The 142,341-nt window shown below is 46.2% G+C and overlaps 2 protein-coding genes across 2 annotated transcripts; one reads left to right on the top strand and one right to left on the bottom strand.

Annotated features, from left to right (window-relative positions):
* Positions 1-12,154: 12,154 nt before the first annotated feature.
* Mphosph6 (M-phase phosphoprotein 6) lies at positions 12,155-26,862 on the top strand. The gene is made up of 5 exons (XM_052166908.1): positions 12,155-12,264; positions 15,275-15,387; positions 22,903-22,993; positions 25,031-25,128; positions 25,520-26,862. Exons 1-5 carry the CDS (start codon positions 12,214-12,216, stop codon positions 25,650-25,652), a joined length of 486 nt encoding a protein of 161 aa, XP_052022868.1. The 5' UTR covers positions 12,155-12,213; the 3' UTR covers positions 25,653-26,862.
* Positions 26,863-55,398: 28,536 nt separating this feature from the next.
* Hsd17b2 (hydroxysteroid 17-beta dehydrogenase 2) lies at positions 55,399-118,123 on the bottom strand. Its single transcript, XM_052166907.1, has 5 exons — positions 117,859-118,123; positions 80,906-81,118; positions 72,418-72,603; positions 61,156-61,293; positions 55,399-55,739 (listed from the first exon to the last, which is right to left on the bottom strand). The coding sequence occupies exons 1-5, from the start codon at positions 118,121-118,123 to the stop codon at positions 55,399-55,401; spliced, it is 1,143 nt and encodes a 380-aa protein (XP_052022867.1).
* Between the last annotated feature and the right edge of the window lie 24,218 nt (positions 118,124-142,341).

The following is a 142,341-nucleotide window of genomic DNA, read 5'->3' on the forward strand; positions in this document are numbered from 1 at the left end:
GCCTATCTTTTAGAGTTCCATTTTTTGTTTGTTTGTTTGTTTGTTTGTTTGATTTTTAGAGCCTACACTCATTGAAGATGTTGTGTTCATAGCCCAGAAGCAGATGGGAGAGACCATTACTTCCTAAACAGCAAGAGGGTGTAGGATCCTCCCTCCCCTGGTACTGAAGAGAGATCAGCCTTGATCCAATGATACAAGATGCTGCAAAACATTTGGAAATGGTACTCTAGAAATACTGAATGCCAGTGCTTCCCTGAACCCAAACATGGACTAGAAGCAGTCCAAAAAGGACACCGTAAATAGCTAATGCCTTTCCAGTGACCAGTAATCACATGCATCTCACCTACACCACCAAAGACTGTCACATTTGAAGCAGGAGAGTACTAACAAGTGTCTACACTTAATTCCTGCCAACCCAGCAGAACAGGAAGATCTTAGGCTTGAGTTTGAGGAGACTTAAAGAGAATGAAGATATATACCAGGCTTTACATCTCTGCATCTATGGTAGTTAGTCCATACATACATGGTATGAATAGTTCATACGATGCCACTTACAATCAATCATGCCAATGAAAGCTGCCCAAAAGCAACGCCCTTCTGTTGCATGCATCCTCCACGTCTGCACAGCTGTGCACTTCCGGTGATGCGGTTTTGTGTGTACTGTTTCACGTGATCTTCACAGAGGGAAAGGAATTAATTCAGCGCCTCTCAAGTGGCTCAGGAGATGGGCAAGGAGAGAGAAGACTTAATGGGGAAGAGAATTGTCTCCCACATACCTTGCCACTGGGCAGCTCCACCCTGACCCCGCCCAACCCCCCAACCACACACAGACACCCGATTTAAACCATCTGTGCAAAGCTGTAATTTTTATGATGGATGGTGCAGAGCCCGTTATTAAACATGAATTCACTTCTTAAGTGATTCCCATCTAAGTTGCCACCCGATGGTCAATCTAAGTCACAGCCAAACTTTACCACCCAGAAAAGCGGCATTCACTGGTGAGTGTCGGGGAACAAGGTCACAACACTTTCCGAAACCCCACAAGCCACACAAATCTTTCTTTAAATCAACTCACCAGAGAATCAACATGTTTACAGTATTCTTTTAGGGGCTGGAGAGATGGCTCAGCAGTTAAGAGCACTGACTGCTCTTCTAAAAAGGTCCTGAGTTCAAATCCCAGCAACCACATGGATGGCTCACAATGTAAAGAGATCTGACACCTTCTTCTGGTGCATCCGAAGACAGCTAGTGTTCTTAGGTATAATAAATAAATCTTTAGGCCAGAGTGAGCAGAGAGGTCCTGAATTCAAATTTTCAGCAACCACATGATGACTCACAACCATCAGAACAGCTACAGTATACTCATACACATAAAATAATAAATGTATTAATTATTATTTTATGTATTAATATATATTAATCATTATTTTATGATCCTTTCCTTCCCTTTTTATGTTTTTTTATTCTACAAGGAAAATGCATAACTTTTTAAACATTCTTTAGAAAACTTACTCTTTCTTAATCAGAGGAAACTAATACCTAATTAATCTTTCCCTCTTTGTCAAAAACACCCACTCGCTACTAGCTAACAAAATTGCTAAGTGCCTTTGAATGCTTTCAAAGAGAGGACTGCCATTGTTGGGTTTTGTTTGTTTTACCCATAAATATATTATTTGTTATTTTATGTATATGAGTATATATGTATATATATTATTATATACATTATATTACTATAATATAATATATCATATATCATATATCATATGTCATATGTTATATGTTATATTACTATAATATATTATGTGTTGTGTATTATATATACATTATTGTATACATTATATTACATATATTATATATTACATATATTATATATATTACCTGCATATTACACATATATTATATATGTATATATATGTAATAAATCTTTAGAGCATTCTCTTAATAAACACATTGGAAATTGACGTATTTAATAAGAGCTGCCTCTGAGGAATAAGAGCTGAGGCTGAAAGGTAGCAAAGCTCCCATGTCCTTTCATTGTTTCTTTCCATACAGGTTACAAGTGTTAAGTTTTCATACCAGGGACTAGGGACACTTGGCTGAAGTGCCTATTTAACATATCAAAGTGGACCTGGCCACCAGGTTCTCCCAGAATCCCTCAGTCCCTACCTGTTACAGGGTGTGGCTGGCATACCCTGCCCTCTACTGAACTCTCCAGCCCACCCAGGGGCTGGACTCCCCCTCCCCCAAAGGCTCTTCCCTACACAGCTTTTGGTTACCTTTGTACCTTTGGCCTCCTGGCTGCTGCCTCTGCCCCTGCCCCCACCCCCAGGCTCCTCCCCTCTCGCCCTCTCCTGCATGCCCCAGCTCAGTCTGCTCATGCTCTCTCGGACTCTCCCAGATGTGTCTGCCTCTGGCTCTGTTCTCCCATAGCTCTGTAATTCGCTCTCTCCTCCACCTTGTCTAAGAGATGTGAGGTCCTTTCCTTCCCTTTTTCTTTCTTTCTTTTTTTATTCTACAAGGAAAATGCATAACTTTTTTTAACATTCTTTAGAAAACTTACCCTTTCTTAATCAGAGGAAACTAATACCTAATTAATCTTTCCCTCTTTGTCAAAAACACCCACTCGCTACTAGCTAACAAAATAGCTAACTGCCTTTGAAAGCTTTAAATGCTTTCAAAGAGAGGACTGCCATTGTTGGGTTTTGTTTGTTTTACTCACTTTTATTTGGAAATCGAACTTTGCCCATGCCACACTGGCCAGAAATATCTACCTACCATAAGATCACCAGTGAGAGAAAATAGCGGGAGGGAGATTCAGAACCAGCATCAGAATGAAATTCTCTCTTTCCACCAACCTCCAGGCATAATGCTCTCAACATACAGGTAGCAGTCTAGGAAAGTATAATGCAGTTTCTTCTTCTTCTTTTTCTTTTTCTTCTTCTTCTTCTTCTTCTTCTTCTTCTTCTTCTTCTTCTTCTTCTTTTTCATCTTCCTCTTCTTGTCCTCCTCCTTCTCCTTCTTCCTCCTCCTCCTTCTTTATCCTCCTATTTTAAAGTTATAACAGGAAAAAAAATCCATAAAGCACAAGAGTATCTCAAATAAAACTTATTATAATGATAACTGAAATTATAAGACCACTACAAACATAAATATCCTTGAACGAGAAATATGGGCTGTGTTTTTACAGTGGTGAGATTGTTATTCTTTGAATGGCAAGATAGCACAATGAGCCGAAGGCCACTGTACCTAGCAAGGTTTCATCACAAAAGCCTCCTTGTTGGTTGCTGGCTTTGACTTGTGGGGTCTCGTTTTTTTTCTGAGCATAAGGACTTGAAGGTAAAGAATATCTGGTCTTTCTGGAACTCCAGTTTAAGACCTTTCTTTTGTTCCTTGTTAACAAACATACAGATTAGCCTCTATGGGGAAATTAAACACCCATCTCAGCTGTGAACTGAATTCTATAATCATAATATGCTCCCGGGGGTGGAGCCCAACAGATAAGCACTCACTGGTGCTCAGCAGCACCTAAAAGGGTGACTGTGTAGGCACATGTTTGTAATCCCAGGGCTGAGGAGGCAGAGGAAGGAGCCCTGAGGCATGTGGGCCAGTCAGCCTAGGAAACTGTGAGCCCTACATCCCAGTGAGAGATCCCATTCCAAAATAGCAAGGTAGACAGCAGCTTAAAAGCAATACCTATGATTAACCTCTGGTCTTTACACACATACACACACACACATACACACACACAAACACACACACAAACATACACACACATGCATACACATACACATGCATGAGAACTTTCACACACTTGCGTATATACACATACATGCATACATATATGCACACACATACACACATGCACACTATGCATACATATGTATATACACATACATACATGCACACATGCACATGAACTTACACACACATATGCACACACATACACACGTGTGCACACATATACACACATGCACATGTGTATGCACACACATAAGCACATGTACACACATGCCTATAGCCCACACACGCACATTCACATATAACCACACAACAAAAAAACCATGTTCCCCCAACAGTTCATGCCCACATTCTCATTCATTCTGAGACAGCCTCCCCCATCTCCCACGACTGTCTTGCAGATTTAGGCCTGCGGTTGAATCACATTGGTGATTGTTTTTTAAAGAAAATAATTTCTCTTCATAATCCTTCAAGCAACTGGCTCCTTTAGAAACTCCCTCAGCATCTCTAAAGATATCATTTTAACTGAACAGAGCATTCTGATAGAACTATTATGGGGTGGGGGTGGGGGGAGCTGGTTTCATTTCACCCTTGATCTTTCTCCTTTTTTTGTAAGATGAAATAAAAACCCGTAAACTCAGCTGGATGGAATTTGCTGGAGTATTCATTCTGCTTGTGGGTGGGTCGAGGATGCGAATAATTCTAAAAGATGCTGCCTCGCCCAATTTAAAGAACAGCTCAGTGCTTACTCATTCAGTGTGTATTAAGTAGATGAAGAACAGGACTTCAAGCTCTGAAAGACGCAGTTACATAGAAAACGTAGGAACTGTGCTTGCCGCCGGGGCAGACAAAAAATAAAAGGGGCTGTGCGATTAGGCACTGAAACTGTAACGCAGCCTGATCGCTTCCCTCTGATGCAAGAGAAAGATGAAATATCACCCAACACTAACCGGTTGGTAGGGTCTACAAGGTGACAAACAGAAAACACTGCTCTGGGCATTCCTCCAGCACCTGAGTACTCGTCTACGTGGAATATGAATCGGAGTGTCTTTGGGGCCTAAGAGAGAAATGGCGATATATAAGAGAGGGTGAAGATGGACGATGAAGCGACAAGCTGAGTATAGACTTGATTGCCAAGTCCTGACCTAGGTTTGAACTTTTTAAAATATTTATTTATTTATTTATTTATTTATTTATTTATTTTATGTATATGAGTACAGTGTGGCAGTGGGCCGTGGTCACTCCGGTCATGTAGTTGTCTTCAGATGCACCAGAAGAGGGCATCAGATCTCATTACGGATGGCTATGAGCCACCACACAGATGCTGGGATTTGAACTCAGGACCAGCCCGTGCTCTTAACCGCTGAGGCATCTCTCCAGCCCGAGGATTTGAATTTTAGGTGAGACGAGAATTACTTAAAGAATGAAACCAGTCTAAAAAGTGACGGGGAAGACTGACGTAAACCAATCTTGAAGATGACTGAGCATCTGGACACCTGCCTGCTTCATCTTGCCTTCCCTTCCTCCACAGCCCTCCTCTCAGCCAGCATGGTCTTAGACACAGACAAGATGGACTCCTCTTCTTTGTAATAGTTCAACACTTCACAGCAACTTCAGGTAAAAAAAAAATCCTACCAACACATGGCCTTTGGGCTCTGGGCCTACTAGTTGGTCTCCAGACTTGTCAGTCACCCAACAGCATCATTCGGACCCTTTTCTAGCAGGCTCTTTTGTGTGTGTGTGTGTGTGTGTGTGTGTGTGTGTGTGTGTGTGTGTGGTTTTTTCAAGACAGGGTTTCTCTGTGTAGCCCTGGCTGTCCTGGAACTTACTCTGTAGACCAGGCTCTAGCAGGCTCAAAGACTCCTTCCTTCCCCTGTTCCCTGCCCTCATGACTCCTCTCAGGGTCTTGAGCAAGTCTCTCAAAGCTCCTTACATCCAAATCAGGTCTGCCAACAATTTATTAACAATTCTAAGGTCCATGGTACCCCTCCTAAGGAGGGGGGGGGGCAATTTTATCTAGCACCTACCAAAGAGCTGGAAATATGTTAGATTCCAAAAGTATCATTTAGGCCAGACTTCAAGAACAGGAACAAGAACGGAAGAGAACATGGTACAAAGAAAGCCAAATGAATTGTGAACAAATCTAATTCCAATTGGCTACATGGTAAGATGGTTAGAGTAAGAATGCCCCCCATAGGTTCATGGGTTTGAGCACTTGATCCCCAGTTGCTGGCAGGAGGCATATCATCTAGGAGGTAGGCTTTGAGAGCTTAAAGTCCCTCTCTTCTTGCCTCTCCATGGTGACGATGATGGGCTCTTTCCCCTCTGAAACAGTAAAGCCCAAACAACTCCCATCTATAAACTGTCATGCTCATGATGTTTAATCACAGCCACAGAAAAGTAACCAAGACAACATAAGAATACGTATATACTAAATATAAAATATGAGTGTGTTTTATGTACATATGAAATCAGAAATTCCATCAAGCTTAATCCTAACAGCTCCTTAGATCCACCCAAGCGAGGGGAGAGCTGGAGAAATCAGTCAGTGGAGTTCCTGCCCTACATCAAAGTCCTGAGTTCAAGGCCAACGCCCAGGAAGGTGGCCCAGCAGTGGATGCGTGCTGTGGAGGCAGGAGGAGCTGAGTTCAGATCTGCAGTAGCAAACAAAAGGCCCACGGGGTCGTACGGCACCAGGGCTGCGAGAAGGCAGAGACATGAAGAACCACAGGGCTCTCCAGCCACTGGCTTAGCTCCAGGTTTGGTCAGACACCCTGTCTCAAAGGATTGTAAGATGAGGCTGATAGGCTACAATGCCAGATGTCATTTGACACCCTCCAAGGAAGCACACAGGCACGCACCTCACACATCACGTACACAAACGCACACTATCCATGCACGGCAGCCCATTTCCAGTGCCAAGGAGAAAGAGGCGGGAGGATTGCTGGCTTGCCATTTAGCTAGTCCGTAGGAAATGGTGAGCTCCGGGTTTTCTGAGAAACCATGTTTAAAAACAAGATGAAAGCCGGGCAGTGGTGGTGCACACCTTTAATCCCAGCACTCTGGGAGGCAGTGGCAGGCAGATTTCTGAGTTCAAGGCCAGCCTGGTGAGCTCCAGGACAGCCAGGGCTATACAGAGAAACCCTGTCTTGAAAAAAACCAAATCCAAACAAACAAACAAACAAAAAACAAGATGAAGAGTGATGAACACCTCACCTTGACCTCCAACCTCCACACAGTAGGACGCACATACACATGGGGTTGGCAAGACCACTCAGTCGTTAAGAGCACTGACTGCTCTTCTGAAGGTCCTGAGTTCAAATCCCAGCAACTGTGTGGTGGCTGGAAACTCTGATGCCCTTTTCTGGTGCGTCTGAAGACAGCTACAGTGTACTTAGATTTAATAATAAATAAATCTGTAGGTCTGAGTGAGCTGAGCGGGGCCGACTGCAGGGAGCGACCTTCATTCCCAGCAACACCATGATGGCTCTCAACCATCAGTACAGCTACAGTGTGCTCATATACATAAAATAAATAAATAAATCTTTTTTTAAAAAAACACACGGACACGCATGCACACACGTGCACACATGCAGGCTCATAGCCACACACACACTAAATAGACACACAAGAGAATAGTCACACACACACACAATTGTTTGCTTTATGGTCTGTGATTCAGAATAAAACATTCTAATGAAAAGCAAGCTTGAGATGGAAGTGTTTCCTTGGCTTACAAGGTTATAGACGGTCACTGGGAAAAACCAAGACAAGAACAGGAGGCAGGAACCAAAGCAGAGACCATGGGGCGAAGGTTGTTTACTGCCTTGCTTCCTGCTTCGGCTCAGCTAGCTTCCTTACACAACCCAGGACCACCAGCCAAGGGGTGGCACTGCCCACACCCATCAACTGGCAATCAAGAAAATGCCCCATCAGCATTGCCACAGGCCCTACCCTCAACTGAGGTTTGCTCTTCACAAGTGTGTCAATAAAAAGAGCTATTAGAAGAATCGTGTGCCCGGCAGTGGTGGCGCATGCCTTTAATCCCAGCACTCGGGAGGCAGAGGCAGGCGGATTTCTGAGTTCGAGGCCAGCCTGGTCTACAGGGTGAGTTCCAGGACAGCCAAGGCTATACAGAGAAACCCTGTCTCGAAAAACAAACAGAAAGAAAGAAAGAAAGAAAGAAAGAAAGAAAGAAAGAAAGAAAGAAAGAAAGAAAGAAAGAAAGAAAGAAAGATTCATGCAAGAAAACATATTTTTTTTTCTTTTTAACATGCTTTGATTTCCTTTATTTCCAGTCATTTAATTTCCAGGGTCGAGACGTGTTTAGTAAGTACTTCTCCATACAGCCCTAGGGCCATGTCTAGATACCTCTGCACAAGTAGCTGATAGAGCTCAATGAGTAACCTATTACGAGAGCAGAAGGGGTGCGCTTTGCTGCTTCTGTCTTGAGGCTGGTTGCCCTGGACTCACAATTCGAATGTTACTAGCAACTGGCCCTTAAGTACCTGTTTAATGAATGAATCGGCAAGCCAGGAAGAGGGAGCACAAGTTGTGAGGAGAGACAGACTTGATATTGGATATTATGTTTCCAATCAACATGTAAACTCTTTGTCTCTGGGACAGTCTCAACATCACCCTCCCCTTCACTGCCTTATTTGGGCGTTTGTCCTTGTTGCTGCCATTTGGGCAAATGTAATGACTGTCTCTTCTTTGAGGATCAGCAGGGTTTCCCTTTGAAGCATTACTCTCCCCATTACATAGTCTTATCTCGCTGCGATTATAAATGGAATCCTACCCTAAACCGGGACAAATGGAGACTCTCCTTGACTTTGAAATTGTGAGTGGAGTGTCTTAAGAGCTGAGAAATCTGCTGGGGTTCACCCAGGGACAGTTTACATCCATCCCTGCTTCCGAGATTCTTTGGTTGTCCTGGCTTCTGTCCCTTTCCCTTTGTTCTTAGGCCTCCTCATCAATTCTGTGAACTACCAGGTATCCTAATAAATCTGTTTCGTATACATCCCTTGACACCTGGTACTTGCAAACAAATGAACAAAAATATCGAGTGGCACTTAATGTACCAGCTGCCTTGAGTCACTGCAGAAGAGCATCCTCTGCAGGGGCGATTCTTCCACTCCAGCTCCTGCACCGGGAAGGTATGTGCTGCCATAGCAACTCTGAAGTCAGTGCTGCAGAAATGAAGGGGGGGAAGGGGTAGGGAGAGTCAGTGTGGACAGAGGAGTCCTCTTCTGTATGGATCCAGTGGCTGGCCTTTACAAATCCAACAAACTTCATCACGACATGACTTGGAACTATGTGAAGACCTATTCAAGATATTTCTGACCACAAAAACAATGATTTCTTTATTGTATATAATCACCACAGGTTATTGAGCACAGTCTCTATCCTGTATAATTTAGGGCCATCAAAAGATTAAGGAGTTATCTTCCCTGTGGGGAGTAATTCAAAGCCACAATTACACTATTAGTCTTAAATTACTACTCATGCATTACATTTAGAGAGGTAGGACCTTTGGGTATTCAGTTTAAGTATTTGCAACATCAAATAAAAATACAGCATTTTTTGAGTTGACTGGCTGAAAACTTTGGCCTTTATCCCACAAACGAGTGCTGAAGAATTGAGACAATAGCATCGGTGTTTCATGGATACAAATCAAAACCCGGAGCTCAAGTACACTAGAAATAATGAAGGTCAGAACAAAGCTCTGGATCTTGTGCCAGCCGTTGCTGGTTGTATGCATGCTATTACATCCACAAAGGAGGATGTTTTCCTCTTCTTAACCCAAAAGGACTCATCCTTCAAGAGTTAATTCAGATACCCTCTGGCTTCCTGGAAATCTGTGGGAAGACCAAATTACCTCTTCACCTCTGTTCTCAGGCACTTCTTCAAAATCCTGCACAGGAGTCACAGTCAGAGTTCTAGGAAGTAGACTAGTAAGTGTGACCACTTACTGTTTACTTGGTAGAGTTTCAGGTTTGCAAGAAGAGGAGTGGGTGACCAGCAGCTGAGGTACACAGCCCCAGGAATGACTGCAGGGGGCTTTCTTTGGGCTAACTTGTGGGATGTAAAACAAGGCCAGGAATCAGGTAGGGAGCAGGGAGTCGCCTAAGTCTCAGGTGTGTTACCCACTGAGTCTCCAGGTCTCACTCTACCTTTTTAAACTTCCTGGCATGGTTTTATGTTCCACAGTTCCTCCTTTTTCTTTTTATAGAAGAAGCGTCACTGGAGTGTCTGGGGTGAAAATTTTGAGTGGGATGGAAGTATCAAAACAAAACACAACACAGGCCAGAGGTGTAATGAGAAGCAGGACTGGGAAGACAAGGGATTATTGAACTAATTAAATGTCACACCACTTGGGATACTACTGCCTTGGTCAGGGAGGCAAACGGACCCTTGCTATGCTGCCTCTGATCAGTAGGCTGTCTCCTATAGTTATGTTCATTTTTTTATGGCCATCATAGTGAAATACTACGGTGTGGGGGGGTCCGGGGTTGGTTACGTGTATGTCATACAGTTATGACCAAGGTGGTAGTCGTTTGTGCTTTTCTTGGGCTTCTCTCCTTGGCATGCAGACAGTCTTTCTTTTAGCACACACATGTCTGGTGGGCTCACAAGCTTCCATCCTATGACAGGAGGCTGAAGATTTAGCTGAGTGCTGGGTGTCTAGAGTGGTAGGTTTCATCTACAGCACAGGGGGAGAAAAGATACCAGCCACACTGGACTTAGGTTTACCCTTAAGCTTGTCTCTTGAAAACCCCTGTCTCCAGACATAGTCACACGCTGATATGATGAGGGTCAGGACTTCAGTATTTGAATGGAGGGAGGGATAAGTCTGTCACATGTGGTTAAGCCAGTAACAAGATAGCAGGATTTTTTTTTTTTAATTTTCATTTTTGGTATGTTTTACCTCCAAGGCTTCATACAACGATATTTTTTGTTGTCTTTCAAGCCTTCCCACTTTGATCTGAAGAAGGCCATCCTGGACTAAATCTAAAGTGACCCTAAAAGTCACTGGCTACAGCCATTCTCTTCCTTTCACAGTATTTACTAGTCCCTAATGACCAGAACGCCAGCTCCAGGGAAGGGTGGGATTGTGTTGTTAGCCCCTCGGTGCTCACCAATGTCTCACTCACAGTTATGAGTAAATGTTTCTGTAACCACTTAACACATTATGTCTTTATTTACTCTGCTGAGAAAACCTGCAGGGCTTTTAATATCCGGAATGCTTTATGAATCTCAGCTTTACCACTTCTCCGGCGGGTTGCTTAATACATGACAGCGATGTGTCCTTCAGTGTTCTTACGAGGTGCAGCACGCAGTTCAAAAAAGATGACAACCACTGCCTGCAAATAGCTGAACTGGTATTAGGTGTGTCTTCTGGTATTAAGTGTGGAACCTGAGCATGACCTTGGGTGGGTGTGGGGGAGGGGAGGATGTCTTTAGAAGGTGTGATGAACACTAAACAGAAAGTACCAAAGATACTGCGTTTACAATTATTCAGTTTATTAAAACAAGGTGTTTTAATAAGTTTTTTAAAATTCTTAATAATTTACATTTATTTATTGTGAGGTGGGGCATTGTGGAAGTGTCAGAGAACAAATTGTGGAAGTCCATTCTGCCTTTCCATCATGGGGTTCCCAGCGATCAAACTCATGTCCTCGGGTTTGTCAGCAAGTGTTTTCACCCACTCAACCACTCCTGGCCCCTTCACAAGTTGTCGCCAATCCTTGCGTACAGCTCATGCTAGTTCCTGCCATTCTTCCCGTTTCAGAGCGAAATCCTTCAGGCTCAACAATGCACAGCGAACAGGTGTGTGCATATTCATCAGTCTTCCATGGATTTTGTGCAGCCACCACTCAGCCTGGGTTTGTGGCCACCTCCTTCACTCTGTGACTGAGCTAGCATAGCGACACCAGCGGCTCAAAGGCTACTCAGAGTTCCAGTAAACAAGCTCCACAAAGGGAGATCACCATTCCTGTTTTTAAAACTTTAAACTTTGGCAGTAACCTCTGCGGACACAGCTGGAACCTCAGCAAGGAACCTCCAGACTCGGTCGTTCAGGAGTCCTCGGGTGTCGTGGAGGCCCCGCCTACAGCTCCAGCAGCTTCCCCTTAATCCGCTTTTCCTGAGGCTAGCCCTGGGACCCTGGATCGCAGTCTCCCCGCGGCGTCCCGAGTTCTAATCACAACTCGATGGAATATGCGCTCTAGGAGCGGGAGAAAACAGAAGCTGCGCGGAGCACTAGGCTCCTGAGCGGAGCCCAAGTGCTGGGGCGGGGCTACACAATGGGTGTGGTTAATCGGGGGCGTGGCAAACGAGCGGAGGCGGAGCTAAAGATCTACGACGCCTGGAGGCGACGTGGCGGGGGCGGGGCACGTTTAGTGGGACGTCTCGCTCCGCTCTTGACCGTGCGCATGCGCGGTGCGGTGGCCAGCCTCTGAAAGGGTGTTCAACATGGCGTCGGAGCGCAAGACTAAGTTATCCAAGAACCTGCTGCGCATGAAGGTGCTGGGGTCAGGGGATGTCGGGGAGTCGGGCGGGGAGGCTGAGCTCCGGGATGCCCCATAGTGGCACTCGGGCCGAAGCGACGAGCAGACTGGTTCGGAATGGCCAGCGCTCACCCTGAGGGTCTTTGGCCACCAGGGGTGAGATTTTGCCAAGCCTGCTGTGGGGTGGGAGCTTGCACAACGTAAATAAGAACCTGCAGTGTTGAGTGCGGTGGTGGCTGAAGTGTCGGGGTAGCCTGAATTGTACTGTGGATAATAGTTAATCAGAAAGGCCCAGCCCTACAATACGTAAGCTTCCAGTCAAAAAGACCAGCTAAAAGTTCCTGTGTTCTGGGTCAAAGTTGTCTTAGTGGTAGGAAAGGAAAAATTTTAGCAGTGGGGTGAAATGAGTTCTCCACTAACTTTTAAACAAAATGAGCTGGGTTTTTTTTTTTTTAAGATGTATTTTCTGTATGACATAAGACACTGTAGGGTCTTCAGACACACCGGAAGAGGGCATCAGATCCCATTACTGATGGTTGTGAGCCACCATGTGGTTGTTGGGAATTGAACTCAGGACCTCTGGAAGAGCAATCAGTGCTCTTAGCCGCTGACCCATCTCTCCAACCCAACAAAACGAGTTTATGAAAGGCATTATGCTCTTTTTTCTTTGTGTGTGCATGCATGTCTGTATATACACCATGTGTGTTCAGGTGTCTGCGAAGGCCAGAAGAGAATGTTGGAGCCCCTTGAACTGGAGTTTTAAGTCAGCACGCAGGTGTGAGTACTGAAACTTAATGCAAGAGCCAAGGGTATTCTTAGCTACTGAGCTAACTTTCCCATGCCATGATTTTTAAATTTGAAGTTGAACCAGTTTGAACCAGCTGACGTGGCTTTGATGGCACACATTTGTAATTCCAGCCCCTGGGAGGTGGAGGCAGGAGCTTAGCAAGCTTGTGGCCAGCCTGGACTAGATGTGAGAGCCTGTCTCAGATGTCAAAAAGACTATCAGCCTAACTACGTTTTAAAAGGAGAGCGTGGGTTAAGGGCAAATGAACAGGGGAGTTAAGGCAGGAGAAAGCTAAATCTTGAAGCATAAATAATACTAAGAACATACTTAAAGTCCTTCCTATACTCAGACGTCGTTCTCACTGAATTGTATGTAACGAACCACTTAATTCACGCAATAACATTTGAAGGAGTCACAGTCATCTCTGATGACACGTGAGGTATCTGAAACAGAAGTAACAGCTGAAAAGACTGGTCATCTGGCCCCAGAGATTTTGTGTGTAATGGTTAGTGTCTTGCACGTGTCCCTAAACACACAGGTGGAGCTTAATTACAGTGCCTAACTTGACAGTATTATATTATAAAAATGTGTTTATCACAGCTGTCCTACCTATCGAATGGTATAGTTTAGCTACACAGTACACTGTAGAGTTTAGTAGTTTACCCCTAGGATGATGTAACTGTCTGGGGACTGTGGCCCACTGCTCCCCAGCACCCCAGTATAGAGTCTCCTCTTACATTTGGCTAGCCCAGGAGATGATCAGAATTCCGAGTACTGTTTGTGACGGGTGGTAGCAGATCCCCACCATCTATCTTAAGGGTGATTCGTTAAGCCTCACCGTGTGAAGTTGTGGATTGTCAGTGCTTATGGTGAAATGAAAACAATCTAGGAGAACGTGTTTCCTAGAAAAGGAAGGAAAGGGGCTGGAGAGATGGCTCAGCGGTTAAGAGCACTGACTGCTCTTCAGAAGGTCCTGAGTTCAAATCCCAGCAACCACATGGTGGCTCACAACCATCCGTAATAAGATCTGATGCCCTCTTCTGGAGTGTCTGAGGGTAGCTACAGTGTACTTACATATATAATAAATAAATCTTAAAAAAAAAAAAGAAAGAAAGAAAAGGAAGGAAAGGCATCAATGGGTGCTGTGTCGAGGGTCGGGAGTGAGCATTCCCCGTAAGCTCTGGGTGCAGCAGAGCTGGGGTGCAGATCGAAGTGAGCGGGATGCTCCTAATGTAGTTAGAGAAATACTTCTTTCTGCGCATGAGCAAAATCAGAGTCCTGGCCAGCCGGAGCAATTTGTAATCATACTGATTTAAGAGGAATGAGGTGGGCCCTGGAAGCACCAGGTGCTCTCGGCCGAAGGCAAAGGGAGCACGTGCTGCTGGGTAATCAGAGTGGAGGCTAAAGAGCTGGCTCTGGACTTGAAGATCACTGAAGCCGTTCTCTTCCCTCACCCAAATGAACAACACCCAAGCGGACAAGTGTATGTGAGAGCATTGCCTGTGTCCTGTTTGCCTCAGCAGCTGGATTGACCGAGACCTTGCTGGTGGGATGGAGGGCAGTGGGCATAGTAGAGCCAGCAGCCACAGCAGCTGTTCAGCTGGAGCAGAGAGGGAGAGAGAGCGAGCACTGAGCCCTCAGCCCTCGCTCACCTCTTTTTAGGGCGTGGTTGTCTGGTTTGGTTGTTTGGTCATTTGTTTGATTTATTAAGAAGTTTCTCCCACATGTGCGTCTGCACCATGTGAGTGCCTGGTGCCCAAGGAGGCCAGAATAGGATGTCAGGTTCCCTTGAACTAGAGTTACAGGGGTTTTTGAACCGCAGTGTGGATGCTAGAAGTCGAACCTAGGTCCTTTGGAAAAGCAGCCAGTATTCTTAACCAGTGAACCATCTCTCCAGACGACGACGATGATGATGACAATGACTCCTCCTCCCTTTTTAATGCATTTATTTCTTGGGTGCACACACACGTGTATGGCACACACACACACAGGTCAGAGAATAACCTACTGGAGTTGTCTCTCCCACCAAGTGGGTCCTGAGGATCACACTCAGGCTGTCGGCTTTGGCAACAAGCACCTCTAACCACTGAGTCAAAGGCACCTGTACTTTGAACCACAGGGGAGTCTGGAAAGCTAAAACAGATGCAGGGTTATTGATACTCAGAGAATCTGCCTGGCGGCCTGGTAACCATGAGACGATGAGTCAGGGCACTGACCCTGGCTTGCTTCTGTTTTACAGTTCATGCAAAGGGGCCTGGACTCGGAAACTAAGAAACAGCTAGAAGAGGAGGAGCGGAAGATGATCAGCGATGAGCACTGGTACCTGGATTTGCCGGAGTTGAAGGAGAAAGAGTAGGTCACTGGGGATTACGACCCCGCGCGTCAGGATGCCCTGAGATGCCCACCAAGTCGCCCTTCAGTGCTGCGCTTTCTGTTCTAAAAACTGCCAGCCTGCGTGTGTTCCACGGGGACACAAAGTCCCAGGGGTGTGTTAACGGGTAGGCCCGACCAGCTCTGTTTCTCTAACAGTCCTTTGGCAGTTCAGAGGATGTCTGTCTGTCTGTCTGTCTTAGTACTGCATCCAGTCCCGTTCATGTCACAGACATTGCTGCATGGGTACTCTGCCCTAGGCTAGGCATTTCATGTCCCTAGCTCCGACTCACAGAGGCCCAGGAGCACCCAGCACCCTAGTGCCCATATTGTTGTTGAGGAACTGGAGCTTGAGGAGGGAGGTGGTTTGCTCCGAGCCACCTGCCCAGAGGACTGAGGCCAAGTCACACCAGAGACTGGAGGATTTTCTTCCACTTCCAAGCCTAGGGATGGTGTGAACAGGAGTGTGGGGCAGTGGTTAGCACAGAGGAGGAGCCTAGGGACGGTGTGAGCAGGAGTGGGCAGGTGTGAGTAGTCCTGATGAGAGCAATCATCTGATTTGGTTTTTGTTGAGTTTGCACAAAGTCGAATATTTACCGAAGGGCAGAACTGTTCTACCTCATTAGGGTATTCATTTTTTTCCAACACAGCATATGGTTTTCAGAAAATAACTTGGATTCCTTTCCTGGGAAAATAAGGCATAAATAACTTCTCACCATCTTCCTGCTATGGCGTGGAGACAGGCTGCGGGGCTTGGGGGGAACCACAGTGTGGGTGCTGCTTCCCTGCCTGAGGGCACAGGCAGGGTACCCACGGTCCTGGGCTCCCCACCTGAGCCACTCCACCCCCATGGACACTGTCTCTCAAAAGATCGATACTTTGGGCCTTTAAGAAGCATGCTTAGTAGAAATTAAGTTCTCATCTGTGGAGTTTGTCTTCCTGAGAGAATGGGTCACCATCCCAGAGGGACCAGAGAAAGTCAGGAATATAAAAAGAAGAAGGTGGCTAGCCAAACAAAGCAGCTGAAGAAACAGGAAAAGACTAAAAAGTGCGGGGAGCAGACGTCTCAGTAAGGCACTGACTTGTCCTCCAGGTGTGGCCTGTGTGCATTGTAGATGCCCCTCAGCAGCAGGGTTAGTTCCTTTTGCCTGGATGGCTAAGGGCAGGTTACAGGAAGGAGGGAGGGAAGGAGGGAAAAATCACCTGATGGTTGTTTTTTGTTAAAATGTCAGAAAGTATGTTAATCTCTGAACAGGGAAACCATCCATTTATGCGTTAGGAGAGAAGTTTAACTCTGTTAGCCTTGACTTCCCAGTCCCCCTCCTGAGCCTTCTGAGTGCTGAGATTACAGAGATGTGGCACTGCGCATGGCTCGGACATAATAGCCGGTTTAGTCTTACTTTTCCAGTTCAGTTTCAGAATTTTTATCAATAATCTGTGGCAGTATTCATAACCAGGGTAGCCTGTGCGTTGTCTGTGATGTGCTGACTTGGACCATCGGGCTGGCTGCTGAGTGTGTGTGACTCCTGTTTTGTTTTGTTTTGTTTTTAGTTTGCATAAAATTGATGATATTCCATTGTTTTTCTCTCCTGTTGATCAGATTTCACCAGTGAAGTAATCTGGGATCCAAAGTATTCTTTGGGTTTTCTTCAGTGGGGCCAGGACTGCTCTGACTGAAGCAGGGCCTTCTTCTGCAGCCCAGGCTAGTTTCAAACCCAGCCCTGCTCCTCAGCCTCTGAGCCCTGGGGTCTTGGTATTTCTATCCTGCCCACAGCAATTTCCTCCTTCACATAGTTTTCGCCTTGCCTGTAGAATTCCTGTCTGGTTCTTTGTTGCAGTTTCCACTTAAAATTCAGGGGTTATTTTAGGTTTTTGTTGTTGTTGTTTTCGAGACAGGGTTTCTCTGTGTAGTCCTGACTGTCCTCGAACTCGCTCTGTAAACCAGGCTTGCCTCGAACTCAGAAATCTGCCTCTCTGCCTCTCAAGTGCCGGGATCAAAGGTGTGCGCCACCACTGCCCAGCTAAAATTCAGGTTTCTTGATTGTTTCTTTTGCATTTATATTTTCATTGAAACTCTCGGGCATGTTTTTAAGTTAATAATTGTTAAACTGGTTTTTAACTAATTCCATCATCGCTTATTTTTCTTCTGATGAAGGCTGTGTTTTCCTGCTGCTTTTGTGTCTAGGTGTATGTGTATTGCTAACTCTCTGACTTTAGTTGTTTTCCTTAATAAAGTGTTGAGTGCTGTCCCATTAGACAACTGCCTGACATGCCGGTAAGCCTACTGTCTCTGTTAAACTGAATTTTCTCACCTTTGCTCTGGCTTAATTAGCCATACTCCTAGCTAGGGCCTTTCTGCTACACATTACAGGGGTTTGCTTGATCTCTTTGGCTGGACAGAACTCGTATCGTGCCCCCCGTTCTGTGCACATTATAGTGTTCGTCCAGTGTACATGGAGGGAATCACTTTATTTCCTAGATGCAGTAGGCTAGAAAAATGCCTCTGCCCCAAATAATAAATACCCAGGGCTTCTCCCCTTGATCGCGTACGTACCCTTGGCAGAAAAGACAGGCTGCCGTGATGAAGTCAGGGATCTGTAAGAGATTATCCTGGATTATCTGGGTGGACGCCAAAAGTTGTGTTTTTTGGCATGAGAGTCTGGTTTGTGTTGCTCTGATGAAGCGCCTGAGGCTGGGTGAAGGAGGAGAGAGATTTGTTTACCTGGAGAATTTTGGAGAATCAAGGACATGACACTGATTCCAGCTCTGCTTTGGAGAGGCCAGCGTACAATGAGCATCTCGAGGCAGGAAGTGAGACACCGGGGTCAGGCCCGGGCTTTTTGTGACGCTCACAGATAGGAACTCTAGAAACAGCATTTTTTTTTTTTAGATTTTTTTTTTTTAATGTATTTGAGTACACTGTGGCTGTACAGATGGTTGTGAGCCATCATGTGGTTGCTGGGAATTGAACTCAGAATCTGCTCAATCTGGCCCTACTTGCTCCGACCCAAAGATTTTATTATTATATGTAAGTACACTGAAGCTGTCTTCAGACACCCCAGAAGAGGGCTATAGATCATTGTGAGCCACCATGTGGTTGCTAGGGTTTGAACTCAGGATCTTGGAAAGAGTAGTCAGTGCTCTTAAACTCCGAGTGGTCTCTCCAGGACCCCCCCTTTTTTTCCCCTTTTTTTTTCAAATTTTTTTTTATTGAATATCGTCTTCATTACATTGCTAATGGTAAAACCTTTCCCCATATCCCCCCTCCCCTAAGACCCCCCCAACCCCTCCCTTAAGACTCCCAACCCCTCCCCTTCCTCCATGTATATGCCTCTCTACCCAACACACTCTCTCCTCCCCCCCTCGGTTTCCCTTTGTTCTGGCCTCTGTTGAGCCTTTACCTGACCAAGGACCATTCCTCCCACTGATACCCAACAAGGCCTTCCTCTGCCACATTTTTGGCTAGAACCATATGTGCCCCTTGGTTGATGGTTCAGTCCCTGGGAGTCTTGGGGCATCTGGGTGGCTGAAATCATTGTTCTTCCCATGGGGCTGTAAACCCCTTCCTCTCCTCTGGACCACCCTCCAGCTTCTCCACTGGGGACCCCATGCCCAGTCCAATAGTTGGTTGCTAGCATCTGCCTCTGTATTTGTAAGTCTCTGGCAGGGCCCCTGTGGAGTCAACCATGACATGCTCCTTGTGGTGTACACTTCTTGTCGTCCATAGTAGTGTCAGGGTTTGCTGACTGTTTATAGGATGAATCCCCAGGTAGGGCAGTCTCTAGGTGGCCTTTACTTCAGTCTCTCCTCCACACATTGTCTCCCTTATTGCTCCTGTGGCTATTTTGTTCCCTTTCTTAGAGGAATGGAAGCACCCTCACTTAAGTCCTCCTTCTTCTTGAGCTTGGTGAATTGTAACTTGTTTATTTTGAGCTTTTGGGCTAACATCTGCTTATTAGTGAGTGTATACATGTGTGTTCTTTTGTGATTGGGTTGCCTCGCTCAGAATGACACTTTCTAGTTCCATCCATTTGCCTAAAAATGTCATGAATTCATTGTTTTTAATAGCTGAATTTGTGTATATATACCATAGTTTCTGTATCCATTCTTCTGTTGAGAGACATCTGGGTTCTTTCCAGCTTCTGGCTATTATAAATAAGGCAGCTATGAACATAGTGGAGCCATGTGTCCTTATTACATGTAGGAGCATCTTCTGGGTATATGTCCAGTAATGGTATAGCTGGGTCCACTGGTAGTACAGTGTAATTATCTGAGGAATCCCCAAACTGATTTCCAGAGTGGTTTTACCAGCTTACAATCCCACCAACAATGGAGAAGTGTTCCTTTTTCCCCACATCCTCTCCAGCATCTGCTGTCCCCTGAGTTTTTCATCTTAGCCATTCTGACTGGTGTAAGGTGGAATCTTAGTGTTGTTTTGATTTGCATTTCCCTGATAACTAAGGATGCTGAACATTTCTTTAGGTGCTTTAGAGCCATTTGAGTTTCCTCAGTTGAGAATTCCCTGTTTAGCTCTGTACCCCATTTTTTAATAGGGTTATTTGACTCTCTGGAGACTAACTTCTTGAGTTCTTTGTATACATTGGATATTAGCCCTCTATCAGATGTAGGGTTGGTAAAGATCTTTTCCCAATTTGTTGGTTGCCGTTTTGTCCTATTGACTGTGTCCTTTGCTTTATAGAAGTTTTGCAGTTTTATAAGGTCCCATTTGTCAATTCTTGTTCTTAGAGCATAAGCCGTTGGTGTTCTGTTCAGGAACTTTTCCCCTGTGCCCATATGTTCAAGATTTGTCCCCACTTTCTCCTCTATAAGCTTCAGTGTGTCTGGTTTTATGTGTAGATCCTTGATCCACTTGGACTTGAGCTTTGTACAAGGAGATAAGAATGGGTTGATTTGCATTTTTCTGCATGCATATATCCAGTTGATCCAGCACCATTTGTTAAAAATGCTGTCTTTTTTCCACTGGATGATTTTAGCTCCTTTGTCAAATTATCAAGTGACCGTACGTGTGTGGGTTCATTTCTGGGTCTTCAATTCTATTCCATTGATCTTCCTGCCTGTCTGCATACCAATACCAAACAGTTTTTTATCACTACTGCTCTGTAGTACTGCTTGAGGTCAGGGATGGTGATTCCCCCAGAAGATCTTTTGTTGTGGAGAATAGTTTTTGCTATCCTGGGTTTTTTGTTATTCCAGATGAATTTGAGAATTGCTCTTTCTATATCTATGAAAATTGGTTTGGGATTTTGATGGGGATTGCATTGAATCTGTACATTGCTTTTGGCAAGATGGCCATTTTTACTATATTGATTCTACCAATCCATGAACATGGGGGATCTTTCCACCTTCTGAGACTTTCTTCAATTTCTTTCTTCAGAGACTTAAAGTTCTTGTCATATAGACCCTTCACTTGCTTGGTTAGGGTCACACCTAGGTATGACATATTATTTGGGACTATTGTGAAGGGTGTCATTTCCCTAATTTCTTTCTCCCCTTGTTTATCCTTTGAGTAGAGGAAGGCTACTGCTGATTTGCTTGGGTTAATTTTATATCCAGCCACCTCGCTGAAGTTGTTTATCAGCTTTAGGAGTTCTCTGGTGGAAGTCTTGGGGTCGCTTAAGTATACTATCATATCATCTGCAAATAGTGATATTTTGACTTCCTCCTTTCCAGTTTGTATACCTTTGACCTCCTTTTGCTGCCTGATTGCTCTGGCTAGGACTTCAAGTATTATATTGAATAGATAGGGAGAGAGTGGGCAGCCTTGTCTGGTCCCCGATTTTAGTGGGATTGCTTCAGATTGGAGTGCCTCCATTCCTTTTTTTTTTTTTTCTAAATGCAGTGTCCCTAGTGATTTCCCACCAGGCCCCACTGTCCCGTGGCCTCACATTGAGACCAAACCTCCCCTACGTGGGCCCTTGGAGTACCAATCATAACACATTTTAACAGAGGCCACAGAGAAAGAAGGCTCTGACGACAGAGTATCACAGCCTCTGGCGAGTAATACTGGCCACAGCGCCAGCCAGAAAGATGAGACGAGTTGTTGTTGGGGGAGTTACAGTCCCAATTCTGTACTTGTCTCCGGGATGACCGGGTGCCTAGGCTCACAGTGGGATGCTGCCAACCTTGAGGTAACCATTACAGGGGCCACAGAAAGCTGCTGCACCAGAGCTCTCTCCTTCCCGGAGCCATGCAACTTATAACTCCGCCAAAGTCACAGAGGCCTCACAGCAAGCCCCCTTCTGTCCTCCCGACCATGTATCAGCCCCTCTGTGCTCCTGAACTTGAGTCTGCCTCTCCAGTTCAGCAAGGCCAGCCTCTGCTCCGCTCCGTGCTCCCAAAGGAGAGCTTGCTTCATTTGGCACTCCCTCACAGCTGTCACGGCCCATGCTCTCAGTGGTTCATTGTGGAAACGCTTGTGTTCAGTTTTTGTGCTGGCGGCTACGGTGGGGGTGCTGATTGAGGGCCTGGCACAGAAGGCTTGTGCCGTTGCCCTGTGTGATACAAATGTCTTCTTTCCTGGCACCGTGTCTGGACCAAGATGTCCATTCTTTCCTTCCCAGCTGCTCCCCAGGCCCAGACTCACCTGAGCGTGGTTTTGGCAGAGGGAGGAGTTTCTGATGAGAAGCAGGGCAAGACTCCATCAGGGGAGTCTGAGGCCTGGCCTGGCCTTTTCTGGCTTGCTGGAGACTGTGCTGATCTGGGATGTGGGTCTCAAACCAAAGACTAAGGAATCACTCTTGGAGTCAGACGTGCTGTGGTCTGCTCCCGAAAGCATTTGTGCCCACGGTATCTGCTATCCCATGTGGCTGCGGTTGCAGTTTGATCTGAAGCCTCGTTTCCAGCCCTGCTAGCCCAGCTTCCAGCATCACGAGCTCTGCTGAAACAGGAGCTACCGAGGCCAGGCTCCAGGCTGGCGATTATAGCCGACTGACCCGGCCTCGTGTGAGAGCCGTCTGTTGCCCATCGTCCTGAGTTTCAACTACTGTTCTGCTTTCCTGAATATTTAATGAACACTCCGCGCACACAGGAGTCAGGGATTTTGCTTCAGCTATGAAGAGTTCAGTGGTGGCGCACGCCTGTAATCCCAGCACTCTGGGAGGCAGAGGCAGGCGGATTTCTGAGTTCAACGCCAGCCTGGTCTACAGAGTGAGTTCCAGGACAGCCAGGGCTGTACAGAGAAATCCTGTCTCGAAAAAACAAAAAAAAAACAAAAAAAAAAAATTCCTGGGGTCTTTTGTGTTGATGTAATTATTTACAGAGCTGGGAGGAAGCCGCGCCCAAAGCCACAGCTCTGTCTCGCGGTGCCGGTGGCCAGATGGAGCAGCTTTTGCTGCTAGCCCTGGGTAGAGATCTTACCGTGCTCTTGCTGCTTCCGAGACCCAGAGGATGGATGCCCGCCCAGCCTTGACCTCCGCTTCCGCACTTGGTTGTGAGCAGATGCACTTCTAACGCAGGTTTCTCACCCCCCCCCCCCAGGAGCTTCATCATAGAAGAGCAGAGCTTCTCCCTGTGCGAAGAGCTTCTCTACGGAAGAATGTCCTTCAGAGGCTTTAATCCTGAAGTCGAGGTATGACATATAATTGCTTCAAATTCAAAATTTATTTTTCCGATTGAATTTTTTTTTCTGCCAATAATTGAGCTTCAGTCTCTCCCCACCAGGTACCATTTCTCCTCATTATATAAAAAAAAAATAACCAGTCTTGAAATATTGCCGTAGCTATTTAAAGAAATTGCAGTGTGGCAGTCTGGTTTTATGGAAGAATTGAGTGGGTAATTTAATATATCGGCGTGCGGTCCCTGACACAGCCACTGTTAGAGTTTCAGCGGGGTCTTTTACAGGAATGTCAGGACTATTCATGCGATGCCATTATGAGAAGTTATTTTCCGGCATCTGTAAATGTCTCTTTCTTAATGGAAAAATGCTACTTAAGAATGGTATCATTTGACTTGGTAATGGACAGATTTTAATCCAAGCTGGTAAATAGATTGTTTTTTGTTTTTTGTTTCCCCAGTGAATCCCTTCAAAAGTCTGTCAGAAAAATGAATGTTCACCTTGTAACTGGGTTGTCAGTTGCCTCTCCTGACTCTGGTTCACAGAACAGCAGACCTTTGTCATATTACAAGAACTCTGACACCTGTGTTGAGAGCCCTCCTGTGGGCCTGGTCTGTGCAGATGTGTGGTATAAACTTTAGTTTGTGCCAGGTTAGCCGTGGTTCTTCAATCAGTGCAGTAACACTGGGGCTATCCTTATGGTGGCTGTCCTAGATGTTAAAGGATGGTCCAGGCTATCCCCCAAGCCTCGGCCTCTACCTACTAAATGCCTTGGCACACCTCCTTCCTTCAACTCAGCTGGGGTGACTAAAAATGTCTTTGGCCATTGTTACCTGTCCCCTGATGGGCAAAATATCCCCAGATGACAGTCACTTTTCTGGATTCTTCAGAAAAAAACCTCAGTCACCTAAGTCCACACCAAAGTTTATTTAAAGATGTAGAGCTGGTTTTGGGGGTGCTGTTTCTGTGGGGGGCACATAGTAGGTGCCTCATAATCAAGGTGTTCTATTTGCAGAGTCCACACTAACCATGTTTGGTGCTCCTTTTCTCTGCCCACCAGAAGACTGGGAGGCAAAAGGAAGCAAACATTTATGAATTTGTTGGCAGAAGATTGGGGTTCTGGTGGGCACGTTTCCCAAAGTGACTTCCTCCTCAGTAGGAAGATTCAGGTGTAACAGCTCAGAAAATGGCCCAAGCCACTGGACTCTAAGTTGGAGTCTCTCAGCAAAAGTTCTTAGCAGTCCTGTGTCATGAGAGCCTCCTCACTGGCCTTTCTCCCTCAACCTCCCCTCGCTATAAAGAAACAACTGCTGAAAAGTTTGTCAGAAGATCACAAGTATGACTAGTACAGTGTGAAGAAAGAGATGAGGAAGTGCTCGGGGACTCGTTTGAGACACACTGACCTCCATCCTGTGACGGCTAGCCCACCCTCCACCCTGACCCATAGCTGGAGATCCTGTGATGGCTAGCCCACCCTCCACCCTACCCATAGCTGGAGATCCTGTGACAGCTAGCTCACCCTCCACCCTGACCCATAGCTGGAGATCCTGTGACGGCTAGCCCACCCTCCACCCTACCCATAGCTGGAGATCCTGTGATGGCTAGCCTACCCTCCACCCTGACCCATAGCTGGAGATCCTGTGATGGCTAGCCCACCCTCCACCCTACCCATAGCTGGAGATCCTGTGATGGCTAGCTCACCCTCCACCCTGACCCATAGCTGGATCTCCAGCTGCTGCCTTGGGCATGCTTTTTCCATGTGGCTCAAAGATCCATTCAAAGGCAGTGGAGAAGGTTATCTTCCTTTGTCATCACACGTTAGCCATGTGCCTCCCTTTACTGTGAGTGACGGGGTTCACGTCATAAATGACAGCTTCCCTGTCACTGAGCACGCCTGTTGTTGGGACCCTGAGCTGCTCCTGGCACTGGCGGCACAGAGTTTTGTCCGTTCTCACAGGGACTCTGTGTCTGAGCTCTGCCAGAAGATAGCCTTGGCCCCAACCCCTCCCCCTGCCCCGCCTCCCTGATGGCCAGCACTGGTGTGTTTTTCAGAAGTTAATGCTTCAGATGAATTCTAAGAACAGAGCAGCAGCAGCAGAAGAGGAGGAGACGGTAGAGGTCGACGTGTCAGATGAAGAAATGGCAAAAAGGTAACAGCCGGGGGCCCTGGGAATGTTTTCACTGCAGTCTGCGGAGCTTTGACCCTAGTGCGCAGTGGGGAGATGTGCCTACTCTGCCTGTTCCTGGTGGCCTGATGGCTTCTTGCTGGGGCACGCTGGCCATGAAGGCTCCTTTCCATTGCTGGCTCTGGTGACAGCAAACATATGTCTCAGTTTGTTTGGAGGACGCAGAAACAAAAGCAGCAGAGAATTTAATTGTCCTTAGCCAACTGCGTAGATTTTTAAATCTTACAGTCTCTTTTTTTCATTATAAATTTTGTTGTTCTTGTTGCATTTGGCATGATGTTTTTGGCAAGCCTTGATTTCTCTTTTTTTTTTTTTTTAATTTGAAATTAAATTGTGTTATATATCTTCCTAACAGATATGAGACTTTGGTGGGAACAATTGGAAAAAAGTTTGCCAAGAAAAGGGACCGAGCCAATTACGAAGAAGATGAAAATGGAAATATAAAAGCCGTTAAAACTAAGAAGATGTTCTTAAAGCCCCAAGACTAAAGTGGATGCCCGTGAGCACAGCATGGTCCGAACTCATTCCCCCATCGTCTGTACTGGTTAACGCACTGTTTCCTCCTAAAGAAATGCATAATTTTGGAGATGTGCTGTTCTTGCGACAGATGTGTAATGGATGTTATACATCCTTTTTACGGCGTGCTTGCGGGGCTTCAGATACGCAGGCACAGGCCACTCCCTAGATCTTTGACCTGATTCTGTGTGTGTGTGTGTACACACAGACGGTGCATACGCACCACTCTCTGTCACTGTCCAGGAATGACTATTGTAAACTAATTATTGCCTTTGCTTAACTGCCCTTATATTTATATTTTACTTTTTGAATCATGTCAAGCCAGTTCATACGTTCACTTTGGATTCAGATATTTGAGAACTTTTTAGAAGTGATTTGTCAGGAACAGACATGGCTCCCGGCCTAGAGTATTCGCATGCTCTGGGGCCTTTGTCATGTGTAGTGGTGTGGGGGTTGTGTATTTTAAACAGTCATCTGGGTCATTTTTCTAATGTTCTATAATAAACATGTTTTCATATGCTTTTCTGTTTTCTTACACTTTGAAGTAATTTTAGTCTTCCTCAGCAATACAACCTTATGCAAATAATTACCTATAAAGATTAGCCATTAATTGAGAATATACTAATATCTAAGGCTGAACCATAAAAGGTATCCTTTTGTCAGTCAAATAGTTACCAGTTTCGTAGGGTACAGCCCAATAGAATTTGGCACTGGCTGGACCCTAGCAGATGGAATCACCTGTCTGTCGAGAGATTCTGACAGTTACTGATTTCATTTAGTTTTGTTATCAGTGGTAGGTGAAGGACATGCCATTCTGTGGGTCTCCGTAGACGACAGTCATGTGGCCTCAGCTCTGTGGGTTGTATGTTAACCTTGCTGTCCAGTTAATAATACTCAGGTAGGCCTGTGTCATGGTTTGACTATGCTTGGTCCAGGGAAAGGCAATATTTGGAGGTGTGACCTTATTGGAGTAGGTGTGTCACTGTGCGCGTGGGCTTTAAGACCCTCACCCTAGCTGCCTGGAAGTGAGTCTTTCACTAGCAGCCTTCAGATGAAGATGTCGAACTCTCAGCTCCTCCTGCACCATGCCTGCCTGGACACTGCCATGCTCCCACCTTGATGACAATGGACTGAAGCTCTGAGCCTGTAAGCCAGCCCCAATTAAATGTTGTTCTTATAAGAGCTGCCTTGGTCATGGTGTCTGTTCACAGCAGTGAAACCCTAACTGAGCCTGTGACCAAAGAGAGAAAGTAGATCTCTTAGAACCTTGTCCTATACCAGCTGGGATTCTGCTCACTTTGAAGAAAACTTTGTGTACAACAGACTTTGCAGTGTGCTAAGTAGAAAGAAAGATGAGTCTCTCAAAGCGGCGGGGTTATGTTTAGAACTGTGTGTGTGTGTGTGTGTGTGTGTGTGTGTGTGTGTACACTGAGTAATTGGGAGAACTGTAACAGATACAAGCTATGACTTCTCAAGTTCAAATTTGCCTTCTCTATGGTCATATTTTGGTAGGGAGACAGGTTCTTTAGGAATTCTAGAGGACACCACATCTGAGAATATGTAAGCACCTAAGAAAGAATAGTACAGTGTGTACCCCATCCCCAGATTAGAAACAATGCCAAATCCTACAGACATGTAGACACAGCATCCTTATGTTTACGCTGTGTTTGGGATACAAGAAGAAAGTCAGTACCTTCAACATAGGTACAACTTCTTCCCCAAATTGTTTATTTACAGACAGGGTCTTACTATGGCTGGTCTGGAATTTACTGTGGAAACCAGGCTGGCTTCAATCTCACAAAGATCTGCCTGCCTCTTTCTCCCCAGTGCTGGGATTAAAAGTGGAGGCCGCCACACTCAGCCTTCCCTGAGGATTTTTGACCGTGGTCGGATCACAGATACTAATCCCATAGATCCAGGGGTCCAGTCCTACCTGGCCGGTGGCATTCACTCAGAGCTGAGCAGCCTCATTCCTCCAATGCTAGCCAGCTTTCTGAAATACATCAGTAGAGATGGAAGGGAAGGCCAGATGAACTTGGACAGTTCTTTCTCGTGCTGCTTCTTTGGTTCCTATTCCTTTGTCCTCCTTACCAAAACAGCCCATGGCATCCCTTCAGAGAAGGGCTCTGGTAGCCCATCCCAGTGCACCAACTAAAGAGAAGAAATGGTAAAAAAGCAGGAAAGAAGCGATTGATTCAGTGTCTCCACATTGAGAAGGGAACGGGTAAAGGGGACATGAGGACAGAACTCTGGCTCACCTCACAGCACCAGATTCAGCTCAGACCACCTAACTCTGCAGACCTCTTGCCCTGCCCCAATTCTTGCTACTTAAGCCTAAAGTACCTCGAAGGCACTGGGGGGTCACTGGACCCTTTTGCCTGTTTACAATGGGATAGGGTGCAGCCTTGCCATCATGGAGGGTGGAGCCCATTTTGGGTGGGGACCAAATTGTCTTTGTACTTTGGAAATCTAAGGTGACTTGCCAGTTTAAAATAACGACTTAACCTTTGTGCCTTCGACTTTAACAGGAATGAGATGGGTTGGGGAGACAGACACTGAAGGGTTCATGCATCTCCACAGAGTCAAGCAGGAGCCTGGCCTCAAAGAGGGAAATGGGATTGAGGGCAAAGGCACCATGTTCTATCTTGCTTGTAGGTCCCTTATGGGCTCAAGCGGTGTGTGTGTGTGTGTGTGTGTGTGTGTGTGTGTGTGTGTGTGTGTGTGTGTGTAAGCTGTTTCAAGTGCTTGCTACAGACAGCACCACTAAGCATCCGCTTCCTACTCTGATGTCATCTGCCTGGTACATGACCACACCCCATTCAACACCAAGGCTCTGAGTTTGAACATCCATCTCATCCAGTGACAAGAATTTCAGCTGTTAAACATCCAGGCTCCTCTTGGGGTTGGGGGGTAAGGTGGTAGCTTCTGGCAGGACACCTTCCTGTTCTTCTGTAGAGCCTTGCGACCAGACAGAGCAAGAAATGGTAAGGTTGAATGAGCTCAAACCCTGGGAATCTCAGAATTGAGATGGGCAGGAGTGGAGCCCTTCCCTCCCTGCCTCTACCAGCTCTGGAACATGTAAGCACGATACCCCACTGAGGACCATGGGTACTGGGTCAAGCAAGTAGCACAAACACCTGGAGTTCTCCACACTAATGAGCATTTAGCCAATGAGCGTCCCTTCCTGGGCATCTCTTCCTGCAAAAGCTATTTAATCCCTGGTTGACCCTGAATAAATGTAGGCATTGTCATCCTCCATCAAATAAGCCAGTAGGAGCAAGCACAGATCATCTCTTCATTAAGGATCACCGGGAAAGGCCTTCGTCCTAGAAGAGTCAAAGTTCTTAAAACTCTCAGCACTCCAAATCAGACTGGGTTCTGCTTGTCCGGGATTCTGCCATTCCCTTCTCTGCCTGGCACCTAGATGCCCAGAGGGAAAGGTAGAGCCATGTGCCCCTGGTTCCCAACTCCCTCTGTCCACGCTATATTGACAGCACCCAGAGTGGAGACAGAATCACTGTGGACTCCCCGCTGCAGACAGCCAGCCTGTCCCCAGTGCCTTCCCCAGTCGCAAGCACATTTTTTTTCATCTTTTTTTTTTCTCATTTTAGTACTAAAGTCTAAAGTGCCCAGTTTTTGTTTTTTTGTTTTTTTGTTTTTTGCATTTCCTGTTAAAGCAAGGATGTCAAAAGAACTATCGTAAAATATGCTAAATCGGTCCATTGATTATTTCAAGCAGAAATTGTTTAACCTGCCTTCCTACACAGCAAGCCGTAGAGAATGTTTGGGCAAGAATGTTCTTTCTGTTACAATGCTGGAAATTAGCCTCAGTCACCAGAGGATGGGAAGGGAATTGGGACTGTAGTGTCCCTGACATAAACCTTTGCCATCCCAGATCTTCATGAGGAGCACCAGCTGCCATGGACTGGTGAACAGATCTGAAGATCAGCTGAAAGTGTGGCTGCCATTTCACTTGTCCATTCAGTGACATTCCATGGCCACCTAGTCTTCCCACAGGATGTCACCGGACTCCATACTGCCCTGCCCTAGCTCTTCACTGCCCCATTTGTGAGCCCGCCCCAAACATTCAGTCCAAATGGTACATGAACATCACACATTGGTCATTTCTTTGCCCTCCTCTTCCCTTGTGAAGATTCTCATTCCCATGCCAACTTCACAAAGCTATTGGGCAGGGTGATGCATGCCTGGTAATGCCAGCATTCGGGAGACACAAGCAGGATCATGAGTTCAATGCCAGCCTAGGTCAAATAGCAAGTACCAGGCCAACGTGGGCTGCATAGTGAGGCTCTGTTTAAAAGGGGAAGAGGAACATTGCAAGTTTCAAGCATGGGCCAGTGGTAAATACTATGAAGATAGAATGGTTTGACCATCCAGTCGACAGGTATTGATATGTTAGGCCAGTGTTTATTGCTGCTACAGGGCGATCCCACCTTGGCCTCCTAACTGCTGAGATTACAGGTGTGTTCACACCTGGCATAAATACTTGTTTAATAAATGAAGCCTACAGCCTACAAAACCTATTTAAGACAGTGCTTTGTGCAAATAAAAACCAAGCAAGCAACGAAGCAAAAGCTGCTTAGCCAGAACTTGGCAGAGCCTCTCAGAGGCAGGCCAAGGATTGGAAATACGTTAGCGTGTAAAGGAAGGAAAGGTGCAGGTGCCCTGTTTAGAGCTGCTTGGCATGAGGAACACCCTGTGCCAATGGTTGACTTTGGTGGCAGGGGCAAAGATTAGAGAATCTACCAGCTATGCCCCACTTGGCCCGTGTGACCTATTGTTGCAGAGCTAGTACCTAGCTGAGCCGCTATTTGTTTTTTAGAATTATTTATTTTTTATGTATATGAGTACACTGTAGCTGTCCTCAAACACACCAAAGAGGGCATCAGATCCCTTTACAGGTGGTTGGGAGCCTCCATGTGGTTGCTGGGATTTGAACTCAGGACCTCTGGAAGAACAGTCAGTGCTCTTAACCACTGAGCCATCTCTCCAGCCCAGTAATTCTGGTTTTAGTTTATGAGCAACCTCCACGCTGGTTGCTCTAGTAACTACACCAGTTTACATTCACACTGGCAATGAATAAGGGTCCTCTATTGCCAGTGTCCTCTCCAGCACTTGTGGTTACCTATTTTCTGGGTCATGGCCCTTCCAACGGCCTTAAAATGGAATCTCAGAGTTTTAATTTGCAGTTTTCCTGATGGCTACACTTTCTCAAGTGCATTGTCTTAATATTAGATCAAAGATGTATCTGGAGGGTTTGGTTTTGTGTCTATGGCGGCATATTCATAATAGCTAAGAAATGGAATCGACATGGGTGTTCATCAGACAAATGGATAAAGAAAATGTAGCTTATAGAAATGATGGAATTTTATCAGCTTTAAGGACATGAAGTCACTACCCCACCCCCACCCCTGGCACATCAAGCACTCCAGGACCAGGTGTATCCTCTCCCACTGAGGCCAGACATGGCGACCCAGTTAGGGGAACAGTCTCCACAGGCAGGCAGGCAGCAGATTCAGGTATAGCCCTCAGCCCCCGGTTCTGTTAAGAGACCTGCATGAAGACCAAGCTGTTCATCTGAGTGGAGGAAGGGATGACACCTAGAAGGGGGCTCCTCCTTCTCAAAGGAGGAGTGGAGGGAGGAATGGGAGAAGGATCTGTGTGAGGAGGGCTGGTTGGCATTAGGATGTAAAGTGAATAATATACACTTAATAAAAAATTAAAAACAAACAGTCATCACATTTGCAGGAAAATGGACAGAACTGGAAGGAATTGTGTTAAAATAAGTCAGGTTCAGAAAGACATAAATCACATTTTTTTGTCTCATGCAGGTAACAGTTTTTCAGGTGTGTGTGTGTGTGTGTGTGTGTCTAAGTCATGAAACTGAAAGGCAAAAAGGATTGTGGGTGAAGGAGTAAGAATACATGTGACACTGACACTGAAACATTGGGAGTGTGGGTGACCAAAGAGGGGGTCATCAGAGGAAGGTCATCAGAGGAAGGTCAGCATGGGAAGGTCATCAGAGGAAGGTCATGAGAGGAAGGTCATCAGAGGAAGGTCAGCATGGGAAGGTCATCAGAGGAAGGGCAGCAGAGGAAGGGCAGCAGAGGAAGGTCATCAGAGGAAGGTCAGCATGGGAAGGTCATCAGAGGAAGGGCAGCAGAGGAGGGGTCACCAGAGGAAGGTCAGCAGAGGAAGGGTCAGCAGAGGAAGGTCATCAGAGGAAGGTCAGCATGGGAAGGTCATCAGAGGAAGGGCAGCAGAGGAGGGGTCACCAGAGGAAGGTCAGCAGAGGAAGGGTCAGCAGAGGAAGGTCATCAGAGGAAGGTCAGCATGGGAAGGTCATCAGAGGAAGGTCATGAGAGGAAGGTCATCAGAGGAAGGGTCATCAGAGGAAGGTCAGCATGGGAAGGTCATCAGAGGAAGGTCATCAGAGGAAGGTCAGCAGAGGAAGGGCAGCAGAGGAAGGGCAGCAGAGGAGGGGTCATCAGAGGAAGGTCATCAGAGGAAGGGCAGCAGAGGAAGGGCAGCAGAGGAAGGGCAGCAGAGGAGGGGTCATCAGAGGAAGGTCAGCAGAGGAAGGGTCAGCAGAGGAAGGTCATCAGAGGAAGGTCAGCATGGGAAGGTCATCAGAGGAAGGTCATCGGAGGAAGGGCACCAGAGGAAGGGCACCAGAGGAAGGGCAGCAGGGGAAGACCATCTTGAATCGCATGTGTATGCAAGTGTCATAATGAAACCTATTTAGTAATTTTTTAAAACAAATAATTTTTTAAAGCTACCATTTTGCCTTTCAAGGTTATCAGTGGAGGTAGCAGCTTGGCTTCTGCAAGCATGAGCTACGACTTGGCTTCTCACTTGCTTATTGTAGATCAGGGGGTGGTTTCTTGTGCAAGCAGCAGCTTGGGTCAAAGGCTTGTATTTTGTTTGTAGTTTTGTTTTGACAAGGTCAAAACACATAATCCATGCTGGCCTCGAACCCCCTTTGTGATCTTCAAGGATTCTCCTAAGTGCTGGGATTTCAGGTGTGTGTGGCCACACCCTGATTTATAATCCTTTCAGGACTTTTTAAGATTCCCTCATCCCTCTGATACTCAGGCTTACCTCTAACTGAAATGCAGCCATCTGGGCACGCCTCTGTGGACAGGTGCAAGTACTTGGATCCTGAGATCCGAGGTAATGGAAACCTTTGGTTGTGCTAGGTCTTGGGGCAGAAAACTATGTTTTGGGGCTGGAGAGGTGGTTCAGCGGTTAAGAGCACTGATTGCTCTTCCGTAGGTCCTGAGTTCAAATCCCAGAAACCACATGGTGGATCACAACCATCCGTAAGGAGATCTGACACCCTCTTCTGGAGTGTCTGAAGACAGCTACAGTGTACTCACATATAATAAATAAATAAATATTTTTTAAAAAAAGAGTTGCCTTGGTTATGGTGTCTGTTCACAGCAGTAAACCCTAACTAAGACACCCTCTAAATCCTAGGTAATACAGAAGACTGGGTTTAACCACGGACCAGATTCTGAATCCATAGAAACGGAAGGGCCCAATTCTGAATCCACAGAAACAGAAGGCCATGCTACATTAAGAGATGTGGAGCCGCTGGGCGGTGGTGGCACACACCTTTAATCCCAGCACTTGGGAGGCAAAGGCAGGCGGGATTTCTGAGTTCGAGGCAAGCCTGGTCTTCAGAGTGAGTTCCAGGGCAGCCAGGGCTACACAGAGAATCCCTGTCTCAAAAAAAAAACAAATCCAAGAGATGTGGAGCCACGCTTGGCTACCCAAGCTCCCTCTCAAATAACCACAAGGGAGCAGATACCGGGGCTGAGATGCTACCTGGAGGAGAGCAGCTGCTGTCATAAGTGTTCACTGAGACCAAGAGCAGCCCACTGTGACGACTGAGGGAAAGAGATGTAGTATTGAGTGCCACGGGCATTTCAAGCTTTAAGCACTTGCCTAGGTCTAACGCTGAGAAGGGCACTGACTGGTCTGAGAAGAGGGGACAAAATCTATCTCCCTTTGTCCCAGGAAGAAGCAGAATCACAGAGACATGGGGGTGGGGGACTGTTCCCACACAGCATCTAAGGCAGAGTGTTAGAACTGGAACCCTGAGAAGAAAGCCCACACTTCTTTCATGCTATACTTTTGGAGAAAGAAAAAAAAAATTCTTAGGAAACAGTTCCAAAACAGCCCAGTCTCATGAGACCTCAGTTTTTTTAAAAATTTATTTATTCACTTAACATCCCAATATCAGCTCCCTTCTCCTTCCAGTCCAGCCTTCTTGAAGCTCTTCTCCCACGCCCCTCCCCCTCTCTGAGAAGAGTAAGCCCTCCTGAGTATTACCCCACCCCAGCCCAGCACATCCGCCAGTCATGGTCACTGCAGGGCTAGGTGCATCCTTTCTTTCTGAGGTCAGATAAGGCTGCCCAGTTAGAGGTACAGGATCCGCAGACAGACAACACATTAGGGACAGCCCCTGCTCCAGTTGTCAGGGGACCCACATGAAAGGGACCAAGCTGCACATATGCTACATATGTATATGGTAGGGGTAGGTACAGTCCATGTTCACTCTTTGGTTGGCGATTCAGGCTCAGGGAGTCCCCAGGGGGTCCAGGTTAATCGACTCTTGTTGATTTTCCTTGGAGTCCCTGTCCTCTTTAGAGACCCTAATTTTTAAAAACATAATGTATTTCTATAGCTGGTAATTTTATATTTTATTATTTGTTTTATTTTTTAAAAATATGTGTGCTTGCGTGCCTTGTGTATATCTGTGTACCACATGCATGTACATACGAAAGCCAACTGGGGTTATAGGTTATTTTGAGACATCGTGTGGGAGCTGGGAACCAAGCAAGTCCTTCTCAAGCACCTTACAAGTGCTCTTAGCTATTGAGCCATCCTTTCGGCCTTCATTATTGCCTTCTTATAAATTGACTTTCTACCCACGATGTGGGTTCCATTCACCTGAACAGCCAGTTTTAGACACAAGTGATTATTTTGACAAAGATGTTCTTGATACCAGCGGTTTCATAGTAAACGATACGTGTGCATCTATGGCAACCAAAAGGAGTTGGGAAAACAATCATTTAATGAGCGCTCGCTCAGCATATCACCATGTATCATCACAAGTTCTCGGGCCATCGTATGTGAAAAATGACCCTGTTCAAAAGCAGGAGTCCTGACTTGTTCTTTATTCAGTTCCAGCCCCCGAGTTCTTCAAGCGGTCCCCTGCAAAAAGCAGGGTTTTCACAGATAATAGCGAACGGAATGAGAAATACCTTCCATTACTCAACCTATTATAAGTGGTTTTCCTGACTGTCTTCTGTGAACTCATTTAGTGAGTACTGGGCTTCACAAAGGTTCTGCATCCTTCACTGTTCCTATAGTAATTCTGTGTCTGAGGACGTCTATTCACAAACTCAAAATCTTCACCCATTCACGGTCCAACTATAATGGATCATTATCAGCATTTCCCCTGGGAAATCAGGACATCATTATTTGGGGACATACAATTCCCTTCTTTTTAATTTTATTTTTAAGTGTGCATGTGTGTATATGTGTATTTGCATGTGCATGGAATGGAAGGTACAGACCTCACTCCTCACGCACTGTACATCTTTCATTTGAGACAGAGGTGCTAGCCTGGAATATCATCAAGTAGGCTAGACCAGTTGACCATGAAACTGCACGTGTCCCCTCCCATCTTACCCCCGAGGCGATTACAGGTGTACCCTATCAAACCAGCTTCTTACCTGAGTTCTGGGATGGAGCTCCTCGGGTCCTCCATCTTGTGAGTCAGCATCGTTAGGCACTGAGCCATTACTGCTCAGCCTTGTGTTCCTGTCTGGCTGAGTCCCATCCCGGTCTGGATTCAACAATTAGGCAAAGCTGGGGTGCAAGGCAACCAAGCCAGGTTCCTGAAAATGAACCCAGAGCTCTCTATGTGTCTGGAGGGGTGCTTAACTTCAAAAGGAGCTGTTTCATTTTTTAAAAGAAGAATTGAAATAAAACCTAAGGCCTCTGAGTGTAGAAATGAAGACATGAAGCATCATCCGTACTGCTGGGTCCTGGGGTAAACGTTGGCATACATCCTCAAGGCCCAGTGTGAAGCTGGAAGAGCATCCCTTAAGTTGTCAGGAAAAAATGGAAATGCATACCCCAAGACACACCACACCATACAAGATAGATTCCAGGCATCTTTAAGGCATTAGAGAAAAATTTTAACAGCCAGAAATGACGAAACATTGCCTTTAAAAGGTTTACAGCCAGGTGTAGGAGCTCATGCCTGTAGCCCAGCACTTAAGAGGATGAACTGAAGGTAGTATGAGTTGGAGGCCAGCCTGGGTTACACACTAAAGCATGAGAGATTCTCAGCAAACTTCACCATCTCATCAAACACCTTACTGCTTTTGCTTGCTTTTCTCTGACTCCTGGAGCTCCTCAGGTGTCACTGTGACTCAAGAGCCCTGAGAGTTGGAAGAAAGAAGGTCATGATGGGATGAACTGGAGAAGAAGAAGAAGAAGAAGAAGAAGAAGAAGAAGAAGAAGAAGAAGAAGAAGAAGAAGAAGAAGAAGAAGAAGAAGAAGAAGAAGAAGAAGAGGAGGAGGAGGAGGAGGAGGAGGAGGAGGAGGAGGAGGAGGAGGAGGAGGAGGAGGAGGAGGAGGAGAACAAGAACAAGAAGAACAAGAAGAACAAGAAGAAGAACAAGAACAAGAAGAACAAGAACAAGAAGAACAAGAACAAGAAGAACAAGAACAAGAACAAGAACAAGAAGAAGAAGAACAGGAAGAAGAAGAACAACAAGAAGAAGAACAAGAACAAGAACCACAACCACAACCACTACCACCACCACAACAACAACAAGAAGAAAAGACACGCAATGCAAAAGAAAGTGAGGTTGACCTTCCAACTTCATTCTGAGCCAGAGATGCCTTGAGGGTTAAGGCTGAGAGAAAGGGACTTGGAAACACCCCCAAAGCACCTGTAGATCATTCTGAAATGAGAAATGGCCATTGCCACATCTGTGCCTAAGAGAGGTGGGGAAAAGCCAAGCAAGAAATGTCTGGTCTCCAGGAGCTGACCCACCCTCCTCATCAGTAAAGATAGTGCACAAACTCCGAAAGCTACTAAATAGATTCAACAATCAGAAGTAGTAAATGTGAAACTAGGGAAAGCTTGTTCTTAAGTATGAATTATGCATGTTGGAAGATTATTGGTTTTAATAACTTAAAGTGTTAGAATCGGAACTAGCTTATTTCAAGAATTCTAATTCATATTAAGTAAATGCTTAGTATAAGAATTTGAATATAACTTAATTCACTCTTCATTTCTTTGATGGAGAGTAAATCCTTTTTTTTTTTTTTTTGATAGCCCAGATTAGACTTGCAATCATTGTACACCCAAGATAGCCTTGAACTTCATATCTCCTGCCTTGGTCTTTCAAGTTCTGAAATTACAGGAAGGAATTTCATTCTTTAAAAGAAAAGAGAAAGCTCAAGGCCATCCTGGGCAGGGGAGAGACTGAGACACAAAAACAATAAAGAGAGGAGGAAGATGAGGGAGTGGAAATGGGAAGGTTTTTCTTCATTGGACTTCTCTGAGAAAACAGACCAAGGAAGATACTAGGATAATGTGGAAATTTTTAACATCGTCAGGACCCTTGAAAAGGCCAGGACCAAATCTTCACCACACAGGGTCTTTATTATCTTGCAGCTCTGCCAATTAACCAAGAGAATTATTGCTGGATTTAGTCAGCAATGGGATGTAATTTGCATGCGATGTAGATATACTCCCTTTAAAGACTGCTATAAGCCTTATTTAAATACCTAATCAATCGGTTTACAAACAAAATAGCTTTTCCCAGAGTTTTTGGGCCTGGACACTGCATACTAGAAGTAAACAGCTTCTCGGAACAGCACTCGGCCAGCCACTGGTCACAAGCTGTATCACAACAGCCATGGCTGCCCACTGGGGATAGTTTTGAAGTGCGTATGTTTAATGTGTTTCATTCCATTAAGCTGCTGCTGCAATTGGTGCTGTCCTCCCGACTGAGGCAACTGCTCGACAGCTTTTCCTCCTTGCTCTCTTTTATAACTTTCTATGTCTTCCCAACAGCCTCAGAATAAGCCGCTAGTATTTGATTCCGCATCTCTGCCCCTTCTTTCGTAGGAGTAACACAAATTAACATAGCGAATCTGGGCCAGATATTGTAACGATCGTTATTGCTAATTTATGGAGAGACAAGGCAGTATAGAGGAATAATTAGATGAAAGCATGCATGGATCAGTAGGGTGAATGGAAAGTGGATGGCTGATCAAATGGATTTGGTGATAGGATAAATGATAGTGAATGGATGATAGATGGATTGTTGGGGTGGATAATGGACGGATGGTGGAATGGATGGATAAGTGGTAGGTGGATGAAGAACAGATGGGCTGGTGGGGATGGATGTATAGATAGATGGGTAGTATATGCTGAGTAGACAGGCAAATGGATGGATGGACAGACAGACGGACGGATAGATGAATGGATATCAAACATGAATAAACAGATGGGCTGGTGGATAGATGGTGAATAAATAGGCAAATGGTAGATGGATGGTGGTCAGTTGGATGAAAGGTTGGGTGAATGAAGGTGGTATCAGTAGATAGTGAATACAGGAAATCAAGAAAAGAATCACTGGTAATGACATATACGAAGATGTCAAGATGAAACTCAGTACTTTGCATGCTAATGTGAAAAATTAATTTTAAAAGTCAGATAAAAAGAATCACTGGAAAGAAGCAACATTCTTTATATTTTATCTGAGCATTCATATTGATTAAATTCATATCTCTTTTTAAAAGTGCTTTAAATTTCTTCCAAAGATTTTTTTATGGTGGTTCATCTCAACTCTATAAAGAACGGATGCCCTAATATAAATTTTCACGCACCCAATTTTCTAGTTCAGAAATTACCTACTCACAGTCGTCTCCTTACCTCAGTCACTACCCACCACCGGCTTGTGTCATTTGTAATCCAACCGATTACGTCATATGTGTATTTTAGTGCCTGTGTCTAACTGATGAAAGCTGTTAAGACATTATTTACAGTATTCACACCTAAAGTAACTACTGACTTCTTCACATCTGACAATATCCAAGCAGTGTTGAATTATCTGCTAAATGCCATTACTTCACAGATTAAAGGACACTTACAACCTTAAGGTCAGGGCTCCGCGTTGTGACTGGCTGGTGTCTCTCTTCAGAGTCTGTTCAACTGTGGGTCTCTATTCTTTTTTCTCTTTTCCTTTCAAGTGTGCTCCTTGAATAATTAGTTGGCCTGTTTTAACTTAATGGAAGTTGGCCAAACCTAATGCAAATTCTGTCTCTGCTTGCTGCGAGTCATACAATTTATAACTCAGGGTTAAAGCCAGTGTTCTGACGTGTTCTCTTTTTGTCTGCCGGCTAAGGATGGAAGCTTTTATTTGTATTGTGGGAAAGCATCTTCCAGATGTAAATGCCTGGAGGCTGTGGAAACAGGCGTGTGCGTATAAAGCAAGATAAGGAACTCTAAGATGCAGGAGAAGCAGAGAGAACAGGGCAGGCAGAGGCAAACACCAGGTCACTTTATGAATCTGGAAACCCTGCCCTTTCTTCGTTAAAAATGTTTCTATGGATACCCACGACATCAACAGTGGACTCTCCAGATGGTCCAGCTGAGCCCTTGTAGCCCACTCATGAGCTCCCCCCCTCCACATATTGTCCTGGGAGCTTCTCTCCGAAGCTCTCGTCCCTTAGGGCCTCACACCTGCTGAGTGTTTTCCCTGAGCGGGGGAGTCTTTTCCTCGCTCTGACCTTGCCTGCTCTCAGTGGAGAACTGAGCCTGTGCAGAGTTATCTCCGAGGTTAGATGTGGGCAAATTTGAAAGCAACAGACCAAAATGTACCTATGATTGGCAGGAGGACTTGTCTACAGTTGAAAGAAAAAAAAAATCAAACACGCTTCTGACGGGGGCCCAGAAAAGATAGGTCCCTTAGCAACTGGACCTTGGAGTCTAATTTAGAAATGGACTTGGTGTTTCTGTTGTCTGGTTGCCGAGTTGGTTGCTTGGTTTGTTGCTGTTGTGTTTGTTTCTGAGTGGCAGGAGGGGGTTGGTGGTAGCGTTTCAACAGATTCTCACTTATGTAGATCAGCCTGGCCTTGAGCTCTCGATGCCCCTGCCCCAGCCTTCTGAGATTACAAGCACTTGCCAGGAAGCCCACCTTGGAGGTGGGGGTCACTTGTGAGGACATGTCACTTGGATGTAGAACTCTAGGGTGAACTTTGTTTTCCGAATCACAGAGCCTGAGAACTGAACTGTGTATGCCCTCTCTGTGAGAAACACTGAAGCACAGGCCCAGAAAAACAAAGCAACACAGGAAACACCAGTGAATGCAGAAAGTAGCCAGTGTTAATTGGAAAAGCTAAATGCACATTGATTGGAAACTGGAAAAATCTAAACAGGATAATGATCTTAATTTTTAAAAATCGGATAACGATCTTAATTTAAAAAAAAATAATAATTTGAACAGAAAGAAAAATCACGTGGAAGGGAGCATCGTCAGAGGGTGAATTGTTCTCAAGTCTCTGACTTATTCCAGAGACTAGTTTTGATTATAGCTACTGTTGTTTAGAGACAAGTTCCCTCTGTGTGGCCCAGGCTGATCTCAAACTTGTATTTTGCATGCCACTGCCTTCGAAGACAGAGATTAGATGTGTGTGCCACCATTCCTGGCTACAAAGAAATCTACAGTTAAATTTTTTTTCTTATTTTGCTGTCTTGAGTTGTTTATAGTTATTCTCATTTGAGACATAGTCTCAAGTAGCCGAGGCTAGCCTCAAACTCACAATGTAGCTCTGAATGATTCTGAACAGCTGATCTTCCTTCCGTTCCCAAGTGCTCATATTAAAGACTGAATAGAAACACTTAGGGGTATATTTAAAAAACTCTGGAGGTAGAGACTGAAGATCAGATAAGCTCAAAGCCATTCTTAGCTAAACAGTGAGCTTTCAACTAGCCTAGGGTATATGACCCTGTCAGGAAAAAAATACAAAAATCTCTTTGAGTTGTAGGCTGAAGGTGTGTATATATCTAATATGTATAAATATTATTTCATTTTAAGACTCCATGAGAAATGGGTAGATTTGATTCCTTCTGAACATTTCTCTCAGCACAGACATTTCTTCAGAGGCCTGTGGAACCACTCGTGGTAGCTGACATCCTCAACACTGCCCTTTAGCCTCGCTGCATGCACACCCTTGTCCTGGGAGGAGCATGCTCTCTCATCCTTAGATTTAGGCTGAGCCACATGATGGGCAAGTTTGACCTCCATGTAACATGTAGGTCACGTGATGTAGCACACTGGTTCATTCTGCCCTGAAGTCTTTCACAGGGCTTGTTTTCATTTTCCTCTCGCTGTATTCTCTTGCTACAAGCGGACTTCCTCTGGGTAATCCCATCCTTCCAGCCCCCTACCCCTCAAAAGGAGCCAGGACTGGCCCGTTCTATAAGTGGAAGTAGAGGTACTAAACTGTACCTGCCCTCACAAACCAGGCTCCAAAATGCTGTTATGGGGAGATTCCAGCCTAGCCTCAGCAGAGTATGGTCATCCTGCAGAACCAGAACCTCTGGCAGTCATGGTCTTACAAAGCCATAGAGGCCTAGACCTAAGTGGGTAGGATATGTGTCTTCCTAGGAGAATGCTGTTTCTAGGTAAGTCAAACAGGGATAGTAGAGAAAAATGCTAGACAATTGTTGGAATGGATTGAGACCAAAGACAAGACCAAAAGATCTTACTGGGGTGATAAGTGAACCTCCCGGAGCCCCTGTATGGGCCCCCTAACAGGACTTTTGGGTATGATTCTCCTGACTCTACTGTTTGCTATATAAATCTTCTCTCTTGAAGAGACCATTGGTCCTAGGAAGGCTGGATGCCCCAGTGTAGAGGAACGCCAGGTCAGGACAGTGGGAGTGGGTGGGTTGGTGAGCAGGGGGAGGGATGGGGGTTTCCGGAGGGGAAACGAGGAAAGGGGATAACATTTGAAATGTAAATAAATCAAATATCCAATGAAATCAATCAATCATCAATCAATCAATCAATCTTCTCTCTTAATCAGAAACTGCTAATGCCACAGAGTGAGACTAAGACCACTGTCACAACTTTTGGACCAAATTCGAAGCAAGCTTTATTAAATACTGGCCAGGACAATGGACATTGGCCAGGTCCACACCTGGATTCACAGAGTACGGCACAAATTACGTTAGTCAGAAGCTCTTAAGGGCAAACCCACAAGGTTACCTACTTCCAGCCTTTGTTCAACAGAGCAAGCAAATACTCTTGGCATACTTCCTCTCTACGTCCCTCTGCCTACCTGTGAGCAAGCACACTGTGTGCTGTCAGTGTTGGTACTCTGTCTGGACTCCACCCCACAGTTACCTGGCAACATCCAAGTATGCTCCTCCCCACAGTTACCGGCAACAGCCAGGTAGGCCTGGCCCACTGTAAAAGGGTCTGCTTGCCCTCCTCTCTCTCTCCTGTGCTCTCTCATCCCCTAACTCTCTTACTCTCGCCCTTTTTGCCCTCTTGGGCTCTTTCCTTCCCCTTCCTCTTCCCCTCCCCCTCCTTCCACGTGGTCATGGCAGCCTCTACTTCTCTACTCTCTCCTTCTCTCTGCCTCTACTACTCTCTTAACTCCCCTCCCCATGCCCTAAATAAACTCTATTCTGTGCTCATGTGGCTGAGGCGCCCCACACACACACCTCACCACACCCCCACACCTCACCACATCACCACACCTCACCATACCCCCACACCTCACCACACCCCCACACCTCACCACATCCCCACACCTCACCATACCCCCACACCTCACCATACCCCCACACCTCACCACATCCCCACACCCCCACACCTCACCACACCCCCACACCTCACCACACCCCCACACCTCACCACACCCCCATAGAACATGTTCTACTTATTTCTCTTTTTATGATCACAACAGTCAGGGCAACCAAGCTTGTTTACAGAAGTGAGAACACGCGGCTTGTTACCTTACCTGAACAACAGTCCCCAGAACTCCAGGGAGTTATCTGTCCTCGGGCAACTGAGGCTTACAGGTAAGAGGCACTTTGGTTTTATAGATCTCTCAAGCACAAAACAGGATAGGGGAGCAGTTAGAATCCAGGTCCTCCACTAGTATCAGAGGATTCCTTTAGCAGGGTCATAAGGGATCATGTTGCCTGTGCCCTGGATACTGGACTCCTGACCCTCTACCTGCCCTTGGGGGTTGGAGGTGAGGTGGTGCAGAGTCCGGGAGTGGGTGAGAAACATGGCTGCAAGCTCCTTTAGTCCCCGCTACCCGTGCCCCCATTGATCCTAAGAAAGCGTCTCTTCTAAACAGCAGTTCCTGAGTGGCTGGCATTGTCTACACCAGCAATCCCTGGTCTCTCAGGCAGTCCTCAATTAGGTCCACCTGCAGGAGAGGTTTTTGTGGCTGTGTAGCCCCCAGCATCTACACAGAGGTGCCCCCGCCCCCACCCCATTCCTGCTACAGGATCATGATGAAGAGGAGAGAATATGGTAGAAATCCTCCAAATTTCCATGTGTTAAAAACAGCGATTCCCCAGTCCTCAGACAGTTCTCTACTCCAGTTGCAGGATCTCCAGGGTGGCAGAGTAATGGAATTCTAACTTTGTCCGGCCACCTACTGCCATGTACACACACACACACACACACACACACACACACTTATACTTGTTCTTCCTGCTCACTTCCACTTTCCCACCTCCTGAGCTCACAACTGCCTGTAACCCTAGCTCCAGGTGAGCCAGCACCCTCTTCTGTTGCACTCAGATGGTGCACACACACACACACACACACACACACACACGCACACACACTTACATGCACAGGTTCGATGTTAAGCAGTCAAGTCCCCTCATCAATCTGCTTTATAACCCAGCTCCTTCTCTATATTCAATCTCTCTTTGCTAAGGCAGAGAAGATGCTGAGATCCAGTCTAAACTTTGTACCAAGCCAAGCATCCTTGGAACTGTGCCCTAAAGTGGACCCCCTTTTACTAATTTCTAATAGAAACTACAGAGGCCAAGGACTGCATTAGACTGTGGGGAGGACAGGGAGGAACTCTGGATTCGACTGGATTTGGAAACCCCGAGACAGCCAGTGTACTGGCTAGTTTTGTGTGTCAACTTGACACAGGCTGGAGTTATCACAGAGAAAGGCGCTTCAGTTGGGGAAGTGCCTCCATGAGATCCAGCTGTGGGGCATTTTCTCAATTAGTGATCAAGTGGTGAGGGCCCCTTGTGGGTGGTTCCACCTTTGGGCTGGTGGTCTTGGGTTCTATAAGAGAGCAAGCAGGCTGAGCAAGCCAGGGGAAGCAAGCCAGTAAGGAACATCCCTCCATGGCCTCTGCATCAGCTCCTGCTTCCTGACCTGCTTGAGTTTCAGTCCTAACTTCCTTTAGTGATGAACTGCAACGTGGAAGTGTAAGCTCAATAAACCCTTTCTTCCCCAACTTGCTTCTTGGTCATGATGTTTGTGCAGGAATAGAAACCCTGACTAAGACAGCCAGTATCTCAAAGACCTAGACAGCCAGAGAAGAGTCATCTCGCAGTACAGGTGTCTCTCTGGGCAAAGGAATGAGCAGGCTTCAAGGATGCCCATCACGTGATATTCAGCGAAATACTGTGAAATCAGACACAGCCTCCATCCCATATGTCCACACCCCCTCTCAGCTTTGGCCTTCTCTTTCCCTCCAGCCCACCCTCATTCTCTCCTGGCTGGCTGTTTTAAGTCTGCACTCTGGTATTTCAAAACCAATTGCCTCTGATCCTGACCCGGCTGTTTTTTTTGCCTGAGCCAAGAACACTGGCTCCCCCTTGTGGTCTAATGCCCGCAGAAAATCCTGGTGCTAAATCCTAATGAATGGAGCTCCACTTCCTCAGATTCTGGCTGGAGTGACTTCTAGTATGTCTAGGCATAGAGGATGTCTGAGTCAGGCCCTCCCTGGCATCCTGAAAGGTCACAGTCATTTGTGGAGACCTGTCAGCTCTCTTATAGGTCCTGGCCAGTGCAAAGGTTTCATGTTCATTTCAGAAGCACCAGTGGTGGCTGGCTTGGTGGGTGGTCTGGTATATATTCCCCATCTTCTTGCTGGTTTGAAACAGCTAAAATGAGGACTCACTGATCACTAGGCTCATAGAGTTCCTGTTCTCAGTTCACACAAGGAACATGCTCAAGAAAAACTTGTTGGGAAACGCAGCAATAGCTCAGCTGTTAAGAGCAGGTACTGGTTTTGCAGAAGTCCTGCTTGGTGCCTGGCTGCTCACCACAGCTTGCAACTAAAGATCCAAGGGATCTCGTGCCCTCTTGTGGCCACTGCAGGTATCTACACTCACACACTTAACCTACACAATTTAAAATAAAGTAACTCTCAGGCAGAGCAAAAGAAAGGAAGAGACAGACAGAAACTTGCTGATCTGAGTGTGATGGCTAAGGACACAGCCAGGTCCTGACTTGGCGTGTGTCCCCTGGTCAGACTGAAAAGGAGGAGCAGCCAGGAGTTTCAGAACAAACACATTTGCATTCTTATCAGGTTGGGTGGGATATAAAATATATGAACTCAATAAAGAAATTATGAAACAGCGTCTCCAGCCTCAGGGCTGACTCTGCCTGGCTCTTGCATACCTGTACCAACTATGTTAGCCATCTTTTCCGGGACTATAACAAATACCCAAGACAATCAACTTATAAAAAAGAAATTACTGTTTGGGTTCACAGTTTGTGGGCTTCCATTTAATAAGCAGTTGGCCTTATTACTTTGGGTCCGAGATAGGCAACACATGGTGGGGGTGTCTGTCAGGGCAAAACCAGCAGCCCTGTGACTGGGAAGAAAGAGGGTGGGAGTGTGCCTCCTACAGTACACACACACACACACACAAACACACACATATACACACTCACACACACATACACTCTCTCTCTCTCTCTCACACACACACACACACACTCTCTCTCTCTCTCTCTCTCTCTCACACACACACACACACACAAACATATTAAGGGCTTATCTTGTCCCACTGATGGCGGGACCCACAGATATAGGGGGCTGATTGCATCTTTGCGTGTCCTGGGTTCTGGGAGTATCAGCCTGTCTCTTTTGTTTGATCCTCTCCCTCCCCCCCCTCCCACTCCTGAAACTTCTCACTCACCCATGCTCTGACTATGTGAGAGCGTCTCATCTCAGATATTAGATCCCCAGTGACGGAAAGCAAACACCCACCACGAAGAGAAGGGTCGAGACACTCCCCTCCCTCAGCCCCTCCCTTCCCCTCCTCCACACACCCCCTCCCCCTACACAGCACAAGGCTGTGCACTAGCAGCCTCACTCCGACCCTCTGTCTCTTCACAATTTTCTTTAGCTCTCCATTCACAGCTGTCCCGAGAAGGGGAACGTCCTGTCCCTTTTCATCATCTCACCAAGGACAAGAAAGAAAGGCCCGTGATGGGACAGAATTACTGTTCTTTTAGATTATTCAAAACGCTAATGAGCCATCTTCCTCCCAATTTTCTAAGGAAATATGAATGTCGGGTGTAATTTCCAAACAAGAAATCTTGACAACTTGAACGCTGGGTAGAAAGTTTCCACGGAGGGCATTGGTTTCCCGTAGCCGTTCCCTCCTTCCTGCAGATGGCCTTGCCTATATGGGAAATGTGTGATATGTGTAGTGCCCAGAGGCCTTCTGGGAAAGAGACTTCCTGACAGCTGCCTGACACTGTAATAAAACCTAGCGCACAGTGTGTCAGCGCAGGGCTTGGGACAAGGGAAGTGATGGTTCTCCTCCTGACTTGTAAATTTTCCCGTTTCTCTAGGCCATAACTTATCTATTGACAGTGTGATGGACCATTGGGTTTCTGTCGGTCCCCCATTCTCTTCCCAGCACCCCACCCACTTAACACGAAGCCTATACCTACTGTGCTTAACCTATCTCACATGAGGTAGAGAGCTCTGAGCCCTGTAGCTTGCCCTCTGAAATACGGACTTGGGAAAGCAAGTGGTGTCTGTCCCTGATGGAAACCTGGCCAGTTCCTTTGGCCTCCTTTCTTTCTTGAGAGGTCGTGATTCTTCAGAGTTTCCTCAAGGCTCAGCTGGAGGGCACCTTGAGTGAGTCAGAGGAACTGAGTCATGAGTCAGTCATGGGGGAAGCTGCCTGGTGCTCCTTCCTAGCTCACTGCTGTTCTCAAGGGCCAGAGGGCAGATTAGTTACCTCTCCTACACAGTTCTCACCAACCAGGAGAAGCTATCTGGAGTTGGAGGGTGAGGGAGAGCTTAGGTCCTGTCTCTGCTTGGTGGAAGAATTTGCTCAGTAGCCCCAACCTTAATTGTCATTACAAAAACAATCCTCTGGAACTTGGAACAAATATAATTATATAATTATATATATATATGTGGTGGTATTTCAACATGCTCTTACAATGTCTAAATAACCCAGGAAAAGACTGTGGCTTTTTGCCCCCCGTTACAACTTACAAATGGCCCAGCTTCTGTCAAAGGAGGCATTGAATTGGAGAAAACAGAGAGCGCAGGTTTTTGTGCATGTGTGTGTGTGTGTGTGTGTGTTGTCCCCCCCCCCCATCCCAGTGGGTACAAGGGATTTTTAGTAGAAACAGAGACTACAGCTGCAAAGATCATCAGTGATATTCCCTGTAACCATGACTAATTCTGTAGCCTTTAGCTTAGCAGCCCAATTCTAGCATTCCTTTTTTATAAGATTTTATTTATTTATTTTATATATATGATGGGTACACCATAGCTGTCTTCAGACACACCAGAAGAGGGCATCATATTCCATTACGGATGGTTGTGAGCCACCATGTGGTTGCTGGAAATTGAACTCAGGACCTCTGGAAGAGCAGTCAGCACGTGCCATCTCTCCAGCCCTCTAGCATTCTTTCTAGTGGAGAGCATTATATCTTGCACGCCAATTGCTCCAGTCCTCCGTGAGCCCACCTTGTCATCCCAGCTCTTTCATCTGTGAGTTTAGCAACACATCGATTTGTGTGTGCTGTGAGATTGTACAAGGTTTTAGCATCTTCTGAGAGTCAGTCCCTGACTGTGCTGACGCAAGGGGTGTAGAAGCCATAGCTCTCCCCTCTCAGGCCTTTAGTCCAGAGGGAAAAAAGGCCTGAGAGTGGGACCTGCCCAGGCCTGCAAGCTGTGGCCCATCTCAGGCTCCCCATCTGCTAGGTAGCCATCCCTGTAGGTAAGGGATGCTTCTGTGTTGTCGGTGGTCTGCTGGGGTCACCTGCTTGTCCACTAGTGAGAAAGAGCAAGCTAGCATGTTGCCTTTCAAAGTCAGAGAAAGCTTAGGGACCCTGTGGAACCCCACCAGCATCTTAAAAGGAAATAGGGTACCACCCCACCAAAGCAGCCCAAAGAAGTCTGGAACTTTCTCCACAGCTCAGCAACTTTTTATATCCATCCCATAATTAGCTATGAGGAATGATAATGACCAGAGGTTATCTTGTGCATATGTGTCAGGGGCTTGATGCATATACTACTACTTGATGATATATTCTATTATCTCAGGTAAGTTCTAAGTGCTTAGATAGCATTAAGTTATTTGACACTGTGATTGTGCTGCAAGATAAGCACCATTAATGATCTCACATGTGTGTAAGACACACACACATACACACACACATACACACACACACATACCACACTTCACAGATAAATGCTGAGCACACATGCGCGCGCGCGTGCACACACACACATACACACATACACACATACACACAAAACAGGTAACATCCTCTGGTCCTCGTAACTCACCTATGTCACAACAACGTCAACTCCAGAAGGCTGGCTCCACAGAGGTGTTAAGCATCACACTGTAAATCCCTTTACAATCTGACACTGACTGAATATCTCAACAGCTCAACTGTACTTCACAGCACACATATGACTTTGGGTAAATTAGCTTTCTACACCCTACGTCTTATCTAAATGTGGAGCCGATAACGGCAAAGTCCCCGTGTGATGGCTGTAAGGATCGATTTGCTAAGTGCAATTGAATTGTTTGGCAGAATTCCCTGCACAGAGATGAGGATGCTGTTCAGAGACAGGATGCTTGTCTAGCACATACGAGTCCCTGCGTTTAATCCTTAGAACTGCAAAATAAACAAATGTGGGGCTGGGGGGTGCTGAGTAGGAGATTCTGAGTGTGAGGCCAAATCTTAGTTCACTCCATTGTAGAGAATCTGACCTAAGTTTGAACTCAGGTAAACTAATGGGCAGGTACCTAGCATTAGTTCCCAAGTTGCCCCCCCCACCCCAAACAAAACAGGAGCCTAACTCCAGTCTCTAGGCTAATCCCCAACAAGACCAGGGGATTCTCCCAACAAACCTGTACTCCCCAGGTTACAAGCCCACCCCCTGCCTAACGATCACCAATGCAGAGGGCAGCAGAAATTAAGTTCATGATAGGACTCCCAGCAGCAGCCAACTATGTTAAAGGCCACAGTAGCTCTCCAATTACATGCTTGCACACTTACACCTCACTTGCTGCTTACTATAAAGCCTTGCCCCATAGATATTCGGGGCTCCCTAACCACCAAAACCATCTTGCATGACAGCAGTGCATTGGGGGAGGAGCCTCCCCTCCCGGGAGCTGACCCCTGATCTAGCTCTAATAAAGACCCTGCTGTGACTTGCATCAGATCAGCACTGATGATTTTTTTTTTTTTGAGGGAGATCACTACACTTCCCTGACACTACAATTCCAGTACCTAAGTCAGAAGTTGTTACCTTTAAAACAAAAACTCAGGAGGCTGAGGAGGGAGGATCACTGTGAGTTCAGTCAGTCTCCAAACAAAAGACAGAAGAGAGTTAAACAAGAGGAGACCTGTCAACTTCCTTGTTTGTCCATATTGGAAAAAAAAAAAAAAGAGGTGATGGGGTCTTTCGTCAGGGGTCACACCTGTTAGTTTCACTGCGTCTCTATGACAAAGTCCTCAGTGCACGGTGGTGGTGGTGGGGAGTGGGTCAAGGAGATCCTGCAGTTCCAGTCCCTGGCTGGAGACCCAGGGATGTACACTCTCCTCTCTGTGCCACCTCAGCCTACAAAGGACTCCTCCGGGTGACTCCTTCTTAGTCAGATACAGGCCAGAAGGAAAGAGCTGGCTTCACCTCACTCCCACATTCATTGAGCCTCTATTGCATGAGGGTGCTGGCTAACGCCTTCCTTTGCTCTTAATCCTTGGGAGGATTCAAGGAGAGTGTCGCTTGTTAGAACCCAAATCTATAGGTCTTAGTCACTTTCATCTGCTATGATAGATCACAGGTGGGCTGGCTTAAACAATACTTTATTTCTCCCTGTTCTAGAGGCGGGGAAGTCCACAGTCCAGTTGCCAGGCCCAGCTTCCTGTTGTGTGGATGTCTGTCTATTTCTTCACCTTTGCAGGCAGGGAATGGTGGGAGCATGCAGGCACGCATGCGCACTACCTCACCTGCCGAAGGCCCCGCCCCTTCACCTTCTCCTTGAAGGTTTGATTTCAGCGTTTGCAGGAGACACATTGGTTCACAAGGTTGTTTAACGCCACAGCATCTACACCACACCATGCCGCTCTGCTTATTTTCCCACCAATCATGCTTGGAGCAGTGCCAACCAGGACTCCAAACACTTAACAAGAAAGCTCAGTGAGTGTCAGAGTGGGAGAGAGAGGCGCTCTTCCCACAGTGAGGAAAGCCTGCAGGGGCCTCTCAGTTCTGTGTCTACATCCCCCTAAGAGACTCTCTGAGGCGCCCTCAAACGCTCCACTCCCTCCCAGCTCTCCAGCCAGCATAGACTAAGCTTCAGTCTTCTCTGCAGGGGAGGCGACCTACCTGAGAACTTAGTATGGAGATACTCTCCCAATAAAAACAAGAAGACCTAGAAAAGAATCTAGGGTCTGCCTATGGCCCCTTCACACTGTATCCCAACATGGGACCGTCACAGAGGTGGATGGCAAGAGGAGGAGTAAAAAGTGGAGGCGAGAGAACAGGACAGAAGAGAGAAAGGGAAGAGAGGAGAAGGAAGGGGAGGAGAGGGTAAAGGCAGACGAGAAAGAGGGGGGATTGGAGCGGAGAGGATGCTAGGATGACATACAAAGGGAAATTCACCCACCCTCACTCTCGAGCGCAGGGCTGTATCTTTCAGGAAATGTATCGTCCTTGGAGCTATTTACCCTGAGAGCTTATGAAGATGAAAGGCTGGGTGTTAGAAACGGACTTTTGAAATCGCTCTGTGGTCTCTCTGTTCCCGAAGACCCAGTCCCTCAGGCTCCTCCCTAGCACTGCAACAGTACAGCAACCCTGTGGTCTCATATCCCCCCCCAACCCCATTCTTCCATCCCCCCCATCCTCCCACCACTCCCCCACCCTCACCCCGCATCCCATGCCCACACCCACGTCTCCTGTGAATCCCTCAGAGCACTCCCCTCCTGGCCTCCCTTCCTCATTGATGTCTGCATGGCAGCCTCCAACACCAGCAGACATTTCCTGTGAGCACACCAGCAGAACAAGCAGGTCAATAAAAAAGACAACACACAGCTATCACACTCTCTGAAAACCCAGACCGGAAACAGAAGCCAAGGAACAAAACACACACTCAACAAAGGTAAACCCAGGCATGAGCACCGAGATCTGTAATCACCCCAAACCCAGATAGATGCCTGGACGCCAGATTAAGAACATTATCAATAGCATACAGGACAATGTCTCCTCTAGAGTTCAGCTATTCTACCGCAGCATGCCCTGAGTATTCCAACACAGTTGAAGCACAAGACATAGACCTTAAGACCAACTATGTGAAGAGGACAGAGATCTTCAAAGAGGAAATGAAAAGGTCCCTTAAAGAAAGCCAGGAAAATACAAACAGTTGGAGAAGCGTTTAACTCCTCAAGACCTGCAAATGGAAATAGAAACAATAAAGAAAACAGAAACTGAGGAAGTCCTGGAAATAAAAAAAAAAAAAAAAAAGGAACTGAACAGGAACTACAGAGGCAAGCTTCACCAACAGGATACAGGAAGTGGAAGAGAGAATTGACACTATGATCAAAGGAATGACTGCATCAGTCAAAGAAAATGTTAACGCTAAAAAATTCCTGATGCGAAAAATCCAGGAAATCTGGGATACTATGAAAAGACCAAACCTATAGGAATAGAAGAAGGAGAAGATTACTAGCTCAGAGGTTTATAAAATATTTTCAAAAAAATTATAGACGAAAATTTTCTTAACCTAAAGAAGGAGGTGCCTATAAAGGTACACAAAACACAAAGAACATAAAATATATTGAACCAAAAATGAAAGGCCCCTCATGACATAATAATCAAAACACTAAAATACAGAACAAAGAACGAAAACTAAGAGCTGTAAAGGAAATACCAACTAACATGTAAAGGCAGGCCTATTAGAATTGCTCCTGACTTCTCAAAGGAGATTTTAAATGGGGGGGGGGGGGGGTTGGACACAGGTGTTGCAGACTCTTAAACCACAGATGCCAGCATAGACTACTATTCCCAGCAAAATGTTTAATCACCGTAGATGGAGAAAATAAGGAAAAGTTTTGTGATTAAGTTGAATTTAAACAATATCTATCCACAAATCCAGCCTTGTAGAAGGGACTACAAGGAAAACTCTAACCCATGGAGATTAAGTAGATCCATGAAAACATAGGAATCTCACACCAGCCAAACCAAAAGAAGGGACACCATACACACACACACACACCACCACCACCACCAACAACAACAACCACAACAACAACACCCAAAACAACAAAATAAGAGGATCAACCATCATTTGCCATTGATGTATCTCAATATCACTTGTCTCAATTCCCAGTAAAAAGACTAACAGAATGGTTGTTAAGACAGGATCCATCCATCTCACACCTAGGCCATGACCTTTAAACAGGGAGGGTAGGATGATGCCCTATGCTTCTATTTCCATACATGTATGTATGTGCACATGTGTGCACATGTATGCATGTGTGTTCACGTGTGTGTGTGTGTGTGTGTGTGTGTGTGTGTGTGTTCACCCATCATTAACAGTGCAGTGGCATTTATTGGCCATGCCTTTTTTCTTGTTAGGCCCATTTTTCTTTTCACTACAGGTATTCAGGATTCAAGATATTTACATCATAAGTTCATCAGTGAAATTTTTTGGCAAGCATTTAAATATTAGCAAAACAAAAACAAAAAAAAAACATACTCAGGCAAAAACCTAGAATGCTTTGACTTAGAGAGCCTTCTCTGCATGGAAGCCTCTTACCTCAGGCCACCAGGGAGGAGAGCACAGGATAGTGCCAAACAGAGAGGTTAGTTATGCCCAGCAATGGCACACAGCCTGTTATTAAAGAAAAACCTCTCTGTCCAGCTCCCAGGGAAATTCTGGAAAGAATAGGTAACAGAGCCCTGAGAAGTTGCTGGTCTTCCCAAGATGGTAGCTCAAATTCTCCCTTCAGTTGTCTCTACACTTTGAAACATAATACATAAGCCTCTAGATGACCAGGTACAGAGTCCCTAAGTGCGTTAGACACCGTGCCGTTTGCACTGATACCCAGTCAGCTCTGATCCCAAAGTGCAGACTTTGAGTGACTGGCTGAAATTTGAAGGTCTACTGAGGGAATCAGAAAAAATTTTTTGCCTATTTATGGTGAATAGAAGATTTTTTTTTTCAAGATGTTACTGCTCACTGACTTGTGCCTTACAGGCCCATACAGTTCTGCAAAGAGCTTAAGTTCTGATGCCAACATACCATGTGCCCCTCAGTTCCTAGATTAAGGAGTAATTCTGAGTAATTTTAAGATGGGGGTGGTCGGTTAATGACTACAGTTTAGGAGAAGGCACAGTGGTTGCTAGCCATAGTACCAGCTACACAGCAGTCTGGGGCAAGAGCATTGATCCCATGAGCTTTGGAGTTGGAAACCAGCCTGGGTAACATAACGAGACTGCATCTTAAAATAAGGATACATCCCTCGAGGCCACAACTGCTATAAATAGGGGTTCCCTGGAACTTTCTAGAAAGGAAGTCTCCATTCTGGAGAACGTGTGTGATTCAAGCGAAGAGGTCAAGGGAGCTTGGGGAGGAGCTGAAAGAGGCTGACTCCAAGCCCAGTGGATGACTGAGCTATCTGAGACGCCCTGGGGAAGTTGCTGAAGACAGGGCAGAATAGCAAGAAGGCTTGGTTAGGAGAGGATTCTGAAGACCCCCACGGAGTTGCTGCCCTCGAATGGTAAACGTTTATACCCAGTAAGAATTTGCTTTCTGTGGGTAAACAAAAGAAGTGGCTTCTCTCAACAGCACTCACTCCTGATGAGGATGCTGTGTCCACAGTGAAACGGGGAAGAACAGAGGAACACAGTGGCAGAAATGCTCCAGACAGAGTCCAATTTGGAAAGCAGTTCTCTGACGAGGAAAATGTGAAGCAGCAACACACGTGGTGGAGAGCTCCACCACAGAAGGCAGAGGCAAGCCTCGGCACAAACGCCCCGCCACTGTTTTATTCTGCAAGATGGCAGGAGCGGAAGAGATGCCTCTGTGGGCAACAACGCTCTCTGCACAGGTATGGGACCATGAGTTCAGGTCCGAGAGTTCACATCAAAATGCTGCGGTGACCTCAAGCTCGAGGTCACAGAGAGACCTTTCCCAAGGGAATAAGGCAGAGAGTGCTATAGCAGAACACTGGGTATGTTCTTCTGGCCACCATGCACGTGTGTACACACATGCTCTGTCTCTCTGTCTCTCTTGTCTCTGTATCTCTGTCTCTGACTCTTCTCTCTGTCTCTCTGTGTGTGTCTCTTTTCTCTCTCTTTTTCTCTCAGTCTCTCTCTCTGTCACACACACACACACACACACACACACACACACACACAATTTCAAGCAGGGAATGATGACTACATGTGAGCAGTACTGGCAGAAAGATAAGGGGTTTGAAGCCATTCTTGGCTTCTTGGCTACATAGTGATTTCTGAGGCCAACAAGGGCTACATGAACCTATCTCAAAGTAAAAATAAATAAATGAACTGCCACTGCAGCCCCAACTTTAGGTCGCCACCCACCCTGACCAGCAGTGCATAGCAAAACTAGCCAGCACCAGAAAGGTGACATTTGCTAAGGACTGGAGTAACTGTCAGCGTCTTTGGGCAAGAAGAAATGATCTATTTGGGTAGATTGCTTTGATTCTTTTGAGCCATAATGCTGGTACATACTTAATAGAATTCAGTATGATGTAAACACACACACATATATGTATATTCCCACCATATATATGCATATATGTATAAATATATACATATATACAAACGCATATTTATGCTGGGGAAGGGACCACTTCCTGAGGCTTGGTTTGTCATTAGTAACTGTCCTGAAGTGGTCTAGAACTGAATGTACAGCATCTGAGAGGCAAGCCTGTCTCTGATAGGTGCCTCTGGTGATACAAAGTCTCAGTGGTCCTCTCTGTGGTGCTCCCTGCTACCCTTCAGTCCTCTTCCCACTAAGTCACAGGGAACCAACACATTTGAAAATAAGAATCTGAGGTAGAAAGTTAGTTTAATAAGACGTTTCCCTTTCATCCTAAGTATGTGACATTTCCTACCCACCGGCGGGGCTTTGTTCTTCTAATGCGCTGTCCTTAAAGCTCTTGGCATTTGTATTGGACGAAAATGTTTTTTCATAAAATGGTCCAGTAAGCTGGATGGGGAATAGGCTGCAAAGCAGATGAACGGGTAAGTCATTCGCCCTGGGGAATAAGAGGAAGAGGGATTCCTGGCAGAAATGGCATGGTGGATATCCCGCAGCACAGGGGTGAGGTCCAGGTTGGATAAGTCTTTCATGGCCAGGAGCATGTGCTTCTGCTTGCGGACGTAATCCTGGCCGTAGTCCTCCTGAATCTCTTTGGAAAAGTGGTCCAGGATTTCCTTCTCCATTTTATCCCAACTGTCCTGTGAGCCCGTGATGTCTGGAACACAGAAAGGAAGGAAGGCTCAGATGCTGGAGACAGGAGGCAGGTGATCAGAACCAGCTGCTGCTGGGAAGATGGGTGCTTGTGAAGACCCTTTTTAAAGGCCAATTTTCTTTTATTTTTTGAGATTATAATATACTTCCATTATTTTCCTCTCCCCCTTTCCTCCAAGTTCTCCCATATACCTCTCCTTGAACTTTTTCAGATTTACAGCCTCTTCTTACAGAGTCCATATAGCACTACCCATATATATGTTTTCAAGGATGACCACTTAGACATGCCAGAGTAGAGGGGGCAAACCCACGAGACCCCAGACCTATGCAAAGAACTACAGGCAACTAAGGAATGCTGGCAGCGAGGGACAGAGCATCCTCCAGGGAAGCACACACCAATGCGTCATAATGGTCATCTCTGTGCATTCAGTTGACAGGGAGTGCTTCGAATAGCGCTGATTAGCATTCCAAACCTGCACGCAACACTGGAAATGACCCAGTGGTTAAGAGCATTTCCCGCTTCTGCGGGTGACCCTTAGTTCCCAGTGCATGTGTGTGTGTACAGACAGACAGACAGACAGACACACACACACACACACACACACACACAAAGGTGACTCACAATTGCCTCTAACTCCATCTTTGGGACATGTGACACCCTCTCCTGATCTCCACAGGCACATAGACATGTGTGGGTGCACATGCCAACACTTGGGCACACATATGCACACATAAAATAAATCTTTTAAACCTAAATATGGATAAAGATGGATGGCTGGAATTTCCACAAACTGAATAAATAAATAGCCCAGCTAGTGAGCAATCAGTCCAAAAGGAGAGCAGTGCTCTCTTCAAGGTCCCCTCTTAGACCCCTCTCAAGTGCCACTGTCCTCACTAAGGGCAGGTTCAGTCTACAAAACTCTCTAGTGTCAGCTCTTTTGCTTATTATTGTGTGTGTACATATGTGTGTACATGTATGTGGTACATGTGTGTGTGGTATATGTGTATGTCTCTGTGTGTGTAATGTGTATGTATATGTGTGTGTGGTGTATGTGTCTCTATATACACACACACACACACACACTTGTGTGTGTGTGTGTGGTGTATGTGTGTGTCTCTCTGTGTGTAATGTGTGTGTGTATATATGTGTGTGGTGTATGTGTGTGTCTCTCTGTGTGTAAGTATATATATACATATATATATATGCATGTGTGTGTGTGCAGTATGTGGTGTGTATATGTGTGTGTATGTGTGGTGCATCCACATGTGAAATGCCTATTCTTTTTATTATATAGCTTTACATTGCAAAAATATTGCCAAAACTTCTAGCTAAAACATATTACAATAAAACTTTGTCTTGTTTTTTTGTTTGCAGCTCTTACAGACATGGTTGATTGGAGCATTCTAGCACATGTCTTTTGATGGTAATTATATGTGTAAAACATAATGTCTACAATGCAGTAGCTGATATATGATCTATTCTGTGTACATAAATATGTAAATACATATACACAGCATGCACATATAACTTACTAAATATACAAACAGTACCTACTTCTGTTTTGAAAATTTAGTATGCAGCTTAAAATATCTTATGTGTGTAATTTTAAACATTAAATATGTTTTTAATATAATTTCAATACATGTTTAAATTTTATTATGTTAATGACACAATTAGATAGAAATATATCTTAACATGCTTGCTCGTTACATGAAATTAAATAAAATATATTTGCTTTAAAACACGGCAGCAATGCCTGCTTATTTTATAAGTGAGTAACGAGATGTGAGCATCTTTAAAATCAGTCTTCTTTGATGTGACTAACAGTTCTGCGTGCCTCTCTGCAATTCCTTCTAATTCATATACTTATGCATACAGAAGCCTACAGTTTCTTTTACCAAGAAGGAACAACAACAACAAACAGTTGTATTCTGCATTTTCCTGGTCAAGGGCTGTAGATCTGAGCTGCGGTTTGCAGCTGAGCAGTAGACTTCCCTTTGAGCAGCCTATAGACAGCCATTTCCCTCTGCAGCACCGCCAGTCAGCCCTTGCTGGGTTTTGCTGCGGCAATGCTGAAGTCCACAAACTCACGACATATATTAAGCTTTATTTTTGCAATGTCTCCAAAGTGCAGACAGCTGGTTAAAAAGCATGAGCATGTTTTTTTATTTGAATAGCTACTATCAAATTACCCCTCAATCACCACGGACCCTCACACTCTGCCCTACTAGCTGGCTGGCAGTGGGATGCACCTTCATTTGCTAGTGTGTGAAGCGCCTGTATAAAGTATTAAACCCCCAAAGTCCAGGGATGCTGGGAGAATGTTAGTGAGCATCTAGGGGCCTATTTCTCTTCATGAGGGCCCAGCACTGCAGGTAGAGAAATAATTACGCAATGATTGATCTGTAGGTTGCAAAACACTCTTGTTTGTGTCGTGTCTGCTCTGACACATCTCTCCAACCCACATCAAAGGATGGAGAACTTCTGTCTCTCCTCACTTCATTGACTTTAAAAATTACATTTATCAATCCGTATATGAATGTAATATGTTATATAGGGGGTGAGGATGACCTATGTATTTATGTATTTATCTATGTATATATGTATGTATGTATGTATGTATCTATCTATCTATCTATCTGAATGTTGTATGTAGGGTGGGGATTATTTGTCTATGTATCTATGTATGTATCTATGTTCCTATGTATCTATGTATGTATCTATGTATCTAAGTATCTATGTATGTATCTATGTTTCTATGTATCTATGTATGTATCTATGTATCTAAGTATCTATGTATGTATCTATGTTTCTATGTATGTATGTATGTATGTATGTATGTATCTATCTATCTATCTATCTATCTGAATGTTATATAGATAAGGATAGTATGTCTGACTATCTATCATCTATCATCTATCTATCTATCTATCTATCTATCTATCTGAGTGTTGTATATGTGATGGGGGTGGCTCTTGTGCTAAAATGCTTATGTGTACACCAGAAGACAACTTGCAGAATTACTTCTCTTTTTCTACCATGTGGGGGTTCTGGGGTCAGAACTTAAGTCACCAGGCTTGGCATCAAATGGCCTTCCCCACAGATCCATCTCTCCCACCTCTTCCTGGACTAACCACATTTGAGAAAACACTGTTTAGAGCCCCTGACCCCACCTCCTCTGGGTGACAAAGCCAGCAGCCTTTTGTCAACCACCACCTATTACATTAGGCATACATCACCCATCCATCCCCCGGCACTGTGGAACCACATGCTGTCAATCCACCCTGCATCAAAAGTCCATCTTTGCTTTATATCAGCTCTGCAGCTGTAATTTTTCTCACTATAAGAAAAATAAGGAGATATTCCATTGTCCCCTTCGTAGATGAGAACTGAGTAAAACAGTATAGGAAATGAGTGTGTTTAATACATGCTAGGCATGCAACTCCTTGGCTATTTTTATTGTAGGAGATTATAAAAAAAAACATGATCAGTGTCCTTGACTGTTTCCAGAAGCTCCATACCAGTTTCTTCGTAAGTTCCTTTCTTGTTCCCACCTTCAATTAAATAAGAACACCAGGCATAATCCTCTAGACTACCCACAGCTCTCTGGCTCCCTGCCTTCCGGGAGCTCATCAGTTATCAACTATGAAAGGAGATAGCCTGGTATGGAAGACAGACACAGATGGAGGCACTGGAGATCTGTCCTCAGACTCCTCCTCATTTCCGTGTGCCCAGAGCCTGTGCTGGGACACATTACCCATCTTGCCTCACTGCTCTCACCTGGAACGTGTCAATTAACCCTGCCCTGTATATATTTAATAAAGACTAGACAAGATTCCCAACAGAATGATGACATTTTAAGAAGATGGAAATGCTGAGTTCACCAATGTTGAGTTGCTCATTGTACAATACACCACACACACACACAGACACACACACACACAGTTGCATGTGCACAATGAACTTCACTCAACATAGATGACTTGGAAAATTATGATGTTGGACAGAAGGATCTAGACAACAATAGGGATACACACATTAATCCTCCAAGCCAGTGAAGCCAAACTTCTGTCTGAGGATGGATAACTGGACTTAATCCTTCAAAGAAAAGCCAACACATGGCCATTATAGGACAGGAGGAGCTAGGTACCTTTTGGAGAAGGGGAAGGGTCTTGAGGTGATAGTTTCTTTGTTGATCTAAGTTCTATTTGTTTAAGAACAATCTCTTAAGTCTAAATGAACATTAGCAAGATGCTAATGGACGCCATATTGGAAGTGGGGTTAATTAGTTGGCTCAGGAAAATCCGTGAGAGTCCATTGGGGTCATTTCTGAGCTGTGCTGCCACAAAACAAATACATCTTAGGCATAGGGGAAGCGATTGTGAGGAAGTTCATGTTCTGAGGGGGCATCAAGGGTCCTAGGTTTGTACTCAACATGCCCTCTGCTTGTTTCCAATGTCTGAGCCCTCTCTCTTCCTTTTCCAGGAAGGAAGCTGAGAAAGGAGGCATCAACAGAAGAACCCAGCACTTACTCTTAAAGGTTAGATGAAGCCCACCTTCCCACCGAGTGAATAGCAACTCTCTCCAAACTCCTGCATGAAGAGGTTGACCATACTCTACCTTAACATTAGCAGTATCAGCCCCTATTTTTGAAAGACATGAGCCCTTCTGAGGACTTGTTTAAGAAGGCTCACCACTGCCTGGAGAACTCACTATTGTCCCAACAAACACACCCATGATGGTGGTTCCTGATCTCTCTTAATTGGGGAAATCACTCAAAAGATTGTTCAGGTGTATGTATACGTATCCCCTGCAACTCAACGACTTAGGAGCTTGTTCCTTTGAGGAATCTTCCAGAAGGACCAGACCTGACTCTCAGCTTCTGTCCAGGGGTGGAGTCCTAAGTCTCCCCCTCCACACTGATCAATCCTTATTACTTCTGTGTTTGTCTGACATGGTGGAGACTTGCTCTCCCCATTCCCTCAGCCCCATTTAAACATCCAAGTTGAGGCTAGAGAGATGGATTGCTCTGCAGTTAAGAGTTCTTGTTGCTTTTGCAGAGGGCCGGAGTTCAGTCCCTAGCACTGACATAGGGTGGATTACAACTGCCTATCATTTCAGCTCCAGGGAACCCAACATCTTCTTCTGGCCTCCCCCATGCACCTGCACACATGTGCATGCACACACACAAACAGACATGTGTTGACATGAATAAATAAAAAAATTGAAAATAAACTATTTAAAACACTCAACATGGTCAGCTTCGAACTTAGCTCATACTGAATCAAATGTGCTTTCCCTCCCAATGCCTGGGTGTATTCATCTCTGACAACCCTGGAGGGCTCAGTGGCATCATAACCGATCAAGATGAATCCCTCTCAGAGTGACTGTTACAGAGCTCTTGGGCTCGGATACCTACTTGTTTTGAAGCCTCCAGGTTGGATGGTAACAACTTTGACTCCCCATTTAGCAAGCTCCTGTCTGAGGATTGATGAGAACATGGTTATAGCCGCCTTTGTGGAGCCGTAAGCTGATAACATTTGAAATGGAACCACGCCTATGGGAAGAATAGGAGAAAAAAATAGAGTTTGATATTTTCATTCATTCATCCAATAAATATTTAAAGTATCTAACTGTATACAAGGAACTGATGCCAACAGTGACCAGGTCAGGCAGAGGTATCAAAGGTCCTGCCAAATCGAGGTGAGCGCACATTGTTGGTTGGTTATGAAGTCATGGGCCTTCCAGGGTTCTATGGCATAGAGGTATTTATTTCTAAATGGAATGTGATTGGTGTGAGGATGACAGCATCTACCCACCAACTCACAGCCTTCAGCTTTAGTAATGTTCATTCTGAAGTTCTACCTACTGTATCATTTTGGATGGTTGGATGGGGTCCACCCTTCAGCCCACCATGGCAATATCCATCAAATTAGACTCAATACTAGTTGCAGCAAGGAGCAACATATACCACTATGGAACATTTCTGAAAAGAACATGAGAAATATCTTAATCCCTGTGAGGGAACAAATATTCATTGCCCTGCCTATGTCACATTTAGCTTAGTACATTGAGCCTTAAGATGGGCCGGGCTGCAGGGCAAGAAGAGAGCTTTACAAGGGAGTCTCGGCAAAAATATGAAAGTGTGAGTTATATCTTTGGAGTAAAGGGCCCCGAAGATGTGACTAAGATGCTGTGATCACTAGGCAAGGGTGTCAGACTAGAACTGAGCTTTAAGAAGCTGGAGAGCTGGCTTCGTTGGTGGATAGCTTACCATGCAAGCATGGGAACCTGAATTCTGATCCCCAGCACACATGTCAAATCCAGGCGAGATGGTGCATGTCTATAATCCCAGCACTGGAGAAGCAGAGAGAAGCGGCTTTCTAAAACTCATGGGCTAGCCAGCCTAGTGGGGCTGATTAGCTCCAGGTTCTGTGAAAGACCCCGACTCCAAAGAAGAAGGTAGAGTATGACCCAAGAGGCGCCCTGACGTCAACCTCTAGCCTCCTTATGCACCTGTACACAGATATACACACGCATATGAGCATGTATCCACACCTCATACACATGTACACACAAATAAGTAACAATGAACAAATAACAAATAAATGGAATGGAACGGGCCCCTAAGTCCACATAGGGGTGTTTGTATAAGAAAGCAAAAGATGGGACACAAGAGGCACAGAAGGAAAGGCTATGTGAGGGCAGAGGCACAGTGTCTTAGTCAGGGTTTCTATTCCTGCACAAACGTCATGACCAAGAAGCAAGTTGGGGAGGAAAGGGTTTATTCAGCTTACACTTCTGCATTGCTGTTCATCACTAAAGGAAGTCAAGATTGGAAGCAGGAGCTGATGCAGAGGCCATGGAGGGATGTTTCTTACTGGCTTGCTTTTTACCCAAGACTACCAGCCCAGGGATGGCACCACTCACAGGGGCCCTCCCACCTTGATCCCTAATTGAGAAAATGCCTTACAGCTGGATCTCTTCCAGTGTAGGCACTGGATCTCTACAGTGGAGGCACTTTCCCAACTGAAACTCCTTTATGAAAACTCCAGCCTGTGTCAAGTGGACACACAAAACCAGCCAGTGCACACAGGTTTGGGGTCTGCTGGGAGAAGCCCAGCAAAAAATGGAAGCAATGAGATTCAACTCTCCTCCTGAGACTTCAGAAAATGCAGACCTACTAAGTCTTTCATTTTGACTTGTGCCCTCGGCCCTCGGAACCATGAAAGAAGAATACACTTCTGCTTTTAAGTCCCTCGGTTTGTTATAGGAAGCTGATCCAGGTATGTTCTAGGTGGGAAAATGGCACCGTGGGGGAATGAAAACACCCAAGTCTTATAGCACTAAGTGTGACAACACACCCAGGAAAATGGGAACCGGAACATGACATTTAGCATTATAGAAGGTCAAATGGCCAACCTGGCCAAAAAAGATCCATTTGGCAAATGCCTAAACTGATGTATTTATACAGGAGACTACAACTCAGCCACTAAAAGACATGAACTTAGTATGTGTAGCCACAGAGAGGTCTCAGAGTAATTATAGTGAGGGAGGGTGCCAAGCAAAATTGAGTGTGCACTCTTTGTTATGACTGTGAATTCTAAAACATGCAAACTGGTCTATCGTGAGAGAAACCTATCACTGGTCACATGCAAGATGGAAGAGTGACAGACTTAGTTGTGCTCCCCAAAATTTAGATATCGAACCTCAAGTCTGAAGAGATGACTCAGCTGTTTGGAACACGTAGTACTGTGAAAGAGTCTGAGTTCAGTTCCCAGCACCTAGGTTAGACAGTTGTTCATGACTGCCTGCAGCTACAGTCCCCGGGAATCTGATACCCTCTTCTTACCCTGAGTTTACTGATTGGCTAGCCAGTAATACCCCAGCGCTGGGGCCACCGCCCACTGTCACCTTGGCTTTTATGTGGATTCAAACTCAGGTACTCATGCTTGCAACTGAGCCAGTTTCTCATCCTCACTGCCTCTGTGACCCACTTGTATCCTGTCCTGGGTCCCCTGCTCAGCAAGTAAATAAACTGAGAATGTGAATTTGCCCCTCTCTACAAATAGGCTGAAGTTGCTCTTGCCCGATGCTGTTGGTAAGTTAGTAAAGTGTCCTAAGGCCCTACTGGTCAGTCTTGATTAGTTTTGGTGTTTTTAATTATGCATGTGTGTCTGTGTGCTATCACAGGCATGTGCACACGAGTCCTTGAGCTCATAAAGGCCAGACAGTCACCCTGAACTGGGGGTTACAGGCAGCGGTGAGATACCGCTGTCCAGTATAGGTACTGGGACCCTAACTTGGGTCCTCTGCAAGAGCAAAAGTTGCTCTTAACTACTGTGCCATCTCCCGGGCCCCAGGATCTTGCCCTCCCCTTTTTAGCTAGAAGCTAAGGTGTGTTTATAAGGGGATTAAGGGAGAGAGGAAACTTTTCAAATACATTTCCCTGTAACACAGCAGGGGGCAGAACGCAGCAGCCTTTCCCAGTGACTACAGGAGAAAGGCTCCAAGGTCTCTGTGACCCTTTCACACCCTGGCAGTCTCCTAGCTGAGCTACCCAGACCTAATCCCAGGAGAGCACCATGACATCTTTCCCGTCTCTCCGTAGCTTCTCATTCAATCAAGATGGGCCTGAAATTGACTCTGGGAGAAGAGTCCTCTGGCCCACTTTCCCACACTGAACCACAAGCCCTACCCTTGCGCTCAGGAGAGTCAGGTTTGCTGATCTCACTGCCGAATCTCAGCAGAAACCTCAAACAGCACTTGATGGTCTCCTCATCGTTTGAAGGTCTTTGAGACTCTGATTAGCTGCTAAGGTAACAAAACTAAAATCAAAGTCCAGCGCCTTGTTCTCAGTGGTTAAGAGCACTGACTGCTCTTCCAAAGGTCCTGAGTTCAAGTACCAGCAATCACGTGGTAGCTCACAACCATCCGTAATGAGATCTGAGGCCCTCTTCTGGTGTGTCTGAAGACAGTTACAGTATACTTAGATATAATAATAAATAAATCTTAAAAAAAAAAAAAAAGAACTGCCAAGTTCTTAGGTCTGAGTCTAGATGCATTAAGGCAGAAATATGGGGGTGGGACCCAGAAAATCTGTTATTGTGATAAAGCACACAACATGAACACCATATTGTATAATGCAAAGTTGGCATATAATGAATACTTTATAGGATTCTGTAGCATTTAGTCCATTCAGCTGTTGGCCTCCATCATTGAAACCACTCAATGTCTTGATCCATCACTTTCATCTGTTAGACCAGTCTCTCAGAAGGAAGGGTTGTACCTATTAGCCCGTCATTCCTCTGTCAACCCCCAGTTCTATTTGCCGGCTCCAAGAATTCCCCGATTGCAGACAGTTCACAGAAATTGAATCACACAAAGCCTTCCATGTCTGGCTTCTGTCTCAAAATTGCAGTGTTGATGTTCCAAGGCCTACCTACAGCGTATGATGCTTTCAAGGCTCATCCACGCGGTGCTGATAGGAATCAATAGTTCACTACCTTGTTAATGTTCTGTGTCTGTTGTACACCACGCCTGTGATCCATGGTTGGGTTGTTTCCCCTTCTGCTCCTGTGAGCAGTGCAGCCGTTCACAGCTACTTGAGCCATCATTTGCTATTCTTTTCAGCATCTACCTAGGAATAGAACTGCAGGGCCTCCTGGTGTTCTGTGTTTAACTTGCCGAGGGACTGGTTCATGGTTTCCACAGCAACTGCCCCAGTTTCAGTTCCCACCTGGAGGGGATGAGGATTCCTCCACTTCCTCACCAACATTTGTTTATTTTCTTCATTTTAGCTTTGATCAGGGCCCAGGAATGGGGCACTGCATTTTCTATACCCTATACAATAGAGCACATTTGTCCTTCATTCTGTGGAAAGGGGTCTACATGTGTATATCGATACTGCCTTACTTGCTTTTGGTGGGGTATTAACCAAGATGCCTTCCCAATTCCTGTCTCAGGAGGAATGTGAGACTCAGAGACCTGGGTGTTTGTGAATCCTCCCCATTCTATAAAGAGAAAACAAAATGGGGGGGGGGGCGGCAAATGTCCCCTAAACAAGTTTAGCCACCATATGGATGGGTGACAGAGCACTAGGATTTGTCACCAAGAGGAGACGGGTATCGCTATTAGTAAGGATTCAAGGACACAGGTGTTTCCAAACTCTGAACAATACTAGCATATCCTCCTGTTCCAAGTGTCAAGGGATCAGAAGGAGCGGATACCTTGCGTACACATCTGAGTGTCTTTGAGACCATCCAGGTTCTCCGTCATCTCCATGCAGCAGCTGATACTAAAAGCAGAGATGCAGGAGCAGCCTGCCCTTCGTCACCAGCTGATAACAAAGGAGCAAGGTTCAGAGCCTGCCTGAGTCTCTGTCCAAAAAAGAATGTTCTCAGTTGTTCTCTGTCACAGACACTGTGTAGCCGTGTACAAATATTTACTTTGATTTCCTAAAAAGAAAACTAGCCGTAAAAAAATGCTTTTAGATTTCTCCTTAATTGTCTCTTAAAGACAATTACAGATCTTTCCCAATTCTTTAAATACTTGGTTAAATATTGATCCAATTCTCTTGCTGGGATAGGCTACTACAGGGGAGTATGCCCAGAGTGGGCCTGTGCTTAGTCCACCCATCCCCTTTTATTCTATAGGGAGAAACTTTGACCTGGACTTGGGGGTTCTAGGAGTATCACTCAACTAAGAAGTGGAATAGACCCCAACTTTCTAACTTCCAGCTTTTGACAGGGAGGAAATGCTTGATAACTTGCTATACAGCCATCATGAATCAGGGGCCTAGGGCAGAAGGAAATACCCAAGGAGAGAGGAAAGAGTCAGGGAGGGAATTAGTGAAGAGGAGGGTGAGTGAAGAAAGGAGAGATGGGAGGTTAGGGAAGCTGAGAGCTTCTTCAGTCTGTTTGTAAGGGCACAGGCAGGAAATCAATATGGCCGACGGTGTGACCCATCAGTCTTTCCTCCTCTGCTTATTCTTGCCTCCTAAGGAAGGCTGAACCTTTTGAGGTTCTCAGATTATTTAACAGCTAAGGATCAGTGAAAGGAGCATTCTGGAAGTGTCTGTAAAGGAGAACACAGGAATCCAAGAAGGGAAGAGTCAAGATTTGGAAGGCAGAGAAGTCAGGGAAGGAAGCTGACCAGAGGTAACATGGTCGCCACTGAGACTACTTGGAAAAGCTGAGAGCTATCTGAAGGGGGTTTGCTTTAAAGAAGGTTTGTGTATGAGACTATCCCTCTCCATCATCTTTCCACTAAGTGTTGAAAATACCTTGTCTACGACTGGCTTCCACTTTGAGGGATAATTAAAGAACTAGTCATTAATTCAGCAATGTGTAAAGATTGAGTAATGAGCTGCTGAGATGGTTCAGCAGGTAGAGAGGTTTGCCTCCAAGACTGAGGACCTGAGTTCAATCCCTGGAACCCCCTTGGTGGAAGGATAGACTTGTCTCCCCAAAGTTGTCCTTTGACCACAAGATTACCACAGGAACACATGTCCTGCCCCACATACACACAATTTAAAATAAGAATAAGGTGAGTTAATAGGTTAAAAAATAAAGAGATATTTTCATAGATAGCCAGACTGCATAAAAGTAGGAGGGCTGAACTTTCAATTTGGAAAATAAGGTTTAGGGTTGGCATGGTATGGAACATTGAGCGAAACTAATAAAGATTCTCCCGCAGCGAGAGCTAAACCAAGACCATAAGGCACATTTGTTACTGCAAAAAGAATGTTAGGCATGTAGCTGAGAGGTGAAGCTAACAGAAGATACTGCCCAAGACATTGCTCAGACCGTTTAGGTGCAGTGAGCTGGTAACAGAAGACCAAGGTTCAGAGCCTGCCTGTCTCAGGATCCCTGAAGCCTGAGTCCATTCCCAAAAGGGATGTTCTCAGTCGTTCTCAGTCTCGGACACTGTGCAGCCATGTACAAATATTTACTCTGGGTTCCTAAGAAGAAAACTGGCCGGGAAAAGCTTTTAGATACCCCCTGGACAATTACAGATCTTTCCCAATTCTTTAAATACTTGGTTAAATATTGATCCAACTGCCTTGCTGGGATTAGAGTTAAAGAGGTAATCTTGTGTGGGAGAGATGAGTGTATCCACCATTTTGGTAGGAAGTAAAGATGTATCTTTTGTGTGAAGAGGCAGTGCCGGGCCTAGATGTGTTTGATCTGCTACCCATGTCAAGCCGGGTGTATGAGCTTCCGTTTGCTGCTATAACAAACCAGCCCCAACCTAGGCAATGTCTGTGGGAGATGACTCACTTTGCTCATCAGAGCAGTGGCCTCCTCAGGGTAGCACTGGTCTCCTTAGTGCACTTACTCCTGCAGCCACAGAAGATTTGAAGTGACTTCCTGCCTTCCAGCTCAACTCTTCCTGGTTTGTAGAGAGATCCGCAAAGGTAACAGAGACTGCAGACTCCACATCCTGACAGCCAGGATCTCTTTTGGAGAGCAGATGTTAGTGACTGGCTGCCTAGTCCTCCCTCCCCACCACTGCTTCAAAACAAGAAAGCAGTAGTAACAGACCTTTCCAAGATAACTTTTCTATCACTTTTTCCAGGAGCTCCGTCAAGTTGGTGACTCCCCTGAATGTATAGATTAAGGGTTACACTTTTCTTTTTATCTTAACTTATTTACATTTCAAGTATTATCCCCTTACCCGGTTTCCCTGTCTCCTGGAAACCCCCTATCCCATCCCCTCTCCCCCTGCTCCTATGAGGGTGTTCCTCCACGCACCCACCCGCTCCTGCCTCCCCACCCTCAATTCCCCTACACTGGGGCATCTATTGAACCTTCATAGGACCAAGGACCTCTCCTCCCATTGATGCCTGACAAGGCCATCCTCTGCTACATATGCAGCCGGAGCCATGTGTCCTCCTTGGTTGGTGGCTTAGTGCCTGGGAGCTATGGGGAGACTGGTTGGTTGATATTGTTGTTCTTCCTATGGGGTTGCAAACCCCTTCACTTTTCTTTCTTTTTTTTTTTTTAAGAAAAGAATAGCTTTTATTTACTTATATATGTACACGCCTATGTGAATTTCTGTGTACCTCATACATGCAGAAACCTACAGAGATGAGAAAAAGGTATCAACTCCCCCGAAGCTGGAGTTACAGGAGGTTGTGACCCATCATGTGGATCCAGGTCTCGAGCAAGAGCAGTAAGTGCTCTAACCACTGGGAAACCTCCCCAGCTCCCCACATAAGCGTGTGTACTTATGTAAGCCAGAGCTCAGCACTAAGCATCTTCCTCACTTTCTCCTCGAGGACCTTACTCTTTTAGACAGGGTCTTCTTGAATCTGAGGCGCGCTCATTCATCTAGGATGACTAGCCAATGAGCTTCAGGTAGCATAGCCTGTCTGTATCTCTCCTGTGCTAGGATTCTGGGTACGTGCTGGCTTCTCACGTGGCTTCTGAAGATACAAATGCAGACTTTATAGAATGGGCTGTTTCCTCAAAATAGCTTTTTTATTACATCACAAAATTCTGCACGAGGGTCCCAGGCATTCATTCCTTTCTCTTTGTAGCTTCTGCTGAATTCTTTTGTTCTTTATCAATACATGATGGATGAAATGTTGTGCCCTTAACAGGAAGACACCAGATGCTGAACCTATCGCTTTCCATGTTGTGGGGGCACTAACAGAGACTATTAGGATGAAATAGGGCCCTGACTTTGTGTGATGGGCCTCCACCTAAGAAGAGACACAGACAGGAATGAATTAAAAGGGCACATCACAAAGGGGCCCTTAAGGTGGTTGTGGTGACTCAGGCCACCCATAGGATTTGCTGAAGGAGGAGGAGGTAGGAGGATCACAAAGGGGCCTTGAAAGCTAAGAGACCTTAGGAGAAAATATTCCAGACACCTTTGTCTTCAACTTTCAGAATAGTAGGAAAAAAAACCTCTACTGTCTAAGTCACCCAGTTTCAGCCACACTTTAGTTCTGCAGCCTTTGCAAATTAATATAAAAGGAGATGGGTCTTTGGGAAGCTACATTTCTATCTTCTTACAGCCCCCACCCGGCCCAGCCATATGTTTATGCCTCTATGCCTGGTTTCCTGACACTACCATATGACCTTTGTACCATCTCCTGGGTACTACAGATGTGTCCTACAAATGTGCTTCTTTCTAGAGTTTCCCTGAGACACAACCTTCAAAGCCAGACTTGAAGAAGGAATACTTCATACAGTTGGTGGAGGCTCAAGGAGGAATAAAACCAACTGGACTCTGTGCTTGGAAATGTGAAAGGCCATCAGAACAGACAGATGTTAGGAAGGCAAGCTTGGGAGGCCCACCGTCCGTTTGATTTCAAACACAAGGACCTGGTACAGATCCTAAGAAAATGCAGTGGTAAAGCGAGGTGCAACTCCACGCATCTGGAGGTTGGGAATGGGAGCAAGGTAGTCTTCATCTGAACACTGTGGGAAGCTTTGAAGACAGTAAGAACTTCTGGCCACCAGGGTGTGAAAGCTAAGCAGAAGGCACACAGGAGAGCAGCCTGGGGAGGGGGTGAGTTCTTTCTTTTAAAAGATTTTAAATTATGTACAGGTATATGGATACCTGGACCTGAGTCTCATGCTCATGAAGGCCAGAAGGGAGTGTCAGATACTCCTGGAGCTGGAGTTACAGCTGAGTATGAGCTGCCCTACATGGGTGCTGGAACTGAACTTTAGCCCTCTCCAAGAGCAGTGAAGGCCCGTAACCACTGAGCCATCCTCCTCGGTTCCCATTGCAAATTTTTTAGCTGCCTCATCCAATCTTCATTTTTACTCATTCATAAGTTGGGATTTTGTTTTGTTTTTGCTTTGTGTGTATGTGTGTATGAGCGCATGTGTGTATGCATTTTCCTGCGTTGGCAGGTACCCTTGGGTGCACACGTATATGGAGGCCAGAGGGCAACCTCAAGTGTCATTCCTCAGATGAATAACTCGTGTGTGTGTGTGTGTGTGTGTGTGTGTATGTGTGTGTGCGTGCGCGCAAAAGACAGGGTTTCTCCCTGGCCTGGAACTTATCAAGTAGAGTGTGCTAGCTGCCCAACAGACCCCAGGCTCCATCTGTCCCCTCCCCAGTGCTGGGGTTATAAGGGCAATGACACCACACCTGGCTCTTTCACGTAGGTTCTGAGGATTGACCTTACATCTTCATGACTGTAAGACAAGCATTTGACAGACTAAGCCCACCTCCCCGGGTCCTTGTTTTGATTTTGAACCATTATGGTACCAAGCTGCCTGGAGAGGCAATTAAGTTCCAGGGGACCTCACTATCCTCCTCCCTCAACCTCTCTGGTGCAAGGATCTGGGTGAGCATCCCAAGGCCCAACTGTATTTGTTCTCCTATTTATTGATGCTACTTCCTGCCAGGTACTAGGTCTACTGCACCTATGCTGTATCAGAGAGTGCTTACACCCTTATGAACGAAGGGATTGCCTGAAGCAAGGATGGAGACCGGAAAGAGAAAAGCAGGCCCGTCAGTGTGCCAAGGAGAGGGCAACAATCAGCCACGTCAGTAGCACAGAGGGCACCCTGGAAGTGGGAGGGGTGAGGTTTCCAACGTGTTTGCCAGGATAAATTAGGCCAGGTTCAGAATGAATACAAAGGTAAAGTGTTGCCTGCTGGGTGTGGCTGGGAAAATGACTTAGCTGTGAAAGGGTTCACTGTGCAAGCATGAGGAGCTGAGTTCAAACCCAGTCTCCTCAACTTAGAAAGTGGTAAGGAGTGATGGGGTATCCCTTAGGGCTAGGAAGGTGAAGGCAAAAAAGATCCTAAGAGTTTGTTAGCTAGCTGGCCAGTCTAGCTAAATCAGTGAGCCCAGGTTCAGTGACAGATCCTATTGCCCACCCCTCAAAAAGGTGGAAAAATGCCTTCAGCCTCTATTTGTACACATGTGTGCAAGTATACACACATAGGCATGAGTAAATACACACACACACACCAATACCAGAAACCTAACTGGACCTTTTCTTTTTACTAACTTGATTTAGAACCATCTTATCTACTAGGGAGACTAATATCCCTCTCAGAATGAGGGAGCTAGGAGTCCAGAGCCCAGTCCCCTTAGATTTCCTTCTCATCCATGCGAAAACCTGAGAAAGAACTCCAGGAGGTCTTCCAAAGCTGAGGTAGGCCTGGGGAACTCCTAGGTGAAGATGTCTACTGGAGAGGGTAAGGTGTGACGGCTCCGCCAGAGGCCTTTGCTTGTCGAAATGAGATAGCCAGGTTGTTGGCACATCTTGGACTCAACCAACAAAGGCAAGGACAACATCACAGCCAACCCTAGCAGACAGACTCAGAGTGCTCAGGGTGCACACAGAGCAACCAGAGAGACATGGTGTTCTTCACTCTTTCAGCTTAGAGGAATTAGCAGTGCGTTACACTCAGAGAAGGCCAAAGACAGGCTTCCTGCAGCACTGAGGGACCTGTACCGTGAACTGTGCTACGTGTTGGAAAATCTCCAGTGATGAACATGGTAATTAGCAGAAAGTGGAGAAGTGCTTTCGCATGAGAGAATTTGAAAGGAGAGAAAGGCCAGCTGACTCTGAATTCACACGCTGACTCACTGTGACCCAGCCCTGCTTTTGTGTGCTTTGCTCTCTTGTGCAGCCCGCAAAGAATGCTATGCACGTCTTGCGACGGGTGCCCGGTGACCGTGTGCCAACAGGCTGACTCACCTCCCATGCTGCTGACATTCACCAGCCTGCCCTTGGACTTTCTAAGCAGAGGCAGAAACGCCTTGGTGACCTCAACTGCTCCGAAGAAGTTCACGGCCATGCATTTTCTGAAGAAGGTCATGGGAAGGAGTTCCGCATCGATTGGGAAATGTAAAACCCCAGCATTGTTGACCACGGCCCATAGTCCTGGGGACAAACAAAAAAACCAACAAAACAAAAACAGCTGTGAGGATGGGAGAAACTAGAGCACGTGGATAGTTTCACACGCTGAGTTCTGGAGCCACCAGCACTCTTTGAAAAGTAGATTTCAGGTAAAATTCAAACTTTCCAAACTTGGTTTCTTCCATTTTTTGGTTTGGTTTGGTTTGGTTTGGTTTGGTTTGAGACAGGGTTTCTCTGTGTAGCCCTGGCTATCCTGGAACTCACTCTGTCGACCAGGCTGTCCTTGAACTCAGAAATTCACCTGCCTCTGCCTCCTAAGTGCTGGGATTAAAGGTGTGCGCCACCACTGCCCAGATGGTCTCTTCCTACATACTCAAACCACCCCCACAGAGAAGCAACCCGAGGAGAACAAATACACATAATATTAAACAATGATTTTGGAGATCCCGTATTTTAAAGTTTGTTTATTCTGTGTGGGAGAGAAGAGCACGCATGCCCCAGTGTGCATGTCCAGGTCAGAGGACATCTAATAGAAGTTTATTCTTCCCTTCTACCATGTAGATGGTATCGACTGCATCTAGATCATCAGACTTGGCTGCAGCCTCCATTACTCATGGAGATGACCTGCCAGCCCAGGCCTCCCTTTACCTAGTAGCCCTTTCCTATAGGAAGAAAGCTGGGGAGTCACTATTTATGGAAACAACAGGGACCGTGGGATGAGAGTCATAGAGTCATAGCATTCCAGGTCTTAAAACAGCAGTTCTTAACTTGCGGGTCTTATCTCCTACAGGATTGCCTATCGGACGTCCTGTTTATCAGACTTCTTGCATTCTGATTCATAATGGTAGCAAAAGTACAGCTAGGAAGTCACAATGAGATGATTACATGGTTAGGGGTTACCACCACATGAGGAGCCGTGTTAAAATGTCCCAGCATTGGGGTGATTGAGAACCACTGTCTTAAAGTTTCAAAGCCTACTTCCTCCTCCAAGGAGTATGTAAAGACATCATTAGTACACTTCAGGATGAGACGCCTACAGCCTTCTCTCATCTCTAAAAGCCTAGCAATGAGGAGGAAAGTCCGAACAGCAGGGTGACTGTGATGTCCTAACACCATGAGCTCTCCTTCCTGGCTTGGACAGTGTGCTGCCTTGATGAACATCCAGAATCACAGCACAGCTGGTTCAGACACACTCCTGGCCCAACTACTGGAAATTTTGAGTGGTCAGGAAGTGGGATCTGAGCATCTGCCTTTCTAAGTCCCAAGAGATGTGATGCTAGAGTTCTGAACCCTCCTTGGTGGACCCTTGCCCCCAGAAGTGCTATTTAGTCCTCTAGGTTCATCAGGATACTGTGTCTTCTGGATCAAACTGCTTCCTAGCCTGTTTGATCAACCTGTGGTTGGGAAAAGGGAAGGACCCGAAGACGAGCAGTGGCTAAATGTTGCCAAGAGTACAGTTGGGAACTTGTACTCTTAAGGAAAGGGTGGGGAAGAATGAATACAGTAGTTCTAAGGCAGGCAAGGCAGAAGATAGTGTGTTATTTATACCTCCCCTCTTATAACAATGCACTCAGAAGCCTAGATTCTTTTTTTTTTTTTTTTTTTTTTGGTGGTATTGGGACTGGGGGTTCAAGACAGGATTTCTCTGTATAGCTCTGGTTGTCCTGGAACTCACTCTGTAGACCAGGCTGGCCTCGAACTCAGAAATCCACCTGTCTCTGCCTCCCAGGTGCTGGGATTACAGGCATGCGCCACCACCGCCCGGCGGTTGGCTAAGTTATAGAACCATTTCAGTACTGCACATGATCCTTCCCATAATGCACCTGACATTTAACCACAGTACACCCAATTGTGCTTAGGCATAAGGTGATAAATAGGGGATTCTCCCTAAAAGGTTACTACATCCGCACCCTATACCAGTTTGGGCTGAATCAGCCCTTCTTTATACCTGGATGTGTTGGAATATGTGTGAATAGAATATTCACAGAGAAACCCTGTCTCAAAAAAAACCAAAACAAACAAACCAACCAACAAACAAAAACTTAGCCAACCAATCAAAATAGAGAAGCACCCAAATCACCCTATTTAGTAACCAACGCTTCCTAGGGCCATTTAGTAACCAAGCCATAGCCTAGGGCATGTGAATACTTTCAGTCAGTCTTGTCAGCGCACCCCTCTGACACCTGAGCTATCACTCTGTTCCCAACAAAATTAGTTTGACTCTCTGAAAATCCGGTTGAGCTTTTATTTTCAATTCTTTGGATAAGGGCCCGGAAATACCCAAGCCAGATCCTGCACCCCAGTAACTGACCCCATAGGGATTTGAAGAGTGGGGTTCTGGAGAACAGGTGGAACCTGAGAGCAGCAGGGGTGATGGGATCTGGGGGTGTTGAGCTAGACAGACTTAAACAGGCCCTCTAGGTCCATGGAATGCCAGCATGTTGAGGGAAGTAGATCTCAAAGTGAGGTTCACTCCTCACCCACAGCAGCAGCTCAGAACTCGTTAGGCATGTACACTTGGAGGCTAGGGATGTGGCTGGGTGGGTAGAGTGCTCAGTTAGCATCCTCGAAGCCCTGGACTCAGTCCTCAGCACTTCATAAACCAGATAGAGGGGTGTACACGTATAATCCCAATACTTGGGAGGTGGAGGCAGGAGGATCAGAAATCCAATCCCATCCTTGTCTATACCGAAAGTCTGAGGCCAGTCTGGGGTACAAAAGACCACACAACAAAATGAAACCAAGAAAGAAGAGAGAAAGAAAGAGAGGCAGAGACAGAGAGACAGAGACAAACAGAGACAGAGATTATTTGTTTATGTGTGTCTGAGAGAGAAAGAGAAGGACAGAGAGGCAGAGACAGACAGAGGCCAGGGAGGAGGGAGGGATGGAGGAAGGGAAGGAGGGTTTGTACACCTTGTGAAAGGAGTATCAGACTCCCTGGAACTGGAGTTACAACTGGCTTTGTGCCACTGTGTGTGCTGGAAACCATTTCCAGGGCATCTGGAAGAGCAGCGAGTGCTCTCAACCACCGGGCCCATCTCTCCAGACCCAGGCTTTAATTTTTAAGGAGTCTTGCAGTTTTAAAAGCAAGCATCTTGGTACCGGGCTGAAAGGTCAGTTTCCACATTTAAAGATGGTCAAAGCAAGGAAATCATACTTTAGTTGCCTCTGGTGACTCTTGGCTGTGATCTCAGTACTCTGGAGGCAGGAGGATTGTGAATTTGAGGCCAGCATAAGGTGCATAGTAAGATACTATCTCCCAAAACCTCTTTTGACTCTTTATAAGGACTCAGATGCATACTTCCTTGCTGTGGCCTATAGCGATTCACTTTCTTTGTCTTCCTTCTGTTTCTCCTGATTTCTTTTTTCACTCTATTGGAAATATCTTTTTTCCCCTCACATACTGTATCCTGATTACAATTTCCCTTCCCCCTTCTCCTCCCAGTTCCTTCCGTCTTCTCGTCCCATCCAAATCCACTCCTTTTCTGTCTCTCATTAGAAAACAGACTCTAAGGGATAATAATAATAAAATAAAACAAAATATAATAAAGTAATACAAAGAGAAAACAAAGAAACTGACACATTCGAATTGGCAAAAACAGACAGAAGGAAAAGAGCCCAAGAGAAGGCATAGAAATGGAGACCCAGGTGTGCACACACCCAGGACTCCCAGAAAACACTAAACCAGAAGCTGTCATATATCAAGAAAGGAGCTGGTGTAGACCTGTGCAGGCCCTGTGCATGCTGCCCCAGTGTCTGTGAGTCCATATGACCTTTGCTCATGCTGATTGAGAGGGCCTTGTTTTCCCGGTGTCCTCCCCTCTGCCCTCCATTACACTCTTTCTGCCTTCTCTTCCAGGGTTCCCTGAGCCTGAAGGAAGGGATTTGTTAGTGACATCTTGATTAGGACTGAGTATACAACGGTCTCTCACTCTCTGCATAACGTCTGTCTGTGGGTCTCTGTGTTCCTTCCCGTCTGTGGCAGGAGGAAGTTTCTCTGATGATGGCTGAGCAAGGTACTGACTGGTCTATGAACACAGCTGAATGTCATTAGGAGTCATTTCAATGCACTTTCTGTAGCCTGACTCAGACCTGCAGAAACTTTCCATTAGTAAGCTGTTAACCTCTGCATCTGCTATGTTAACTTTCCACAGTTCCAAAGCGTATTCAAAATCAGTGTTGTAGTCTGAAAGTGGGGAGCATATTCCCACAGTGCCTGTCTGGTGGCAGAGACAAGGTGGTTACAGCCAGGCTGCGCATGAGGGCCACGTACGCTTCAGTGAGGTCCAAGAGGAAGGACTGGCCGTCAAGAGCAGACATTCCATCCTTAGGAATTTAAATACCGCCCTAAAGAAATGACAGCAGGCTCAAAAATCCTGGCATCTCTTTTGCCATATCACTGAAAGATGGTCCTAAGTTGAAACCAAACTGGGTCACAGAAAATAAAGTGATGTTTCTTGTGAGGCAGAGTTTGCCATCACAGGCAGGCACCAAAGACTGTGAGCACTTAGCCAGGAGGAAGCCTGCTCACACAGAGAAAGCGGCTGTTAAGACAGAGATGAGTATAGTGCCATTCTGCCTGATGTGGTGGACATTGGGTCAGTCAACATGAAGGTTGAGAATGTTCTAGAACAGGCATCGTCTGACTTTTTTTTTCTGTAGAGAGCTCTGATGGTCTGGATGTGAACTGTTGTCCCTCAGAGGACTCATTTGGTTCCCCAGTGCGACAGTTAGAGGTGGGTCTTTGCAGAAGTGATTGGATCATGAGGTGGGGTCTGACTAACCAACTCATGGGTTAATAACTGAATGGGTTACTAGGGGCACAGTGGGCACTGTGGAAGCTGTGGCCTTGTTAGAAGTGATCCTCTCTCTCTCTCTCTCTCTCTCTCTCTCTCTCTCTCTCTCTCTCTCTCCCCTTCCCTCTCTCCCTCCCCTTTCCCTCCCTATTTTCCCTTCCCATCCACCATAAAGCGTCCACCTTTGGCCTGCTTTATGCTCCTGCCAGGGTACCCAGCCTCCAGCCTTATCACAGCCCAGCAGCCATAAAACCATGAACCCAATAAATCTTCCCTTAAACTGTTCCTATCTGGCACTTGCCACAGTGACAAAGCACAGAGGATAAAGGCCAAACACTTTACCTCTTGCAAGTCCTTGGCCTTCGCCTCTGCCATCACGGCACAAGCAAGGGCAGAGGCACAGACTGTGGAAAAGCAAAAGGGAGAGACCATGTCCATGTGAACTTCTACTCATGGACCCTGGTGTTGGAATGTAATTTTCACGTTCAAAGACCATTCTTCATTCATGGGTCAATGGGCCAACCAAAGCAGGCGACACCTCATGATGACAGCCTCCATTGTCTCTTTGTGTCTGGAGGTCCCATCTTCTGGATCTTTATAAAATATGTAATAGGTGACTGGGGACTATTGTGCCATCAACAGAACTTATTGCTAATACCTAACCATGTCCTGATACCTTTAACCTACCAGAGAATTCTAAACTGGCCAATAAGCCCATCACACTTGTGGGTCTTGGCTTGGTACTAATTAACATCAGCTAGCAGTAATCAATAGGTTAGCAGGAAGTCAATGATATGCTGTGTAGGAATACAACATGGTCACCAGTCCTCCAGGGGATCTGCTGGTTTATCTACAGGTTCTAGATGGTTCTTTTGTGGTGATCCTGTGACTCCGTTTCTCCTTAAGACGAAAGTTGGAGAAACCTGGAGTGTGCAGGCAGGTGGGCTGCTTGTTCTGGCCCAGGGGACAGCTGCCTCTCAGGATGCTAACTGTAAAAATGACAGGAACTCACGACATGAAAACTGAGCTCCTGCATCCCTGCGTGCCTGGGTACCACTACAGCATTTCTGTGTCTAGAAATCATTGCTCCATCACTACAGATGGTCAGTGCTGTCCTGCTGGATCTCACAAAAAGATTCCGCATCCAATGTCTCCTTCTATCAGGCATTATTAAGTCAGACTTAATCAGTGGCACGTGAGGCCTATTGTATGGTCAAAGATTAGGCTGAGAAAATGTTCTAAAATATGCTGACTCGAGAGCTGGAGAGATGGCTCAGGGAACTAGAATTTGGTTCCAAGCACCCAGGCCAGGAGGTTCACAACTGCCTGAAACTCCAGCTCCAAGAGACGCCCTCTTATGACCTCTGTGGTTCTCTCCTCTCTCTCCCCCGTCTCTGTCTGTCTGTCTCTCTCTCTCTGTGTGTCTCTGTCTCTGTCTCGCTGTCTGTCTGTCTCTCTCTCTCTTTCTCTCTCTCTCTCTCACACACACACATACACACACTTTTCATAAAAAGAAAGTGCACCATGCTCTACTGGTTGAGAAATAATTCCAAAATAACTAACAGTTTGTTTCTTCCTATCTCATTTTTGCAGCAGTTCTCATGTGGGCCGTGACCCGTTTCACAGGGATCACATATCAGATATTTACATTAAGATTCATAACAGTATCGAAATTACAGTTATGAAGTTGCAAAGAAAATAATTTTATGGTGGCGGTAGTGGGGCTGTTACCACAACAGAAAGAACTGTATTAAAGGGTCACAGCATTGGGGAGGTTGAGAACCACTGCATTTATGAGTAAGTACACGCTGTTCTAAATGTTGAATTGGGGTAAAGAGGGGCCTTTCCTGAGCACCTCCTGCCTTGTTCCAGACACTTCTACTTTCTTTCTATAATAATCCTTAAGCTACAAAACAAGGCTGGCATTGAGGGGAAGATAACAAGGTCAGCTCTGAACACGGTGAGACTGAACCTCTGGGATATGAGTGGAAATGCTTGGAAGACAATTCTGTGTGTTTAGGTCCAGATATAAGGAAGAATTTGCCAGGCGGGCTGCACGGCTTTGGAAGGTATTAGTGTAAATTAGTTTTTCAACCCTGACCAAACATTAACATCCCCTGGGGAGCTTTAAAAACTAAAAGCTGCTGATGGGGCTGGGGACATAGTGTGCCAGCTAAGCTGCCTGGTGCACATGCAGAAGGACCTGCCTTTGGGTCTCCAATCCCCCACAAAGGCTGTGCTATAATGACAGCACTAAGGGGTTAGCCACCGAGAAAGAGAGGGACCCCAGGGTCTTACTAGCCAACCACACTGGCCAAAACGACAAACTCCGTGTCAAAACCACGAGATGGAGTGTGATAGAAGACACCTGACGTTGACCTCTGACCTCCTGAAAGTCCAGAAGGGATTCACGTTTGTTTAACCCTTTGATGGCACCGTCTTAAATATCTAAATCAGTTCTTCAACGAGGAAGTTCTTACTTTCATCTCATGTCGGGTTCCGCAGGGTTTGTGCCACGCTCCGCGGGCTCAAACGTGGATTTTATCTAACGAGGGGGGACATAAAGCCCTCGGTATAAGAAGGATAGAGCAGTCTGACCCCCGAGTCAGAGAGTGAATAGCTGCAGATGGAGCCAATTGTTAAGATGCTGATTTGATGGGGAGATGGAGAAAGAGACCTATCCTGGAAGCAGAGGTAACAAAGAGAAGGCTGGGGACCCCAAATTTGAGCAGGGGTGTCCTTTTGGAACAGCCCAGGGAAGAGAAGGTCTTTGCTTTGCAGGATGATAGTGGTAGCTTTGACCAGAGCAGGTGAGGAGGTGCAGCGAGAACCAACATTTGTGCATGAAGAGGTGGAAACAGAGACTTGGCCTCAGAGACTTGGCCACCCATGGAGACGAGATGTAGAACCTAAAGGAGGCGCACGGCCTTGGCTGTGTGGTTAGCTGGGAAAGACTAAGGCATGCTGGTATTGCTGGAGGAAGTCAAAGCTCAGGGGATGGGAGGGTGGGGAGAGAGTGACCAAGAACAAACAGGAGAGAAGGTGGGACAGCACCGCAAGCGGGCGGGAGGATGGTTCAGTCCGTAAAGCTTGCCTAGCAAGCATGAGGACCTGAGTTCAATCCCCCAGAATCCACCTCTTCAAAAGCCTGTCACCAGTGGCACACCCTTGGAATCCCTGCCTGGGCGAGAGGCAGATAAATCCCTGGCATTTGCTGGTCAGCCAATGTTGCCTAACTGCTGAGCTCAAAAGACAAGATGGGTGGTACATTTCAAGCAACAAAGGTTGTCTTCCGGCCTACATGTGCGCACATGCATGTGCACCCTTGTACACATGGGTTCTGTACACTCTGTGAAGAGGGGACCTAAGTCTGAGTCGCTCCAAACACCTTTGTGTCTTACAGGCTTTGGCACGTGGCAGGGGCTCAATATAAGTGTTCTCTGACTCGGTCAGCAGCCACGGTCATCGGAGGCTGCGACAAGAGATGGACCTTGGTGAGTGGTGCGAGGAGGACTCAAAGAGGTTGGTACCTTTGTCCTGAATCTTCTCTGTGACTTTGCTGTGAGCATCTTCTATCTGCTCTGGCTTGGTGACATCCATCTGGAGCACCGAAAGGCGCTCAGAGCAGTTTTTTCTCAATTCCTCTGCTCCCGGGCCTTCTTTATCCAGCACTCCAGCGAACACCGTGAAACCCAGCTTGTCCAGGTGCTTGGCCAGAGCATGACCGAAACCGGAATCGGCACCTGCAAGAGTCGAGACAATAGGGTGAGCTCAAACCAATGCAATAGGCAGAATTGCTTCACGAGGATGGTGTCACGTGATGTTTATGATAGTCTCGGCTCCCTGAAGAGAGGGAGCCTGGGAAATTTTTTTTGTTGGCTGTTAGGAAATAGCTGGGGATGTTAAGGCAAACAACTAACTCTGTGTAAGGAAAGAAGAGATGTTGGTAGAAAATTTAGTGAGCATACACAAAAAGGGAAAAGAGGCCGGAGGATGGGGGCTCAGGGGTGACTGACAAAAAATGAATGTGGCAGGGAAAACCATTCATTATGTATATGTGTATGTGTTGTGTGTATGTGTCTGTATATGTATACAGACACATGTATGTGTTGTATATATGTATGAGTATGCATGTATATATGCACATATATATATGTATATATACATGCATATTCATACATACAAGCTAGGTAAAGGAGTTCAACGTGTTGACCTTGCCCATATGTTCTCAGGGCAGAGAATGACCTTGAAGGTGGCATCCTCATAGACAATGCTTTGGACCATAAGCTTGGGGCTTACCTAGACCGGGAAAGGTCCCAGGGAGAGCCCAGCCTTGAGTAGGAGTGAGTTACAAACTGTGAAGACACCACCACAAACTCTCCTTAAGGCCTAGGATCCTGGAAATGAGGCAGGGGGGAGAAATCCTCCTGCCCCTCCCACCTGGGAAGTGACTCACGACTGTGACAGTCCTTCCAGCTGGCCATGGTGTCCCAGAGCTATGACTGTAGTTTCTTGGAAGGCTGAGACAGGAAGATTGCAAATCCAAGGCCTGCCTGGGTGACTCACTGTCTCAAAATAAGATATTGAAAAATTAAAAGTAAATTTTAATTTTGGGGGAAATGGTTGGGGAGACAGGCTCGTGGCAGAGCCCCTGTCTAGCTGGTGGACACTAGGAAAAGTAAATCTCAGTCGGGAAGCATCCTCCATCACACTGGCCCACGAGCATGCCTGTGGGGCATTTTCTTCATTGATTAATGTGGGAGGACCCAAACCACTGTGGGTAGTGTCACTTTTGCACACAGGGTTCTGAGTTAGATAGAAAAGCGGGTTGAGCAAGATGGAGGGAGTAAGCAAGTCAATGAGCAGGGTAACTCCATAACCTTTACTTCAGTTCCTGCTCCAGGGTCCTGTATCGAGTTCTTGCCCTGACTCCCTTTATGGGGAACTGTGACCCGGAAGTATAAACCAAGTAAATCCTTTCTTCCCCAAGTTCCTTTTGTCAGTGTGAAAAAAAAGCCAACTATGATAACCCAGTAGCCCCTTCCCAAAACTAAGGAATCCCCTTCCCCATACAGATCAGATGAAACTCATGAAGGCCTTGTTCACCTAGGATAAAGTCAGACCGGGAGCCTCTGAATCCCTTCTGTGCCTCATCATTGATTAACTGACATGTTTGTCCCGCTGATAATCTGCAGCAAAGTATACCCAACTTTAGCAAAGGTTTTGCCCTTTCTTTGGGTCCTGATGTACACTTCCTCTGAGCCATGAGGTCACCCTTCACAACCCATCCTTGAGACACGTGCAGGCCATCTGAATAGAGTGTGCTCCCTTCTACAGCTGTCCCTGCCTGGTCTAGGTGTCCTTTGCAATAGCCACGCAGAATGGCCTCTCCTATGTATAAAGGTTCCTTTGGATTGGCCACTGCATTTTAAAAAAAAATTGTGGTCATGTATGTCATAGCTTGCATGTGGAGGTCAAGAGACCACTTTGTAGAGTCCCCCTTCTGCCTTCACTCAGGTTGCTGGGTTTGAACTGGGGGTTCCTGGCTTTCACTGCAAACACCTTTACCCACTGAGCCGTCTTAGTTAGCCAGCTGGCCAGTGAATCACTAAAGCCTCTGTTTGCGAGAGACCACTATGCTCAGCTGTGATGAAGTTTAGCATTGAGACCAGGCGCTCACCTGCCTTTCCCTCCCGTCTGTGTGGGCTTCTCAGTGGAAGCTTCCAGATCTGCAGAATGGGCCTAACAGAGAGGTTGAATAGACGAATGTCTGTGACGTGCTTGAACAGTGCTGAGTTTAAGATCTGGAAGTCCATTTTAAAAATAAGTTGGGCTGAGCCACATTGTGGTGGCACATGCCTTTAATCCCAGCACTCCAAAGGCAGAGGCAGGGGGATCTCTGTGAGTTCAAGGCCACCCTGGCCTACAGAGTGAGTTCCAGAGCAGCCAGAGCTACCCGACTCCTTACAGACAGAGAAACCCTGTCTCTAAACACAAAACAAAAAGTTGAATATAGTGCCATAAAACTGTGGCCTGAGCTGAGTCAGGAGGATTTCTATGAGTTCCAGGCCAGTCTTTGGTTACATAATGAGTCTCAGGCTGACCTGAGCTACAGAGAAAGGTCAAATGCCTGCTATTACAAAGAACTACAGCCAACTAAGGGACTCTGAGAGCAAGAGAAATCGCCTTCCCTGGGATGAGCACAGCCAATGTTATCCAGGACCAAAGGCTTAACCTTGAAGGCAGAGACATACAAGTAACATTCACAGAGTGAGGAGGCTGTACTTAGGTACTTAGAAACGTACATACATACATACATACATACAACAGCAATTAAAGCAAAACAAGCCATAAACTTGAAAGAGAACAAGAAGGGTTCATGGGAGGGTGTGGACTGAGGAGGAAAAGAAGGGGAAATGTAGTTCTATTATGTACTGGCTGCTTTTGTGTCAACGTGACACAAGCTAGAGTCATCAAAGAGGAAAGAACCTCCCTTGAGGAAATGCCTCCATGAGATCCAGCTGTAAGGCATTTTCTCAATTAGTGATCAGTGAGGGGGGAGGGCCCAGCCCTGTGGGTGGTGCCATCCCTGGGCTGGTGGTCCTGGGTTCTGTGAGAAAGCAGGCTGAGCAAGCCATTGGGGAGCAAGTCAGTGAGCAACACCCCTCTGTGGCCTCTGCATCAGCTCCTGCCTCCAGGGTCCTGCCCTGGGTGAGTTCCTGTCCTGACTTCCTTTAATAATGAACAGTGATGTGGAAGTGTGAGCCTTTCCTCCCTGACTTGCTTTTTTGGTCATTGCAGCAATAGAACCCTAAGACATATTAACAATCTCAGAGAAGAAGTAAAGGGTTTTTAAAAACACAAATAATACAAACCAGCTGAAAAATAAATAGATAATGCAAAAGCAGGTTTGATCCAAAAATAAAATTAAAATGGTGCCATGTCCTCTGTTGGGCTTTCAAGTCTTCATGTGCAGCGTTGGCCAATGGAGACTTCACCTCTAGTGCCAGGCACTCTGAGCATCATGGGTAAAAATCATTGTCCGACTCTGTCATGCACAGATGAACCTCGTGGAGAATATACCAGGCCATCTGGAGCCTCCACTTTCTTGCAGGGAAAGTAGGGTTCTAGTCAGCCCTCTCCTAGGCTGCCCTGAGCAATCAGGGGCCCAGTGCTGCTCAGAAGTCCTACCATGTCATACATGGCATGCTCTGGCCCTCACAGTAGCGGAGACAGGCTGTGCTGGCCCTCACAGCGATAGAGCACTGATTCTCATCTGTGTGACCTCCCAGAAGTCAGGCAGAGGTCAGCAGACCTTAGGAAAGCAGGAAGCTGGGAAGCTGAGATGAGATAACCTCTCTCTGCCCCTGAGTCAAGCCAGTCCAGGAAGGCCAAAGGTTTCCTCAGAGCTGTGTGCAGTGGGGCAGCACCTCAGAGCAGTCTTTCCTAAGCAAGATTTCAGCATGATTACCAGGTGCCAGTGGGCATCCCTGACAGTCATCCTGGATGTGACAACAGTATTACAGAGGAGGAAACTGAGGCAAGGAAGGTTCACTCTCTCATCAAAGGACAGCAGAGGTAGTCTAGATGCAGGTATACGACCTGGGGAATGAAATTCTCAAGTCGTTCACAGCAAAGATCTGAGCACACATGGCGCAGACTGACTGGCCAGTGGAATACGGGTGCCTGAACAGTGAGGAGGAGGCCTTTTGTTGTTGTTTTTGTTTAATTAAACTGGATTACACGGGGACATTTCATGTAAGTATATGATGGTCTTTGACCATAACCCTCCCGTTTTCCTTTACCTTCTCTTTTTACCCTTCTAGAGTCTCATTGGTCACCTTTGTTCCCTAGGTAATTCCACGGCTACTTCCATGTTGTTTGTACATATATGATCTTATAAAACCTAGGACGTGCAAATGAGAGAAAGCTCATGATTTCGCCCCTCTCGTGCTTTGTCTGTGCGCATGCGCAAGATCGAGCACATGCGCACATGAAGGCCAGAGGTTAATGACAACGGTCTTTCCCAATCAGTGCCCTCCTTGTTTATTTTCAGAGACAGAGTCTCTCTCTGAACCTAGAGCTCACCAGGTTGGACAGACTGGCTGGCCAGCAAGCCCCTAAAAAACTCCCTGTCTCCACCTCTCCCGTGCTGACTGTTGCACCCAGCTTTTGATGAGCACTGGCTCAGCCATGAACCCCTGCCCCCTCCCAGTCCCAGTATTTGTCTTTCTGAATTTAACTTCCTTTTTTTGTTTGTTTTTGGTTTTTTTCCCCCTAGACAGGGTTTCTCTGTGTAGCCCTGGCTGTCCTGGAACTCACTTTGTAGACCAGGCTGGCCTCGAACTCAAAAATCCACCGGTCTCTGCCTCCCAAGTGCTGGGATTATAGGCATGCGCCACCACAGCCCGGCTTTTTCTGAATCTAATTTAACATGCCCAGAGTATCTCCAGTCATATCCATGTTCCTGCTAATGAAATAATGTCCTTCTTTATGGCTGAAAAGTTCCCATTGTGTGTGCATCACATCTTCCTCATCCAGTCCACTGCTGTTGGACACCTAGATTGTTTCCATAACTTAGCTACTGTGAATAGTGGAATTCTCAGCATTGTTGACCATGCCTGGCTCATAAGGAACTCAGCAGACCAACAGCTCAGCAGACCAGGTGAATGAGGTGGCCACCTCAGCAGAGGGCCAGGAAAGTCGGAGGTCCAGGTGATACTCTTTGCAATGCTTCTGTCAATAGTGACTTAGACATCCATCACCTCAGAACAAACACTGAGTGCTGGAGTCCCTTTGGGATCAGAGTCGAGTAAATCCAATACAGCCCTTAAGTGTAAAAATCATCATGAAAAGCCATCATTACGAAGCTAGGTAGGGTGGGGTGGGGTGGGGAACAGCTATAGACCCCAGAGGCAGAAGGCAAGAGGTCGCAGCAAGTTCTAGACCAACCAGTGCAACTTAACAGGATTCCCGTCTCGAAGGAAGAAAGGAAAGAAGGGAGAGGGGGAGAGACAGAAAGAGAGGGAGAAGGGGAAGGAAAAGGAGAGGAGAGGAAGGGGAGGGGGGAGAAGGGAAGGGAGAAGAGAAAAACTGGCATGCCTGAGGGAAGCATGTAAATTGTCAGGAATCTTTAAGAGTTAGGAGTTGTATGGTGAAAGATCTGGTGGCTCAGACCTGTTACCCCAGCTACTGTAGAGACTAGGGCAGGAAGATGGAAATACCAGACCTACCGGGGTGTAGAGCCAGCTCAACACAAGCTTGGGCAACTCAGTGAGAATCTGTCTAAAATGGAAGGAAGGAGGGAGGGAGGTAAGGAGAGAGGGAGAAAAGGAAGGAGGGAGGGAGGGAGACTGAGGCTACAGCTCAGCGGTAGAGCACATGCCTAGAATGCCCAAGGCCCTAGATTTAATGCCCAGAACAGGGAAGAAAGGTGGTGGGGGAGAGGGCTTTGTGTAAACCTTTACAAGCAGGTAGTGTCAATCACCTAAGATGAACCAGCCCCAATGTGACTTCCCGATCCTGGGTGTCTCCTTCTTAGACGTCTCAGCTTTCTGCTTTTTTTACTATAACTTTAAATTCCCTTAAAATGTAACACTTAAATTCCCTACATGATCAAATAGACTGTGTGCATCTATGAAATCCTCAATGAATTAATAAAAATACTTTAGTCATAAAAATATCCTACACTCTAGCTTCATTGGTGCAATTGAGATAAAGTTGTAGTCTGTGTGTATGTCTTGTTTATGACACCAGATATCTCCTGAAATAATGTGTTAATTATGAACTAAGCTCTAGTGGTGGAAAACAATGCCTCAGAAAGCCTCCGTGTGCAGTTTCCTCATTAGCTCACTGTTCTCCAAAGAGCTTGTAAGAGTCAAAGGTGGCCACATACACATATATACACCACACACACTTAACACTTACTCACAAGCAAGCACAGATACATATACACACATGCTTACATGCATACATACACAAATATACAAGCTCACACACAGACAATACATACATGCTTACACACATACACATGCTCACATACATATACTACACACCACACACATATACACACACTCACACACATACACCATACACACATGCTCTTGCATGTGCACAAATATACACATTCACACATACTCACACACAATACACCAAACACACATACTGTACCCACTCACACACAGACACAGGCACATACACACATCACATATACATACACCACACATATATACACACACTCACACATATATACATACAGATACACATGCTCACACACAGACGCATCCACACACATGCTCTCACATCCACACCTGAAACACATCCACACACATGCTCATACATACACATACCACACACACATACACACACATACACTCACACACACATATGCACATGCTCTCTCACTCACATATAACCACACACCTATACACACTCATACACATATATAGGCACACTCACACACAGATACACATATATATACATGCTCTGATACATACATAAATACACACACTCACACACACACACACACACAGATCTGTTATGCTCCACCTTCCATTTTGAAGTAACTTTCATATGTTCCTTATTTGTCTCACATGCTCTCCGCATGCCTTGACATGGTGTCATTTGTCATCAGGATAGTGAAAAGTTTTAGCCCCGTCTTTGTTCTATAACATACATACTCAGCTCATTCACACAGTCCAAGGTTTTTTCTATTTAGGTTGCAAATTAAAGGATGTGGCCAACACTCTTCCCAGCCCTGACTTACTTTACTTTATAGCTTTAAAAAGACTTTAATGAAAACATAATTACATCGCCTTCTCCTTCCTCTTCCTCCCTCCAGCAGCCTCTCCCGTCCCTTCCCTCCAACTCCTTCCAAGTTTGCCCTCCCTCTCAGGGATCAGCCCCTAATTATCTGTCCAATGCCAAATGGCCACATACCAGTTTTTATTAGGTCTTTGAGAATTTTGTATGATTTTGGTCCTGTTCACCTCTACCCTATTCCTTCTAGATCCACTCTCCCTCCCAGCCCACCCACCTCCTGCCCTGCTTTATTCTAACCCAGCAAGTCCCATCTGTGCTGCCCATGTACAGTTGGGTGGGGACCATCCACTATAGCACAGTTGACCCATTGAGCCGCACCCTAAGGAAAACTGACTCTCCCTCTCTTGGCCACTAACTTCTCCTCTGGGGGCCTTGTCCCCTCTAGTCCTCTCCCTGCTGGATTTTGTCCTTTCTGGTGTATATATTTATCCCATAGGTTAAAGTGTACCTTGTAAAATAATGAAACAAGCAAAACAGAACAGTTTCAATCCTCCTGCTTCCCCAAGGCCGCATTGTTCTCTGCCTTAACTTCAGTCCCTCAGCTGTTTGGAGTTTCTAAAGCCTTGCATAAGAGTGAGTGGTGTGTACTCTGTTCTAAGGCAGGGCACGCCTTGCTCAGCCGCCTCCTTCATTGTCCATGTCTTTCCTTCAGTATTTGACTCGCTACATCCCTGACTGTGTCCCTTGAATCTTATTTGTGCTTTTCTCAATTTAATTTTTGAGAATTTACATATATACAAATATACATATATACATATATACATACATATACACACATATACATATACATATATGCATACACACATACATATATACATATGCACATACATATACATACACACATGCATATTCATATACACATATACACATGCATACACATATACACATGTACACATGCATATGCACATACATGCATATGCACATATATGCATATATACATATACACATGCATATGCACATACATGCATATGCACATATATGCATATACACATACATATACACATACACATATATACATATACACATACATATACACACATATATACACATACAAACACACATATATACATATATACACATATACACACATATATCTACACATATACACATATATACACACACATACATATATATATACACATTTATGAATCTGATAATAATAATTGATGAAAAGTAATTTTGCCCAGTCATGAGTTTGAGTTTGGGAGAGGAAGTGACAGGGACACACAGAAGGAGCTGAGCAGGGAACAAATTGTGTAAATATAGTATGAACCTAGGAAATTCTCAAGTAGCATTTTTTTTAAGGATGGACAAAAGAATCAAAGTGTATTTCTCCTACTGCCACATGGGGGCGCTGTATGAGCCAGTCAGTAGATGCATAGCCCAGCTTGAGGTATGTTAGTAAACTGAAGACTGAGGACCAAGTGTTTGGTTTAGCTAAAGGGGACTTGGCAATGGCATGGTAGTTCTTGGGGCCAGGTTGTTTGAATGGAATGCATGCACTTTACGGATATGGAGCTGTTGGGTGGTATGTGTGCTTTCAGGGTCCCTTGGGAACTGCTTCCAAAGACAAGAATTTAAAAGCCTGTGTATATATGCCAGGCTGAGCTGTCGTTGGCTATTTGTAGCTTCTGGAACAACAATGGTTTCTATTTGGATTGTCAGATTGTCACAGAGAGCCAGGATATGGTTGGTAAATGGTTACTGTGCAAGTCTGAGGACCAGAGTTCAATCCCTGGGACCCCCATTAAAGAGCTGAGACTTGCAGCCAGGCATGGTGGCTCGTGTCCTGCTCTCAGCAGGGGGGAGGTTTGTGGCCAGTTTGGGCTAAATAATGAGTTCTAGGCCCACTCACACTTCAGAGTGAGATCCTGTTTCAACAACCATAAACCTGGTGAGTTGTGCACAATTCTAACCTTAGCACGAGGGAGGAGAAGATAGCAAGTCCTGGAGCTTGCTGGCCGGTGACCTAGCCTAGTTCCAGCCAGGAAGAAACCTTTACAAAAAACAAAAACAAAACCAGACAGATAGATTGTTCCTGTGGCCTCTACACACACACACACACACACACACACACACACACTGGCATACAGACACTCTCCTACACACGAGCATGCACATACACACACACACACACACACACACACACACATGAGATTGTCACCATAGTGACATAACACCCAGAGACATGGCTCCTTCCCTAAAGTCCCTCTGATCCCCTTTGTTGCCAACATTATTTTGAACTAAGAAGCAGCACAAAGCAGAGACAATAGGCAGAGGCTTCAGGGACACCAAGACACTTTTTGCTAGGGAGCTCTGTGTCTAGTGGCAACACAGAAACTGAAGGCCTACTGTGTGTCAGCAAGAGGCTCTGCTCTGAATACATTTTATTTGATTCACTGCCTACTTTGTGAATGTTTCTAAGACTCTGAGTCTTAGAATATTTCATACACACACACACACACACACACACACACACACACACACACTTATACTGCATATCAAAAATGTGCCTCAATTCATCACAGAAGGAGCAATCATTAGCTGACCTAAAAAAAAGAAAAAAATCCCTGTGGCCCTCCCCTCAGCTGGGAACAAGCTTGTCACTCAACACCAACATTTCTCTGTGGTGTGACCCGCCCTGTGCATGAGCATTTTGAATCGAGGCCCCTGAAAGGCATTGTCCCCTTTAATGAGGGCATCTCTTGGGAGTTGTTTATATGGTTGGGAGTCCGTGGGAAATGGATGGAGAAAGAACTTTCCCCTCCCTTTAGTTTAAGACTTAGGCAATCGGCACGATTGCCACCCTTGGGTTGACACTGCTTGTTCCTCATTATGTAGGTTAAGTGATTCTAAGATGACAGATAAACACTAAAATACCAGTGAGACTTCCCCGAGGCCCAGACTGGACTCAGCTCTCACTCTAGGAGGAGCAGATTCTAGACACCCACTTCCCTTGTTTGTAACACTCTGAGGAGATGCTAACAGCTGGGCTGACAAGACAAGACGGCTCAGCAGATAAAGGCTTGTGCCACCAAGCCTGACAACCCAAGTTCCATCCCTGGAGAACCAAGCTTTACAAGTTGTCTTCTGAGCTCCACATGGCAAAGTGGTACACCTCACCTCACGTATGCACACACACACACACACACACACACACACACACAGTAGCTTAGTGAGTACCCCTTGAAAATAGCTATAGCTTCATGTCTACTTTGTAATGAAATTAGTAAACAGTCCTTTTCCTGTGGCATGAACTTTCTGAATAATTCTCCCATAACCTTCTTATTCCTGTGAGAATATGAGAAGCTGAGATACTGAGAGAACAATGTGCACACAGTGGGGGTGTGCACACAGTGGGGGTGTGCACACAGTGGGGTGTGCACACAGTGGGGGTGTGCACACAGTGGGGTGTGCACACAGTGGGGGTGTCACACAGTGGGGGTGTGCACACAGTGGGGGTGTGCACACAGTGGGGTGTGCACACAGAGGGGTATGCACACAGTGGGGGTGTGCACACAGTGGGGGTGTGCACACAGTAGGGTATGTACACAGTAGGGGTGTGCACACAGTGGGGGTGAGCAAGAGTCAGTGCTGAAACCTGACTGTCCCTTTATGATGCACGTTCTCCTTCAGCACCTGTGCGAGGTATAAAGCAGCAATGGCGACCCCAGCTCCCTTCACGAAGGGCTGACTCCAGACACATCTGCAGTGCAGTATTGAACCAACTTCCCAGAAGGCTTGTTTTGTGAGGTGCTGGAATACAACCAAACTGGGTAAGCATTGTACCAGCTGGGCCATGTCCCTTGCCTGGCTGGATTTGAACAAGGAATGATGCTGTAGTTTGTATGTAGCATGTTCCACAGTGGCTGTATTAGAGGCTTGGCACTCTGCCCTCTATAGCACCATCATCCAGTGGTAAAAGTCCACCATGCAGAGGTGGATGAGCCTAGGGGGAGAGCTTTAGTCATGGCGTCAAGCCCTAGAAGGGATTTGTATGATACTGTCCCTCTTCCTTTCTCCCTTTCATTCACACCATGAGGCTAACATTTTGCTCTACTGTGTGCTTCCTTCTCAGTGTGATGCCCCAACTCCAAAGCAGTGGGGCCAGTCTGCTATGACAGAAAAACTTCTTCTAGAAACGTCCAAAACCTTTCCTCTCTATAAGTTGATTATCTCCAGTATTTTATTATAGTAACCGAAAGGTGGTAAAGATGAATAGATACCCAGAAGCTTGAAATCTTCCTGCCCTTCTCCAGTTAAAGCCAAATATTCGCTGGTTATCTCCTCAATTGCTTCACCATGGAAAATTTCTTGTTTTTCTTGTGCGATGACACCCACCCATCGATCACACAGAATCTTCTCAAAGTCCTCACAGCCATTTAGTACCCCCACTCACATTCCAATCTAAACATTTCCCTGTTTGCCTCTGTATTCCCTCTTGTGTAGGGGCACTAAGCTCCACTACACCAGTCCCCCACATTGCTACTCAATACACACACACACACACACACACACACACACACACACACACGCACACACATTGTCAAATGTAGTAGAAACTGGTGTCACAATATGGCCGTATTTCTATCATATTTCCATGTTCTATATATATATAGCACAGGCATACACAAAAATGTCACGTGATGGAGGTAGGGTCTCTGAGGGTAACCAGCTGAAACACGCAGAATTCCAGATGCACCCAGCCAAGATGACAAGACTTTAGAAAGAGACAAACTGAGAGGGAACAAACCCTAAAGAACTCCTCATTGTCAGTGGGTGGAAGCCAAGAAGGACTTCCAGCCTGTTTCCCCCTGGGGTGTCATTGGACTAATCCAGAAAGTGTTTGAGGTTTGTTTTTTTTTTTTAAAGATTTATTTATTTATTACATGTAAGTACACTGTAGCTGTCTTCAGACACCCCAGAAGAGGACATCAGATCTCATTACGGGTGGTTGTGAGCTACCATGTGGTTGCTGGGATTTGAACTCAAGACCTTCGGAAAAGCAGTCAGTGCTCTTAACCACTGAGCCACCTTGCCAGCCCCGTGTTTGTCATTTGCTGGTAGGCATGTAGCACTTGGTCTTTATGTCTCTTATGCATATAAAGCAGTATTGACCTTCTGCCCTTGCTGTGCTACAGAAACTGGTATTAGTCCCACATCCCGTGTCCAGATGTGGCAAGTGGCTCTCCTCTGCCCCCTCAGCCACAGTCAGGAAGCAGAGGTGGATGAATGTCTCGGCTTAGCTTGCTTGCTCCAGACCATAGACTGGGGTGGGTTGCTGCTACCTCGATTCACCTAGTCTAGGCGATCCCTCACAGATGTGTTCCGAGGTGTGTTTCCATGGCAACTCTAAAGGCTGACATGATGGCACTCAATGAGTAGAGTCTCTTCCTGGCCTAGAGCTGGCAAAGCAGACTAGGTCACATGGCCTTTGAGACACAGGCATCTCCCTGTCTCTGCCTCCAGGGTGCTGGGGTTATAATCTTGTGTCATCGTGCCTGGCAGCTTCAGTGCTACTAGGCAGACCCTTTACCAACTAAACTACCTTCCCAAATTCAGGTCTTTACTTTTTCAATAGCCCTGTTTGTTTCTCCACATGCTCCTTCTAACCATTTCCCAAATGTATATTCAAAAGGAAAATTTGGAATAGAGCTATTTTAGCACAAGGAACAAGTCATTACGGACCATTTTCAGTAAGGGGTGATCTTAGAGCCCATCAATGAATCACAGATGAGCAAGAGGCACTGGCCCCCGTCTTCCTTAGGTATCAGAGGGTGCTTTTTAGCATGGGACTCTTTAGCATATCTTAGGGGTGACAAGATAGGGACAGTCTTCTATGTGACTGAGTTTAAATAGCGGAAAAGAAGGGGTGGGGGTCCTGAGCCCCGGAAGGATGAAGGATTGGGGGCGTGTCCTCCACAAGCTAGAAAGATGGCATCTTCCGGAATAACTCAGCCAATGAAGAATTCTAAGAGGCAGGGAAATATAATTAGAGTATTAAAAGCACTGTTTCATGCCAAATGGATGCTGCAGCCCTTCTGGGCTTTCCTCTGAGCTGATTTCTGATTTTGTAAGGCTGTAAAATAAACCAATTTGCTTCCGAAACTGGGGGTCTTCAGAACAACTATTGCAGAACAACTTCAGAAAATACACACACACACACACACACACAATTTCTCACACTAGCTGTTCCTAGGGAAGAGGCTCCAGATCCTTCACGGACCTTAAAGTTTCAAGATGTCCACGTCTGTCATAGAAAACATCATATGCTTGCAGAGACCCCAGGCCCATCCTCCTGTGTGTTTTAACTCATCTCTTGGTACCATGCCAGAAATAGACATGCCTTGTAAATTACTGTTACCCAGAATCACCTGAAGAAGAATGGCAGGAGATGGCGGTTGACTGAAACACACCCAATCTCTTTCCAATAGTTTAAGTCCATGGTACAGGTGATCAACGAGTCATGACTAGGTGATACCTAGTCATGAAACTACCATGAAACTCTGCAATGTCCCCAGGGCACCTCTGTGAAGCAACCCAGTGCTGGTATGAGAATGGTGAGGTCACGGGAATGGAGGCCACTCACCCCGACCACAGCCAAAAAGTCATAGGAGCTGTTTCAGGCCTGAGATGTCAGCGTGAAGCACGTCTTTGTTTTAAGCCAGAGATTACAGGGCAGGCAAGATGGCTCAGCAAGTAAAGGAGCTTGCAGCCAAACAGGATAACCTCAATTCTATCCCTGGGACCCACCTGGTAGAAGGAGAGACCCGACTCTCCCATGTGGTCCTCTGACCGACTGCCACATACATGTCAGGGCAGGCATGTGCACTATAGCACACACACACACACACACATACATATTTATATTATACTATAAATTTTACACACACACACACACACACACATTTGAAGGCTTTTAAAATAGATTTCATTACCTAGAAAAATTTTACATTTATAGAAAGATTAGGAAGGCCCTACCGAGGCCCCCATATATGTCACATACAATCTTCCATCACTAACATCTTGCAGAAACCTAGCACAAAACAGTTCATCTCAGTTATGGTAGGAATTTTACGACCAAGACTATGCATGGATGCCCAGGAAACAGATGTGTGTGGAAAGACAAAGAGTCCTGAGAAAGGGGATTGTGGGAAATCCAGGCCACCCCGTGAAAAAAGAGAGACAGGTTGTTAGCTTCTGGCAGTGTGTGTGAGGCGTGTCCTAAAAGGGATGTTTCCATGTATGATACAGATCAGCGGCCAGTCTGTCCCTGGACCTCTTAACACCACTAGGGAATGTTTTTTCTTGCCATAAAAGTAATAAGTGGCAAGTAAGAGGAATGCGCTTTAATTAACTAAATCCTTCCGTTAGTTACCACCCCCTTTCCCTGTCTATTCCTGCTCCTGTCTGTGCACATGGGGTGGGGTGAGGGGCATGAGCATGTGGACACCAGAGGTCACTGTCAGGTGTCTTCTCAATCACTCTCTGTCTTAGTTTTTTGAGACATGATCTCCCACTCAACCTGGAGCGCACCACTTTTCCCTGGCTGAGCTGGCCAACAACTCCTCCCCCCCCCCACTCTCTTGTCTCTGCCTCCCCCCCCTTTGATTACAGGTATGCAACACGGCATTTGGCTTTTTCATGAATGTTCTGGGAATACAATTGTGGGTCCTCATGCTCACATAGCAACCATGCCCTCTGTCCCTCCAGCCTCCAGTTGCCTTTTTATTTTTTTTTTTATTATTATTTTTTTTATCTAACATCCCTTCCTCTGCTCCTGGATCTCAGGATGTGCTATGCTGAGTCACGGTGACTCCTTTGGAGCCTCTTGGCTGTGACTGTTCCTCGGACTTTTCTTTGTTTTCCATTCTGGATGTTTTGAAGGACAACTAGAGGGGGCTTCTTTGAAATATTTTTTTTATCAGAACTATTTGATGTTTTTTGTTTTGTTTTGTTTTGTTTTGTTTTGTTTTTCTTATGGGGCTCTGGGTTTGGGAGAAAAAGAAACCCTCACAAAAGTAAGATATTCTTTTCATCAAATTGTATAATAACAGAGCTGGGAAGATGACTCAGCTGGCAAAAATGCTCACATCAAAACGTTGGGTGTGGATTAAACACTGGTAATCCCAGTGTTGGGGGTGGGCAGGCAAATCCCTGGGGCTCCCTGGCCAGCCTGTCTACCTCAACTGGTAATCTCCAGGCTCTTGAGAGGATGTGTCTCAAAAACTAGGGTGAATGGTGTCTGAGGAGCAAGGAGAGATCTGGCATCTACATGTGTTTACACCTGCACACATGAATCGTAGCATTACCGTGATTGTGACTGCCGATTTAATCTTTTTAATGTGAGTCGTGTATTCTTATATGTGCACACATGTACTCAAATGAGTTCTCCTGTGCATGCATGTGTGGGAGGCAGAGGTAGACATTGGATGCCTTCCTCTATTTTCTCCACCTTATTTTTTGAGACAAGGTCTCTCATTGAACCTGGAGCTTGCCGTTTTGGTTAACTGGAGGACTAGTAATCTCCCAGAATCCACCTGTGTCTGCCATGACTCCTAACTCTGGGCTGTAGCTACTCAGTGCCCTGTCCAAGAATGTGCCAGGGTTCTAAACTCGGATCTTCATGTTTATGCAGCAAGGACTTTACCCACTGAACTCTCTCATCTAACCCTTTGCTTTCATCTTGGTCACTGTGTGTTCTCTCCTGATACACACATACCCACTTCACAAACAATATTATTGATCTCAAAATCCAGGTGCACCAGAATGTGAGGGTAGTCAACGTTGCCCAAGCGTCCCACAAGAGACAAACACCAGGGCCCTCGAGTATATTATTCATTAAAGGCTTTCTGGGAGCTTTCTCTATGCCAGCCTGTGTTGTCTTAGCAGTTTTGAGGGATGTTCTCATCACAAGGCTGAGATGTTTCTAGATAATGGGATTAGAAAAGGAATGTATCAGCCCCTGGATGAACCAGTTCTGGGAGGCCAGGATATGGATGCAGAGGGAAAGGATGTTTTGAAGCTGTTCTTCCCTTCCATCTGCCGGGGCCTGCACTGTAACTCAAGCTGTAACATTGTAACTCAGACTCATGTTTGTATGGCCTCTGATACAAGACCGATGAGAGCAAGGACCTTGCTGCCAAATTCAGCCTCTCAGGATCCTGACTGATGTCCACCAAGAATCCAGTGCATTCCAGTGGTTCTCAGCCTTTCTAATGCTCTTTAAAGTTAATCACGGTCACCCCCAACTGTTAAATTACTTTCATTGCTACTTCATAACTGTAATTTTGCTATCATTATAAATTGCATTATAAATGTCCATGTTTTCCCATGGTCTTAGGTGACCCCTATGAAATGGTCATTTAACCCCCAAATGGGTCATGACCCACAGATTGAAAGCCACTACTGTATTCTGTTGAATGAATACCCAGCAGGCAGAGCCAATCCCCACTTCAGACACAAGAACTCATCTTCCTTCTAAACTTCAGGGATGAGCAACCCCATGCTTGATGGCCCCTCCCCCAGCAACCTCTCAGTGGATAAGATCAAGAGGTGGATCAAGAGGTGGTATCTGAGTAGTCATTGCTACACCTTAGCATCTCTGGGTAATCATTGCTACACCTTAGCATCTCTAGGTAGCCATTGCTACACATTAGCATCTCTTGGTAACCATTGCTACACTTTAGCATCTCTGGGTAGCTATTTCTATACCTTAGCATCTCTGGGTAGTCATTGCTACATCTTAGTAAGCCTTGACCTCTGCTTATATATCTGTTCACTAATGTCTGCTGAGCTCTGTATGCCGGATATCATGCTAGATGCTGGCATTGTACAGGTCAGAAAGGTGTGACCTCTACATGTATTCATTGACTCCACCTGCAATAAAAAAAAATAATACCATCAGGTGGGTGGAACAACAGAAATCCACTCTTGAATAGTTCTGGATGGACGGTGCTGGTATGATTAAGTTTTGGTACAAGATCTCTTTTTATCCTGGGAACCTCCTCAAATGGAAGAGGAAGGCAAAGAGAATGCCAGTGCTTTCTGGTGTCTGTCTTCCTTAAAGGGGCACTAATACTATCTTAGGGCACAGCATTTTCTAGTCTAAAGTTAACTCCCTCCCAGAGCTCTGCCTTCCTGTGTCTCACAACTGGGTCTCTGACTTCAACAGAGAATTCCGAGTGCTGGGATCACAAGGGTTCTCCATGGCTCCCGGCATTGTGGTTTGAACGTGAATTGTCTCCCATTTGCTTAGGAGTTTGAACTCCTTCCCAGCTGGTGGTAGCTATTTTAGAATGTTGTGTCTTGATGGAGCAAAGTGGGTCACTAGGCTCTGACATTTTACAGTCTGGCTCTGCTTCCTGTCTTCCCAATTAGGGCTACGACGTGACCTGCTGATTCTAGGTCATGCCTTCTCTAATCCGCCACTTTGTGTTCATCGCTGTCAGTCTGTGCTATTTTCACTCAGGACGATGAAAAGTCATGAGAAGTCAATAATCCCTGATGTTGATTACACAAGAGGTGGGGGAACCTTGACCTGTTGGGAACACAGCTTCCTCCCACTCCTGTGTGCCTTGAATATTTTAGTATCTGGCTCCTTCCCATGAAGTATGGGTTCCTCTCATCTCAGCCTCCTGATACCCATGGCTTGGTGAGTTCTCTCCATTGGCTTCAGTGTCCGCCACAGAGCCGAGGGGCTGTGCTCCTGAGGTAGGAACTGCTTAAAAAGCAGGTTAGATTGGTGAACGACGCCTGCCTCTATACCTGTAGAACAGTGAGAACCGGAAGTCACTGTGCACTGCCCTGGCATTAGCAAGACACTTATGCAGCCAGGGCATGCCAGCAGAATCAACCTTTCCTGGAAGTATAACAGATTATGCTTGTGTTGGCTACTGGGCTGCTCAGAGTCTCTGTGTAAATAAAGTCAGATTGGATGACTTGAAGGAAGTTTAGTGAAGGATGCTGGAGGAGGAGATAGGAGAAGGGGATTGTTGGGGGGAGGGAGGAAGAGCAGAGGGAAGGAGGATGAGGAAGAGGAGGAGAAGGAGGGGCATCAAGATGCAGGAAGAGATGGGCTTGTAGCAGAGTCAGCAGAGTGCCTGCCTCCCATGAAACAAACAACGCCCTGGAGTGGACCCCCAGCACCGTGTAAACTGGGTTTGTTGTACACAGCTATAGACCAAGCACCGGAGAGGTTGAAAATCAGAAGTTCCATTACTCTCAACTGCATAGCAAATTTAAAGCCAGTCCTGGCTACATGAGACCCTCTCTCAGCGGTAACAACAAAGGCAGGAGAGATCAAAGGGCAGCAGAAAACATTGGGGAGACACACACACACACACACAGTCTGGTTCTCCTTTCCAAATCCTACAGAGGCAACAGGAGGGATCCAGAGATACCTCAGTATAACCTCTAAGGGGAGACACCTTCCTTATAGCGGCTGTCATATTGCTCAACATTCTTAACACTGTGAACCTTATATGCACTTCCTCATGTTGTGGTGACACCACCAACGATAAAATTATTATTATTATTACTTTTTTGGTTTTTGGGATTTGGGTTTTTTTTTTTTTTTTTTTTTTTGAGACAGCGTTTCTCTGTATAGCCCTGGCTGTCCTGGAAGTCACTCTGTAGACCAGGCTGGCCTTGAACTCAGAAATCTGCCTGCCTCTGCCTCCCAGAGTACTGGGATTACAGCTGTATGCCACCACTGCCTGGCAATAAAATTAATTTTTGTTGCCACCTCACAACTACAATTTTGCTACCAGATCATAATGTAAATATGTGCATTTTCCCATGACCTTTTTGGGGGTTGTATCACACAGGTTGAGAACCATGGCTACAGGATGACTGAGGGGAAGGTTAAACATTCTGAGTTTCTTGGCCTCTCTGTTTACAGTCTAGAGCCAAGTGTTCCCCATGTTCCCAATTGGCAGAGGCCAACCTCAAACACCCAGAGCAGAGTGGAACAGATGGCAGAGATGTCCGAGCACAGATCTGTCCCGAATCTACCCCTCAACCCACGAACACACACACACCTCCTCACTTTTTCTGGTAACAGAACCCTGTTACACCCTGAGAGGACATGTCATAAGTTTCACTGCACCTTTTAATATATAAGAATATGACCTCAGGTGGGAATAGGGTGGTTGCTAACATAATTAGAGGAGGAAGGGGGTTATACTTTGGGGTCACAGTTCATCCTAGAAGGAAGTGTTACTACAAATTAGTCCTTATTCTAATATGCCTGGTGTCTGAATAAGGGGGGGGGGAAGAATGGTGTCTGAGGATGTGTGTGTGACAGACACTTGTCTGTCATGCACAAAGCCCTGGGTTCCATCTTGAATGTTGAATAGATGGTGTGGGAGCACACTCCAGAAATACTGTCATTTAGAGGGTTAGAAGCAGGAGGACCAAAAGTTCAAGGTCATTCTTGGCTATGCAGAAAATTCAAGGCCAGCCTGGTCTACAGGAGACCTTGTCGTCATAAAGGAAGATGGAACGTTGCACTCAGACCTGTGGGGAAGACAGCCAAGGGGGGGAGGAAGGGCAGAGATAGAGGTTGAACAGCTGCAATTCTAAGTGAGGGTCCATGAGGGTAGAAACTGGCACTGGCAAGGAAAGACTCCCGTCTGCAGGTTTCAGATGGCATGTGGCTCTGCCAATAACTTAATAACTTAATTTCAGGTTTCCTGCCCCCAGGGGCTCTGAGAACAATTCCTGTCATCGTAAGCCAGCTATTTGGAATGGGATGGCCAGGTCAAAAGCAGAAATCCAAATTACTCCAAAATCCAAAACTTCTTGAACATCAACATAAAGTCTGAGTGGGAAAAGCCACACTTGACTTCATGTGACAGATGGCAGCCCTGACACAGGTGTACAATGCGTCATTGTGTGAAGCTTCCCTCCGGCTGTGTATCTGGCAGATATGAAAAATAAATGAGTTTCTCACTTAGACTTGGCTTTCCACCTCAAAGATATCTCATTGCGTATATATACAAATATTCCGAGAACATCTTTTGATGAGGGGCACCCACCGTGTATCTGTAGTAGGGGATGAAATCAAACCTTACATTTCCCTACCATACAGAACCTGGTGGACTACAAACTTCATGCAAACCAAGGAAATGGGTTTCTTTTCAATGGGTTATGAACTCCAAGCATAAAAATGAGAGATGGTAGGCCCTCAATTTAGACCCCAGCTTTGACACTTACTGGCCCAGTGGGAGCTGGATGATCCCACCTAAGGGAAAAGGATGTCTGAGGCACTGGGCTCCTTGATCGGATTTCTGAACAGGCAGAACAACTCAAAGGGGGTGAGGGGGCGGACTGTCAAGACAGTTCTGCTGTGAGCCCACTGGAACCTACTGGTAGAGCTGTTCTTACTATAATTCCTCGCCAGAATCTTGGGTTCTTGAAATTCCCTTTGGAATTTCCATTCCAGAGGATGGCAGTTACTCCCCAGAAGCAAATTCCCTGCATCTAAGAGGTAAGCAGATGGCGTCTTTACTCAATTTACCATTTGCAGAATCTGATGCAGAAAAGAAGAGAATAGAGAGGCAAAGAGATCCTACCCTGGGCCTCCCAATGTTCTGCAAGAATCCTCCATGTCCACATAGAGAGCTTAGAGTAACATGTAGTCTCCAAACCCATTCTTATCACAGGAGGACTTTTGCTGGTCATTTCTCCCAGGACCAGCCCCATGAGAATTGCCTCAACAGACAACTGCCCACAGTGACATCATTAAAACAGGACTCGACCCTGTTTGTGTTCCATCAAGAGCATTTCCTAAGCATCTTGGCACTGTGTATATAAGGCACGAAAGGTACAGTGTGAGCCTGCCCCTGGCACTGGCAAGCCGAGATGCAAAACATAAGCACCCAGCCAAACCACCTGGGGTCTGGGAGCCAGCTGAGTAGACTAGGCACACTCAAAGCTACCACCTCTTGCAGATGAATGGAGATTCTGGATTGTTATTTAAAACGTGCCAGGCCACACCCCTGGTGTAGGTGGCAGAGCTGTGAAACTGGAATTCCATGACTCCAAAGTACATTCTCTCTGTGCTGTAGAAGATCACCATTACCACCTAGTAAATGTACCTGACCGCTCAGACGTCTCTGAGTGCCGTGCCGTTCATTTATGTACGCCCGTGTTAATTGGATACCCAGTTCTGAGTGCCTGCTGTGTGTGTCAAGAAGTGTTATAATCAGCATGAACTGCCAACTGGACACACTCTAGTATCATTTCCCTGAAAAGTCTCCGTGTGTGTGCATGTCTTGACTGTTAATTCATGGATGAGAGCCCAGCCCACTGTGGGCAGCATCATTCCCTAAGCAGGTAGTCCTGGGTTTTGTAAAGAAGCTAGTAGAACAGAAGGCTGAGTGAGCCAGAGAGCGAGCCAACGAGCAACGCTCCCCCATGGTTTCTGCTTCAAGTTTCTGTCTTAAAATTCCTGCCCCGACTTTCCTCAACGATGGACTTCGACACAGAAATTTAAGTCAAATAAATCCTTTCCTCCCCTCAGTTGATTTTGGTCAGATTTTACCATAGCAGCAGAAATGAAACTAGAACAGGATGTGTGTTCAATGGTTTTCTTACAGAACAGAATGTAGCAGCCGAGGTAGCCACATGGGATGGGGCACTGACCATTCCATGGGGCAAGTAGGCAGCTTCTTGTCCATTCTGTTATTTCAGAGTGAGCCAGGTCCCGCAACCATAACAAACAGGAGGCATACAGAAAGAGACAAAGCGAGATGCTAGGCGATTAGAGATCAAAGGACACTTGTTCAATAAGGTGACACATAAGCCATTAGGTCTCTACTAGCAATAAGCAGGTGACAATGTACATTGTCTGAAGACTTTTTGACCATCTCCACTGGGGAGTAGGGTGCTACTGGTTTCCAGTGAATCCAACTAAAGGATGCTGCGAACAGCCTCAAGAGTGAAGTCCTTTCCAGTTCAACATCGTCGCAGTGCCAAGGTTGAGAAATCCTGATTTTTGAAGACAATAAGAAGGTGAGGAAGCCAGCCCTCTAAGGGATGAGGAAATACTCTGCTGAAAGGAGCGGCACTCACTGCCTTTAGAGCCAGGGCCTAAAGCCAAGGAGGTTTCCCCGGGCAATGGCAAACCCAAAGGAAAGGCATGAGGAAATTCAAGATAAGGAAGCCTTCTGATCTTAGGTGCTTTTTTTTGACAGTGGACAGTGTAGGTACTCTAAATACAATGACTGTGTTAGAGAGGCAACTATACGCTTCCAATGATCCAGGGGGAACCTGGGGAAGGTTTGGCTAAACCAAAAGCAATGAAGGTGGAAAGCAGAAGGTGAACCTAGATGCATTCTGGGAGTAATGGGTACTACCTACGAATAAACCAAGAGGAATAACTGGGTAGCAAGACCCCCTGCATAGAGAGGGAGCCCTGATTAAAATCCTCACGAGGAAGTGGCTTCATTTCTTTCCCTATTACACGTGTATGTGGTCAAATGTCCTCCACAGGCTCTGGTATGTGAATATTTGGTCCCCAGTTGGCTGTGTTGTCCGTGGCTTTGCCAGAGTTAGTATGCAACTGTTGTCAGGCTTCGAGAGCTTTAAGCCTCACCCTGCTTCCCATCCTGCTTGCAGTTGAGGTGTGAGCTCCTCGCTCCGGCCACCATGTCTGCCACCTGCTACCAGGCCTCCCCGTCAGGATGGACTCTACCGTTTGGAACCGGAAGTCCAAATAAACTTTTTCTAGAAGTTGCTCTTGGTCACGGTGCTTTCTCATAGCAACAGCAACTAATACACTGTGACAAAATAACCTCTAGCAAAAGCCAGCGAGAGGAGGAAGGGTTGACTGTAGCTCATAGTTTCCAGGGCAGTGTACGATGATGATGTCAAGGCAATAGGTGCCTGAGTCACTGTTCACATTACATCCCCAGACAAGAAACTGGAAGGAATGAGTATGTCCTAAGCTTGAGTTCTGCTTTTTATATGCTCCACAATGACTTGTCAAGATGAACCCCCAGAAGCCAGGTAATTCTAGACCTTTCAAGTGGATGGCTGATGCTAGCCATGCCAGGGAGGGCATCAAGCCTTGACCTCAGCCCCAAGCATGAATAGCTGTACCTACCCAGTGAGATTGGATATGCATGGCGTCAGGGAGAGAAGCAGCTTGGGTGGGACTTAGAGCTCGGCCATGTTCTCTGTGGAGCTCCAATGTTAGCGTTAATTCCTACCATGGATTTGCAAGAAACAACAATGTCCAGGCTCACACCTGAGATCGGGTAGGCTGGAGTTCTAGGAATGTGTACCGGAGCCTGAGGAGACTTAAACAGCAGCCCACACAGCGAGTCCAACCCAGCGGACTACCAGCCAGCCATTCTCACTCTTCCTAATACTGTGACCCTTTAATACAGCCCCTCATGCTGTGATGTCCCCCCAGCCATAAAATTACTTTGTTGCTACTTCATAACTGTAATTTTGCTTTTGTTGTGAATCGTAATATAAATATCTGATATACAGACTATCAGATGTGTGACCCCCTTAAAAAGGTCATGACCCACAGGTTGAGAACCGCCGATCTGACCCATGATGAGGGTTGATGTCCAGTGTGTTTACGCTGTCCCAAGATGATTACAGTGTCCTCACTGACCTACCACAGGCCGAGACGCTTGTCTTTGTGTGATTATGGAGGAGCGATTTCCGGTTTGTGGCTGTTTAAAATTCCTCCTCCTGCTTTAGCTCTTGGTTGAATTCTGTCAAAACAGTGAGCTGCTCGGAGACTTGTGTGTTCTGGTATTGCCTGTGATGCAGAAATGCAGACCTTCAATTCTTAGACTTTCTTGTTTATAGATGTGCCAATCTATCCTGAAGGCCCACAGCTTTCATCCTGAATCTCTCTCTCTCTCTCTCTCTCTCTCTCTCTCTCTCTCTCTCTCTGTGTGTGTGTGTGTGTGTGTGTGTGTGTGTGTGTGTGTGTTTCTCTGTCTGTCTCTCTGTATCTGTGTCTATGTCTGTCTCCATCTCTCTCTCTCTCTCTCTCTCTCTCTTTCTCTCTGTATGTGTGTGTGTGTGTTTCTCTGTCTGTCTCTCTGTCTGTGTCTGTCTCTGTGTGTGTGTGTGTTTCTCTGTCTGTCTCTCTGCCTGTATCTGTGTCTGTCTCCGTCTCAGTGTGTGTGTGTGTGTTTCTCTGTCTGTCTCTCTGTCTGTGTCTGTGTTTCTCTGTCTGTCTCTCTGTCTGTGTCTGTCTCCGTCTCTGTGTGTGTGTGTGTTTCTCTGTCTGTCTGTCTGTGTCTGTGTCTGTGTCTGTCTCTCTCTCTCTCTCTCTCTCTCTCTCTCTCTGTGTTTCTCTGTCTGTCTCGCTGTCTGTGTCTGTCTGTCTGTCTGTCTGTCTGTCTCTCTCTCTCTCTCTCTCTCTCTCTCTCTCTCTCTGCAGCTCTGCAGTTCAGACTACTATCTTGAACCACTCTAAATCAGGCTGACCCCAGACTAGAAGCAATCCTCCTGCATTGGTCTCTGATGTGCTAGGATTATGGGCATGAGCTACCACACCCAACTTGTGAACTTTCTGTCCAAATCTCCCAGCGCCCTGTGCCACAGAGCACTCAAGGTGGCAGCTGTCCCAGAGTCTGGCTTATTGCTGGATGCCAGTTGGTTTCTGCATTCTTTGTTATGTTGGGGTGTTGATCCTGGTGTTGCTTTATTCCTGGCTCCTGGGGATACCATGATCCATGCGTACCCCATGGACCCTGATCTACAGGAATCATATCATAGATCAAAGCACCCCAACCTTAAAGCTGAGATTGCGTTCTTCGTTGTGTGTGGGGGCGGGGGAACACTCCATGCTGCTGTAGGAGGTTCTGGCAGTGGTCCAGTCTTGCCACTAGATGTGGCACACCCCCATACTTCTCAGTTCTAACCTGGAGTTACCAAATATTCCCTTAGGAGACAAATTTCCCCAAGTCCATAAGAAGTGCTCAAGAGGAAAGAGAAGGACAAGTCGGCACTGAGAATGTTGATGCGGGGGGGGGGGGGGGGGGGGGGGGGAGGGGGAAGGGGGGAGCGGGGAGCGGGGGGAGGGGGGGGTTGGCTGGGAGGATGAGTGAGTGAAGGCGTGGAGCAGGGATGCTCTAACTGACCTTGGCAGGGAGAGCATGCTGAGTGCAGGGGGCTACCTCCTCAGCCCAGAAAACAGCCAGTGTTTTTGGTCTCTCTGTCTCTGTGTCTCTTTGCCCCTCTGTATTTTTGTCTGTCTGTATCTGTCTCTGCCTCTTTCTGACACTCTGTATCTATCTCTGTCTCTGTGTCTGTGTCTCTTCCCCTCTGTGTCTGTCTGCCTGCCTGCCTGTCTGTCTCTTTCTGTCTGTCTCTCTCTGCTTCTCTCTTTGACTCTGCTTCTTTCTCTCTGTCTCTCTCTGTCTCACTCTCTGCCTTTCTCTCATTCTCTCTGTCTCTGTCTCTGTATCTCTGTCTCTGTCTCTGTTTCTGTCTCTGTCTCTGTCTCTCTCTCTCCCTCCCTCCCCTTACCATCCTGTCTTGTCTGATTGCCTGTGAAAGTGTTCTCTGAGCGTGTGTTGTATGGCCAGGTACTGTACTGTACAAAGCATCAAAGATACTCCAGTTAACTTATTCTCCTGATGGTTATTAACCATGAATGAGCAGAGACACATTTTGTAAACATTCTGCCCTTCTAACCCACAGCTTTGCACTGAGCTAAGTAGAGCAACGGTGGAGAAACCTGCAGCTCCCACTATGTCCACCACTACATCTGTCACCATGGTCCTTTCTGGCATACTTAGGTCCTTTCTCTGGGGTTCTCCAAATCTCCAAAATTTACCCCCTCCCCAAAACGTTTTCTTTCCAGCTTGTGCCCTGGAGTGAATTTACCACCTTGGTTCTTCCCTCCCCCCCCTGCACCCCCACCCCCACCCCTGCTGTTCTCAACACTTCCGTATGGTCCAGAACCAACTGGATGCACTGGCTTTGCCCTGAGGCTTCTTCCTATATACTTGATGGGAGCATGTCTCCCTAGTGAGTACTTCTTGCCACATGGATGGAATCCAGAGGTTTCTCTCAGCCCATTCAGTCTCTCCTCCATGTTGGGTGTCGTTTATAACTCTGTTCATTTAAGACCTCTCAAGTGAACCAAGGCTTAAAAAGAAAATAGCCATATGAAATTGGCAATTGCTCTTTCTATGTCTGTGTTGGAATTTTCATGGGAATTGCATTGAATCTGCAGATTGCTTTTATTAAGATGGCTGTTGCCACTATGGTAATCCTATTGATCCAGGCCATTGTCACTATGGTAATCCTATTGATCCATAAAAGCAAGGGCAATCTTTCCATCTTCTAAGACTTGAAGTTTTTGTCATTCAAGTCTTTCACTTGCCTGGTTAGAGTTACGCCAAAGTATTTTGTATTATTTGTAGCTATTGTGAAGCTGTTGTTTCCCTAATTTCTTGATTGAATAGAAATATGCTGCTGCCGGGGTCGGGTAGAGAGGTTGGGGGGAACCTCTAGAAAGTCCCAGAGACCAGGGATGTGAGAGGTACCCAGAACTCCACGTGGGTGACCTTAGCAGAAATGCCCAACAGTGAGGAGAGGGAACCTGAAGAGACCACCTCTAATAGTTAGACAGTGGAGGGATGAGGAAACCAACCCACCTTCAAATTTTTGACCCAGAATTGTTCCTGTCTAAAAGAAATGCAGGAAAAAAATGGAGCAGAGACTGAAGGAATGACTGACCAGTGAGAGGTCTAACTTGGGATCCATCCCATGGGCAGGCATCAAAGCCTGACCCTGACACTACTACTGATGCTATGTTGTGCTGTCAGATAGGAGTCTAACATGGTTACCTTCTGAGAGGCTCTACCAGTGACTGACTGAGACAGATGCAGATACTTACAACCAACTAGTGGACTGAGGTCATGAAACCCTATGGAAGAGTTAGGGGAAGGACAGAAGGAACCAAAGGGGATTGCAACCCCCATTGGAAGACCAATAGCGTCAACTAACCTGTATATCTCAGAGCTCCCAGAGACTAAACCACCAACCAAAGAGCATACATGGGCTGGTCCATGGACCCAGTGTGAAGGAATGCACCTAATCCTGTAGAAACCTGATGCCCCAGAGAAGGGGGATGCTTGGAAGGGGCACCCGCTCATAAGACAAAGGGGAGGGGAGATTCGGTGAAGAACTCTGGGATGGAGGACCTGGAGGGGGCAATATTTGAGGTGTAAATAAATAAGATAATTAATTTTTTCAAAAAAAGGAAAAAAAGAAAAAGAAAACAGCCAAAGGTAGACCCAACATAAGGACAGGGATCTAAACCCTGGACATGTAAGAAAAGCATCTGGAAGCAAAAGCCCAAATTGGGCCAAGACCTGAAGAAACAAGTTAGCTACCGAAAGAGAGTTTATTAACCAAGTAATAGCCAGGATGCGGGAGGATGATGGATGGGGCAACGATAAATGGAACTGATACAGAAGAAGCCTCAATTAGTGACCCAGCCAGTCTCCTGTCCTTCATCGTCCTTGGTCTAAAGCTCAACTGGACTGCAGAAGCTTAGGAAGGGGGCTGGAGTGCTATTATTTCATGAATTGTCTAATCTCTTCTTGGTGATAATATATGTTCACAGCTGCTTAATCCATAGAAGAAAAGGAGATCCTGTTTCCTATACAAGAAATAACCGCAGACAGGTGAAGCTGACTGCTTTCATGCCCACAGGTAGTGAGCAATCTTCATTACCATGTTGTGTGTCTTACCACTCAAGGTTTAGGTGTGTGTGTGTGTGTGTGTGTGTGTGTGTGTGTATGTGTGTGTATGTAGGGCCTTGCTTCCGTTTGTGTTAACGGTCAAACTTCATTGGGTTATTCCTGCACAAGTTATCCTCCTGAACCTAAAGTAAAGGGGGAACTTCTCCCTTACTTGTTATGGTCTCTGCAATGCGGAGGACATACATTACAGTGATGATCCTGGCTGCTCTCTGGCTCCTCCCTCTCCTGCCCCTGGGAAGTGGAGCAATTTATCCTAGTTGACAGAGCTGGACAGGAGGGACTTGCCTGGTGCAAACTTCTATTTTCTCTCCAACAAAGAAAAAACAGTCAGGGCTGGGGAGGAAACCCAGAAGCACAGAGGAACATGTCAGTGTACTCCTCTTAGGCCAGTGACCTCCTAGCTGGCCAGGCTAAGCCCCACCCTATGAGTAAAACCTGTGACTTCCCCACCCTGCTTGCAGTAGCTGTGCCGCTAACATGTGCCCCGTGTCATAGACAAGTCCTCCACTGATGCTATCAGGTACAAGGCTGACTTTTTGATACAGCCACCTGTTCAGCCCCTCACCCCTGGCTTAAGACTCATTCAACAGGAAGAAAAGCTGTGGATGGATCCCACCACACAGACAACCGCTTCCTGTGGAGACTCGTGCATTACTGGTCCTGGAGAGTTTCATCCCCTTGTGTTCCCATGGTTCATACTGAGGAAGTCCAAATTGCCATCTCAAAGGAATGGGCTGGAGAAAATGGAACAGATTGGAGAAGATTCTGGAAAGTGTGGAGACACAATATATAAGGGAATAGAAAGACTGAGTGCAAATAAATGTGGCTGTTATGATGTATGGCCTTGTGTTTAGAGGGTCGCCACGGGGGGGGGGGGGTATAATTAGGTCAGATGACTTCCAAGGACACAGCATTAAGGACACATTCCAAGGACACAGCATACAGAGCTGCAGCTTGACCAGGCTACATATCGGGGACACAGCCTGGTAAGGTTTCACTATGTGGTAGTGAATTCAGGAACATCAGAGGACAAAGGACAGAGCCATGGAGATTACCTCAGAGGAAGTCGAAAGAACCTCCCGAGTCAATGGGCAGAGAAGTGGAAACACACAGAAGTGCAGAGTCCTGGTAGGCAGAGGCAACCACGCCTGGATGGAAACTATGGTTGGCAGAGCTAGAGAGGGGTGGCACCTGACTAGTTAGAAAATCCCCAGCAACTATGCAGAACATCTTCGGAGCTTAGCGAGGGACAAAGAAGCTTCTAGTGATGTCACAACCTGGGTAAGAGCTTAAGACCAAACCCACACAAAGTCTTGCCTGGAACAAGCCAACAATTAAATCACCTCAGAACAATGGGGCCTCCATACTTAGACCATGTCATACTGCCCTTTCTGTCCAGGTGACCCCAGCTAGAAGAACCAGTGGATAAGTACTAAGCAAGTGGTCAAACAGGGCAATACTGTGACCAAAGGGTGGGGGGACATTTCACCAATGTGGGGCCATTCATTCAGTCATTAGTTTGTTGTCATTGTATTGGGTCTAATGGGCTCCTCACTAAGAAGTGTGATACCGACACAGAAGAGACCTGGGTCCTGCCTTCAGGCAGCTTACAGTGTAGTTAGGCAGATTTGGTTCTATAAGGCTACTCCTCAATATCACACACACACACACACACACACACACACACACACACACACAAAGAAACAACAATAGTGCGTAGTAAAATTCTTGTTCAGACTTTCTGGTAGAGTTCTTCTCCAGCATGAAGCCCTGGGTTCAATTCCCAGCACCACACACTAAAGAACATAGAAAGCTCTCATCATAGACTGTTATTCTCACTTCCATCTGTGTTTTACTTCTTAATAATCTATATTTAAGTTCAAAGGAGCCCAAATCCCAAGGCAGCACCAAGAATATTCAACTTATAGAACCTCCACTGGACTATTCAATAAGTCCTAGAAGATGTCACCATGCCGTGGACCCTTTATTTTGGAGCATAAAATACAGATCTTTGCTTAAAATAAATCTATTTCTCCTCCTGGATCCACCTTGCCTTGTATCAAGTTTTGAAATTTCTGATTTGAGAATATATAAGAGACCGAGCTTTATAGAGAGCCAGCTGGGTACGTGAAGCTGCTTACATAAGCAATTTGGAATACTCTAGAAGCTACTGTGGATTCTTAAGGACTCTGCCTTTGTCAAGCCTTCCCCAGCTCTTCCCTCCCCTGTATGCACACACACACACACACACACACACACACACACACACACACAACCTCCCCCACGGTGGGCTGCAAAGCACCATGGGTACTCCCCTGTGGTACCGCCTGTGCTCATTTCATGACTGCAGTTGGAGACAGATGTGTCTGTTCACAGGATTTTAAAGCATCTCAGTTCCACAGAATCAGCAGGGAGCAGTCACAGTGGTGGTGGAGAAAGGCAGATAGGTGTGGCCCGAGAGAGTATGAAGGTGGAAATCAAAGTTGCCTTGATTCTGCCACCAAGCCCAGGAGGGTCTGAGGACCACAGCCTCACATGACAAGGTGGGGGGGGGGAGCCCCAGCCCCAAGTAGATCCAAGGTCAAGGATTGCACGACTTTCTAAATCTTCTGCCCCTTGGCTCTTGACAAATAGACAGAACACACTGCATTCTCAGAAAATATTTATTGAAGGGCTGGGGAGACAACTCCAGAGTTCAGAGATGGCTCCTCTTCCAGAGGACCCCGGCTTGGTTCCCAGCACTGAGATCAGAGGGCTCACAACAGTTTATAACTCCAGTTCCAGGAAATCTGATGCCCTCTTCTGCCCTCTGCCAGACAGACACACACACACACACACACACACACACCACGTAAATACAAATCATTTTTAAAAGGTAGAGAACTTCTGAGGAATGACATCGAAAGCTAACCTCTGACCTCCATACTCATGTGTGCCACACATATGTGAACACACACACACATTGAATAGGAAAAAAGATTGGTCCTTCTCTGTGTCTACATGTCTGCTTTGCGTTTTGCTTTGTTTGTTTGTTTTTTCCTTCCTAGCCACTCCTCATGCCTGTCTCTCACCAGCTCAGGATGCTATTCTACACCCCCCCCCCACCCCGCTAACTCGTGAGATTTTGGGGTGTGTGTGTGTGTGTGTGTGTGTAATATTTCCAGTCTACAGAGGCAAAGCAGACCAAAAGCTGCTAATGGAAGCCCAAAGACACGTGATTCAAAACATGTTTGAGACAGAGGTTCCTGGAGCCTTTGTGTGTGTGTGTGTGTGTGTGTGTGTGTGTGTGTGTGTATGCACATGGGTTCACAGTACACGGCTTCTCCCAACAGCCAACACCAACCACCCCATATCCCAGGGCTACCCCCAGGGTGTTAGAGTTGCCACCAGGAATCACTGGAGCCAGAAGTGCTCAGTAGCTAATTGGCAGAGGACACCTTACCCTTGTCTAATGATTGACAGGTGTGGTGATGTCAAAAACTACTGCTTCCTGCTAGCCTGTCTGGGCAGCTCTGAGATGTGACTCACATCTGTGCAGGGTGACCAAGCCGAAGTGACCCTCAGAGGACTTCTTCGTTTGGTCTCACCCTTTCCCTGTCTTACCTTGCTCCTTGGAAACCTTTCCAAACCTTGCCTCAGGGTCTTCCTTTCAGAATCCCAGAATCAAGAGATGCCCGACCGAAGCCGTGAGCTTCTGACTTCAACTGTCTTTGGTGCTTGACCTATCTTTGGTGTAAGCACCTATCTTTTGGTGCTTGAGATGTTTTTTCAATCATACTAACCAGTTCACTATTTTTACAGTCATTTTCAAACTTGAATGACCATCCCCATTTCAGGATACCTTGGAGACAAACAGGTTCAAACATTCTATGCATGGTTGATATGATTAGATTGCTTCAGAGGCAATGCAGCCTTGGACATCACAAGGAAAGGAAAGGAAGGGCTCAAAGAGGAAGAAGATATGCTATCAAAGTTGGGTTTGTAATTGTCCTTCATGTAGGACCATAATTAAATGGAAGCTAGAGTGACCGGATTCATTTAATGTTCTCCCTCTTTAAAGATTCTATGTTTATTTTTGCCACTAGTTATTGAAGCCCCAGCTCCTTCTTTTTATTTCCAGATAAGGTTTTACTAACCTTGTAATCCCTCTGCCTCCACAGCCCAAATAGTTGGGATGACAAGCTTGTACCACCAGACCCAACTTCTTTTTACATTTTTGTTTATCTATCTGAGACAGTCTTACATAGATGACCTCATATTAGTGCCATATCCAAGGATGACCTTGAATGCCCACGCTGAGATTACAACCGGTCACCACAGACTCTTTTGAAATTTTTTATGGCATTAAAAATACAGAGGCATCTCTCTCTCACTCACACACACACACACACACACACACACAAAGTAACTCCAGCTGTTTACAAACTCCTTTACAATTCCTCCCTTTCTTTCATTCATGTGAATACTTTTACCAAGTCCTTTTTCTGCAGTCTTTTGCCACAGTTTCCCCACCAGCTGCCAGCTAGATCTGAAGAAGATGTGCCATGGTCTGGACACTCAGCTCACCTGTGTTTTCCTGTACCATTAGCAGTTTTCCATATCACAAACACTCCTCGTGCCGCCATTACCCTTCATGGCTGTATATTGTTCCACTCAAAGGAGGTATCATGGATTTTGGCTGCTCTGCAAATGCAGCTATCTGAAGTAAGATTGGGCTGAAAACACTCTGGATTTTTGTCTACTCTTATACACAGTTCATTCGGTTTAGATTGGTTGCTTTGCACTGTCAGAGATTAAACTTTTTTTTTAATTGGATATTTTCTTTATTTACATTTCAAATGTTATTCCCTTTCCTGTTTTCCCTCTCTCCCAGAAACTCCCTATCCCATCCCCCTCCCCCCTGCGTCCATGAGGGTGTTCCTTCACCCATCTACCCACTCCCACCTCCCAGCCCTTGATTCCCTACACTGGGGCATCTATGGAGCCTTCATAGGACCAAGGACCTCTCCTCCTATTGATGCCTGACAAGGCCATCCTCTGCTACATATGCAGCTGGAGCCATGTGTACTCCTTGGTTGGTGGCTTAGTCCCTGGGAGATCTGGGAGGGGGGTCTGGTTGGTTGGTATTATTGTTCTTCCTATGAGGTTGCAAACCCCTTCAGTTCCTTCCGTCTTTTCTCTAACTCCTCCATTGGGGACCCCACGCTTAGTCCAATGGCTGGTGTAAGAATCTACCTCTGTATTTGTAAGGTTCTGGCAGGGCCTCTCAGGAGACAGCTATATCAGGCCCCTTCAGCAAGCATTTCTTGGCATCCACAATAGTGTCAGGTTTTGGTGACAGTATCTGAGATGAATCCCCAGGTGGGACAGTGTCTGGGGATGACCTTTCCTTCAGTCTCTGCTTCACACTTTGTCTCCATATTTGCTCCCACAAGTATTTTGCTCCCCTTTCTAAGAAGGACCAAAGCACCCACACTTTGGTCTTCCTTCTTCTTGAGCTTCATGTGATCTGTGAATTGTACCTTGGGTATTTGGAGCTTCTGGGCTAATATCCACTTATCAGTGAGTGCATACCATGTGTGTTCTTTGGTGACTGGGTTGGCCTCTTAAAGCCTCCAGATGCCAGGCAGGCACTCAGCTACCCAGGCGCATCCCCAGCTGCCATGTTATTTCTTTCTAAAATTTGTGGGGGGTGTTTTTATTGTTATTTTTAGTTTTGTGTAGATGTGCTGGTGTGTGTGTGTGTTCAAGTGACTGTAGGAGCCAGAAGAGGGTATCACGTCCCCTGAAGATGGAGTTGGAGTTGCAGGCAGCTGTGAGCCACTCCACATGGATGCTGGGATCAAATGCAGGGCCCCTGTAGGAACTCTGGTTCTAAACCACGGAGACCTCTTTGCAGCCACACCCACCCCAATCATTTCTTGAAGAGCATTTTCTAGTAAAGGAACAATGCCCGTGATGTGACATACTGTCACTTTCTTCCCCTTGTCCCCAGCCACTAAAACTCAGGGCTGCCTTAAGCAGTGCTTTTAAACCCAGGGAGGTTTCTTGGCTTGTTTGTTTGTTTGGGAGATTGTTCTAGGCCAGTGAGATGGTTCTGCAAGTGGAGGTGCCTGCCAGCATGTTTGAAAACACCAGTTCAAGGCCCTGGACCTATGTGGTGGAAGGAGAGGACTGCCTTCCAAAGCTGTTCGTTGATCTCAGTAATGCACTGTGATGCACACACACACACACACACACACACACACACACACGTGCCCTCCCACCCAGAGAGAGAGAGGGGGGGTTAAAATAAAAATAAATCCTTTTTAAAAAATCTAATGAGTTCAAGTATCACAAATTTATTTTCAACTTTTTTAAATTTCATTTTGAGATTGGTTTGTTTTGGGTTTTTTTTTTTTGGTTTGTTTGTTTGTTTGAGGTTTTGGTTTTGTTTCCATTTTCTTTTCTTTTCTATTTCTTTCTTTCTTTTTCTCCCCCCCCCCCCCACGCCACCACCACCACCCTCAAACCCCACCCCCCACTCCCCCTACCCCCCCCCCCTATTGATGGTGGTGGTTTGTTTGTTTTTTGTGATGTTGGGGATAGAACTCTGGACCTTAGCACACGCAAGCCAAGTTCCTCTACCCTTGGACTCTACCCTAACTTTTAGCAAAGATCTTGAACCTTTCCAGGAATAACACCAACCTTGTGGATCCATTGTGCAAATGATAGAAAATGACATTTTAGTGCCTCTCAAATTTCTCTACCCCGCTCTGACCTTCGGAAGACTTTCCCCCTAGGAGGTCGTCCCCGCGATTGCGTTGTTCACATTACTTAAGCGTTGACAAGACAAACAAGCAGGGCCAGATACCAGCAGGGCCAGATTTCTGTTTTCTCCTCTATCTTGGGATCTGCTGGGATCGCCCCTTCTCAAAACTCATGAAGTGTTAAACCTTGAATCGATCTCCTGGAGTATCTGCATGCCCAGGAGATTCTGTGACTTTCCAGCGTCTCTGAGGCTGGGGGTAGTGAGCCAGGGACTTGTGTAAGCTTGAGAGCCTGCGTTCAGATCCCTCGCACCCACGGGAAAAGCTAGGCACTGTGGGAAATGTTGTCAGCTCCTCACTGAGGAGCCAGCAGCCAAGAGGATCTCTGGGCCTTGCTTGCAAGCCGGGCTAGCCAATCAGTGAGCTGCAGGGAGAGGGAGCAAAGCATCTGAAAGGATAAAATAGGGAGTGGCTGAGGAAGACACCCAGGAACAACCTCTGATCCTCAGAGAGATGAAGACAGAGACAGAGAGACAGAGATAGACAGAGACAGAGATAGAGAGAGACAGAGATAGACAGAGACAAACAGAGATAGACAGAGACAGATAGACAGAGACAGAAGAGACAGAGAGAAACAGAGATAGACAGAGATAGACATAGATAGAGACAGAGAGAAACAGAGACAGAGACAGAAATAGAGACAAACAGAGACAGACAGAGACAGAGGTAGATGGAGACAGAGATAGACAGAGACAGAAGAGACAGAGAAACAGAGATAGACAGAGACAGAGATAGAGAGAGAGAGACAGAGATAGACAGAGACAAACAGAGATAGACAGAGGCAAAGATAGACAGAGACAGAAGAGACAGCGAGAAACAGAGATAGACAGAGATAGACAGAGACAGAGACAGAAATAGAGACAAACAGAGACAGAGACAGAGGTAGATGGAGACAGAGATAGACAGAGACAGAAGAGACAGAGAGAAACAGAGATAGACAGAGATAGACAGAGACAGACAGAGACAGAGGCAGATGGAGACAGGAACATCTCCAGTGTACTTAATGGTTCTGTCTTCTTGCGTACAATTGGGAAACACAACAGCTACTCAACTCCACTGTAGGATTTTTAAACTCAGAGAAGCTGATTCCTGTGCTTCCACACCCTGGCAAGAAAGAAACCACACTCACAGGAAGAATTTTGTTTCAGGGTTTAAGGTAAAAAATAGAAGAAGAAAAAAATGAAGTTTAGAGTCTGTTTCTCCATGAATCATCAGCCTATGACCCTTCTGCTGACCACAGCCAGAGGTCACAGACAAAGGTGACCACAGCCAGGGGCCCCAGCCACAGGCGATGACTTCCCCACGTAGGGGGATGACACCCTCCTCATAGGTGACTCTGCTGATGGCCTTTTCTCTTCTTTCCGGACCTTTCTGGGTTAGGATCACTTGGGGGAATTCTAGTTGCAGCTTCACCGAACAAACCCGTTTTACCACTCCAGGGAATCTAGTTTGGCCTCGCGCTCACTACAGAATCACAGACAGGAGAAGTGAGGCTGGCAGCTCAGCTGATGAGCAGCTAGATCTGTGCATGCACTGCCAATTCGATCTAATTAAGAAGCACTAACGCACTAATGACGCATAGAGAAAAGATTCAAACAGGACAACGGGGCGGGGTTCCGGATAGCATCTCCACAAGCTGCAAAGGCTCCGGGTACAGTGGAGCCCCTAGACATACAGTATTGTGCCAAAGCTGACTGGGTACCTCCCTTCCACACACAGAGGGGGACCAGGCCTAGGACCTAGATAAATAGTCACCTCAGACCAGAACACCAACCAAGGCTGAAGAAGTCTGTCAGTGCTTTCTGGTCCAAGGACACACATGAAACGATGCTGTTTTACTTATTAATATTTATTCCTAGGAAATTAACACACTCGTTGTATAGATCTGTGACCCTGGGCAGTTGTCACAGTTTGTCTTACCACTGGCTCCTTCCAAAGCACATCCAAACCAAAGGACACCCAAAAGAGGCAGTGAGAACCACTCGGGTTCTCACTCTGAGCATTTCCCACTCAAGCCAAAACCGACAGCGTCCCACCGAGGCAGAGAGTAATCAGGCTCTCCCCCGCAGGTCAACCACAGCACTGCTTGCCGCTTACCTGTCACCAGCACCGCCTTTTGATCCACAGGTAACAAGTCTTGGTCCGATGAACTCAGGTACAGGAGGAAGCAGGACGCCGATAAGAGGAACACGCTGCAGAGGAGGGACAGGCCGAGCAGGCAAGCACCTCCCCAGAGGCCAGCGAGACACAGCACCTGGCTCCGCAGCTGCCCGGGACTCCCGGATTTGCAGAGAAGCATGCCCCCCAGCACTGCGGTGGCAGCCAAGCAGAGCCATGCTGACTCAGAGGAAAACGGGCTCATTCTCCTCTGGCCTTCACTTGCTCTGGGCCAGTGAGGAGCTGTGAGTGCAAAAGCTGGCTGGAGGCAGCCAGGCTTATATGAAGGGAGAGGCGAGAGGGAGGGGGGGACATCAGCCCCCGCACCCTTTGAACGAGCATGTTAAAGGTGGTGATAGGGGAAACTGCTCCCGGGAGGTAATTAAGCTGTTCACTGTGATATAAATACCTGCTCATTCCCCTAAGGCACTCAACACATACATACACATACACACACACCCATACAAATACACACACACACACACATACACATACAGACATACACACACATACAGACATACACATACACACACATGCACACACACAAACACACACATACACATCATACACACACATACAGACATACACACACACACACACACACACACACACACACATGCACACACACACACCTTCCCACCAGAGAGATGTTTACCCAGGTAATGATTGACAGAATTGGAATCACAAGAAGACAGTCTCCTTTGGATGTGCCCTCTCTGTGTTTGTTGAGTTCTTTTGCTAACTCTGAGTGTCACTGTATGTGTGACCGTGAGTGTGTGTGTGTGTGTGTGTGTGTGTTATCTAGGTAATCAATGAAGCTTGGAAGGTGGATTCTAAGAAGAAACCATGCCTGATTTGGCCTGCATCCAGAGGATTACTGCTGACTGAGACAGGTTAAAGGCTCAATGAACCAAAAGGAGGCAACTCCTTAGAGGCAGATGGGAGGTGCCTGTGTCTTCCCAGGGCAGTTGTGCCAGGTGGGAGACCGTAGCAGTGACAATCCGACTGAGAAAAGCTGTCAGAACTTTCTCGTGACCAGTGCTCTGCTCAGTTCTGACTCAGTCTACCCTGCTGGAGGCTCTGTTCTGGGTAGTAGGACTCTGTCTCCAAATAGGATGTGCTTTCATCATTTCTATTCATGTGGCAATAACAAGAGAGGCAGTCCGAGGCTAGAGAGATTAGGAGGCGAAATGCAGCACCAGCCAGCCGGCAGTCAGCAGGCCAATCCCCGGCATTGCCCTTTGAACCACCCCCTGTCTGCTTTAGGTCAAACACAGAAAAGCAACCCTTCCTGCGCTAGTTCCTCCTCTCGCCTGGCTTGCATCTTACACAATCCTTTGTTAAGAGTCGGCTTGTAAACAAGAAAATTCAGGTTGGGAGAGGTTGTGCTTTATCCGAGAGCAAGGAATCTGAATCCACGCACCTGTGACTCACCAACTCAAGAGCCATTCTGTAAGAACAGGGGAAATAGTTCAGTCCCTACACATATATATCCGGGTACAATATACCATGGACCATGGACACACTTGCATGAACACCTGCAAGACATACACACACTACACACACACACACACCAGTTCCAATACTGATGCCCACTGGGTTTGATGGGTGTGGGGCTCACTGGCGTCTGCCTAGGAGGGGTGCAGGAATCGAACCTGACAGACAGTGAGAAAACTGGAGAGCTCTCTCCTGTGTGTTCAGATGGCTCATATTTAAACCCATTTCAGTTTCCACGGTTGTTAAGGATGATGTCATCTTGGCTGGGGGCGGGGGAGGGAATGCTGTCTCTTCACCTGTCAATAACGCTGTGCCCCACCTGGAACCCTAGACAGGGCCTCAGAAAGGCTGCAGAGTTGCATGTTTTAAAGAAAGAGAGCACAGGAGGCAGGAGGTCTGCTAGAACTCACACCCCCCTCCTGAGAATACAGACTTGTTCTAGAGCGAAGGTGCAGAGAGGCAGAGGGGAGGGGTGGGAGGAGTCTGGCACTGCGGATGGATGGAGAGGGAAGCAGGGTTTTCTCACAACCTAACCCAGTGGCACAGCCTGTAGGAAAACCAGTGAGGCCTTAGATGGGGAGTCGGCTTCTAGCTCAGATGTAGCTCAGAAGAGTACCTGGGGCCAGTGCTTTTGTCAAGGGAGGATGAGGTAGGCCAGCCCTGGAGCCAGGCTAGTTCAAGAGCCAAGGGAAGCAGGCTAAAAGGCAGGAAGCTGTGAGCTACGCTGTGGGGTGGGATCATCGTGGGAGTCAACAGAGCATGCGTGAGAGACCTGTGTGGGGTGGCCGCAGTTATCACCACTCCCAGGCAGCCTCGTGGACACTCCCCTGCAAGCTTAGGGAAGTAGGGCTGTGGAATTCTTGAGTAGCCTTAAACCTTTCCTCTCTCGCTCTGCAGAACCGCCATCCCATCCTAATCCTGACTGCACAGCCAGACTAGCTTTTGTTCTTTTCTCGGGACGTTGACACTGTGGCTTCTGGATCGGAGCAGAACCGAATGTGTTTGTGTGGGTTTTTCCTGACAGGCTCACGTTCTCCTTTTTTTCTTCAGGTGCCTCACATAACTGGGGGAACGCTGACTCCGTACAAAACAGAAATTGAAGCAGAGATATTTCCCAGCCTAAGATCAAAAGGGGGCTGTACAATGGCCCCACCATTTAAGGGTTTGTGCAGGTTACCTGCCATTCTAGACTGCTTCCTACTCAGTAGAATGGCGGTTAGAGATGCTCCTCTTCCATGGGGACGTTTTGAAGTGAAGGAACAACCTGGTTCTTCCACCAAGCCTAGCACTGGTGTAACAGCAGGTGTACAGTTATGAACAGAGGCTGTTTTCCCTCACTGATTCAAAGGCTCTCCTCCTCTTCGCCCTTACTGCTGTTCCCAGTCTCCTCTTCCCGTCTTTCTCTACTCAATTTGTCGCCCGACTTCCCTTGGTACCCTTCCCATGACGTCATCTTGAGTGTCACCTGCTCAAACCCCACCGGAATCCATCCTTTCTGTCACACTTAGTTCAGTCAACAATTCTGGACTGGTTTGTTCATTCTGAGAAATGGTCTACTGTTTCTTCTATTAGGACAGTGGTTCTCAACCTCTGGGTCACGAGCCCTTTGGGGATCAAATGACTCTTTCACAGGAATCACCTAGGACCATCAGAAAACACAGATATTTACATTTTTATTTATAACAGTAGTAAAGTTAGTTATGAAGCTGCAACAAAAATGATTTTGCAGTTGGAGGTCACCACAATATGAGGAACTGTATTAAAGGGTCTCGCTCAGCATTAGGAAGGTTGAGATATACTGCTCTAGAGAGTGATTCTTGAGTGATTCTTGAAGCCCTCAGTGCTGTGAGCATTGTGTAATTGTGAAATTTTCAGACAAAAACCTAACTCACATCCTTCTGATCCTACAATTCTTTCTTTCCCTGGGGACCGTCATGGTCTTTGTCTACCTGAGAATCACACAAGCCCTTAGCAAGGACTTCCTCTTCTTGCCTATGGCATTGGGCTTTCTAGTTTGTCCCTAGTATTTTGACCTGGAACTGCCCTCAAGACCAGTCTTACATGGTTGGTTGTTGAGGGTCTGATGCTGTTCTTGTGAACCAATCCCCTAATGAATAAAGGAGCCAATCACTGGGTGAGTAGGCAGGACTTCCAGGTTGGATGCAGGAAGAGGGGAAACAGGAGAGCGTTAGGTCTTTTGGGGATGGGGACAGCAGAGGGATAAGATGAAGCTGCCAGAGTTTCCCAGTATCATGGCGGATCCACAAGGATTTGCCACTGGAGGAATCAATCAGATTTTATAAGGCTTATAAGATTAGATTTTAGTTGTTATGCCCAGAGATTGAGTTACCATTGTTTCTGAACTAAGTTTGTGTTGCGTTTTCCTTCACACAGTGGCTGTCTGGGTTCAAGAGAGAAAAGTACAAAGGCCAAGCATGGGATTGCCTGAGGTGCACCACAAAGGCCGTGGGGGGATTTGAAGCACACGGCTGGCATGGTAGTGACCCACCAGTGGGATCCTAGTGAGCTGGGTGGAGAAATTGTGGAGTTCTCAGAGTCAACATCTCTACAAGATTAAAACAGGTCAGCCATTGGTGCATGGCTGGCCAGGTCGCCATTCAATATTTTTTAATATTTCCCACAACCGTTAGTGTCCTATCTGGCAAACTTTTGTCCAGCTTCTCAAGGAGGAGGGATGGATGGATCATGTGATTCTTAGTAATGATGTCCCTGGGTCAGTCCACTGTGACCTTCTGTGGGTGGAGAAGCCTTTTGAAAGACACTTTCTGAAGATGATAACTTTAGTTATCTATAGATAGTTATCCATATAACTATCTACTAGTTACTTTTTTCCATTTAGTGACAAAATAACTGACAAGAAGCAACTTAAGGAACTGTCTATGTTGGCTCACAGTTTGAGGGGATACAATCCATCATGGCGGAGAAAACATGGCAGCAGGAGCATGAGGCAGCTGGTCACATGGCATCCACAGCAGGAAGAAGAGAGAAGAATGCTTGTGCTCAGCTCACTTTCTCCTTTTTATTCAGTCTGGGACCCCAGCCCAGAGATGATACCGCCAGCATTCAAGATGGGCCTTGCCACCTCAGCTAAACCTTCCTGGAAACACCTTCATAGACCCACCCAGCAGTGTGTTCCCACATTTGTTAGAGTTGACCATAGAACTTAACCATCACAGTCACCAAAGGAGAGGATTTCCCAAATGGAGCAACGATAGAAATGCTAAGAATCTGCAAATGTGTAGTTGGTTAGTATCCACGACTCTTGAGCGGGGATGGCAGTGTACAGAAGTGACTTCCCTTCTAGAGTGGGGATTCCCTCTGAAACATCTCCACCAAGTGGCCATCTTTGTTATTGCCAGGTGACTCTGGACAAGACAGAGTTCCCTCTGGTGCACTTGATCTGGGCACTTGTTTTCCTTTCCCTTTTGGAAGTCATGTACACACATCTTCCAGATGCTGAGACACAGATGCTGAACAGCTTGGGCAGCTGTTCCAAGCAGATGATTATGTACTGGCTAGTTTTGTGTGTCAACTTGACACAGGTTGGAGTTATCACAGAGAAAGGAGCTTCAGTTGGGGAAGTGCCTCCATGAGATCCAGCCGTGGGGCATTTTCTCAATTAGTGATCAAGGGGGGAGGTCCCCTTGTGGGTGGTACCATCTCTGGGCTGGTATTCTTGGGTTCTATAAGAGAGCAGGCTGAGCAAGCCAGGGGAAGCAAGCCAGTAAGGGACATCCCTCCATGGCCTCTGCATCAGCTCCTGCTTCCTGACCTGCTTGAGTTCCAGTCCTGACTTCCTTTCGTGATGAACTGCAATGTGGAAGTGTAAGCTCAATAAACCTTTCCTCCCCAACTTGCTTCTTGGTCGTGACGTTTGTGCAGGAATAGAAACCCTGACTAAGACAGATGCCCTTCAGCCTCTCAAGTGTTCCTTAGACAAGGTAGACTATATTTGCTCTGGTGTTGAGTTCTTCAATGAGCCACATGCCCAAAAGTCCCAACACCACTGAGATAATGATGCTGGAGGTCCTGCTTGGCATTTTGATATAGCGAGTGGCACATGGTAATTCACTGAACATAGAGTATGCATATATCACTGTGGTCCTGACCCAATGGTTAACACAAAGACAGGTTGGTACAGGACATAACATAATCTCAGAAAATTGAGGGCAGCGTTGCTGATAACACATGCCTTTTGAACACCCAGGGGATAATGAATATTTTGTATATTCAACTATAATTTTACAAATATTATATTTTGTATAATTCTTTATTCTATACAGTGAGGGAGAAAAAGAGAGGGGTGCTCCAACAGCCAAGAGCCTGCCACACAAGCATGAGGACCTGAGTCTAGATCTCCAGAACTGACCTAAAACCTTCAGCATGATGCATGTGTTTGCAATGCCTGCAGTGGGTAGGTGGAGATAGGTGCATCCCTACCTCTCACTGGTCAGTCAGCCCAGCCAAATTAATGATCTCTACGTTCAGTGAGAGACATTTCCATGCAACATAATAATGTAGAGAATGATTGAAGAAGACCTGGACATTGATCTCTGACCTATATACATACATGTACACATAGACGCTTGTGCACCCTTACATGTGCATGCATACACACAAACACACACAGACTCTCACACAACAAGACAAATATACACATGTACCCTACACCCACCACTACCCACAAAAATCTAAGTAAAACTCCAGATGTTATAGGTATTTTCACATCATTTTTAACTTTTTACTCTAAACTGTAATACATATAAAAAGTTGTCCAAAATGTAAGTGAATAAATAATTATGTATCCATGCATTCATTCTCCCTCCCTCCTCCCTATCTCCAAATATATTTTCGTGAAATCCAATTTGAGGGGCTAAATAAATGGCCCAGTTGTTAAGAGCATTTGCTGCTCTTGTAGATCCAAGTTCAATCCCCAACACCCACACTGGGTAGCTCACAACCACCTGCAACTCCAGCTCCGGGGGATCCAACACTTCTTTCTGCAGGCACCCTCACACATGTACACACACACACACACACACACACACACAGTCTCTCCCACACAATCACACACAAATAAAAATAAAATAAATATTTTTTAAATGATCATGGTCTTTGCACTAGATTGATTCATTTACACTTAATGTACATATGAGTGTATTTCATTTAAATCCACTGTCTGTTTAAACATTCACTATGACTTTTCTACTCTCTGGCCTTGAATTTCGAGTTTTTTATTGCTCTGTGTTCCACTCACTCCTCTCATTACATTGACATTTCTGAGTTATTTGCACTTCTTTTAATGATTCTAGAGAAGCTTATCAAAGTTCATCATGACCTGGTATGTTTGTTCCATTCCTAGATAAGCAAAGACCTTTGGACACTTAGAAGCCATGGGAGTGCTGACCAGCACAGCACTGGCCCAACAGGCATTGAGCCCAAGCTTCCCCCTCCACACCCCAGCACCACACAGAAAAATTCTTCTTTCTTTTTGTGTATTCCCGATAACCCACGACAGTCAGAGAAAATAGGTTCATGCTTTGTGGTTGTTGCTCTGTACTGGGAATGGAGTTCAGAGCCTGATGCTCCAGAAATTCCCTTCTGCTGAGCCAATCCCCTAGACGCTCACCGGGGGATTCAGGCCCAAGCCACTCTCACATGCCGCTGTGTCACCAGTTCTAATTATCCAGATACGTCAAATCTCTTTGGTTTTGTTGTCTTTCTTTGTATATAGCGACCAATTGTTAGTTTCCTATCGAATTATTGCCTCTTGTTGCCTTTCATTTCCTTGTTTGTCTCCAACCTCACTGCCACAATCACTTTCCCTTTGTGTTTCCTTAAGTTTAGGCCTTAGAGATTAAACTGCTCAGTTTTTGTTTTGCTGAAAATGACAGTCCATCTTCTCCATTAAAGACATTTTCACTGGATATAGAATTCCTGTTTGGCAACTGATCTCTTGAAGCATTTTCATGCTTTTTGGGGGAAATTTAAAATACTTGAATTTCCTTTGTTTCACAAACTCTTTTGAAAATCTGTGTGTATATATATATATGTGTGTGTGTGTGTGTGTGTGTGTGTACATTTGTATGCATCTATGTGTGTGTGCATGCAGGCATGTGTGCATATGTGTATTATGTGTGTGCATGTATCTGTGTGCATGTGTACATGTGTGTGTAGGCATGCATGTATACACATGTGTATTGTGAGCATGCATGTGTTTGCATGCACACATGTGTTCATGTATGTAAGTGCTGGTGGGTATAAGCTACAACATGAAAGTAAAGGTCAGAGGGAACCCTCCAGTGTCAGTTCTCACCTTCCACCTTGCTGGAGACACGGTCAACTTGCTGCTCAACCTAAATGTACTCTAGGCTGGTTAGCCCTACAACTTCCAGAAATTCTCCACTTCCCATCTCTCGGTAGAAGAACCAGAATTACACATCTGCCCCACCTCATCTGGCTTTGTGTGGATCCTAGGGAATCCAAACGCAAGTTTTCAGGCGTGTATATGCCATGATTTTTCTTTTCAACTCTACCCAAACTTTAATTAATACCTGGGAAGAGAGATCTCAATGAGGAATCGCCTCTATAAAATGTACCTGTGGGCCCATCTGTGGGGGCATTTTCTTGACTGTTGACCTTTTTGGGAGGGCCCAGACCACTGTGAGCAAGTGTTACCCCTACGCAGGTGAGCCTGGGCTATGTAAGGAAGATAGCTGAGCTGAGTAAGCCAGAGGAGGCAAGGCAGTTCATGGTGCTCCTCCACGGTCTCTGCTTCAGTTCCTACCTCTAGGTGACTGCCTTGAATTCTTCACATGGCTTCCCTCAGATTACGGACTGAGAGCCAGATAAATCCTTTCCCCCTCAAGTAGCTTTCGGTCCTGAAGATTATCACAGCAACAAGAAGCAAACGAGGCCACCTCACCAACGCTTTGCCCACGGGGTCATCTGCGAATCCTTGTTTCACAAGCTACAAGAAGGTTGATCCTAATGACTTGTTTGTCCCTTCCAGAAAGAACATCCTTAAGCCTTTTAAAACCCCTTGTGGTAAAAATCAGTTCATGCCCTTGTAAGGTGTTGTGCTTGCATTAAAATGAAATCTTTGAAATTATAGTTACTTAGATTAGTCCCTGTTCTCCCTTTCAGCGCCATGTTTTAGAGAAACTCAAAGACCCATATCTCCCAAAGACTGTTTGTTTTGGTTTCTTATGACACCTGAAATGGAACCAGGAGTCTTGATCTTGCTAGGTGTATATTGTACCACCAATGTACACCCTCAGCCTGTACTTTAGGTGTTTCTACTTCTTGGAATGGAGCAGTCATTAAGCCAGCATCCACTGATATGTGCATGCCCTATGCCTTTTGGTTATGGGAATTAAGCCGCAGACCTTGCACTAGGTTCTCTGCATCTCTCCAGCCCCAAGTTCTGAACCTGGATGCAAGGAAAATAAAAAAAGAAAGAAAAAGATATCTTCTCTCAGTGAGCTTGGGGTCCAGGCAGGGAGAAAAGCCAATAAATAAGCAATTACCAAGCAAACATTGCCAACATGGGAAGCCTTTCACAAGTTGGGGTTAATCATAGAATATGGCTTTACTTTGCCAGGCAAGTTTGTCAAATCCCTGACTGGAGTGCAGACTCACTGTTTACACATTCTGGTTAACAGTGTGGGCAGCCCATCAGAACACAGACACAGGCTAGTAGGACTTAGCTATTTATTGGATCATTGTGTTAATTCCTGGTGATCTCTCTCTCTCTCTCTCTCTCTCTCTCTCTCTCTCTCTCTCTGTGTGTGTGTGTGTGTGTGTGTATGTGTGTGTATTAGCACACATGTGCACTTGGGTACATATAAGCATATGTGGAGATCAAAGGTTAGGAGCAAGCATCTTCCTCTATAACTCTCTACCTTTGTTTTTTCGAGACAAGGTCTCTCACTAAACATAAATGACTTTGATTTGGCTAATCTGGATGGCCAAACTTCAGGAATCTACCTGTCTCTTCCTCCCACCACACACACACATACACACACACACACCAACACTCACTCTGGTATTACAGACACACACCACCACACTCAGTTCTTCACACCAGCTCATCAGCTTTTAATCCTCTGCCTTTTCCATGAGTGGCTTGCTAAGGACTCACCGTAGCCTACAGGTTGTATAACATCCATGTGCTTTTGATATGAATTCTGGGAATCCAAACACAGGTCATCCTGCTTGTGCTGGACGGACACACTTTACCTACTAAACTGTCACCCCGACCCATCACTTCCTTCTCTGGGGTTACCCACACTGAGTCTTAAAGGAACCATTCGAGGATTCTCTCTCTCTCTCTCTCTCTCTCTCTCTCTCTCTCTCTCTCTCTCTCTCTCTCTTCCTCTTCCTCTTCCTCTTTGAAAGAAGACAGTTGAGAGAGTGGGGCTCCTAGTGATCAGAAGCCTCTCTAGGAATATCTAACCTATAGAGGCCTGCATGGTGTGCATATTTGTAGATGAAATCCAAATCTGGATTCACTTGTAATAAGGGGAGGTGTCCTTTCTTTAGGTTGGTGACCATTTGTTTATACGGTCACTTCCTAGTTTTCCAGCCTCTTTCTATCTATTCCTCCTAGGAACCTTTGCTGTGATTTGAAGTGATACATTTCCTGGATTTTAACTAAGTACCTGGACCGCCGCAGAATACAGGAATCGCCTATGACCCCAGTGAGATGAAGATGTGGTGGGGTTGGGCGCTGGCTATAAGTGGATGCAAGATGGGACCACTTAACAGGAAAGGACCTGTGGGGACCGGTCATTCCCTGCACTGCTCACTGCGCCGAGCCTCTCAGCCCATCTCTGCCTGTCTGTCCTATCCCTCGGGCTGGTTCCTTACTTTTAAAGCCATGGAAGTGGATGGTCTCCGTCAACTGGGGACAGCAGGGGTGGGAGAAGAAAGTGCGGGTGTTTGTATTGAGGCTGGAGGGAGAAGTGTGGACACCAAAAACTGGGTTTGCCCTCCCTACTGAGGTAATCCCAAGGCTCCACACCAGGACCCAAGGACTCCAGGATACGCAATGAGCTGCACCTGCTCGAATTTGAACTCACCCTGGAGTGAGGTGACCGAAGAATCCAGAAGTGACAACGTGTGACTACATGCAGAGAGACATAACCTGGGCGTTAGAGGTGTGTAGGTGTGGAGGGTGGGGTTAGATGTATGTTTGTGTCTGGTATTTGAGACTGTTGGGCTCAGTGTGGAAGCTGAGAAAACTCACTTCAGAGACGGAAGCTGAAAAACGAGAGCTTTGTTTTCTGAGAGCTCAGGGAGACTGTCAGTGCCGGATCTGGACAGCTGCCCCTAAGGGAAATTGTATTACATTTTTGTAGAATTGGAACACCAAGTGTGTGTGGGGGGGGGGGGAGAGCATGGAAGGCGCTGACCAATCATATTTTGACACGAAGGGTTAAACAAGGAAGTTAACGTTGGGGACTGGGCCTTATCCAGGCCACCTGGTTTCAGGGTCCTGAGTCAGCTTTTGCAGTCAGGTCCCGTCCTGGACGCTGACTTGGAATTTGGAATGGTAAGGAAACAAGGAGAGATCAAGCTGCACACAGACAATTACTTCAAGACGAGCAGCACATATGTGACTCGTGTGCCTTAGCGCAGATGGCGGGATAACAACATCTTCTCTCTGTACATCCTGCACTGGTCAGCAGACCAGCACGAAGCATCTGAACGCGCAGGATAGCAGTTGGGGTCCGGGGCCTGGGAACCTGAACTCAGTTTTGATTCTGCCAGGAAGCTGGAACTCATTTCTGAGATGGTTAACCCTTTAGGACAGCAGGGCCCCAGTAGATAACGTCTAACTTCAGAAACCTCCTCTTTCCTGGCAAGTCGATCAGATGCAAAAGTCACCCGGACTTGCATCCTCTTCCTGTGGGTGGCAGCTGCGTCTGGCAGAGACTATGCGTGTGAACTTTGCCTCTGTGCACTAAATACCTCTGCTAATCCACAAGGAAAGCCATGGTGAAAGGGTGGGACAACCCTCTGTAATTAAACAGCAACGGCTTTACCAGCTCATCAGCTTCTAATGCCCTGCCTTTTCCATCAGCGGTTTACTGAGGCCCCATTGTAAGCAGAAGGTTGTGTAATCACTGCCCCTCCTTGCTCAAGTGTGTGAGAGAGCAAGGCACGTGCTCACATGCATCGGCAGTGCTACACCAATGTCACAAGTCAGGACAGAGGTGTTGATGGAAGGCAGCCTGAAGACCTCCAGTTCTATTCTGATTTAGCCGCTTAGAGAGCAACAAGGCTTCTCCATCTACCTGGCTCAGCTTCATGTGAGTACAATAGGACTGCAACACACACACACACACACACAAACACACACACACACACACAAATGGTCTGCCTGCATGTTCAGACGCCTCTCTCTTCTTAATCTCCACCTTGTACTTTTTGAATTTTATATCCACTGTCTTTCCTTCTAAGAACATAGGGAAAGAATTAGAATTCTACCCAGGATGGAGGAAGGAGATGGGATGGACATCTTGCTAGCCTGTTCCTGTGATGGAGACAGGGACGCAGATTAGACGCTCATTCTGTGTTCCACACCATGCTGGAGCAGTCATTTGTCCAGGCAGAGATGACAGAGATGTCAATGGGTTGTGGCCACTGAAAAGAGACTGTGGCTTCTCCATCTTTATAGTTCTAGGCTCTGATCTTTATAGTTCTAGGATCTATGAAATCACAGGGATAGGAGACAACTGCTCAGTGCCACGGCTGCTTTCAGATTTCATTTTTCCTGGGTTGATGAAGATCATTGCTCAGGGCATTGCACTGGGTTTCTGTAAGACAGCATTGACTTTATTACAACGATGGTCTTCAGAGCTTAGAGCTCTCCTCTTCATTTTGACATGAAATATTCTCTCTCTCTCTCTCTCTGTGTGTGTGTGTGTATGTGTATGTGTATGTAACATGTGCATTGAGTGTAGTATAAAAACATGTGTGTGCTCACTCAGTAGCCAGGAGAAGACATTAGATGTGATGTTCTGTCCTATCCCTCTCTGCTGTATTTCTTTGAAACAGAGTCTCTTGGTGATCCTGGCAGCCCACAAGGCCAGCAGATCCTTCCATCTCTGCCCCCTACAGGCCTGAGATTGCCTGTGCAGGTTTAGCTGCATCTGAGTTTTCACACTGGAGCTGAGAGCTTGAATTAAGGTCCTTGTTGTCGAACAGTAAGAACTCACCCACTGGGCTATCTCTACAGCCCCCAAATACCTTTGGATCTATGAAATCACAGGGATAGGAGACAACTGCTCAGTGCCACGGCTGCTTTGACAACCTAACTTGACTAAACTGAATGCTAGCATACGTAATGACACCGTCAGCTGTGATCTGACATATCACCAGTGCTCAAAACTGCAGAGATAACGGCGGCCCTCACTGGCATATACCATGGTGGGTTCCAGTTTGGTAAGTTTCCATTTCTGCTACTTGATCGACACTGTGGCCTCACTCCCTGCCCTGAGCCCCAGCCTACTTAGCAGTGATTGAGGCAATAGCATCAGGATGGCTCAACTTCACTAGGTTTGGAATCACCATGCAATCACATCCGGTTTATCTATGAAGATGTTTCTGGGAAGGATGAGATGAGAAGGGACCACCCATCCTGAGGGTGGTGACATCATTCCAAGAGACGGAGGCCCAGACTGAATAAAAAGGAGAGAGATGAGCACCAGCATCTCTCTCTCTCTCTCTCCCTCTCTCTCTCTCCCTCTCTCTCTCTCTGCTTCTGATGTGATTGTGGTCATGGCTTCACCATCCTGACAGACTTTATCCTGACACAGTGAGCCAGAATATGCCCTTCCTCCCTCCCTCCCTTTGTCTCTCCCTCCCTCCCTTCCTCCCTCCATCCTTCCCGCCCCCCTCTTCCTCCCTCTCTCCCTCCTTCCCTCCATTTCTCCCTCCCTCCCTCTCTCCCTTTGTCCCTCCCTCCCTTCTCCCTTATTTCTTTCCTTCAGTTGCTTGGCACTTCCTCCTTTCTCTTCTCCCTCTCTCCCTTCCTCCCTTCCTTCTTCCCTCCCTCCCTCCATTCCTCTCTTTCTTCCTTCAGTTACTTTGTCAGATGTTTTTCGCAGAGACAGGACAGTAATCCACACAAACAAGTATCTTCTCTTGTTCACTGGGATGGTCCAGGTAAAAGGATGCCACCGTTTCAAAAGCATCTTTTATCTCAGGAGTGCTTTCTGTCCCAACAAAAACTCCTGCTTCTGAACCCTGAGGAAATAATGCTGTATTGAGAAAAACCAACTCTCAATCCTGCTTTTCTCTGGTGGCCATGGCTCCAGGCCAACAGGAGGCATCATGTCCCCGTCTCCAGAAGGAAGATGAAACCCACCGTGAAATGATTAGCGATAAGACATTTCAGAATTTGGGAGCCCAGCTGAATACCAAAACTGTGTCAGACCATAAGCCAGATGTTCCCAGAACTTTCCACCCATTTTTTTTATTTCTGCCTGAAGGAGAAATTTTCATTCATAAAGAAAACAGTGAGCAGAGATTGTTATGGCAAACTATCAACTCACGGTTCATGCTTATTTAAAATGAGCCCATTTGAAAATAATCAAAGATGTGCATGGGGATTTATAACAGAAGTTGTTCATCTCCGTGGTGTTTATCATATGTATAGTGTAAAAACAGCCCCAGTGGATTACCATAAGGGGTTCGTTATATAAACAGCAGTACTTTCATTTGATGGACGACTATTGTAGCCATTAAAAAAGCGCAATTGTTGAAGAATAGTTAATGACCTGAGAAAATGTTGGTAATATCTTCAAAGCAAGAAACTCATGTTACAAAGTAGTATATATGGTGAGATCATATTTTACATCTTTAGAACCCAGATGACCCGCTGGAGCTCCTCCACTTTGCGATCTAAGATCGGCTCAAACTCCCAGTCCTGGGACTCTCGGGCTCAAGTCCCGAGATGCCTGGAGTCCTCGCACAGCTCTGCCTGCTGTGGCTTCCTTCACACCCTGAGTGGAAGGTGAAACTTACCTCACTCACCTTTTTTTGCAAAACAGAATCTGTAGGTGCAAAGCCAAGCGTGCGACCGTTCCTCCTGGCTTTGGGGTGTGTGAGTTGGAAGGAGACTCATGAAAGAGGAGGCTATGAAAGAGGTATTGACAGGCAATCGTCACCTGAATGGAAAAGTTCACCACGTCAGGAGCCTTACTGGATAAAGAGGCTCGTGCAGCTATAATTAGGGCTCTACGTGGCCTTGGATTAGTGTGGCTTCATAGGGGTCTGGAGGGGGATGGAAGAGATGGCTCATCAGTTAAGAACACTCCTTGCTCTTACAGAGGACCAAAGTTTAGTTCCTGACACCTACATGGTGGCTCATAAACATCTCCACTTCCCACCACTCCACAGTTCCACTGTTAACATCCTTGTATAATTACAACACATTACATCATCCTGTGATGATCGGTGTCACCTGTCGACTGGACACAGCCTAGTCACCCCAGAAGAGGGACTGGTGAAATGGCTCAGCAGGTAAGAGCACCAACTGCTCTTCCGAAGGTCCTGAGTTCAAATCCCAGCATCCACATGGTGGCTCACAATCATTGGTAATGAGATCTGATGCCTTCTTCTGGTATGTCTAAAGACAGCTACAGTGTACTTACATATGATAATAAATAAATCTTTTTGTTTGATTGTTTGTTGGATTTGTTTTTTTGTTTTTTTGTTTTTTTTTCCGAGACATGGCTTCTCTGTATAGCCCTGGCTGTTCTGGAACTCATTCTGTAGACCAGACTGGCCTCGAACTCAGAAATCTGCCTGCCTCTGCCTCCCAAGTGCTGGGATTATAGGTGTGCGCCACCACCGCCCGGCAATAAATCTTAAAAAAAGAAAAAAATCTCTAACTTCCGTTTTAGGATTTCTGATTCTAGTGACCTCTTCTGACCTCTGTGTGTACTGCATGCATATAGCATACATACATGCACATAGGTGAAACACTCAAATAATAGTAATAGTAGCAGCAGCAGCAGCAGCAGTAGTAGTAAATATTTAGAGAAGAAGAGAAGACAAAGATAGACTCAGAGCAAAGGCCATAGAGGCAGAGATTAGACACCGTGCCTCAGTCTGAGTCCTGAAGCCTACAGTTTGGAAGAGGTGGGGCAGTAGCTTCTAGAACCTTCATCTCGGCCATGGCCCTGCCATGTTGATTTCAGCCTGTAAGAAGATGAATTCTGGATGGTTTGCGGTGACATAGCCTCCCTGGAAATTCACAACATCACCTTAGCACAGAGAGCAGAAAAAAAACAGCCCTGCCTTCTCCCAAGGCCCTGAGTCCCTCCCATCAGCTCTGTGGAGTCTCCATCACCCCTGGGTGCATTCTCTGCATCCCTCAGTTCTCTCAGCTTCCTCCCTCTGTCCACGTATTCCTCTTCCCCTTTATTCTGAACTTACTATTTCCCAGCCCCTCCCCCTCCCCACCATGTTCTGAGTTTCTATCACCCACAGCTTCCCCCACCTCAGCAAGGGCAGCCGCCTGCCTCCTTGTGACCACAAAACACGGTGGCTCTGGACTCCAGGCACTCGGCTCTCTGACTCAGCCCACACAGCCTTGGTAGCCACTGCCTGACTGTTTCCACCCACCTCCACTCAGAGCTCTCCTGCCCTGAGCCACGCCCGCCTGGGTTGCAGCCACTTCCCACCACTCCGCAGTCCCACTGTTAACATCCTTATATAATTACAACACATCACATCATCCTGTGATGATCGGCGTCACCTGTCCACTGGACACAGCCTAGTCAGCCCAGAAGAGAGTCTCGGCCAGGATCACCGAGATAGGGTTGGTCTGAGAACATGTCATTGGGGGACTGTCTTGATTTTGTTAATTGATATGGGAAGCCTGGGCCTCCGCTCCCTCAGTTTGGACTAAGTGCTAAAGCACATGATTTTCTGTTTTCTCTCCAATGTGGCTGCAGACTACAGACATCAGATACTCAGGGCTGTGACCCTACCCCCACTGCCGCTGTGCAGGAAACCAAAATCACTAACCAAGATCAACCCTTTCTCCCCTAAGTGTTTTATCACTAAATAAAAAGCCTGGTGCCAGGTGTAGGATATCTCCCCTCAAGGCGTTGGTCAGGGGCATCCTGGAGCCCTGCCCCGCCCCCAAAACAATACAGGCCATTACCATTGCTCTTGGTTGCCCACTAGAACTTGAAGACACCATATATGTACCCAAGGTTGCCCACTAGAACTTGAAGACACCATATATATACCCAAGGCTGCCCACTAGAACTTGAAGATACCGTGTATGTACCCAAAGCCATTGGAACCTCAGATAGAGTAAGCTATAAATCACTCTAACTTTATAAGAAACTTCTTTGAGTTGACACAAACATTTATTACCTAGAGTTCCTGCTATACAATAGTGCGTTCAAATTCTTGCCCATATAACCTGCTCTGGTTATAAACTCCGGCGATGTGCCCTAACTTAAGTAACCACGCTCTTCAGCTCGCCAGCAGCAAAGAGACGGTAAATGGGTGGGACACTTCAGAACAAGTTATAGAGTCACTGTCGGTGGGAAAATAGCTTGGGGCGGGATATAAAGCATTTGCTGCCCCGACATAAGGACCTAAGTTCAGATCCCAACGCCCATATAAAAGTCAGGCATGCCAGTGTAGCTCTGGAACCCCAGCATTGCAGGGTGACATAAGAGATTCAGGGGGCTATAAGCCAGTCAGGATGGCTGAAATAGCAAGTTCAGATTCAATATGAGACTTTGTCTCAAAATCACAACCAGTGAATGAGGAAGATGACCACAAAATCAATCTCTAGCCTCCAGTGTGTGTCACACAGACATACGCACACACATATACATACATACACACACAGACATACACAGACATATACACAGACACACACATATGCACACACATACACACATATACATACACACATACACACATATACACATACATATACACACATACACACATACATACACATATACACACAGAGACACACATACACACACATTAAATAAGTTCAAAATTACTCTAGATTGGCTCTAGATACGAAGCCTTGGCATCAGCCGATGAGAGACGCTAGGCTTCCCTCCCCTGCCTCAGCACCAGCTGCAGGGCTCTCTAGACCTCCACAGGGCCTCCTTTCCTCTCTCCACAGGACCACTCAGAGTGAGGCAGAAAGCCTTTTCTCTATTTCTTTTATCCCTTTAACATTTCCAAGGCCTGGTGGCCCCTCATGGCCCTCTCTGGGTCCCCGTGAATCACCCCATTCCTTGGCCCACTTTCATCCAGTTCTCTGCCTCAGTTTACTCTCATTCCATAGTTTGAGAGGAGTGAGGCAAGAGGAGACACCTGGGAGTGGAGGAAGGAATGAGAAGACATAGCTGAGGTGTAGCCTATGAATGAGTTGTCTAGAAGACTCCGGGCCTGCGTTCTTTCATATCTACCTTGCTGACACTCTGAAGTGCCCCCCCACCCCACCCCGCCCCACCCCGCTTAAGAAGCTGCCATGAAACTAGAGAAGGTATAGAGAAGATGGGAACTGTGAGATGACTTAGTAAGAAAAGACACTTGCTGCCAAGCCTGACAGAACTGATTCCCCCTCCCCAAGTTGTCTTCTGACCTCCACTGGCATAACAACTCCCCCCCCCCAAAAAAACATTTTTCTAAAGAGATGTGAGGGATGAAGAAAGGGCTCTGTGTTTCAGGGTGTTCACTGCTCTTCCAGAACACAGGAGTTCAATTCCCGGCACCCACATCTGGCATATCTCACAACAACCTGTAACTCCATCTCCAGCAGATCTAACCCTGTCTTCCGGCCTCTGAGGGCCCCGACACACACACACACACACACACACACACACACGACATGCACTTGCACAGATGTACACACATATGCATTAGTGAAAAAATACATCTTTCTCAAAAGAGCCCAAGAGACTACATAACAAGACTAAAGAATCTAAGAGTCAAAATGAAAATGGACAATATGGAGATGGTGTGGCCAACTTGGATGGGTGGGGATTAGAAATCTTCCTCTGGATACTGGAATGAACTGGACCATCTCCTCATTCTCCAGTGTCATCTCAAGCTCAAGTACGGTTGGGAGTCATCAACCTAGGGACCAAAATGAGATAATAGAAGGCATCCTTAAGGGATGGAGGAAGAGGAAAGGCTGATGTTGAGTCTTGGGTTTTAACCTACTAGGAAGTAGCAAAAAAACAAAGAAAGGTTTTGGAGAAGGAAGAGAAGGGAGGGGGAAGACAAGGAGCAGGAGGAGGAGGAGGAGGAGGAGGAGGAGAGAGAGAGAGAGAGAGAGAGAGAGAGAGAGAGAGAGAGAGAACAGCAGAGAAACAAAGGGTTTATTCAATAGGAGACAAGAGTCTTCCTAGAGAAGGAGGTCTCAATACAAGGAAGTTTCAGTGAGTCTGACACAGGAAACATCCTTAGGAAACATCTGTACCCAGGCTTCAGATGAACCAGGTATGAGCACAGAAGCACCTTCAGATCGCCTCTGAGTAGTACCCACGCAGTTCCCCCAGAAACACCACCTGAACTCTTCACATACCAGCTTGCAGAAAGCAAAGGAGATTGGCCACCTCACAGCCTAGTGTCTCTTAACACTGTTTTATGGCCACAGTTGCCAAGGGGAGAGAGCATTTAACTATGCAGTGGGTTAAGTAAACACATGCTACATATCGATGTGTGCCCAACTACAATGGCTAAAATACCCCTGGTGTAAAATGATCCTTGCAGTCAGCGGAGGGACAAAAATGAAGTAATTTGATAGTGAAAATCCATTCAAGTCAACTCTGGGCTGTCGATGCAGATGCAGCCAGTTAGGAGCTGCTTGCTAATCAGAGCTCGCTCTGCTCCCTGCCCCTAGCATTTTTTTCTCCTCAGCCTGAGAAAGGAGGCCGAGAAGAGAGCTTCAGGGGCAGATCTGTGGCCTCCAGACAATAAAGCAAAACAGGTAAGCTTCCAGGCGCCTACCCTCTTTCCCAGGGTGATTCTGACACCCTTGACACCCTTCCGTGGGCGTGTCAAGGTGATAGGCCATCCCGCCCCCTTCCACTCAATCACCCTTGAAATTAGAAAGAGACTGTAGTAAGATTTTTATGACAGCTGTGTCAATGTATAATTCGCATATTATGAAATCTATTCACTCTGCTTGTCCCATTCAATGACTCTCATTCACAAAATTATGTAACCGCAATTACATCCACCCGTACTCACCAGAAGTCACCCCACCACTCATGCCTCCCCAGCTTCTAAACACCACCCATGTGCTTTCTTTCTCAGGGGATGTGTCTATTCTGGCAAATTCTACAAGTGAAATCATGCAGTCGGTGGTTTTTCCGTGTCTGGCCTCTTGAACTGGCTAATGAGGGCGGGAGGATCACATTTTTATGGTCCGACCATGAGGTAGCACGCCCTGGCAGTGTACTGCTTTTTTGCAGCTGAAATGTATCCTATTAAGTGAGTACTCTTCGGCACTCACCTTTTCTAGATATTTCCAGTTTGGAGCTGCAAAGACTCATGGTGCTATAAGCATTCCAGTGAACATTTTCTACATACATCATCAATCTTTTGTTTAATCTTTCTACAACATAATCAATCTTTTGTTTAACTTTGAATTCACAACGATCCTCCTGCCTCTTCTTCCCCGAGTGCTGGGACTGTAGGCTTGTGCCACTATACCTGTGGCTCTACACACCTAAGTTTGGGTGGATGCAGTGTCTGTCAGGAGGCAGGCACGGCCTCACTTCAGCCGGGATCCATGTCTCCTCAGCTCTGACTACAAAGTCCATGCTTCTAATCTTGATTTATTTCTTCTATGTTTAGAAGTTTAAAATGGGAAGTCACGGCCTGAGACAGGTGCCTCAGTGGTTAAGAGTGCTTTCTATGCAAGCTTGAAGCCCTGAGATCAGATCTTCAGCATCCACGGAAAAAGACCAGGCGGGGGCCATGCATGACTGAATGGAAGGCAGGCAGAGATTGAGTCAGGAGGATATCCTGCTGCTAGCATAATTCCCAGTTCAGCATAAGATGTTGTCTCAAAAGAATAAGGTGGGGAATTATGGAGCAAAGCACTTGATGTCCTCCTATGGCCCCTGTAAACATAGCTTGCATACACCTGCATATATATATATATATATATATATATATATATATATATATGAACACCATACTTGCATGCATACATACACATATGCTCATTACTGCAAGTGAGCTATTCTTTATAAGTAAGACTAGTTGTGACATCTCTCAGCAGATCACACCAGTGTGTTTGGAAACCACCCTCTCCAAACATACGACCCATGAGAGAAAATATTTGTGCAGGTGGAAGGAGCCTCTCCGACCCTGTCAGGAAACTGTTGGCAGGTGTTGCTTGGAAGAGCATCCAGAAGCAATCAGGCTTTCGCCTGAGGAAGAACTATAGTCTCAATACTCATGCTGCCTCCGAAATCATACACTGAAACCCTCCTGCAAAGTGATGGCATTAAAGGCAGGGCTCTGGGGTGACTCAGTCATCAGCATTAATAGTGTCCTTATAAGGAAAGCCCAGTTAAGTTTGCTAGCACTGTTCTCATTACGGGAAACCCCACAAGCAGATAGTATCTGTAAGCCATGAAGCTGTGTTGGTTCTCTGACCTGGGACTTCTCACCGTTTATGGTTTTGGTTTGTGTTTGGTAGTCTATGGTAATTGGTATGATAACCTGAAGAGGATTAAAAGATAAACTAGGGAAAGAGGGTGTGATGCAGGGACCCGGATTGCATTCTCTGTCCTCTGTTGCCATCTCCCTCCATCCTCCTGGATGTCTCAGCACATGGACAAGGCCTCCCCTTCAGATTCAGCGTGGCTTGTACTACCAGAAAGAATGCTTCCTCTTCCTTTCTGATGCAGACATGACACCTCACTACTCCACAAAACAGACTCCAGCCTGCCTCTTTGGCCCCTGGCTTCTACCATGCTTTCTCTGGTCTCTTCTCTTTGGAAAACTGCCTGTTCCGGTTCCTGGATTTCACCTCAGCTGCAGCTTTCTCCATGACAATCCAGGGATCTGTGCCCAAAGAAACCAGGAGCCTTGGGAGACACGGGAGAGCAGATCTGCAGGGGTTTTCCCAGAGGGCACAGAACTGTGGGATTTCTCGTGTGTAGCAGAGGCTGCAGGTGCCTCACTGCCCGGCCTCACTCGCCACACCTGTACACCCATGCCCAACTTTCAAACACAGGCAGCTTCACACGTGTGTATTGTTTTCCAGGGGATGCCAGAGGTGGCAGGGTAAGTACACCTCAAGATCACCCTCAACGATAACCAGAGCGTCCTGGTGAACAAACAGGAAATGGCCATACCTGTGAGGTAGGATAGCTCTGAGAAGGATGTTGGTTCCTGGCTCAAGAGCTCTCCCAAGAGACCAAGCTCATCAGCCCCCAGAGTAGTTATCTGTCTCCTTTTCTGAGATAACCTCAAGGATTTTGCCAGCTTTTGCTGTCATCAAAACAGCACACCTGAGAAGCAACTTAAGGAAAGTTTGGTTTGAGCTCATGGTTCAAGGGAGTCCATCATGGTGGAGAAGGCATTGTGGGTAAAAATGAGCATGGTGATAGAAGCTTCTAGAAGTAACCTCTCACATGGGACTGGATGTAGAATGCATTCCTCAAAGATCCACCCCAGTAGCCTATAGCTGAACGTAGACTTCACCTCCTCATGGTCCCACAGCCTCCCAGAATCTCACCATCAACTCAGATCAGCTCTTCAGATTCATCACGAGCCTGTGGGGGAAACTTCACAACCAAACCACAGACTCTTAACCTCAAGGTCTGTTCTGGAAAGACGAGAACTCAGACATGGTCATAGGCTTGGAAGGGATGTGGTCGAGGTCCAAAACCACCAGAACTCATTGCAGACACTATCCAGAGACATGCCCTCCCAAAGGTGTGTACCGATGTGTGTTGGTGAGGGGTACCCATATACCTTCCCACTGGGGCAAGAGTCGCTCACGACTTCTTTTCTAAATGAAGTTCTGAGCAAGGCAGTCAGAAGCAGATGGCTCCCAGAGGATTCTCTTTGTGGTGCAAGCATCATTTGTATTGCGTTGCCACATAGCCGTTGCAGCAGGTGATAGAACCCGTGCTGTAACACCACCACTGTCACTCAGAAGGGGCTGTCTCCCTTCCAGCTGTGTCGCACCAGCTCTCAGGAGGACGTGGGGTGCCCAGAACAGGCTACTGTTTAATAGGATAGTCTGAAAAGAACACTTAAGGACCGTCCTCCCTCTGATGCTTCTTCCTCTTTTGGCAGATGCTGTTTTACCATCTTGTCTTGGCGCAAAGGTCACACTGCTGGTAAAACAGAAAAGCTGCCAAACATTTGCTCATTATGCCTATGCCTGTGATAAACGGTTAGAAAAGAGCACACGTACCAGGGGATTCAAGTTAAAGAGAAAACACAGATAAGATATGTGGTTTGTGGGGCTGGAGAGGTGACTTCACGGTCAAGGCTGCTTGGTGCTTGCTCTTGCAGAGGACTTGAGTTCACTTCCCAGCAGCCATGTCAGGCGGCTCGCCGTCACCATGACTGCAGGCCCAGGGGAGGAGACACTCTCTTCTGGACTCCTCGGGCACCTGGTTCAAGTTCACATAGTCACACACAAACATACACTTATAATATAAAAATGTATGATATAATATAATAATAAATAAAAAACATAATATATAATACATATATTTAACATGTAATATAATGTCATGTGTAATGTAATATAAATAAATAGTATGTTTATTATAAAATATATAGTTAATATATTGTGTTATAAAAATATATATAACTATATGGTAAATATTTTAAATTTATAATATAATATAATATATTTTTTAATCTCTGTGGATCATATTAATGTTAATATTTTGGTTGTACTGCTATTCTATAGTTTCTTTTCTTTTTAAAGATCTATTTGTTTATTATATGTAAGTACACTGTAGCTGTCTTCAGACACACCAGAAGAGGGCATCTGATCTCATTATAGATGGTTGTAGCCACCATGTGATTACTGGGATTTGCTCCAGAAGAGCAGTCAGTAAGAGCAGTCTTACAACGCAGTTGGACTACCTGAGTTAGTGAAGCTAGTGAGGGGGCTCTCCTCCATGAGGCCATTTGGGATCCTAGGTTTCTCTATCATATTGCTATCTTCATGCACACAGTTGAAGCCATGTAGACAACTATTCTGGTTTTCTTTTCTGTTGCTGCAGTAAAGTACTGACCAAAGCAACTTGAAGAGAAATTCCCTTTACTATTTCAGGTCATGGTCCAGCATTGAGGGAAGACAGGACAGAAAATAAAGACAGAAACTGGAGGCAGGGGCCACTGGCAAAGGTTACTAACTAGCTTTCTCACTGGACAATGCTCAGCCATCTTGCTTACACACTGCAGGCCCACCAGCCTAGGGATGGTGCCACCCACACTGGACTGGACCTTCCCACATCAATCATTACTACAGAGAATCTCTCACAACCATGGACACACGCTACTCTGATCTGGGTAGTTCCTCAGTTGAGGTTTTCTTCTCCCAGGTGACTCTAGGTTTGTGCCATGTTGACAACAGAGACTTAACCAGCACAGTGACCACTGAATTTCAGCCCATGGAAAAGGAAAAAGAACAGGAAAAGGGGTGGGGGGGGGAGGCAGAATCAACTCTGTTTAACATCTGATGCAAGAATTGAACACATCATTTCAATCACAGCATGTGGTAAGAACTTAGCCACATGGGCACACTTACCTACAGCGAAGTCTGAGAAGTATAATATTATTATATAAATGACCATGCAGGGCAGTAAAATGCTATCACTGTGGAAGAAAGGAGAAATGCACTTTGGATAA

Source organism: Apodemus sylvaticus, chromosome 21 (genome assembly GCF_947179515.1).
Source record: "Apodemus sylvaticus chromosome 21, mApoSyl1.1, whole genome shotgun sequence".
Taxonomy (NCBI): Eukaryota; Metazoa; Chordata; class Mammalia; order Rodentia; family Muridae; genus Apodemus; species Apodemus sylvaticus.

Excerpts from the sequence above, each read along its gene's own strand:
- Mphosph6 (XM_052166908.1), top strand. The coding sequence starts at position 12,214 with ATGGCGTCGGAGCGCAAGACTAAGTTATCCAAGAACCTGCTGCGCATG. Across the intron at positions 12,265-15,274 it reads AGAACCTGCTGCGCATGAAG|TTCATGCAAAGGGGCCTGGA; the intron begins GTGCTGGGGTCA and ends TCTGTTTTACAG. Across the intron at positions 25,129-25,519 it reads GATGAAGAAATGGCAAAAAG|ATATGAGACTTTGGTGGGAA; the intron begins GTAACAGCCGGG and ends TCTTCCTAACAG.
- Hsd17b2 (XM_052166907.1), bottom strand. The coding sequence starts at position 118,123 with ATGAGCCCGTTTTCCTCTGAGTCAGCATGGCTCTGCTTGGCTGCCACC. Across the intron at positions 72,604-80,905 it reads AGAGAAGATTCAGGACAAAG|GACTATGGGCCGTGGTCAAC; the intron begins GTACCAACCTCT and ends GTTTGTCCCCAG. Across the intron at positions 55,740-61,155 it reads ACCTGGAGGCTTCAAAACAA|ACATCACGGGCTCACAGGAC; the intron begins GTAGGTATCCGA and ends TCTGTGTTCCAG.